This window comes from Balaenoptera ricei, chromosome 1, assembly GCF_028023285.1.
Source record: "Balaenoptera ricei isolate mBalRic1 chromosome 1, mBalRic1.hap2, whole genome shotgun sequence".
Taxonomy (NCBI): domain Eukaryota; kingdom Metazoa; phylum Chordata; class Mammalia; order Artiodactyla; family Balaenopteridae; genus Balaenoptera; species Balaenoptera ricei.
In genome coordinates this window covers 132859280-133003458 of record NC_082639.1, presented here as the reverse complement: position 1 = coordinate 133003458, position 144179 = coordinate 132859280, and the positions used below count along the sequence as shown (strand labels likewise).

The window sequence follows — 144179 nt, the reverse complement described above, 5'->3', positions numbered from 1 at the left end:
AAAACGGGCAGAAGACCTAAATAGACATTTCTCCAAAGAAGACATACAAATGCCAACAGACACATGAAAATATGCTCAACATCACTAATTATCAGAGAAATGCAAGTCAAAACTACAATAAGGTATCACAGAATGACCATCATCAAAAAGTCTACAAGTAAAACATGCTGGAGAGGGTGTGGAGAAAAAGGAACCCTCCTATACTACTGGTGGGAAAGTAAATTGGTACAGCCACTATGGAGAACAGTATGAAGTTTCCTTAAAAAACTACACCATATCTTTTTAACTTTAAAATAGCTTTCTAATCTTTTTATTCAGAACCACAAGAATTTTCTCCCCTTCTAGAAACAAATTGACTATTCTTTACCCTTTGCTGCTCTACATAAATTTTAGAATCAATCTGCCAAAACAAAATCCTGTTGAGTTTAATTTTTTCTTTGAGAATATAGAGCTTATTTACCTAGATTTATAATTCTTATACACTTACATTATTTCAACAAGAACATTCTGATGAAATTTTTGTCACTATTCATCACTAATTCCTTAGGAAAATTTTCTAGACAATAAACTGTTCAGTAGAATATGTTCTCTCCTTCACAGTATTTTATGTTATAAAAAATTTTAATGTATAGAACAAGTTGAAAGAATGATAAAATACATTTCATGTATCAAAAATCTAGATGGAACAACTGTGAACATTTTGTCATTTCAGAGTAAGATGCAGAGATTTTGACACTCTTAAACAATGATATCCCCATGTCTCTTAAAAATAAAGAAAATTTCTTACATAATTATAATATTATTAATGCCCAGGATAAAATTAACCATAACTCCCTAATGTAACATAAAATCACCCATGCTTAAATATTCGCCAATTGTCCACAAAATACCTCAATTAACTATTTTTTAATGAACAAAAATCCAATTGAAATCTACCCATAATATTTGGTTGTATATCTTTTTAGTCTTTCTTAATTGAGAACAGTCCCAATACCTTTTTTCTTTTTAATAACATTGAATTTTGAAGAGACTGGGCCAGTTGTCTTGTAAAACTTCTACAATCTGAATTTGCTTCACTGATTACTTCCATCTGGATGTCAATTATCTTGCTTCTTTTACCTCCTATATTTCTATAAACTGGAAGTTTGGTTTAAAGGAATAATTAGCTTCAAGTTAAACACGTTCAATAAGAATGCTTTATAGGGAATGCTGTGTACTTCATATTATATTACATCAAGTGACACATAAAATCAAATTGCTTTACTATTGGTGATGCCAAGTTTGAGCACTTGATTAAGATGGTAGAAGTCAAATCTTTCCATGGTAAAGTTGTATATTTTTATCCTTATGATTAGAAAGTTAAATGTAGGGAGATAGTTTGGCTCCATGTGAATATATCTTTTTTTTCAGCTTTATTGAGGTATAATTGTCAAATAAAATTGTAAGATATTTAAAGTGTATGATGTGATGATTTGATATAATCACATTGTGAAGGGATTCCCAGCATCAAGTCACTTATATCTACCACCTCACATATTTTCTTTCCTTCTTTCTTTCTTTTTTTTTTTAGTGAAAACACAAGTCTACTCTCTTAGCAAATTTGAATTAAACCCACATTATTATCAACTATAGTCACCAAGTTATACATTAGATCCTCAGACCTTATTCATCTTATAACTGAAAATTTGTATTCTTTCCCAGCTTCTTCCTATTTCCCCCACCTCCTAGTCCCTAGCAACAACCATTCTACTCACTTTTCTTTTCTTTTTTTTATTAATTTTTATTGGAGTATAGTTGCTTTACAATGTTGTGTTAGTTTCTGCTGTACAGCAAAGTTAATCAGCTATACGTACACATATATCCCCTCTTTCTTGGATTTCCTTCCCATTTAAATCACCACAGAGCATTGAGTAGAGTTCCCTGTGCGATACGGTATGTTCTCGTTGGTTATCTATTTTATACATAGTATCTATTGTGTGTATATGTCAATCACAATCTCCCAATTCATCCCACCCACACCTTTCCCCCTTGGTATCCATACATTTGTTCTCTATGTCTGTGTCTCTATTTCTGCTTTGCAAATAAGATCATCTATACCATTTTTCTAGACTCCACATATATGTGTTAATATATGATATTTGTTTTGCACTTTCTGACTTACTTCACTCTGTATGACAGTCTCTAGGTCCATCCACGTCTCTACAAATGAACCAATTTCATTCCCTTTTATAGCCGAGTAATATTCCATTGTATATATGTACCACATCTTCTTTATCCATTCCTCTGTTGATGGATATTTAGGTTGCTTCCATGTCTTGGCTATTGTAAATAGTGCTGCAATGAACACTGGGGTGCATGTGTCTTTTTGAATTATTGTTTTCTCTGGGTATAGTCCCAGGATTGGGATTGCCAGGTCATATGATAGTTCTGCTTTTAGTTTTTTAAGGAACCTCCATAATGTTCTCCATAATGGCTGCACCAATTTACATTCCCACCAACAATGTAGGAGAGTTCCCTGTTCTCCACAGCCTCTCCAGCATTTATTGTTTGTAGACTTGATGATGGCCTTTCTGACTGGTGTTAGGTGATATCTCATTGTAATTTTGATTTGTGTTTCTCTAATAATTAGTGATGTTGGACATCTTTTCATGTCCCTCGTGGCCATCTGTATGTCTTCTTTGGAGAAATGTCTATTTAAGTCTTCTGCCCATTTTTTGATTGGGTTGTTTGTTTTGATGATATTAAGCCTCATGAGCTGTTTGTAAATTTTGGAGACTAATCCCTTGTCAGTCACATCATTTGTAAATATTTTCTCCCAATCTGTGGGTTGTCTTTTCGTTTTGTTTATGGTTTCCTTTGCTGTGCAAAAGCTTTTGAGTTTAATTAGGTCCCATTTGTTTATTTTTGTTTTTATTCTGGGAGACAGATCGAAAAAGTTATTGCTGTGATTTATGTCAGAGAGTGTTCTGCCTATGTTTTCCTCTAGAAATTTTATAGTGTCCAGTCTCACATTTAGGTCTTTAATCCATTTTGAGCTTATTTTTGTGTATGGTGTTAAAGAATGATCTGATTTCATTTTTTTACATGTAGCTGTCCAATTTTCCCAGCATCATTTGTTGAAAAGACTGTCTTTCCACCATTGTGTAGTCTTGCCTCCTTTGTTGTAGATTAATTGGCCATAGGTGTGTGGGTTTATTTCTGGGTTTTCAATCCTGTTCCATTGATCTATATTTCTATTTTTGTGCCTGTATCATACTGCTTTGATGACTATAGCTTTGTAGTATAGTCTGAAGTCAGGGAACTTGTTTCCTCCAGCTCCTTTTCTCTTTCTCAAGATTGCTTTGGCTATTCGGGGTCTTTTACGTCTCCACACAATTTTTAAGATTTTTGTCTAGCTCTGTGAAAAATGCCATTGATAATTTGATAAGGATTGCATTGAATCTGTAGATTGCCTTGGGTAGTATGTCATTTTGACAATATTGATTCTTCTAATCCAAACCATGGTATATCTTTCCATCTGTTAGAGTCTTCTTCGATTTCTTTCATCGATGTCTTATAGTTTTCGGAGTACAGGTCTTTTGTCTCCTTAGGTAGGTTTATTCCTAGGTATTTTATTCTTTTTGATGCAGTGGTAAACGGGATTGTTTCTTGAATTTCTCTTTCTGATCTTTTGTTGTTAGTGTGTGGAAATGCAACAGATTTTTGTGCATTAATTTTGTGACCTGTGACTTTACCAAATTCACTGATGAGCTCTAGTAGTTTTCTGATAGCGTCTTTAGGATCTTCTATGTATAGTATCATGTCATCTGCAAACAGTGACTGTTTAACTTAGTCTTTTTCAATTTAGATTCCTTTTATTTCTTTTTCTTCTCTGATTGCTATAGCGAGGACTTCCAAAACTATGTTGAATAAAAGTGGTGGGAGTGGACATCCTTGTCTTGTTCCTGATCTTAGAAGAAATGCTTTCAGCTTTTCACCATTGAATATGATGTTGGCTGTAGGTTTGTCATATATGGCCTTTATTTTGTTGAGGTATGTTCCCTCTATGCCCACTTTCTGGAGCGTTTTTATCATAAGTGGGTGCTGAATTCTGTGAAAGATTTTTTTGCCTCTATTTAGATGATCATATGGTTTTTATTCTTCAATTTGTTGATGTGGTGTATCACACTGATTTATTTATAGATATTGAAAAATCCTTGCATCCCTGGGATAAATCCCACTTGATCATGGTGTATGATCTTTCTAATGTATGGTTGGATTCAGATTGCTAGTATTTTGTTGAGGATTTTTGCATCTATGTTCATCAGTGATATTGGCCTGTAATTTTCTTTTCTGTGTGATATCTTTGTCTGGTTTTGGTATCAGGGTGATGGTGGCCTCATAGAATGAGATTGGGAGTTTTCCTTCCTCAGCAATTTTTTGGAACAATTTCACAAGGATAGGTGTTAGCTCTTCTCTAAATGTTTGATAGAATTCGCCTGTGAAGCCATCAGGTCTTGGACTTTTGTTTGTTGGGAGTTTTTTAATCACAGTTTCAATTTTAGTGCTTGTGACTGTTCTGTTCATATTTTCTATTTCTTCCTGGTTCAGTATTGGGAGACTGTACCTTTCTAAGAATTTGTCCATTTCTTCCATGTTGTCCATTTTCTTGGCATACAGTTGCTTGTAGCAGTCTCTTATGATCCTTTGTATTTCTGTGTTGTCAGTTGTAACATCTTTTTCATTTCTAATTTTATTGATTTGAGTCATCTCCCTTTTTTTCTTGATGAGTCTGGCTAAAGGCTTATCGATTTTGTTTATCTTCTCAAAGAACCACTTTTAGTTTTATTGATATTTACTATTGTTTTCTTTGTCTCTATTTCATTTATTTCTGCTCTGATCTTTATGATTTCTTTTCTTCTACCAACTTTAGATTTTGTTTGTTCTCCTTTCTCTAGTTGCTTTAGGTGTAAAGTTAGGTTGTTTATTTGAGATTTTTTTTTCCTGAGGTAAGATTGTATTGCTATAAACTTTCCTCTTACTACAGCTTTTGCGGCATCCCATAGGTTTTGGATTGTTGTGCTTTCATTTTCATTCGTCTCTAGGTGTTTTTTGTTTTCCTCTTTAATTTCTTCAGTGATCCATTGGTTGTTTAGTAGTATATTGTTTAACCTCCATGTTTTTGTGTTTTTATAGTTTTTTTTGCAGTTTATTTCTAATCTCATAATGTTGTGATCAGAAAAGATGCTTGATATGAATTCAATTTTCTTAAATTTCCTGAGGGTCACCTTGTGGCCCAGCATGTGGTCAATCCTGGAGAATGTATGGTGCACACTTGAGAAGAATGTGTATTCTGCTGCTTTCAGATGGAATGCTCTATAAATATCAATTAAGTCCATCTGGTCTAATGTGTCATTTAAGTACTATTTTTCTTATTGATTTTCTGTCTGGATGATCTGTCCATTGATGAAAGTTGGGTGTTAAAGTCCCCCACTATTATTGTGTTACTCTCAGTTTCTCCCTTTATGGCTGTTTGTACTTGCCTTATATATTGAGGTGCTCCAATGTTGGGTGTATAAATATTTATAATTGTTATATCTTCTTCTTGGATTGATCTGTTGACCATTATGTAGTGTCCTTTATTTTTTATAACAGTATTTTAAAGTCTATTTTTTCTGATATGAGTATTGCTACTCCAGCTTTCTTTTGATTTCCATTTGCAAGGAATACCTTCTTCCATCCCCTCACTTTCAGTTTGTATGTGTCCCTATGTCTGAGGAGGGTCTTTGTAGACAGCATATATACAGGTCTTGTTTTTGTATCCACTTAGCCAGTCTATGTCTTTTGGTTCGTGCATTTAATTCATTTACATTTAGTGTAATTATTGATATGTATGTTACTATTACCATTTTCTTAATTGTTTTCGGTTTGCTCTTGTAGGTTTTTTTCTTCTCTTGTGTTTTCCACCAGAGAAGTTCCTTTAGTATTTGTTGGGAAGCTGGTCTGGTGATGCTGAATTCTCTTAGCTTTTGCTTGTCTGTAAAGCTTTTGATTTCTCCATCAAATCTGGATGAGAGCCTTTCTGGGTATAGTATTCTTGGTTCATCACTTTAAATATATTGTGCCACACTCTTCTTGCTTGCAGAGTTTCTGCTGAGAAATCAGCCGTTAACCTTATGGGAGTTCCCTTGTATATTATTTGTCATTTTTCCTTTTTTGCTTTTAATATTTTTTCTTTGTCTTTAATTTTTGTCAATTTGATTACTATGTGTCTCCGTGTGTTCCTCCTTGGTTTTATCCTGCCTGGAACTCTCTGCACTTCCTGTACTTGATTGACTGTTTTCTTTCCCATGTTAGGGAACTTTTCAGCTATTATCTCTTCAAATATTTTCTCAGGTCGTTTCTCTCTCTCTTCTCCTTCTGGGACCCCTATAATGCGAATGTTGGTGCATTTAATCTTATCTCAGAGGTTTCTTAAACTGTCTTCATTTCTTTTCATTCTTTTTTTCTTTATCATGTTCCACAGTAGCAATTTCCACCATTCTATCTTCCAGGTCATTTATCCTTTCTTCTGCCTCAGTTATTCTGCTATTGATTCCTTCTAGTGTATTTTTTATTTCAGTTATTGTATTGTTCATCTCCGTTTGTTTGTTCTTTAGTTGAGCATCTCTTGCATCTTCTCAATCTTTGCTTCAGTTCTTTTTTCTGAGATCCTAGATCATCTTCACTATCATTATTCTGAATTATTTTTCTGGATGGTTGCCTGTCTCCTCTTCAATTAGCTGTTTTTCTGGGGTTTTGTCTTGTTCCTTCATCTGGGCCATAAGCTTTTGTCTTTTCTTTTTGTCTAACTTTCTGTGATTGTGGTTTTCATTCTGCAGGTTGCAGGATTGTAGTTCTTCTTGCTTCTGCTGTCTGCCCTCTGGTGGATGAGACTATCCAAGAGGATCATACAAGCTTCCTGGTGGGAGGAACTGGTGGTCGGTAGAACTGGGTCTTGCTCTGGTTGGCAGGGCTGTGATCAGGAAAACTTTAATCTGCTTGTCTGCTGATGGGTGGGGCTGTTTTCCCTCCCTGTTAGTTGTTTGGTCTGAGGCTACCCAGCACTGGAGCCTACAGGCTATATGGTAGGGCCAGTGGTGGCCTCTGGGAGGGCTCACACAAATGGGTCCTTCCCAGAACTGCTGCTGCCAGTGCCCTTGTTGCCATGGAGAGCCACAGCTGGCCCCCACCTCTGCAGGAGACCCTCCAACACTAGCAGGTAGATTTGGTTCAGTCTCCTATCTGGTCACTGCTCCTTTGCTCGGGTCCTGCTGTGCACAAGACTTTGTGTGTGTCCTCTAAGAGTGGAGTCTCTGTTTCCCCCAGTCCTGTGGAAGTCCTGCAATCAAATCTCACTGGCCTTCAAAGTCAGATTCCCTGGGGATTCCTAGTCCCATTGCTGGACCCCCAGACTGGGAAGCCTGACATGGGGCTCAGAACCTGCACTCCAGTGGGAGGAGTTCTGTGGTATAATTTTTCTCCAGTTTGTGGGCTGCCCACCCAGCAGCTATGGCATTTGCTTTTATCATGATTGCACCCCTCCAACCGTCTCATTGCAGCTTCTCCTTTGTCTTTGGATGTGGGGTATCTTTTTTGGTAGGTTCCAGCATCTTCCTGTTGATGGTTGTTCAGCTGTTAGTTGTGATTTTGGTGCTCTCACAAGAGGTGGTGAGCACAAGTCCTTTCTACTCCACCATCTTGAACCAATCTCTGGATCAGTGTTTCTTATTGATTTTCTGTGTGGATGATATGTTCACTGATGTAAGTGAGGTGTTAAAGTCTACTACTATTATTGTCAATTTCTTCCTTTTCAATATTTTCTCCCATGTGGGTGCATATATATTTACAGTTGTTATGTCTTATTGTTTTATTGATCTCTTTATCATTATATAATGCCCTTCTTTGTCTCTTGTTACAGTCTTTATTTTAAAGTCTATTTTGTCTAATATAAGTATTGCTATCTCAGCTTGCTCTTCACTTCCATTTTCATAAAATACTTTTTTCATCCTCTCACTTTCAGTGTGGGTGTGTGTCTTTAGATCTGAAGTGAGTCTTTTGAAGGTAGAATATATATGGGTCTTGTTTTTGTATCCATTCAGGTACTCTAATTCTTTTGATTGGAACACATAGCCCACCTTCTAATCTGAATGATAACCTTTCTGGGTAGAGTATTATTGGTTTCAGGGTTTTTTCTTTTATCACTTTGAATATATTGTTTCACTCTGTTCTGCCTGAAAAGTTTCTGCTGAAAAGTTAGCTTATAGTCTTATGGGAGTTCCTTGTGTGTAACTAGTTGCTTTTCTCTTGCTGCTTTTAAAATTTTCTCTTCCTTTTGAAATTTTGCCTTTTAATTATAATGTGTCTTGGTGTGGACCTCTTTGGGTTGATCTTGTAAGGGACTCTCTGTGATTCCTTGACCTAGATACGTGTTTCCTTCCCCAGTTAAGAAAAGTTTTTGGCTATTTTTCTTTAAATAAGTTCTCTGTCACTTTCTCTCTCTCTTCTCTTTATGGAACCCCTATAATGCAAACATTAGTACACTTGATGTTGTCCCAGAGGTCTCCTAAACTATCCTAGTTTTTTAAAATTCTCTTTTCTGTTCAGCTTGGATGATTTTCACTACTCTCTCTTCCACTTTGTTGATCCATTTATCTATATCATCTAAGCTACTGTTGATTCCTTCTAGTGTACTTTTTATTTCAGTTATTGTATTCTTCAGCTCTGTTTGGTTTGTCTTTATATTTTCTAACTCTCTGTTGAAATTCTCACCATGTTCATTCATTCTTCTCCCAGTTCAGTGAGCACCTTTATGTTTATTACTTTGAACACTTCATCAGGTAGATTGCTTATCTATAGTTCATTTAGCTCTATTCCCACTAGGCTGACTAGAAAATCTCATGATTAAGGGACATTGCATAAGGTATTTGGAAGGGGCCAGTCTCAGTACTGATGGATAATTAGCCTTAGATTGAGTACTTCTCTAGTCCAATCTAACAAATATGAAAAGAAATACCCCAAAAGATGAAAAAAAGTTATGTAACTTAACTGCATTCCAGAATAAACTTCAAGACTAGTTATAGGAAAACAAGTTTTTCCAGCCCCCAACAAGTTAAAAACCACAATATCTGGAATCTCATAATAATAATAAAACTCTCAGGCATGTAGAGAAGCAAGAAATAAGTTTAAAGGGAAATTTAAATCAACCAAAAGTGACATAGAACAGACACAGATATTGAAATTTCAAAAAAAGTCATTACAACAGTTATTATAGATGCATTTCATATATCCAAAATGTTAAGTAGATATATGGAATATATAATATTAAAAAAAGTCAAACTTCTGAAATGAAAACTATACTACCTGAGATGAAAAATACACTGAATGGGAATAATGGCAGATTAGACATCACAGAAGAAAAATTAGTCAGTTTGATTACATAATAATAGAAACTCTCCAAAATGAAACACAGACAGGAAAAAAAAGAAAAAAGGATCATCAGCACACTGTGGGACAACTTTTAAGTGACATTTTATATGTATAATTGGAGCCCTAAGAAGAGAAAGGGTCACAGAAAAAGTACTTAAAGATATAATGGCCAAAGTGTTCCCAAATTTGATAAATACTATAAATCCACAGATCTTAGAAGCTCAAAAAACTCTAGCACAATAGTCTTGATTAAAATTATACCAATGCATGTTATAATCCATTTGCTCATAATTGGTGATCAAAAGGAAAACCTAAAAGCATCTGAAAAACAAAGACACATTACAAAGATAAGAAACAAAGATAAGGATGGCTACAGATTTATTGTCAGAAACAGTGCAAGTGGGAAGGCTTTGGAGCAACTTCTCTAAAGTACTGAGAGAAAAAATATTGTCAATATAGAATGGTATACCTAGTTAAATCATCCTTCAAAAATAAAGGGCATTTCTTTAAAAAAAGAAAGAGATGGAATACTACTCAGCCATAAAAAAGAATAAAATAATACCATTTGCAGCAACATGGATGCAACTAGAGATTATCATACTAAGTGAAGTAAGTCAGAAAGAGAAAGATAAATCCCATATGATATCACTTACATGTGGAATCTAAAATATGACAGAAATGAGCCTATCTATGAAACAGAAACAGAATCAGGGACAAAGAGAATAGACTAGTGGTTGCCAAGGGGAAGGGTGTGGGAGAGGGATGGATTGGGAGTTTGGGGTTAGCAGATGCAACCTGGTATATATAGAATGGATAAACAACAAGGTCATACTATATAGCACAGGGAACTATATTCAATATCCTCTGATAAACTATAATGGAAAACAATATGAAAAAGAATATATATATGTATAACTGAATCACTTTGCTGTACAGGAGTAATTAACACATTATAAATCAACTATACTTCAATAAAAAATTTTAAAAAGAAAGATATTCTCAGACATATAAATCCTGAGAGAATGCATCACCAGAAGACCCACACTACAAGAAATGTTAGAGGAGTTCCATCAGGCAGAAGGGAAATGGTTGACTGTGATAAGTTAAAGATGTATACTATAAACCTTAAAGCAACTACTAAAATAAGAAAGCAAAGAGTTATAGCTAATAAGTCAACAAAAGAGATGAAATGGAATCTATAAAATGTCCAAAAGAAGAGAAAAAAATAGAACAAAGAACAGAATAGACAAATAGAAAATAAATAGTAAGATAATTCAGTAAAACACTTATCTTTAAATTCTTTGTGTTTTACCTCTACCACCCAGCTTTCAAAGGAATCTCCAGCTCCCAAAATGTCTCCCTCCCTTCCAAATCCTGTTTCTGCACATTTTCCAAGTTTGTTCCTTTTGAGTCATGGGATCTTCTGATCTGCCTTCAGTATTTCCAAAGTGGGTCCCTTTCCTTGGGTGGATCTTAGTTGATGTTAACTGTGTTCCATCACTGCAAGGACCCTACTACATTGTATTTTCTTCTGTTCAGTCCCTAACTGACTCTCAGCTCTACTGTGAGTTCTGGAACCAACTTTACTAATCTTGAGTATTCATTTCTCCACTTACATGTTAATTGGACTTTGCGTTTTCTCTGTTTCCTTATTATGTGGTTGGCATAGGCCATGGGTGATTTTATTTTCTATCTTTAAAATTTCCATTGTTCTCAGTAGAATGTATGAAGAGATTCCACTGTAAGCAGCCACCAATATCTACTGGAATTCTTCCTGTCTTCTTCCTCACTTTATATTCATTCTTCAGTGATATATAAGGTGGCTTTCAACTTCACTGCAGCTTTCTTTCCAAGATCAGCAGTGAGTGCCCTTGTTGTAGATGTTAGTGTATATATCTCAATCTTTACCTTACTTGATATGTTTGTACATTTTTGGTTACTCTCCACTTCTTAAAATATTTTATTTGTTACATTCTTTGATACAACACTCTCCTGGTTTTTATTCTATCATCTTGTCTGCTTCTTGGTGTTGTAAATTCTTTTTCTTCTATCTGCCTCTGTTTGATGCAGGGTTCTTTCCTAAATCCTAATCTCTTCTCACTCTAAACATGTTCCCTTCCTTTCATAGCTTCACTTTTCATCTCTATGCTAATGATTTTCAAAGAGTTGCCTAAGCCAAAATCTCTTACCCAAATCTCAAATTACATGTTTAACCACCTGTTGAACATTTCTATTTTATGTTTCGAGGACACCTCAAACTCATCCTGTCCCAAATTAAATGAATTACTATCTAAGCCTTCACCCTTCCCAATCCTACTCATCCTCTTAAGCACTGCTATCAATGATTTATCACCAACCATAAAATTCCCCAAGCTCAAAATTTTGTGATCACTCCTGCCTCTTCCCCTCTCTCTTCCTTAATGTCCTAATGATTCTATCTCTTTGTTATCTGTTGACTGTGTCCATTTATTACAACTACTATTACCATTACCTTAGTTCAAGTCTTTATCAGCTCTCACCTGGATTATATCACAGCCTTCTATCTACCTGCCAACAATAATTTTCCCCTTCCAATCTATTACTTATACAATAGTCAGTAGATTTTCTAAACTGTAACTTAATCATGTCCCTCAACTGCTTAAAATTTTAATGGCTCAACATGCCTCAGGATAAGGTCTAAACTTAACAAGCCTTACAAAGTTAGTAGTTTAGCCCGTCTCTAATTCAGCCTCTTATCTCACTACTCTTCTACCTTACACTCTACATTCTAGTCATACTAAACCTTGTGTAATTTTTATGAACAATTCTAGGACTTTGCTTATGCTTCTCCTCATCTTTCACATAGTTAACTCCCCATGACCTTTTAGGTCTCATCTTAGATATTCTTTCCTATTTGAAGCCCTTCCTGACCCCCCACTGCCTCAAGAATGAATTAGGGACACTTCTCTTTGATTCCATTATACCTGTTACTTATCCCTCTTTTAGATCTTTTCATACTCTTCTTGTAATTTTTTGATTACAGGTCTGTATCTTCTGTTAGATGATGAGTTATTTGAGAGAAGTGACATCTTCATCAACTTATCAGTAGTATCTGACTCAGAACCTAGCATATAAAAAACACTCAGTGATTAACTGTTAAATACACACATACATACATATACAAATGAATGACTCACACTTAAATGTTTATTCCCAGTTATTAAGCTAGTTATTGATACTTCCCTTTGTACATTAAAAAGTATGAACATTATTCTCGGGTGAGTATGACTTATAAATCTCACAGTGTCAATAAATTTAAAGTTATTTTTATTATTTTTCAATGAAAGATTTTCAAATCCCTTGAAGTAGCAGGTACATATTATTTCCAAATGAAAGTGAAACTTGGCTACGTTTACCGTGGAGATAATAATAAGTAGTACTTTTGAGAACTCACTCTGTGTCAATCAGTGTTCTTAGCACTTTACATGTAATAAGTCATTGACTCCTCACAATAACCCAATGAGATTGCAACTATCCCATTTCATAGATGATAATCTGATTTAGCAAGTTCTCCAAAGTTGCACAGCTGGTAAGCAGAGCTGGGATTTGAACCCAGGCAGTCTAGCTAAAAATGTTTTTGGCTTGAGAGCTTTTGTATATGAATGTTCTTGCCATCCTTTGGTTTATCTTCTAATCTTTGCTATGTTTATATATGTAAATATGGAATCTACTCCACTTAGACTCTACAAAACCAACTCAGAATTAACTTTATCTTTTGAAACCAAGCACATAAATGCTAATGTCTCTTCTTATTTTGAGGTAGAGTAATTCCTCCACATGTGTTCATTCTTTTTCATAAATTTGAGCAAGCATGCATATAGCATTGAATTTCCTTCCTAAGTCTCAGGACTTACTATGTAATTTGCAGGGACCAGTGCAAAATGAGAATGCAGGGCCCCTGTTAAAAAATTATTAAGAATTTCAAGGTGTCGACAGCAGAGCTTTAAACCAAACATGAGCCCCTTCTAAGCACAGGGCCCTTTGCAACTGCGCAGGAAGAACACCCATGAAGCCAGCCTTGCTAATTCTCCTTCCTAAGAGGCAATAGACAACCAATCCCTTGTCTACAGTTGACAATCACTTGACAGCAAGGTTACTTCACTTTTCTGTATGTAAGACTAAAAATTCTATTCTTAACTTTAAAATGACACATTTAAGTTGTTTAAAATAGCAATCCTTGCTACCATTATCATAGCACAGAACTTGGGGATCTAGCACATATAAAGTATCTATGTGTTTTACTCACCAAAATACCTACTTCAAAACTCTGTGTGATAGAAATGTGTTCCTATTTTACAGATGAATAAACAGACCAAGAGAGATTAAGTAACTTGTTTAAGGTCACCTAGGTAGTAAATTTGAGGAGCTACTAGTTAAGCCCAGATCCACCTGCCTCCAAAACCCACAGGTTTTTCATTATACCATGTTACTTCTTTTGTGACAATGAAATAAAAGCACAACTAATCATGGACTAAGAAGTTGAATTGTGAGGTACTTAGCTTTTGCCCTAAGCAAATAAAACCTTACTCTTGTTTTCTCTGTGTATCTCCACTGTTGATCCCAGATTCTTCAATCATGGGCATGTGTGCATAAGACAATATATGATTTTTTTAAAAGAACAAGGCTGTCTTCTGAGGCTTGGCGAGATCCCTACTGAGAGTGCTGTCATGGTCACTCTCAAATATCAGAGGTAAGACGCAAGAGGGAAGAGATATGGGAACATATGTATATGTATAACTGATTCACTTTGTTATAAAGCAGAAACTAACACACCATTGTAAAGCAATTATACTCCAATAAAGATGTTTAAAAAAATATATCAGAGGTAGATGCAGTCTATTAGAAATTACAAGGCCAGCTGTTGTTTTATATCATTAGACTTTTGAAACCAACTGGGAAAAATCTACTTCTGCCAAGAGGGAAGTCTCCAGGCTCTGCAGCAAATATCAATTCCAATTTGGTTGAAATTGTGCAGCGTTATTTTTTTCTGTGTTTCTCAAGGTTCCAGAAATGATTCTCTGCACATTGGTTGGAGCTTAACCTGAAATATGTCATATTTTCCATCTAGATTGAAGAAGATGTGCATGTACTCATGCCTGCCCTCTTAGGCAGAGGTGGGGCACACAGTTTCATCTAGATTGAAGAAGATGTGCATTTATGCATGCCCTCTAAACCAGAACTGAGACATAAAGCTTGGGACGTTGAGCTGAGAACAGTGCATAACTTGCAGACTCAGTCATCTTGCCTTAGATAATGGGGAAAAAAAGAATTATAACTTGTTATTCTCTCTTGTGAACAGTTATATTGTTCACTAAAAGTTACTAGCCACCCAGAAATTCATAAGTGGCTCTCCTTGGCAAAACTTGATTTTGAGTTTGACAGCAATCTGATGATTTCATAGCATTTTAGAATCATGAAGTGTTAACATTGGAAAGGACCTAGAAGGTCACATAATCTAAATACCTCATTTTCAGATGAGGACATTGATGTTCAGAGATGTTTTATGGTGGCTGAAGTCATGAAGCTAGCATATGAGCTGGTATTGGAAATCAGAGCTTCTGACCCCAGTTTAGTTCTCTTTCCATTATTCCACAGCTGCCTTGTCTTACTTAGTTGACATGTCAAACTCCATTTACTCTTACTCTGTCAGCAGTTTCCAGTTCAGCAGGGAAGCTCTTTGAAATTGGAACACTTAAATGAATCAAGTTTTATTGAGCATATACTTATTTTTCCTTTTTTAAATATTCAACACAGCATTCAGCATGGTCCTTTGTAAGTAGGAGGCTTTCAATCATGCTAACATTCATATATTCAGTCAACAAATATTTATTGAGCATAAAAAAACATAATAGGTGCTTATGAGTACGGAATTCATTGCTCATTTCTACTAAGATAAATAAGGTATGATCCCTGCCCTAAAGGAGCTTACAAGACAGTGGGACAGATACATAAGCAATGAATAATTGTTTGATTAATAATTACATGAATATACATATATTCAATAATAAAGATATAAAAAAAGAAAGAATGATTAACTTTGGTAAAAGGCTTTATTGAGTAGGTGGCATATGGAATCAAAGAGATTCAGATGTGAGGAATAGCATGAAGTGTGAGGAGTCATGTGGTATTCTGAAATCCTAGAGGAGATTAGACTACAAAGCAGATGAGCAGGCTACGGAGGCAGAAAGGCAAACTTACATCAGATCTTGGAGGCTATTGAATACCAGGCAAAGGAATGTAGATGTTATCATGTAAACAGTGAGAATATTAAGGTGATATTAAAAAACTGAGATGATCCAATCTGTATGTTTCAGGATAGTATAAAATGTTTACAAGAAAAGGATAAGAAGAGAAAATATCCCTATCCAGTGTAAATGAGATAATCCTACCAGTTGTGTTTGACTATGTTGCTTTCCTGCTTAGGATCCTAAAGTAGCTCTCTATTATTAATCCTTTAAAATCTAAAATCTTCAGTGCTTCACCAAATTTCTGCCCCATACCATGTAGTCATGAACAAAAACAAATGTAACAAAGTTTTCATGCTTGTACACTGGTGCATTATTTACAAAGCACTTCCTGATATATTGTCCCATTTGATCCTCACAATTGTCTTCTAAAGTAAGCAGGAAGAAGTTAAAATCTTCATTTTATAGATGATGAAATAAAGGCTCAGAAAGATTAAGATCAATTTATTGAGGACCTCTTAAGCATGTTATTCTACTCCTCAACTTCTCTAAGCTCACACATCTAGTAAATGACAATGACCTCTCAGGTCCTTGACTTCTCTTTTCCAATAATTTTATCCTCCATGACCTCAGCCACACCCTCCCATGATCATTCCCTGGACTTTGTCACTACCAATAACTGCAATACCTCCAATTTTTTTCATTCTTATTCTATTTTTCCCACTCACTCCCTTTGTCAATCTAATCCCAAGAATCAATCTTTCAACCTCACCACAATTAATAACCGTACCACTTTCTCACTGGATCTCCCTCCTTTGATGTTCTTTTCCCCTTTCCTTACACAGTTAAATTTATAGCCAATCATTCAAATCACACCATTGTTTATACTCTCAATAACCTTGCCCTTTCTCACTTTGTCAGAACTACAGCCTATAAACCCAACTATCTCATCTATTCCGTGCCTCCCTGTATTCCATGCCTGTACTCATGTAGCTGAACATAGCTGCAAAAAATCTGAACTCTATAACCACAGACCTCACATTGGCCTTAATGGTGTCAGGAAATCAAGTTATCCACACCTAGATTATTTACTTTCCTACTGTCCTAGATGAATATTTAACACCTTTTCTTTTCTCCTCAAATATTCAACATCTCCTCCCTCATCCCAACTTTCAGCTGATGACCTTGCTCCCTGCTTTACTGAGAAAACTGAAGCAACAGAAGAGAATTTTTAGATTCCCATCATCACATCAACTTACTTATAAGCATATGCAGGCATATACTCTGCCTTACTGCTTATTATTAAATATTAATATTAATATTAAACCTGTCTTTGCCTCCTACATAAGGCCATGTTATCTACTTACACAGACAGCATCCCCTCTCATCTGTTAAGGACATTGCTCCAGTTCTGCCCCTTACCTCCTACAACATCAATTTTTCCCTTTGTACTGGAAAATTCCAATCAGCATACAAATATCTTCTTATTTTGTCCATCTTAAGGCCAAAAACAAAAATATTGCTTCACCTATCAACACTAGCCCCATTCCTTTGCTTCCCTCTGCAGCAAGGAGTTGTCTATAATTGTTGTTTCTGATTCCTCTTGTTTCTTAAAGTCATTTCAGTCAAGCTATTACCTCCACCCTGATCAAAACTGCGCTTGACATGGTCACTAATAGCTTCCCCATTGCATTGTGGTGCATTGCATTGCATTGTGACCCAAATGGTCAATTCTCAGACTTTATCTTACTTGAACCATTAGCAATATTTGAGACTATTGATAGCTTCTCCTTGACATATCTTCTTTTGGCTTTCACACCATCAACTTTCTCATGTGTTCTCCTGTTATTGCTCTTTCTCAACTGCCTTTTGTTGGTTTCTCCTGGTCTCACCTCTCAGTGTTGTAGTGTTCCCTGTCCCAAACTAAACTCTTGATTTTCTTTGCTGCTCTCCCTAAACCTGTTCCTCCCATAGCCTTACATATCTCTGTTAATGGCAATTCCATCCTTCCATTTGTGCAGGCCAAAATTTTGAGTCATTCTCAAAAATGCCTCTTCTCTTTTTTGACTCTTCCCTTCTTCTCACATCATACATCCAACCCATCAGTAATTCTATTTGTCTTTATCTTCAAAATCTATCCAGAATCTAATCACTACTTGTCACGTCTTCTGCTACCATCCTGCTCTGAGCTACCATGATCTCTAGGCTGGATAGTAGCCCCATGAAAGATCTTCCTATTTCTACTCTTACCCCTTATTAATCTATTCAACTGGCTTGCACCTGAGGGCAATTTTGTGCCACCACAAGGGACATTTGGTAATATCTGAAGACCATTTCTGATGGTCACAGCTGGGGAGGTGGTGTCACTGGCATCTAGTGGGTAGAAGTCAAAGATGCTCTAAATACTGTAAATGCACAGGACAGCACCCACAACAAATAATCATCTGACTTGAAATGTTAGTAGTGCTGAGGTTGAGAAATCCTTGTTTATCTTCATCACAACTGCTAGAGTAATCCTTTTTAAAAACAAAGTTAAATCTGGACAGTCCTCTGTTAAAAACACTGCAAAGTTTCTCCGTGTCACAGATACTAAAACCAAACTTTCTACAATGACCTATGGGGCTTGTATGATCTGGCTCCCCATTAGCTCTCTGATATCATCTTCTAACAGCCTATATATTGCTTATTCTGTTCCAGAGGCAAGCACTACATTAGCATTACAACCTGCTTCCTCCCCTGGCATTTCTGACACTCCTTACCCTGATTTCTCTTTCTATTTCCTGTAGCAATTATTACCTTTTAACATATTATGAAATTTATTTTATTATGTACACTGTTTACTGTCTGTCTCTGGAACATAAGCTCCATCAGGGAACCAAGCATCAGAAGCAAGAAGAACTACAATCCTGCAGCCTGTGGAACAGAAACCACATTCACAGAAAGATAGACAAGATGAAAAGCAGAAGGCTATGTACCAGATGTAGGAACAAGATAAAAACCACAGAAAAACAACTAAATGAAGTGGAGATAGGCAACGTTCCAGAAAAAGAAATCAGAATAATGATAGTGAAGATGATCCAGGAACTCAGAAATAGGATGGAGGCAAAGATTGAGAAGATGCAAGAAATGTTTAACAAAGACCTAGAAGAATTAAAGAACAAACAAACAGATGAAAAATACAATAACTGAAATGAAAAATACACTAGAAGGAATCAATAGCAGAATAACAGAGGCAGAAGAACAGAGAAGTGACCTAGAAGACAGAATGGTGGAATTCAATGGTGCAGAACAGAATAAAGAAAAAAGAATGAAAAGAAATGAAGACAGCCTAAGAGGCCTCTGGGACAACATTTAATACAACATTCACCTTATAGGGGTCCCAGAAGGAGAAGAGAGAGAGAAAGGACCAGAGAAAATATTTGAAGAGAGTATAGTCAAAAACTCCCCTAACATGTGAAAGGAAATAGCCACCCAAGTCCAGGAAGCACAGAGAGTCCCATGCAGGATAAACTCAAGGAGAAACATGCTGAGACACATCGTAATCAAATTGGGAAATATTAAAGACAAAGAAAAATTATTGAAAGCAACAAGGGAAAAACAACAAATAACATAAAAGGGAACTCCCATAAGGTTAACAGCTGATTTCTCAGCAGAAACTCTACAAGCCAGAAGGGAGTGGCATGTCATATTTAAAATGATGAAAGGGAAGAACCTACAACCAAATTACTCTATCTGGCAAGGATCTCATTCAGATTCGATGGAGAAATCAAAAGCTTTTCAGACAAGCAAAAGTTAAGAGAATTCAGCACCACCAAACCAGCTCTACAGCAAATGCTAAAGGAACTTCTCTAAGTGGGAAACACAAGAGAAGAAAAAGACCTACAAAAACAAACCCAAAACAAGTAAGAATATGGTAATAGGAACATACATATCGATAATTACCTTAAACGTGAATGGATAAAATGCTCCAATCAAAAGACACAGACTGAATCGATACAAAAACAAGACCCATATATATGCTGTCTACAAGAGATGCACTTCAGACCTAGGGACACATACAGACTGAAAGTGAGGAGATGGAAAAAGATATTCCATGCAAATGGAAATCTAAAGAAAGCTGGAGTAGCAATACTCATATCAGATAAAATAGACTTTAAAATAAAGAATGTACAAGAGACAAGGAAGGACACTACCTAATGATCAAGGGATCAATCCAAGAAGAAGAAATAACAATTAAAAATATATCTGCATGGGACTTCCCTGGCGGCACAGTGGTTGAGAGTCTGCCTGCCAATGCAGGGGACATGGGGTCGAGCCCTGGTCTGGGAAGATACCACATGCCACGAAGCAACTGGGCCCATGAGCCACAATTACTGAGCCTGCACATCTGGAGCCTGTGCTCCGCAACAAGAGGCCGCGATAGTGAGAGGCCCGCGCACCGTGATGAGGAGTGGCCCCCACTTGCCGCAACTAGAGAAAGCCCTCACACAGAAACGAAGACCCAACACAGCCATAAATAAATAAATAAATAAATAAATAAATAAATAAATAAAAATTAAAATATATATATATATATATATATATATATATATATCTGCACCCAACATAAGAGCACCTCAATACCTAAGGCAACTGCTAACAGCTATAAAAGAGGAAATTGACAGTAACACAATAATAGTGGGAGATTTTAACACCTCACTTACACCAATGGACAGATCATCCAAACAGAAGCTTAATAAGGAAACACAAGCTTTAAATGAAACAATAGACCAGATAGATTTAATTGATATTTATAGGATATTCCATCCAAAAACAGAAGATTACACTTTCTTCTCAAGTGTGCATGGAACATTCTCCAGGATAGATCACATCTTGGGTCACAAATCAAGCCTCAGTAAATTTAAGAAAACTGAAATCATACCAAGCATCTTTTCTGACCACAATACTATGAGATCAGAAATAATTACGGGGAAAAAAACGTAAAAAACACAAACACATGGGGGCTAAACAATACATTACTAAATAACCAAGAGATCACTGAAGAAATCAAAGAGGAAATCAAAAAATACCTAGAGACAAATGACAATGAAAACACGATGATCCAAAACCTATGGGATGCAGCAAAAGCAGTTCTAAGAGGGAAGTTTATAGCAATACAAGCTTACCTCAAGATACAAGAAAAATCGGAAATAAACAATCTAATCTTACACCTATAGGGACTAGAGAAAGAACAACAAACAAAACCCAAAGTTAGCAGAAGGAAAGAAATCATGAAGATCAGAGCAGAAATAAATGAAATAGAAACAAAGACAACAATAGCAAAGATCAATAAAACTAAAAGCGGTTCTTTGAGAAGATAAACAAGATTGATAAACAATTAGCCAGACTCATCAAGAAAAGAGGGAGAGGACTCAAATCAATAAAATTAGAAATGAAAAAGGAGAAGTTACAACAGACACCACAGAAATACAAAGCATCCTAAGAGGCTACTACAAGCAACTCTATGTCAATAAAATAGACAACCTGGAAGAAATGGACAAATTCTTAAAAAGGTATAACCTTCCAAGACTGAACCAGGAAGAAGTAGAAAATATGAACAGACCAATCACAAGTAATGAAATTGAAACTGTGATTAAAATCTTCCACCAAACAAAAGGTCAGGATCAGATGGCTTCACAGGTGAATTCTAACAAACATTTAGAGAAAAGCTAGCACCCATCCTTCTCAAACTCTTCCAAAAAATTGCAGAAGAAGGAACACTCCCAAACTCATTCTATGAGGCCACCATCACCCTGAAAGCAAAACCAGACAAAGATACTACAAAAAAAAAGAAAATTACAGACCAATATCACTGATGAATATAGATGCAAAAATCCTCAACAAAATACTAGCAAACAGAATCCAACAGCACATTAAAAGGATCATACACCATGATCAAGTGGGATTTATCTCAGGGATGCAAGGATTCTTCAATATATGCAAATCAATATATGTGATACACCATATTAACAAATTGAAGAATAAAACCATATGATCATCTCAATAGATGCAGAAAAATCTTTTGACAAAATTCGACACCCATTTTTGATAAAAATTCTCCAGAAAGTGGGCATAGAGGGAACCTACCTCAACAAAATAAAGGCCATATACAACAAACTCACAGCAAACATCATTCTCAATGGTGAAAAATTGAAAGCATTTCCTCTAAGATTAGGAACAAGACAAGAATGTCCACTCTCACCACTATTATTCAACAAAGTTTTGGAAGTCCTAGCCACAGCAATCAGAGAAGAAAAGAAATAAAAAGAATACAAATTGGAAAGGAAGAAGTAAAACTGTCAGTGTTTGCAGATGACATGATACTATACATAGAGAATCCTAAAGATGCCACCAGAAAACTACTAGAGCTAATCCATGAATTTGGTCAAGTTGCAGGATACAAAATTAATGCACAGAAATCTCTTGCATTCCTATACACTAATGAGGAAAATCTGAAAGAGAAATTAAGGAAACACTCCCATTTACCAATGCAACAAAAAGAATAAAATACCTAGGAATAAACCCACCTAGGGAGACAAAATACCTGTATGCAGAAAACTATAAGACACTGATGAAAGAAATTAAAGATGATACAAACAAATGGAGAGATATACCATGTTCTTGGATTGGAAGAATCAATATTGTGAAAATGACTATACTACCCAAAACAATCTACAGATTCAATGCAATCCCTATCAATTACCAATGACATTTTTTACAGAACTAGAACAAAAAATCTTAAAATTTATATGGAGACACAAAAGACCCCGAATTGCCAAAGCAGTCTTGAGGGGAAAAAACGGAGCTGAAGCAATCAGACTCCCTGACTTCAGACTATACTACAAAGCTACAGTAATCAAGACAATATGGTACTGACATAAAAACAGAAATATAGATCAATGGAACAGGATAGAAAGCCCAGAGATAAACCCTCACACCTATGGTCCACTAATCTATGACAAAGGAGCCAAGGATATACAATGGAGAAAAGACAGTCTCTTCAATAAGTGGTGCTGGGAAAACTGGACAGCTACATGTAAAAGAATGAAATTAGAACACTCCTTAACACCATACACAAAAATAAACTCAAAATGGATTAGAGACCTAAATGTAAGAGCGGACAGTATAAAACTCTTAGAGGAAAACATAGGAACAACACTCTGACATAAATCACAGCAAGATCTCTTTTGATCTACCTCCTAGAGTAATGGAAATAAGAACAAAAATAAACAAATGGGACCTAATGAAACTTAAAAAGCTTTTGTACAGCAAAGGAAACCATAAACAAGACGAAAAGACAACCCTCAGAATGGGAGAAAATATTTGCAAACGAATCAATGGACAAAGGATTAATCTCCAAAATATATAATCATCTCATGAAGCTCAATATTAAAAAAAAAAAAAATCCAATCCAAAAATGGGCAGAAGACCTAAACAGACATTTCTCCAAAGAAGACATAGAGATGGCCAAGAAGCACATGAAAAACTGCTCAACATCACTAATTGTTAGAGAAATGAAAAACAAAACTACAATGAGGTAACACCTCACACCAGTTAGAATGGGCTTCATCAGAAAATCTACAAACAACAAATGCTGGAGAGGGTGTGGAAAAAAGGGAACGCTCTTGCACTGTTGGTGGGAATGTAAATTGATACAGCCACTATGGAGAACATTATGGAGGTTCCTTAAAAAACCAACAATCAAATTACCATACATATGACCCATCAATCCCACTCCTTGGCATATACCCAGAGAAAAACCATAATTAAAAAGACACATACACCCCAATGTTCATTGCAGCACTATTTACAATAGCCAGGTCATTTACAATAGCCAGGAAGCAAACTAAATGCCCATTGACAGATAAATGGATAAAGAAGATGTGGTACATATATACAATGGAATATTACTCAGCCATAAAAAGGAACGAAATTGGGTCATTTGTAGAGACGTGGATGAATCTAGAGACTGTCATACAGAGTGAAGGAAGTCAGAAAGTGAAAAACAAATATCATATTTTAATGCATATATGTGGAACCTAGAAAAATGGTACAGAGGAACCAGTTTGCAGGGCAGAAATTGAGACACAGATGTAGAGAACAAACGTATGGACACCAATGGGGGAAAGTGGAGGGGGGGTGGGTGGGTGGTGGTGTGATGAATTTGGAGATTGGGAATGACATATATACACTAACATGTATAAAATGGATAACTAATAAGAACCTGCTGTATAAAAAAATAAATAAAATAAAATTCAAAAATTCAAAAAAAAAATGGTACCCAAGCATCTAGAAGCATGCTTGCATACAGGAAGCACTGAATAAATATTTTTTGACTGAAAGAAGAAGGTTGCTTTGAAGGCAAGAAACTCAATAAGAAAAAGCTGGTTATGCTGGCATAAGTATTCAGATCAAGTCATTCTCACAACAAATTTAAAGGGAAGACATTCTTAACCATATTCTTCAGGTGGGTAAGAAGTTTAAGTGACTTGCCCAAAGTCACAGAATAAGTAGAAGAGCCAGGATTGAAACGCAGGTCTACCTGACTCCAAACCCTCTGCTCTTTAAATAGTGTTAAACTGAACCTCAATAACCAATATGAGATTAACATAACCTGGAGGAGGCGAATCTTATGTGACTTTATTATTCAATAAGCTGAGCAAAATAAAGGTGGCAAAAAAAAAAGAACAGATAAATAAACAAGGTTGGCAAAATTCTTATCTGAAAGAATAGAAGTAATGAGAGTAGAAGAGAGAATACAAGAAAAGTATAGTAATTTCAGAGGATCACAGAGCTGGTGGGAACTTAGGGGTTGTACAGCCTTCATTTAATAGATGAGGATGCTGAAGTCCATGGGGCAGGACGATTTAATCTAGTTCAAAAATAGTTCTGCTATGACAGAGTCCGGATGGAAATTTGGACATCCTATTCTAATCTAGTGCCCCATTTTTTTAAAATCATATCTCTCTCATCTTTCTGTAGAAAATAGAGCTACTCTTCAAAAATAAAAATAGCCACTGTGATAAGACACAGTAAAAATGTGAACAATTTGATTTAACTCAAGAGTGAAGGAAGTGACTACTCAAAATAACAAACTTTTTTAACAGATTGTTTTCTAATTCAGATGATAACAAAAATTAAGTCTAAAAAATGTTGTTAAATACTGATGCTTCAGTTGTGTATTTTAAATAGCACACTACTGTTAATGTGCATTGTTAATATACAAATACATAAACAACATATTTTTAATATATAACTATTCTTTCTAAAGTAACTAAAAACTGTTTTTTCTCTTAGATTCCAATACATTTCCACAGGCTATAATCCACCCCTCTAATCTAGCAGATAGACATTTATGTATGTATGTACATGTATTGTGTATGTGTAAGTATCCCTTGCCTCTGAGCATGACAGGAATCTGTACTTATTTCCCAGATTATGGCACTGTCCTACCCACATGTATTTATAGCTATTGGAGCTGTGTAGAGGATGGGCAGGTTCCCCAAGCCTCAGCACGAAGCAGCTTTCCTGGAACACCAGATTCTCTAGCATTAGGGATTCCATTCTGGCTGAGTGGCAGTCATGATAGCTACAAAACAGAAGTAAGGGGGTAAGAACTGGATTCCACAGGACCTTCCCCTGGAGTCAAGTCTGCTGGGTTAAACTATAACAAACTACTAAGAAATATTAGTCTTTCTTCCATTAATTTTCTATATAGTAAATCAGAAATTGCTTTCTTCTGCTTAAATTAAAATGCTAATGTACCGTAAAAAGTCACACTTATTCTACAGCTATAAGGAATATTTCATGACCCCAAAAGTAATTCTACCAGAATATTTGCTTCTCTGGAATTGGACTTCTGGCCACTTATAGACCACATGAATATCTTCAGATTCATTTGGAATTATATAGTGATGTAGATGTATCACAATTATATAGTGATGTAACTTTCCTGTATTTTGCGCCTACTTGCTCATGGGAGACCTCTGGCTTCCATTCTCTCCCAATTATGTCTAAGAATCTCCAATCAGTGATGGATAGGCTCACAAATCAGTCTCTCCACTGCAACCACTGTCACACAGCTGCTGGGTTTTTCCTGCCTAACTCCTTTCCTTCCCCTCGGCTCCTCCCCTATCAGTGGATGTCTTCTCACAAAGCCATGGATGGGACAGTTCTCCTTAGCTGCTCCCCCGGCTATCCATGGTGCTGTTACCTGATGCCCCTCTATCTGTGCATCTTCAGGGTTTCAGGGCTGGTGTGTTCTAAGTAAGCATGAGTAGAACACCTTTCTCCTCTATCTGAGTCTACCTAGCATATGAAAGTCTACTATCCTAAAAGCTGGCACCAGATTTTCTCTTACAGAAATAATTTTCTTTGTTTAAGAAAATACTCTAATAAGCAACCTGGAGTCCAAGGTAAGACTTTACAGTCATGGGGGTTGACTGGACAGAAGCCTGGAAACAAAGTGGCTAAATTCTTCTGCATGAGACTGTTTTATTCTGGAGAAAAATAATATTGACATGATTGATATTTGGAGTCAGATAATTCTTTGTTGTGTGGGAATGTTCTATACATTGTAAGATGTGTAGCAGAATCTCTGACCTCTACACTCTAGATGCCCGTAGCATTCCACCAATTGTGACAACAAACAATGTCTCCAGACTTTGCCTAATGTCTCCTGGTAGCAAAATCATTCCCAGTTAAGAACAACTGTCCTAGAGGAAGTTAAAAGAAAGATAAATTACTATTAAAATATAATTTGGGAAAGGCTAAGGAAGTACCAACAAACAATTGTCCTTATTGCCATTCTAGAACTTTATTTGTAAGAAATGAGCACCATGTAATAACAGTATATGTTCTCTGAACAATATAGCTCTTGCCTAGTTTTCCAGAATCTTCACCTTCTACTGCACCATATATATCCTACAGGGCTATTTGCCTGGAACCATCTTCCCACCATTGTTCTTATTCATCTTTAAGATTCTACTCAAAGATCTATTCTCTGTATCAATATCATTCTTTCATCAACTCCAACAGTAATCAAATGCCTACTCCTTATCCACCCCAACCTAGTCACTCCATTCTAGGTTTTCCAAAAAACTTTTATACTGGCTCTTTTGGCACTCATTTGTCTATTTCTAAATTATCTTGCATAGGTCTTCCTTCACAAGTAGACAGTAGGGTCTTCCAGAGCAGGATATTTTTCTAACTCATCTTGTGTCCCTGATAACAGTAATAAGAGCAATAATTCTTAATATGAGTACAATACTTCACAATTTTCAAAGAACTTTCATATACCCTGTCTCACTTTATTCTCACCACTTGGTGAAGTATATATATTTAGAAGTTGAGGTCCAAAGGCCTTTAAGGAGACTCACTTTATAGCATAAAACTAATAAACTGCGGCTTTGCATCTAGAACATAGAATTTTTACTCTTAAAAAGGGAATTTGTTAAGAAATTGTTATAATGATAAGATTTTAAAGTCCATAAATTTAATGATTACAAAGTCATTGGAGATGCTCAAGAATATATTTGCTTTCTGTAGCATAGTTGGTAATAAGCCAGTTTTGAAAGTTCGTAGTGTGTCTTCACAGAGAAGCATTAGAAGGAGAAAGTTAACTTGACAATTTTGATAGTAAAGTGGAGAAAGATAAAAGATTAGGTTGATGGAGTTGAGGTCAAGGGAATATTTTCAAGTCATAAATCTATTAACATATTGATATGTGTTATAAGAGGAGAGATTAAAGGGACAGGCTGAAAAAATTATATAAGCACAATGCAAGGTGTATCTTCCTGAAGAGGTGATATGAGAGAAGATCAAAGAAAGAATAGGAAGCATATACAAAGAGAAAGTTTTAATACTTTTTTTAAATTGCATTTTTGAAAAAATACTGAAGACACGGGTTTCAAAATGGAAAATACAATAGCAGATGTTTTACAGGTGCATCTTATATTCATTCAACAGATATCGATGAAGTATCTGCTATATACTGGGCAGTGTTCACCCATGAGCTTATCCTCCTGGCAATGACTCTTTGAAGTAGTTATTTTGATCTTCATTTTTTCAGTTAGGAAACTAAGTCTAGTAAGTGTGTAATATTCTGAAGGTCACACAGTTAACCCTGGAACAGGCTGGTGTCTCAAAGAAACTCTCTCCACTATACTAGCCTGCCTTTCAGAGATGAAAGACACTGCCCTGTCTTCAAGGGATTTACCATCTCCTGGGTGAGAAAGACAAGTAAAGTGGGTGATTATCACACACCCAGTGCTGTGAGGCTCCTACACATCTGGGGACTATCAGAGAAGTTTTCATAAAATAGAATAGTTTAAAATACTTCTTTGAAATATTTAGGAAGCAATTTCTGATATTCAGCAAATTTCCTGTTTTTAATTGCACCTGTTTTGTGAAATTCTCACAATGCCTTGGAGAAAGAGGCTGCTGGGGGAAAAACTGGTTTTAGACATTTTGTCTTCTCAGTGCAGTTCTTTCTGGAGCCACCATGTGGTATCATTGTGCAATTAAAACAACTGCTACTTTTAGCAATCTGGCCTTTCCTTGGACTAGTTCTAATCGAAAGAGTATGTTTCCTAAATCTTATCTGTCAGTTCTGTAATAAGCACTTATATTCTCCCCCTTATGTAGGACTTTTTAAATACCTACGTTCTGAAATTCCTCTAGAAGCTGAGGGAAATGGGTGGCCAAATGCGTTTGTTCAGAAAAACCTGCCAGGCACATTTGCCCATGTCATTGCTTCTAGGAGGAGGGACAATTCTATATTTGTTGGCTGCCACCTTTTATCACAACACCACATGGAATAGCAGTGCTTGGCCCCCATTGTGAGAGACCCACATGGCCTGTGCACAGATAACACCACTTGGACACACTGGATAGAACTAGTTCTTTGACGCTCTCCAGCTCTTCCATCATGAGAGCCACATAAAAGCACATGAAAAATTAGGTCTCACTTTATAACTCCCTAAGGGAGAACTATGGCTGGAGGAGGACAGTACAGTAGAAGGAGCACACTGAGTTTTGGAATTTGCATCAGAAGTCATGGAATCTCTTTGGAAACCTCTGGAAAATTCCAGGCCTTGAATTTCCCATCTGTGCTTAAAAGATTATCCTTCCTACCCATCACAATCTCTATCATTACTGTTTATTACGCTTCATTTGACTTTTTTTTTTTTTTTTTGCTGTTTTATCTAGACATCCTCAAGGACCAATGCTCAGACACCATCTAAGCTTGTTTTTGAAGAGACAAAACCTCAAATCAAATAGAAAGGTGCACTTAAGGCAATGAATAATAACCCTGAATACTTTTATATTACTTAGGAATTTTCAAAGTGCTTTCTCATACATTATTTTATTCACCCTCACAGCAGCTCTCTAAGGCAGGTATTACTAACTACAAATCAGGAAACTGAACTTCTGAGAGGTTCAGTGATTTTCCTCAAATCCCCAAATGACAGAGGCAAGGTGAAAGTCGGGCTTCTGATTCTTAATACGTTGTGTTTCCACTGTACCTCGTCTACCCACGCTAAGAGGCAGAATATAACAAACAAATGCATGCTCAATTATTAGAGTTTGGGATAAAAGACAAGGACAAGGGCCTAACAAAGGGCAGGGAATTGGGGAAACAGAGGACTTCCATGACATGAGTGCGATTTTAAAAATCAAAACGTAGTACATGCTCTGAATCCTTTAGGCAGAATTTTTATAAAATAGCTTGGTAGGAGGCAGGAAAGCTGATTCTGTGGCTTAAAAAAAACTCTCATCAGCTAATGTTTGTCATGATGTCTTTCATTTGAAAATGTGTTCTGCACATGGGACTGCCTAATAAATGCTAGCCGGTAATGACAATGAGGACTGATGAACTGAAATCACTTTGGCACCAAACTTGTCAGCTTTCACGTGAGTAGCACATGATGAAGAATGCTGCATCCCATTAATAGCTTGCTGAGCATTTGTGTCTGTAATAGTAACTTTTTGAACCCACTGTGGTGGGAGTACAAGGGCTGATAACACAAGGCCCTATATACACAATGCCAATCACTCCAATGAAAATGGAAAAATTCAGTCAATCGTCTGGGGATTCATCCATATGACACCTAACATCTGGATGACTGAATGTTTCCAGTTTTCACCAGGATGGTGCCATGTAGATGCTCAAGTCTACTCTTAGAGACCGGTAATGCTCCAAGATAAACAAACTTTTACATAACATGGCACATTTGGGGGCCACAAGAGTATAATTCATTCATTTATTCTCTCAGTAAATATGTTTGTAAGAGAGAGTACTGTGTGTCACTAGTTCCTCTTTTGGTACAGAGACCAAGCATGCACAAAGCACTCACAGTGCAGTGGAGGAAGATAGTGATTACAATGTAAGATAATGAAGACCATCATAGAGGCACAAATAAAATGTCAAGGGACCACAAAGCAGAAATGAACTATCTGTGCCTAACAGAGTTTGCAGAGCTTCAAAGATGAGGTGGCATATGAACAAGTTCTTATGATACTCAACAGAGTGGGTGTGGGTATTCTAGGTGAAAAAGAAAGGCAGAGTGGTATGTATAAAGACAAAGAGATACTTAAAAACACTTTTTAGGGAAAAGGAGAAATTAGGAAGTGGGTAGCACATAGGGTATATTGGCTGTACCTTCCTGAGGTTCTGTGTATTGCAGGACCAGGCTTCAGCCCTCCTCAACTACAAACCTTCCATGAAACAAGAAGACCATGAGCAAGAAGATATGCCCACCCAGAGCCCATGCCCCCGCCCTATAACCCTCCTTCCCACCCCTGCCCTTTGTACACCCCACTCTGGTTTCCTGGAATCCAGAATTCCTTGCCCAGATGGCCCCAAACCTGCCTGAGGGCCTGCACAGACTTTTTCCCAAATTCATCTTTCCAAGGCAGATCATGCTGCTGATGTGAACTCACCTACACTGAAGTGAGGACAAGAGGCAGGTATCTGGGGGGAGGTGTGGACGAGCCTAGGTGTATGAGCTGGAGTCCACATGGTATGTATGAGACCCCTCACATTGTGGGCTGGAGTGGGATACAGTAACAGAAGGGGAGTAGGCTGCAAGCCTGAGGCTGGGAGCCAGCTATTCCCACCCCACCAAGCTCAAGAGTGAAACTCCCAGGAGTCCAGGAAATCTAAATTAGAACCTAGCCTTCCAGATTGCCATAAAGATAGGATAATCAGTGCAGGATACTATGACAGGTATTATTTAACAGTTTACTACTTTGCCTTATAAATTTTAAACATCTGAATACATGGGATGTGAGCCTCCATTGATACTTTTGACCTGGGTTTTTTTAAGTTTTAGGGACAGATCTGTATTTGGGGAAACAGGTTAGAGAAGAAGCTGGAAAGAAAGATTGGGACTAGACTGTAGAGGATTTTACATGACAGTTTAGCATAGACATTTCTAAACCTAGATATTTGAGATGATAAGTGGCTCAAATCTTTCCCTTTCACATCTTCTCCAACTGTTCCTACTTTGAGATGTCTTTCTTTTCTAAACTACTATTACAATTATCCACAATATTCAACTTAGCTCTTCATTATGGAGTAGCTAATTGATTAATGAATATCATCTTAACTCCCCAATCTGACTACAAGCTCTACTATAAGGTAACAAATATCTTACTTCTTTTTAAAATCTTCCATAAATGTCTTGCATAATTTTAGGGTGAATAATTACTTAATGATTGATTGCAAAAAGTTGTTAATGGAAAACGTTATGAATGAAATTAATGAAATTTCAATGTCACATTTGAGCTATGTTCTGATGCCAATCCTTTTTTATTCCTCTATCCCTTTGGGACTGACTATATAAATTGCAGCACGTGGTGCAAAATGAAAATGTGGGGCTTCTTGTTTAAAAATTATTCGAGGAGACTTCTCTGGTGGCACAGTAGTTAAGAACCCGCCTGCTAATGCAGGGTGACACGGGTTCGAGCCCTGGTCTGGGAAGATCCCCCATGCCGCGGAACAACTAAGCCCGTGCGCCACAACTACTGAGCCTGTGCTCTACAGCCCGTGAGCCACAACTACTGAGCCCACGTGCTGCAACTACTGAGCCTGTGCCTAGGACCCGTGCTGCGCAACAAGAGAAGCCACCGCAATGAGAAGCTCGCACGCTGCAACGAAGAGTAGCCCCCTCTAGCCACAACTAGAGAAAGCCCACATGCAGCAACGAAGACCCTAAACAGCTAAAAATAAATAAATAAATAAATATTAAAAATAAATAAAAATTATTAAGAATTTTAGGAGGGTGACAGCAGAGTATTAAACCAAGCATGAGGCCCTTCTGAGCGTGGGGTCCTGTGTGACTTCACAGGTCTGTTTCCATTTACTCACTTAAGACAAAATGCCTTTCCTCAGGCTTTGTTAGTAAACTTAGTGAAAATGGTCTGTAGAACTCTTTCTCAAATTGTGGTCCAGTGGTAGGCAATATGATCTGAAATGGTACACAGATGGACATTTGTTTACCATAATAGTTATGTACCAATGTGTTATGATATATGTAATAGTTATGCAAATGTGTTTTAGGGAAATAAAATTTGCACATCAATCAATAATTTCATGTTTATTATTGTTTGGGACAAGACTAAGTTAAAAATGGACCAAATTAAAGAAAAATATTAAAGAAATGAGTACGGATGGTATGCAGATGTTGTAGAAAGTATAATATAGTACTTAAATGATTGAAGTTGGAAACAGTGGAAAAACTGGTTGATTAAGGTGTCCTAATGACCTTAAATATTTGGGTAGCATTCTTGGGTCACATTTTTTTTCTTTATTTTTAAACGTTATGACAGAATACTGAGCAGAGTTCCCTGTGCTATACAGTAGGTCCCTGTTGGTTATCTATTTTAAATATAGCAGTGTGTACATTTCAGTCTCTTGGGTCACATTTGATCTTTGATATTTTTGCTCAGGCTGATTCCTTTTTTGTGTTTTTCCCATTAGACTTTTTCTAGTATTGAAAAAGGAAGGACACTGAATCTGGAGCCTTGCTGGAGGCAGTCAGCAGAAATCTCCAGGATCTCAAAATCCATCAGCCGTTCACCACACCCATTCCTGGTCCTATTTTCCAGATGGAGAAGACTATTAGGAGCAGAATACTTGGAACTAGCCACAAAGCTCTTTCTACAAATTTCCCAGTCAGTCTTCCAGCCCAGTTTTGGGTCTTCCCCATTTTATAGTGGGCACGCAGATTTTGGCAAGATTATTTGAGATAATTGCCTGAATTTATCTGAAGTGCGTAAAAGGGTGCAAAGTGAAATTCTTAACCTTATTTGAGCTCATCAACAACCCAGTAAAGCATTAGTATTTCCATATTGCCAGTGGCTTGCCCAAGGCTGTCTAGAGGACAAGTCTCTGAAAGAAGGTTCTTAATCTAGTTCTTCTACTTCCCAAGTTCAAAACATTTTCAACACTCTTTGTTAAGGCACTGAATACTGGAATTTGGTATTCTATTCACGAATGATGTTTCCTCCTAGGTTCCCCAAGGACTAGTGCTTCAAATTCCTGACAAGTATTAATCTTAGGATTTGGGAACAAGAAATCAGAATTCCTGGGAATTCTTGAGAATTGGCAAAGTCATAAGTTATTCTTAAAATACTTTCAATACTCTGTACGCTCTTTACTTCTTATTATGGATATCTAAAACACATTTGTTTATAAATACATTAATTATTAATTATGACTTTATTAATGGTCATTATTAATAAATCATAGATATTAAGTTTAACAGTACTAAAATAAACTACAGTCTATAGCAAATATACAAACACTGGAAAACACCAGAAAACATTATCGGGTGGGATTTAAATAATGTAACATTTACATCTTCTAACAAGGTTAATGGCAGTATACAAAATCACATGTCAACGTTATCAATTTAAGGACTTATTTTGTTTCTAAAACCTGTTATTTCCAGAAACACTACTCATAGCAGTTGTATAAAATATTCCATGTGATTAAACTTACTATATTTATTTTATTTGCAAGAAAGACTCACTCTTAACAGCACACAGGGCCATGGTAACAGCTACTTGGAAGACTGATTAGACTGTGATCTCACCTACGTGTTCCTGTCCTGGTACCAAAAATGCTGACCTTAAACTTCCACTCCGCATGTCACAATCTCCTGAGATTCCTTTGATTCAGAAACTTCTCTATGTTGTTTATTCAGTGTAATTCTCTCAGGAGATGATAGTATTTTTCTTCCCATTTCCCAGATTGTGCTTGGGATTCAGAATTTAGAAAAGACTATAAAGGTAAAAGAAAGGCTGGAAAGAAATATCCACGTGGAAACACTACCTAGGACGCAGGGATTGGGATCATGAGCATTAGGGTGGAAGAGTTAGGTCAAATTATTTGTGTTCCAAGAAAGAGAAGGGCAACAATGAAGTAAGATTTATAACAGAATTTCCTCCTTTTTGAATTAAAGAGCCTTTTAAACCTTGAATTAGGTACTGAGTGTTCTACATGGATTTAAAATCCACTATCATTCCCAGGAAGAACTATTATTTAGGAGTTAATTGCTAGTTGCTTGTTTAGTCTTTCTGTGGCTGTCAGATTATTGCTGAGTGGGGGCCTCGTAAACAAGAAGCTCCTAGCTTGTCCTCTCCAGACCAAATGGACATATGTTTCCCATTTAAACATTTCATTGCCCCAACTAAAAACAAATCAGCTGTGTCTTTGGGATGTTAAGGGGAGAAAATTGGGATTTATTCCTGGACAAGCCTGAGAAAAACATTAACCTAATGGATGAAATATGTTTGTACTAAAGACTTCTTAAAAGTGTTGAGTTGGACTTTCCCAACTTGATCTCCTCCTCCTTGAAAAGAAAGAAAAGTCCATCAGTATTATCCTAGCTTTGTCATTAAATGAGGAGTAATGGATAAACCTTGCTTTGGTTTAGGTAAGTATCAAAAGGAATAGTCACTGCCTCTAGAGATTATTCACACACCTTTGACAATGTGGTCTAGAAGTCCTTCTATCTTGGCCTTATACAGTAATAGAAACCCACTTCCTGTTTTCTAAAGCCAAATTCCTTCTTCAATTCAATTTTTCCCAAGAAGGCGCTCACTGATTTCTCAATGCTCAGTGTGGTCAGCAAGAAAATTGGTTCTGGAAAAAATATTTGACTTTCTGCATTGAAAATAATGGTCTCCTTAAGACTGCAAGCCCACTGTGGAGAAATTTTGGCTTATTCTGTGTTTTGTACCCTGATGGAGCACAGGAAATAGGAAAATAGATTATTTTCCTTGGCAAACCTGGGGCATGTTTGGTTTAGCAACTGAACAATTTTTAGAGTTCAAGCTAGACAGTGCAACATGAAGCAACTCTCAAAACTGTGTGTTAAGTTCTCAAGCATAACTAGGAAAATTCATCAACACTAACGATTTTATTCTGAATCTATGTGATAGGACTGCCCAGCAAGCAAAATAAGTGAGGGTTGTTTTTTCTCCTTTTTGAGTCTAACTTTGCCACAAAAGGTTTGGAAACTCAAACAAACTTGAAAGCTGGCATACTCCACAGTGTACCCAAAGAACAGCTAGCTAACCAGAAGCTGGCATCTTGCTGGCATCTTACTCATATTTGTGCCATGCCACTCAGGCATTGAAAATACGTCATAATACTATTAAAAAGTGTATTTTAATATTATCATCATATAGATACCTAATTCAAAATTGGAATGAAATGTAGAAGTCACTTTTCCATTACCCAAATTGGTAAGCCTCCATCTGGAGAGAGTACAATATATAATTCTTCTTGATTTAGGCTTTTGCTCCTAGAACCAACCCGATTGTGTCTCAGCAGAGAAAATTTTAGCATTAAGGATCAGTCTGTGGTTTTACCTAAGTTACCGTCAGGGCTTTCATATTCATAGCTTGATGTTCATCTTTGAATTTTGATTGTTTAAAGTAACACCTTAGATTTTCCTTATCCTCCTTCTGTGAATTACAAAATGATTTACATTCATGTGAAATGGAAGCACACTATCTCATATTGGAAAATCATGTTCAGTTTGTATTTGGTACCAACATTATTATCTTCCAACAGTAGATTGTGTTTAAGTTTCAGGAAACTTTCATGTGAATGTATAGATATATTATTCACCAAGGGAAGTACAAATATAACCAAAAATAATAATTATGATCATGATAATAGTTGTCACTGCTTGTCTGCAGACCCTAGTCCTTTATGCCTTCAGAGCAATTCTGAATACATAATATTCTCTGAAGTCACAATGGGAATTTTTTTTTGGTATGGATGCCCAATTAATTGAATTAACTAACACATACCAAAAGTTTGTTCATTGCTCTGCAGCTCAAGCCATTGATTAACAACTGTTCTTAGATCCCCCTTCCTGCAACTTAAACTTTTCATCACACAGTCATTCAAGGAGCTTCTTCTGCTGCATGATTTATTGATATCTCCAACATTTTCTTAGAGTTCTACAATCATACTATTTTTTAATCTTTTTTGAAGCATAATTTACATACAAATACATAGTTTATGACTATGGTTTGATGAGTTTTAACAAATGTGTGCCGTCATGGAGCCATCACCCCAGTCAGGGTAGAGGACTGTTCCATCCCTCAGGAAGATCCCTTGTAACCTTTGCAATCAGTCCTCCCAAACCCAGCCCTAGGCAACCCACTGAATTTCTATTCCTATAGATTAGATTTGTCTTTTCTAGAGTGTCATTTAATGGAATCATACATATATACTTTGTCTCCATCTTCTTGCACTCAACGTAATGTTTTTGGTATTCATCCATGTTGTTGCATGAATCAATAGTTTGTTTCTTCTCATCACTGAATAGTACTTAATTGTATAAATATACCACACACATGTTTGTTTATCCATTTATTGTGAGCATTTAAGTTATTTCGATTTGGGGTTACTATGAACAAAACAGTTATAAACATTTGTGTATAGGTCTTTACATATATTTCTTTTCTCCTGGATAAATATCTAGTAGTGGAATTTTTTGGTCTTATGGTAATTATATATTCATCTTGATAAGAAACTGACAAACTGTTCTCTAAAGTGATTATATCATTTTTCACTTCCACCAGCAATGTGTAAGATTTCCAATTGCTCCACATCCTCACCAACAGTTGATATTGACAATCTCTAATTTTAGCCATTCTAAGGGGTGTGTAGTGGAAATCAGACTAAAGAAAAATGTTGCTTTAGGTAGGGGTTTTTTTCTTGAAATTAGGAGCCTACTAATCCATTATCTAATATTGAAATGAATCCATCTTGAAATTAATCCTGTGACTCAAGTGTATTAGCTATTCTTTCAAGGCTTAGGTTATTTGAAATTTTGATCAGCATAACAATTTTCTTGCCTTTATACTAACAATTGTTTAATATATTGAGCAAAGGTGGACCCACAACAAATTTCTGACGTGTGCTAATGAAAAAAACACAATCTTTGGATACAATTATTCAGCCAGTCAAAAATTATATCCAACTGTACTATATCACTATTTATCTCTTATTTCTTTATATTTTTCTGTTGAAAAATGAGAAACTTACTCAAAAATTCTCTGGGACATTTTCAAATTTCTAGCTACCAGTCTGAGGATAAAGTCATCAGGTGAAAGGTATAGAAGCCCTGCCATAATAAGTTTCCTAATTTTTAAAAGGCTTCCAGAAATGAAGATGAACAAGTACTTTGGAATATCCCAAACTACCAGTCTACAAATCCTGCCTATTTAAAGAAGCATAAAGTATATGACTGCATCCTATCCTCTTGTGGCCATACTCTCTCTTTTTTTCTTTTTCTCAAAAAGCATTCACTCAGTAGTTTTCTGGGAAGCAAAGTCAAACAGGACTTAATAAGTCTTATTAGGGAGCTTAAACTGACAAAATAGCAAACACAGACATTGCTCTAGGAAATCAAGCTGGATTCATTTTTCTAAAGGATCCTTAAGGAAGTTAGCGATGTCAGGATACACAGCACATTTTCCAGGACAGATGGAAGGGCAAATTTCCACACCCTAAAATCCTGCAGTTATGGATTATAATGTCTAAGTGAATAAGGATAATATCACTGTTCAGGAAACCCAGCATTCTCAGTCTTATACAGGCCAGAGGAAGTCTGAGCGTAGGCTAGTTGGAATATATGCCTGAGATCATCAAACTTATCGTTATATAATATTATTACTGACAGCAGTTCAATATAGTACATTCAAGCATCTCCCTCAACCCCTGTAGGCCAACATGAGTTTAGTCCAGGTATGTTCCTGAACTCAGTACAGTGGGATCAGTACAAGGTTCAATTGCTCTGATGTCTCCAGGAGCCCAACTAACAGGACCTTTGACTGGTTGTAGGGCTTATCCCCTATACCCATATAGGTATAATGCCTGTTATCTCCCTTCCTTAAAATGTTGAAATATCTTCCTGAGCCTACTCTTCTGGAATACTGTCTGCTGTCTATGAATTTCAAAAATGGCCTATAATGTTTTCCCCATTATATTTCTTTTGCTAATGATATAGCATTTAATTAATTTACAATAAAAAGGTAGTTTATATGAGTTCTTTGATATTTAAAATCTATCTTATATTATCAATATGTATAAAGATGAAGATTGTAAATTGTCTTGTTCAACTCTTCTATAAGCTTTCTAATTTTCAGTCTTTATCATTTACTGAGAGAAGTATGTTAAAATTTCCAATTGGTATTGTGAATTTCTAAATTACTTTTTGTAATTCTGTCAATGTATGGATTATAAATTTTAAGGCTGTGTCATTAAATGTTGTTAAGTGTTATTTTACATTGTTAAGTTTTCATGTTGTTCTTTGACCATGATGTGATGATTCTCCCTATCCCTAATAGTGCTCTTGGCCTCAAAGTCTGTATTATCTGTCATTAATATGTATACACCAGGTTTTTTGGCCTAGTACTCAACTGATTTATATTTTCTTCAAAATTCCATCCTAGTGTGTTGTGCATCTCTTGTCAACAGCATATTTGCAGTATATTTTTAATCCCACCTGACCATCAGCAATTTATATGGTGTTGGGCTGATATGGGGAAGGAGGTTCATTTTTTCCCTGGGAGGGCAGGGGCTGAGTTAGGTACCTAGTGATAGAGACAGCAGGGGCACTTGGGAGAAAGACCCAGACTTCATTTTTTTGAAGCTTGAAGAAGGACAATTTTGTAATCATTCTTAGGCATCCACGGTGACTGCTGTTTTCCTCACTGACACAAAAATAGTTAACTTCAAGAAAACTCTTTGAAAACTCACCTGGAGACAAGAATGGAAAGTTTGGAGCTCAGGAGGAATAGCGAGTGCTGTCCAGGATGAGACAAGTTGTTCACAGCTAACCGGCATCAAACACTCCATTCCTGACAAAAAGGGGCATTGCACAGACAAGAAGCAGTAGGGAAAGGGGATGGAAGCAAAATACTTTGGGAACTTTGTCTTCACTCAAAAATTAGCTCTGTGCACTGCTACTTTGGGGCTGGGCTATTTTGTGTTACAAAAGAGAAAAAAGAAATTCATCGGAACTCACTCACTGTTCTGTAGAATTTCCAAAGGGGTGGGAAAAAGAGGCTTCTAAACTTTGAGTTTCATTTTTGTACCCAAAGGAGGTGGGGGAAGCCAACTTTAATTTTAAGAGTAGCTAGACAACAGGAGAAACGTCTTGCATATACTTCTGGGAAAAGTAGGGCAGTCACACACATTCTCTACACTCCCTCCTTTCCTTTCCATGTTTTTCCTTCTCTCATTGGTTACCACACTTCTCTCATCTTTGAATTCCTTCTGCTATGTTGCCACACAGAGAGTCTGGGCTTCCTAACCTACAAATCATGACTCTCTCCGTTGAATCTGAGCTGTCCCTTGGAAGTATGGAAGAAAAAGGAAATCTACAATGTGATTCAAGTAGTATGTTAATCCTTCATGTGTGTTGCCTTGTTTAATCCCTCCACCAACCAATGGTGTAGGTATCATTTTACAAACAAAGAGAAAAGGCTCATAGGGGATAAATAACTTTCCAAGATTACACTGAAAATAAGTTAGTAGAGACTGGAAAAAAGGTCCATGCTTTTCCCATTACATCATGTTATCCCCTAAAATTCCCCTCTGTAGAGTTCCCATCAGTGTTTGCTATTCTGCAACAGGATTCCCATACCACACACACATACCTCTCCACTGCCCCCATCACATACATCAAAACTATGCCCTATGCTTTCAACACCATGCAGGAGTTATAATGGCTAATAATAGCTTCAAGGTATGGGTTACTTCATACAGCCCAGATAATGGGAGACTCCTGGAAACCCAAACAGTAAAGGCAGAAATTTAGGTTTACAGTAAAAAAACAAGGAAAATATTTTTGGTATAAATCTTTAAGGGGCATTGCCTCTTCCATGCCTAGAAGCTTGATTGGGTGAGATAACTTCTATGTAGGATTTTTAAAAAACTCTTCTTAAAAATGTATTATAGCATCTTTCCTCCCTTCTTGGCTAGAGCAAAGTCTAGGATTACACAAACACACCCACCACAATCTTGCATGTCCCCCTACTGAGGTTGTAAGATATACATGCCCATTATTTTTTCCCATATTTAACAAATTTTGAAATATAATAAGCACAGAAAAGTACAGAGATCAGTATCTTGAACATACTGTGCTTACCACCCAGCTTTTGTCAAACTTTAATACTTGTCATATTTGCATCTCATTTTTTTTCAACATCTTTATTGGAGTATAATTGCTCTACAATGGTTCATTAGCTTCTGCTGTATAACAAAGTGAATCAGCCAAACGTATACACATCCCCAAATCCCCTCCCTCTTGTGTCTCCCTCTCACCCTCCCTAACCCACCCCTCTACGTGGTCACAAAGCACAGAGCTGGGAAAACACACAGAGTGCCTCAGGCTGTTGCAACGTCACACCGGCCTCTGCTGCCTCAGGCTCACTCCGCATTTGGTACCCCGCCCACCCCCCCACCATCCCCAGCCTGTGTGAGCCAGAACCCCCAAATCAGCTGCTTCTTTAACCCCGTCAAGTCTGAGTGAAGAACAGAAGTCCTCAGGCGACTTACACACAGAGGCAGGACCAAATACAAAGCTGAACCCCAGGAGCTGTGCGAACAAGGAAGAGAAAGGGAAATTTCTCCCAGCAGCCTCAGGAGCAGCGGATTGAATCTCCACAATAAACTTGATGTACCCTGCATCAGTGGAATACCTGAATAGACAACAAATCAGCCCAAAATTGAGGGAGTGGACTTTGAGAGCAATGAAATATATATTTTTTTTCTTTTTTCTTTTTTGTGAGTGGGTATGTGTATGTTTCTTTGTGTGATTTTGTCTCTATAGCTTTGTTTTAACCATTTGTCCTAGGGTTCCGTCTGTCCGTTTCTTTTGTTGTTTTTTGCTGTTTGTTTGTTTTAGTATAGTTTTTAGCACTTGTTATCATTCGTGGATTGGTTTTTTGGTTTGGTTGCTCTGTTCTTTTTTCTTTTTTTTGTGTTACTTTTTAATTTTTTTCTTTTCAATAATTACATTTTACTATTTTATTTTAATAACTTTATTTTATTTTATTTCTTAGTTTCTTTCTTTTTTTCTCCTTTTCTTCTGAACCATGTGGCGGACAGGGTCTTGGTGCTCTGGCCAGGTGTCAGGCCTGTGTCTCTGGGGTGGGAGAGCTGAGTTCAGGACATTGGTTTACCAGAGACCTCAGGGCTCCACGTAGTGTCAAATGGCAAAAGCACTCCTAGAGATCTCCATCTAAACGCCAAGACCCAGCTTCACTCAATGACTAGCAAGAAACAGTGATGGACACACTATGCCAAACAACTAGCAAGACAGGAACATGACCACACCCATTAGCAGAGAGGCTGCCTAAAATCATATTAAGGTCACAGACACCCCAAAACACACCACCAGACACTGTCCTGCCCACCAGAAAGACAAGATCCAGCCTCATCCACCAGAACACAGGCACCAGTCCCCTCCACCAGGAAGCCTACACAACCCACTGAACGAACCTTAGCCACTGGGGACAGATACCAAAAACAACGGGAACTAAGAACCTGCAGCCTGCGAAAAGGAGACCCCAAACACAGTAAGTTAAGCAAAATGAGAAGACAGAGAAACACACAGCAGATGAAAGAGCAAGGTAAAAACCCACCAGACCAAACAAATGAAGAGGAAATAGGCAGTCTACCTGGAAAAGAATTCAGAGTAATGACAGTAAAGATGATCCAAAATCTTGGAAATAGAATGGAGAAAACACAAGAAATGTTTAACAAGGACCAAGAAGAACTAAAGAACAACTAAACAATGAGGAACAACACAATAAATGAAATTAAAAATACTCTAGAAGGGATCAATAGCACAATAACTGAGGCAGAAGAATGGATAAGTGACCTGGAAGATAAAATAGTGGAAATAACTACTGCAGAGCAGAATAAAGAAAAAAGAATGAAAAGAACTGAGGACAGTCTCAGAGACCTCTGGGACAAAATTAAGGGCACCAACATTCGAATTAGAGGGGTCCCAAAAGAAGAATAGAAAAAGAAAGGGACTGAGAAAATATTTGAAGAGATTATACTAGAAAACTTACCTATTATGGAAAAGGAAATAATCAAGTGCAGGAAGCACAGAGATTCCCATACAGGATAAATCCAAGGAGAAACACGCCAAGACACATATTAATCAAACTATCAAAAATTAAATACAGAGCTTCCTGGGTGGCGCAGTGGTTGAGAATCCACCTGCCAATGCAGGGGACACGGATTCGAGCCCTGGTCTGGGAAGATACCACATGCCGCGGAGCGGCTGGGCACATAAGCCACAACTACTGAGCCTGCGCATCTGGAGCCTGTGCTCCACAACAAGAGAGGCCGTGATAGTGAGAGGCCCACGCACCGTGATGAAGAGTGACCCCCACTTGCCGCAACTAGAGAAAGACCTCACCCAGAAACGAAGACCCAACACAGCCATAAATAAATAAATAAATAAATAAATAAAAATTAAAATGTAGATTTCTTAAAAAAAAATTAAATACAAAGAAAAATATTAAAAGCAGCAAGGGAAAAGCAACAAATAACATACAAGGGAATCCCCATAAAGTTAACAGCTGATCTTTCAGCAGAAACTCTGCAAGCCAGAAGGGAGTGGCAGCACATATTTAAAGTGATGAAAGGGAAAAACCTAAAACCAAGATTACTCTACCCAGCAAGAATCCCATTCAGATTAGACAGAGAAATTCTATCTTTACAGACAAGCGAAAGCTAAGAGAATTCGGCACCACAAAGCCAGCTTTAGAAAAAATGCTAAAGAAACTTCTCTAGGTGGGAAACACGAGAAGAAAAAGACTCACAAAACAAACCCAAAACAATTAAGAAAACGGTAATAGGAACATACATATTGATAATTACCTTAAATGTAAATGGATTAAATGCTCCAACCAAAAGACGTAGACCGGCTGAATGGATACAAAAACAAGGCCCATATATATGTTGTCTACAAGACCCCACGTCAGACCTAGGGACACATACAGACTGAAAGTGAGGGGATAGAAAAAGATATTCCATGCAAATGGAAATCAAAAGAAAGCTGGAGTAGCAATTCTCATATCAGACAAAATACACTTTAAAATAAAAAATATTACAAGAGACAAACCAGTACACTGCATAATGATCAAGGGATCAATCCCAAAAGAAGATATAACAATTCTAAATATTTATGCACCCAACATAGGAGCACCTCAGTAAATAAGGTAAATGCTAACAGCTATAAAAGGGGAAATTGACAATAACAAAATCATACTAGGGGACTTTAAAACCCCACTTTCACCAATGGACAGATCATCCAAACAGAACATTAATAAGGAAACACAAAGTTAAATGACACATTAAACAAGATGACTTAATTGATATTTATAGGACATTCCATCCAAAAACAACAGAATACACTTTCTTCTCAAGTGCTCATGGAACATTCTCCAGGATAGATCATATCGTGGGTAAAAAACCAAGCCTTGGTAAATTTAAGAAAATTGAAATCGTATCAAGTATATTTTCTGACCACAAAGCTAGACTAGATATCAATTGCAAGAAAATAATCTGTAAAAATACAAACACATGGAGGCTAAACAACACATTATTTAACAACCAAGACATCACTGAGGAAATCAAAGAGGAAATCAAAAAATACTTAGAAACAAATGACAATGAAAACACGATGAACCAAAACCTATGGGATGCAGCAAAAGCAGTTCTAAGAGGGAAGTTTATAGCAATACAATCCCACCTCAAGAAACAAGAAACACCTCAAATAAATAACATAATGTTACACCTAAAGCAATTACAGAAAGAAGAACAAAAAATCCCCAAAGTAAGCAGAAGGGAAAAAATCATAAAGATTAGAGCAGAAATAAATGAAAAAGAAATGAAGGAAAAAAGAGCAAAGATCAATAAAACTAAAAGCTGGTTCTTTGAGAAGATAAAAAATTGATAAAACATCAGCCAGACTCATGAAGAAAAAAAGGGAGAAGACTGAAATCAATAGAATTAGAAGTGAAAAAGGAGAAATAACTGACCCTACAGAAATACAAAGGATCAGAGAGACTACTACAAGCAACCATATGCCAATAATATGGAAAACCTGGAAGAAATGGACAAATTCTTAGAAAAGCACAACCTTCCGAGACTGAATCAGGAAGAAATAGAAAATAATAAACAGACCAAAAACAAGCACTGAAATTGAATCTGTGTTTAAAAATCTTCCAACAAACAAAAGCCCAGGACCAGCTGGCTTCACAGGCGAATTGTAACAAACATTAAGAGAAGAGCTAACACCTATCCTTCTCAAACTGTTCCAAAATATAGCAGAGGGAGGAACACTCCCAATCTCATTCTATGAGAACACCATCACCCAATACCAAAACCAGACAAAGATGTCACAAAGAAAGAAGACTAGAGGTCAATATCACTGATGAACATAGATGCAAAAATCCTCAACAAAATACTAGCAAACAGAATCCAACAGCACATTAAAAGGATCATACACCGTGATCAAATGGGATTTATCCCAGGAATGCAAGGATTCTTCAATATATTATTTAATAAATCAATGTGATACACCATATTAGCAAATTGAAGAATAGCAACCATATGATCATCTAAAAAAGATGCAGGAAAAGCTTTCGACAAAATTCAACACCCATTTATGATAAAAACCCTAGAGAAAGTAGGCATAGAGGGAACTTACCTCAACATAATAAAGGCCATATATTACAAACCCACAGCCAACATTGTTCTCAATGGCGAAAAACTGAAACCATTTCCACTAAGATCAGGAGCAAGACAAGGTTACCTACTCTCACCACTATTATTCAACATAGTTTTGGAAGTTTTAGGCACAGCAATTGAAGAAGAAAAAGAAATAAAAGGAATCCAAATCAGAAAAGAAGAAGTTAAGCTGTCACGGTTTGCAGATGACATGATACAATCCATAGAGAATCCTAAAGATGCTACCAGAAAACTACTAGATTTAATCAGTGAATTTAGTAAAGTAGCTGGATACAAAATTAACTAACAGAAATCTCTTGCATTCCTATACACTAATGATGAAAAATCTGAAAGAGAAATTCAGGAAACACTCCCATTTACCAATGCAACAAAAAGAATAAAATACCTAGGAATAATACTACCTAAGGAGACAAAAGACCTGTATGCAGAAAACTGTAAGACACTTATGAAAGAAATTAAAGATGATACAAACAGATGGAGAGATATACCATGTCCTTGTTTTAGAAGAATCAACATTGTGAAAATGACTCTACTGCCCAAAGCAATCTACAGATTCAATGCAATCCCTATCAAACTACCAATGGCATTTTCAGAGAAGTAGAACAAAAAATTTCACAATTTGTATAGAAACACAAAAGACCCCGAATAGCCAAAGCAATCTTGAGAAAGAAAAACGGAGCTGGAGGAATCAGGATCCATGACTTCATACAATACTACAAAGCTACAGTAATCAAGACAGTATGGTACAGGCACAAAAAGAGAAATATAGATCAATGGAACAGAATAGAAAACCCAGGGATAAACCCACACACATATGGTCACCTTATTTTTGACAAAGGAAGCAAGAATATACAATGGAGAAAAGACAGCCTCTTCAATAATTGGTACTGGGAAAACTGCACAGCTACATGTAAAAGAATGAAATTAGAACACTCCCTAACACCATAAACAAAAATAAACTCAAAATGGATTAAAGACCTAAATGTAAGCCCAGACACTATAAAACTCTTAGCGGAAAACATAGGCAGAACACTCTATGACATAAATCACAGCAACATCCTTTTTGACCTACCTCCTAGAGAAAGGGAAATAAAAACAAAGATAAACAAATGGGACCTAATGAAACTTAAAAGCTTTTGCACAGCAAAGGAAGACATAAACAAGACTAAAAGACAGCCCTCAGAATGGGAGAAAATATTTGCTGATGAAGCAACTGACAAAGGATTAATCTCCAAAAAATACAAGCAGCTCATGCAGCTCAATATCAAAAAAATAAACAACCCAATCCAAAAATGGGCAGAAGACCTAAATAGACATTTCTCCAAAGATATACAGATAGCCAACAAACACATGAAAGAATGCTCAACATCACTAATCATTAGAGAAATGCAAATCAAAACTACAATGAGGTATCACCTCACACCAGTCACAATGGCCATCATCAAAATATCTACAAACAATAAATGCTGGAGAGGGTGTGTAGAAAAGGAAACCCTCTTGCATTGTTGGTGGGAATGTAAATTGATACAGCCACTATGGAGAACAGTATGGAGGTTACTTAAAAACTAAAAATAGAACTACCATACGACCCAGCAATCCCACTACTGGGCATATACCCTGAGAAAACCATAATTCAAAAAGAGTCATGTGCCACAATGTTCATTGCAGCTCTATTTACAATAGCCAGGACATGGAAGCAACCTAAGTGTCCATCGACAGATGAATGGACAAAGAAGATGTGGCACATATATACAATTATACACAAATTACTCAGCCATAAAAAGAAAAGAAATTGAATTATTTGTAGTGAGTTGGATGTACGTAGAGTCTGTCATACAGAGTGAAGTCAGAAAGAGAAAAACAAATACTATATGCTAACATATACATAAGGAATCTAAAAAAAAAAAAAAATGCTTACGAAGAACCTAAGGTCAGGACAGGAATAAAGTTCGAGATGTAGAGAATGGACTTGAGGACAGGGTGAGGGGCAAGGGTAAGCTGGGACGAAGTGAGAGAGTGGCCTGGACTTATATATGCTACCAAATGTAAAATATATAGCTAGTGGGAAGCAGCCGCATAGCACAGGGAGATCAGCTCGGTGTTTTGTGACCACCTAGAGAGGCGGGATAGGGAGGGTAGGAGGGAGACACAAGAGGAAGGAGACATGGGGATACATCTTTATGCATAGCTGATTCACTTTGTTATAAAGCAGCAACGAACACACCATTGTAAAGTAATTATACTTCAATAAAGATGTTAAAAAAAAAAAAAGCAGCCAGCTGATCTCCCTGTGCTCTGCAGCTGCTTCCCACCTGCGATCCATTCTATATTTGGTAGTGTATATATGTCCATGCCACTCTCTCACCTCATCCCAGCCCAACTCTCTCCCTCCCCATGTCCTCAAGTCCACTCTCCACCTCTGCATCTTTATTCCTCTCCTGCCCCTAGGTTCTTCAGGACTTTTTTTTTTTTTTTAAGATACCATATACATGGGTTAGCACACAATATTTGTTTTTCTTTTTCTCACTTCATTCTGTATGACACACTCTAGGTCCATCCACCTCACTACAAATAACTCAATTTCGTTTCTTTCTATGGTTGAGTAATATTCCATTGTATATATGTGCCACATCTTCTTTATCCATTCATCTGTCGATGGACACTTAGGTTGCTTCCATGTCCTGGCTATTGTAAGTAGTGCTGCAATGAGCATTGTGGTACATGTCTCTTTTTGAATTATGGTTTTCTCAGGGTATATGCCCAGTAGTGGGATTGCTGGGTCGTATGGTAGTTCTATTTTTAGTTTTTAAGTAACCTCCATACTGTTCTCCATAGTGGCTGTATCAATTTACATTCCCACCAACAATGCAAGAGGGTTCCCTTTTCTCCACACCCCCTCCAGCATTTATTGTTTGTAGATTTTTTGATGATGGCCATTGTGACTGGTGTGAGGTGATACCTCATTGTCGTTTTGATTTGCATTTCTCTAATGATTTGTGAAGTTGAGCATCCTTTCATGTGTTTGTTGACAATCTGTATATCTTCTTTGGAGAAATGTCTGTTTAGGTCTTCTGCCCATTTTTTGAATAGGTTGTTTGTTTTTTGATATTGAGCAGCATGAGCTCCTTGTATATTTTGGAGATTAATGATTTGTCCAATGATTCGTTTGCAAATATTTTCTCCCATTCTGAGGGTTGTCTTTTAGTCTTGGTTATAGTTTCTGTGCTGTGCAAAAGCTTTTAAGCTTCATTAGGTCCCATTTGTTTATTTTTGTTTTTATTTCCCTTGCTCTAGTAGGTGGGTCAAAAAAGATGTTGCTGTGATTTATGTCATAGAGTGTTCAGCCAATGTTTTCCTCTAAGAGATTTTTTAAAAATATTTTTATTGGAGTATAATCACTTTACAATGGTGTTAGTTTCTGCTTTATAACAAAGTGAATCAGTTATACATACACATATATCCCCATATCTCCTCCCTCTTGGGTCTCCCTCCCACCCTCCCTTTCCCACCCCTCTAGGTGGTCACAAAGCACCGAGCTGATCTCCCTGTGCTACGCGGCTGCTTCGCAATAGCAATCTATTTTACATTTGTTAGCATATATAAGTCCAGGCCACTCTCTCACTTCGTCCCAGCTTACCCTTACCCCTCCTCATATCCTCAAGTCCATTCTCTACATAGGCGTTTTTATTCCTATCCTGCCCCTAGGTTCTTCAGAACTTTTTTTTAAAATAGATTCCATATATATGTGTTAGCATACGGTATTTGTTTTCCTCTTTCTGACTTACTTCACTCTGTATGACAGACTCTAGGTCCATCCACCTCACTACAAATAACTCAGTTTTGTTCCTTTTTATGGCTGAGTAATATTCCATTGTATATATGTGCCCCATCTTCTTTATTCATTCACCTGTCGATGGACACTTAGGTTGCTTCCATGTCCTGGCTATTGTAAATAGAGCTGCAATGAACATTGTGGCACATGACTCTTTTTGAATTATGGTTTTCTCAGGGTATATGCCCAGTAGTGGGATTGCTGGGTCATATGGTAGTTCTATTTTTAGTTTTTAAGTAACCTCCATACTGTTCTCCATAGTGGCTGTATCAATTTACATTCCCACCAACAATGCAAGAGGGTTCCCTTTTCCCCACACCCCCTCCAGCATTTATTGTTTGTAGATTTTTTGATGATGGCCATTCTGACTGGTGTGAGGTGATACCTCATTTTAGTTTTGATTTGCATTTCTCTAATGATTAGTGATGTTGAGCATCCTTTCATGTGTTTGTTGGCAATCTGCATATCTCCTTTGGAGAAATGTCTATTTTGGTATTCTGCCCATTTTTGGATTGGATTATTTATTTTTTTTATATTGAGCTCCATGAGTTGTTTGTATATTTTGGAGATTAATCCTTTGTCTTTTGTTTCATTTGCAAATATTTTCTCCCATTCTGAGGGTTGTCTTTTAGTCTTCTTTATGGTTTCCTTTGCTGTGCAAAAGCTTTTAAGTTTCATTAGGTACCACTGGTTTATTTTTGTTTTTATTTCCCTTTCTCTAGGAGGTGGGTCAAACAGGATGTTGCTGTGATTTATGTCATAGAGTGTTCTGCCTATGTTTTCCTCTAAGAGTTTTATAATGTCTGGCCTTACATTTAGGTGTTTCATCCATTTTGCATTTATTTTTGTGTATAGTGTTAGGGAGTGTTCTAATTTCATTCTTTTACATGTAGCTGTCCAGTTTTCCCAGCTCCACTTCCTGGAGAGGCTGTCTGTCCTCCATTGTATATTCTTGCCTCCTTTTTCAAAAATAAGGTGACCATATGAGCGTGGGTTTATCCCTGTGCTTTCTTCCTTGTTCCATTGAGCTATATTTCTGTTTTTGTGCCTGTACCATACTGTCTTGATTACTGTAGCTTTGTAGTATAGTCTGAAGTCAGGGAGCCTGATTCCTCCAGCTCCATTTTTCTTTCTCAAGATTGCTTTGGCCTTTCGAGATCTTTTGTGTTTCTATACAAATTGTGAAACTTTTGGTTCTAATTCTGTGAAAAATGCCATTGGTAGTTTGATAGGGATTGCATTGAATCTGTAGATTGCTTTGGGCAGTAGAGTCATTTTCACAATGTTGATTCTTCTAAAACAAGGACATGGTATATCTCTTCATCTGTTTGTATCATCTTTAATTTCTTTCATCAGTGTCTTATAATTTTCTGCATGCAGGTGTTTTGTCTCCTTAGGTAGGTTTATTCCTTGGTATTTTATTCTTTTTGTTGCAACAATACATATGAGTCTGTCCTGAATTTCTCTTTCAGATTTTTCATCATTAGTGTATAGGAATGCAAGAGATTTCTGTTAGTTAATTTTGTATCCTGCTACTTTACCAAATTCATTGTTAAAGTCTAGTAGTTTTCTGGTAGTGTCTTTAGGATTGTCTATGTATAGTATCATGTCATCTGCAAACAGTGACAGCTTAACTTCTTCTTTTCCGATTTGGATTACTTTTATTTCTTTTTCTTCTCTGATTGCTGTGGCTAAAACTTCCAAAGCTATGTTGAATAATAGTGGTGAGAGTGGGCAACCTTGTCTTGTTCCTGATCTTAGTGGAAATGGTTTTAGTTTTTCACCATTGAGAATGATGTTGGCTGTCGGTTTGTCATATATGGTCTTTATCATGTTGAGGTAAGTTCCCTCTATGCCTACTTTCTCTAGGGTTTTTATCATAAATGGATGTTGAATTTTGTCAAAAGCTTTTTCTGCATCTATTGAGATGATCATATGGTTTTTATCCTTCAATTTGTTAATTTGATGTATCACATTGATTGATTTGCATATATTCAAGAATCCTTGTATTCCTGGGATAAACCCCACTTGATCAGGGTGTATGATCATTTTAATGTCCTGTTGTATCCTGTTTGCTAGTATTTTGTTGAGGATTTTTGCGTCAATGTTCATCGGTGATATTGACCTCTAGTTTTCTTTCTTTGTGACATCTTTGTCTGGTTTTAGTATCAGGGTGCCGGTGTCCTCGTAGAATGAAATTGGGAGTGTTCCTCCCTCTGCTATATTTTGGAAGAGTTTGAGAAGGATAGGTGTTAACTCTTCTCTAAATGTTTGATAGAATTCACCTGCAAAGGCATCTGGTCCTGGGCTTTCGTATGTTGGAAGACTTTTTTTTTTTTTTTTAAACATCTTTATTGAAGTATAAGTGCTTCACAATGGTGTGTTAGTTTCTGCTTTATAACAAAGTGAATCAGCTATACATATACATATATCCCCATATCTCCTCCCTCCCAAATCTCCCTCCCTCCCACCCTCCCCATGTTGGAAGACTTTTAATCACAGTTTCCATTTCAGTGGTTGTGATTTTTCTGTTTATATTTTCTATTTCTTCCTGGTTCAGTCTCGGTAGGTTGTGCTTGTCAACGAATTTGTCCATTTCCTCCAGGTTGTCCATTTTTTTGGCATATAGTTGCTTGTAGTAATCTCTCATGATCCTTCGTATTTCTGCAGTGTCAGTTGTTACTTCTCCTTTTACATTTCTAATTCTATTGATTTGAGTCTTCTCCCTTTTTTTCTTGATGAGTCTGGCTAATGGTTTATCAATTTTGTTTATCTTCCCAAAGAACCAGCTTTTAATTTTATTGATCTTTGCTATCATTTCCTTCATTGATTTCTGATCTGATCTTAATGATTTCTTCCCTTCTATTAACTTTGGGTTTGTTTTTGTTCTTCCTTCCTTAATTGCTTAGGTGTAAGTTTAGGTGGTTCATTTGAGATTTTTCTTGTTTCCTGAGGTAAGATTTTATTGCTATAAACTTCCGTCTTAAAATGGCTTTTGCTGCATCCCATAGGTTTTAGGTCATCATGTTTTCATTGTCATTTGTTTCTAGGTATTTTTTGATTGCCTCTTTGATTTCTTCAGTAATCTCTTGGTTATTTAGTAGTGTATTGTTTAGTCTCCATGTGTTTGTATTTTTTACAGATTTTTTCCTGTAATTGATATCTAGTCTTATAGCATTGTGGTCAGAAAAGATACTTGATACTATTTCAACTTTCTTACATTTACCAAGGCTTGATTTGTGACCCAAGATATGATCTATCCTGGAGAATGTTCCATGAACACTTGAGAAGAAAGTGTATTCTGTTGTGTTGGATGGAGTATTCTATAAATATCAATTAAGTCCATCTTGTTTAATGTGTCAATTAAAGCTTATGTTTCCTTATGTATTTTCATTTTAGATGATCTGTCCATTGCTGAAAGAAGAAAGTCCCCTGCTATGATTGTGTTACTGTCGATTTCCCCTTTTATGGTTGTTAGCATTTGCCTTATGTATTGAGGTGCTCCTATTTTGGGTGCATATATATTTACAATTTTTATATCTTCTTGGATTGATCACTTGATCATTATGTAGTGTCCTTCTTTGTTTCTTGTAATAGTCTTTGTGTTAAAGTCTATTTTGTCTGATATGAGAATTGCTGCTCCAGCTTTCTTTTGATTTCCTTTTGCATGGAATATCTGCTTTCATCCCCTCACTTTCAGTCTGTATATGTCCCTAGGTCTGAAGTTGGTCTCTTGTAGACAGCATATATACGGTCTTGTTTTTGTATACATTCAGCCAGTCTATGTGTCTTGGTTGGAGCATTTAATCTATTTACATTTAATGTAATTATCGATATGTATGTTCTTATTACCATTTTCTTAATTGTTGGGTTTGTTATTGTAGGTCTTTTCCTTGTCTTGTGTTTCCTGCCTAGAGAAGTTCCTTTAGCATTTGTTGTAAACCTGGTTTGGTGGTGCTGAATTCTCTTAGCTTTCACTTGTCTGTAAAAATTGTAATTTCTCTGTCTAATCTGAATGAGATCATTGCTGGGTAGTGTAATCTTGGTTGTAGGTTTTTCCCTTCCATCACTTTATTTTATTTATTTATTTATTGTTTTAAACATCTTTATTGAAGTATAATTGCTTTACAATGGTGTGTTAGTTTCTGCTTTATAACAAAGTGAATCAGTTATACATATACATATGTTCCCATATCTCTTCCCTCTTGCATCTCCCTCCCTCACACCCTCCCTATCCCACCCCTCTAGGTGGTCACAAAGCACCGAGCTGATCTCCCTATGCTATGCAGCTGCTTCCCACTAGCTATCTATTTTACATTTGGTAGTGTATATATGTCCATGACACTCTCTCACCCTGTCACATCTCACCCTTCCCCCTTCCCATATCCTCAAGTCCATTCTCTAGTAGGTCTGTGTCTTTATTCCCATCTTGCCACTAGGTTCTTCATGACCTTTTTTTTTTTTTTCCTTAGATTCCATATATATGTGTTAGCATACTGTATTTGTTTTTCTCTTTCTGACTTACTTCACTCGTATGACAGACTCTAACTCCATCCACCTCATTACAAATACCTCCATTTCATTTCTTTTTATGGCTGAGTAATATTCCATTGTATATATGTGCCACATCTTCTTTATCCATTCATCCGATGATGGACACTTAGGTTGCTTCCATGTCCTGGCTATTGTAAATAGAGCTGCAATGAACATTTTGTTACATGACACTTTTTGAATTATGGTTTTCTCAGGGTATATGCCCAGTAGTGGGATTGCTGGGTCATATGGTAGTTCTATATTTAGTTTTTTAAGGAACCTCCATACTGTTCTCCATAGTGGCTGTATCAATTTACATTCCCACCAACAATGCAAGAGTGTTCCCTTTTCTCCACACCCTCTCCAGCATTTATTGTTTGTAGATTTTTTGATGATGGCCATTCTGACCGGTGTGAGATGATACCTCATTGTAGTTTTGATTTGCATTTCTCTAATGATTAATGATGTTGAGCATTCTTTCATGTGTCTGTTGGCCATCTGTATATCTTCTTTGGAGAAATGTCTATTTAGGTCTTCTGCCCATTTTTGGATTGGGTTGTTCGTTTTTTTGTTATTGAGCTGCATGAGCTGCTTGTAAATCTTGGAGATTAATCCTTTGTCAGTTGCTTCATTTGCAAATATTTTCTCCCATTCTGAGGGTTGTCTTTTGGTCTTGTTTATGGTTTCCTTTGCTGTGCAAAAGCTTTTAAGTTTCATTAGGTCCCATTTGTTTATTTGTGTTTTTATTTCCATTTCTCTAGGGGCTGGGTTAAAAAGGATCTTGCTGTGATTTATGTCATAGAGTGTTTTGCCTATGTTTTCCTCTAAGAGTTTTATAGTGTCTGGCCTTACACTTAGGTCTTTAATCCATTTTGAGTTTATTTTTGTGTATGGTGTCAGAGAGTGTTCTAATTTCATACTTTTACATATACCTGTCCAATTTTCCCAGCACCACTTATTGAAGAGGCTGTCTTTTCTCTACTGTATATGCTTGCCTCCTTTATCAAAGATAAGGTGACCATATGTGCGTGGGTTTATCTCTGGGCTTTCTATCCTGTTCCATTGATCTATAGTTCTGTTTTTGTGCCAGTACCATATTGTCTTGATTACTGTAGCTTTGTAATATAGTCTGAAGTCAGGGAGCCTGATTCCTCCAGCTCCATTTTTCGTTCTCAAGATTGCTTTGGCTATTCGGGGTCTTTTGTGTCTCCATACAAATTGTGAAATTTTTTGTTCTAGTTCTGTGAAAAATGCCAGTGGTAGTTTGATAGGGATTGCATTGAATCTGTAGATTGCTTTGGGTAGTATAGTCATTTTCACAATGTTGATTCTTCCAATCCAAAAACATGGTATATCTCTCCATCTATTTTATCATCTTTAATTTCTTTCATCTGTGTCCTATAATTTTCTGCATACAGGTCTTTCGTCTCCTTATGTAGGTTTATTCCTAGATATTTTATTCTTTTTGTTGCAATGGTAAACGGGAGTGTTTTCTTAATTTCACTTTCAGATTTTTCATCATTAGTATATAGGAATGCAAGAGATTTCTGTGCATTAATTTTGTATCCTGCTACTTTACCAAATTCATTGATTAGCTCTAGGAGTTTTCTGGTAGCATCTTTAGGATTCTCTGTGTATAGTATCATGTCATCTGCAAACAGTGACAGCTTTACTTCTTCTTTTCCGATTTGGATTCTTTTTATTTCTCTTTCTTCTCTGATTGCTGTGGCTAACACTTCCAAAACTATGTTGAATAATAGTGGTGAGAGTGGGCAACCTTGTCTTGTTCCTGATCTTAGTGGAAATGGTTTCAGTTTTTCACCATTGAAGACAATGTTGGCTGTGGGTTTGTCATACATGGCCTTTATTATGTTGAGGAAAGTTCCCTCTATGCCTACTTTCTGCAGGGCTTTTATCATAAATGGGTGTTGAATTTTGTCAAAAGCTTTCTCTGCATCTATTGAGATGATCATATGGTTTTTCTCTTTCAATTTGTTAATATGATGTATCATGTTGATTGATTTGCATATATTGAAGAATCCATGCATTCCTGGAATAAACCCCACTTGATCAGGGTGTATAATCCTTTTAATGTGCTGTTGGATTCTGTTTGCTAGTATTTTGTTGAGGATTTTTGCATCTATGTTCATCAGTGATATTGGCCTGTAGTCTTCTTTCTTTGTGACATATTTGTCTGGTTTTGGTATCAGGGTTATGGTGGCCTCGTAGAATGAGTTGGGGAGTGTTCCTCCCTCTGTAATATTTTGGAAGAGTTTGAGAAGGATAGGTGTTAGCTCTTCTCTAAATGTTTGATAGAATTCGCCTGTGAAGCCATCTGGTCCTGGGCTTTTGTTTGTTGGAAGATTTTTAATCACAGTTTCAATTTCAGTGCTTGTGATTGGTCTGTTCATATTTTCTATTTCTTCCTGGTTCAGTCTCGGCAGGTTGTGCATTTCTACGAATCTGTCCATTTCTTCCAGGGTGTCCATTTTATTGGCATAGAGTTGCTTGTAGTAATCTCTCATAATCGTTTGTATTTCTGCAGTGTCAGTGGTTACTTCTCCTTTTTCATTTCTAATTCTATTGATTTGAGTCTTCTCCCTTTTTCTCTTGATGAGTCTGGCTAATTGTTTATCAATTTTGTTTATCTTGTCGAAAAACCAGCTTTTAGTTTCATTGATTTTTGCTATTGTTTCCTTCATTTCTTTTTCATTTATTTCTGGTCTGATCTTTATGATTTCTTTCCTTCTGCTAGCTTTGGGGTTTTTTTGTTCTTCTTTCTCTAATTGCTTTAGGTGCAAGGTTAGGTTGTTTATTCGAGATGTTTCCTGTTTCTTGATGTAGGCTTGTATTGCTATAAACTTCCCTCTTAGAACTGCTTTTGCTGCATCCCATAGGTTTTGGGTCGTCGTGTCTCCATTGTCATTTGTTTCTATGTATTTTTTGATTTCCCCTTTGATTTCTTCAGTGATCACTTCGTTATTAAGTAGTGTATTGTGTAGCCTCCATGCATTTGTATTTTTTACAGATCTTTTCCTGTAATTAATAACTAGTCTCATAGCGTTGTGGTCAGAAAAGATACTTGATACGATTTCCACTTTCTTAAATTTACCAAGGTTTGATTTGTGACCCAAGATATGGTCTATCCTGGAGAATGTTCCATGAGCACTTGAGAAAAATGTGTATTCTGTTGTTTTTGGGTGGAATGTCCTATAAATATCAATTAAGTCCATCTTGTTTAATGTATCATTTAAAACTTGTGTTTCCTTATTTATTTTCATTTTGGATGATCTGTCCATTGGTGAAAGTGGGGTGTTAAAGTCCCCTACTATGATTGTGTTACTGTCGATTTCCCCTTTTATGGATGTTAGTGTTTGCCTTATGTATTGAGGTGCTCCTATGTTGGGTGCATATATATTTACAATTGTTATACCTTCCTCTTGGATCGATCCCTTGATCATTATATAGTGACCTTCTTTGCCTCTTGTAATAGTCTTTATTTTAAAGTCTATTTTGTCTGATATGAGAATTGCTACTCCAGCTTTCTTTTGATTTCCATTTGCATGGAATATCTTTTTCCATCCCCTCACCTTCAGTCTGTATGTGTCTCTAGGTCTGAAGTGGGTCTCTTGTAGACAGCATATATATGGGTCTTGTTTTTATATCCATTCAGCCAGTCTGTGTCTTTTGGTGGGAGCATTTAATCCATTTACATTTAAGGTAATTAACGATATGTATGTTCCTATTCCCATTTTCTTAAATATTTTGGGTTTGTTATTGTAGGTGTTTTCCTTCTCTTGTGTTTCTTGCCTAGAGAAGTTCCTTTAGCATTTGTTGTAAAGCTGGTTTGGTGGTGCTGAACTCTCTCAGCTTTTGCTTGTCTGTAAAGTTTTTAATTTCTCCATCAAATCTGAATGAGATCCTTGCTGGGTAGAGTAACTTTGGTTGTAGGTTTTTCTCCTTCATGACTTTAAGTATATCCTGCCACTCCCTTCTGGCTTGCAGAGTTTCTGCTGAAAGGTCAGCTGTTAACCTTATGGGGATTCCCTTGTGTGTTATTTGTTGTTTTTCCCTTGTTGCTTTTAATATGTTTTCTTTATATTTAATTTTTGATAGTTTGATTAATATGTGTCTTGGCGTGTTTCTCCTTGGATTTATCCTGTATGGGACTCTCTGTGCTTCCAGAACTTGATTAACTATTTCCTTTCCCATATTAGGGAAGTTTTCAACTATAATCTCTTCAAATATTTTCTCAGTCTCTTTCTTTTTCTCTTCTTCTTCTGGGACCCCTATAATTCGAATGTTGGTGCATTTAATGTTGTCCCAGAGGTCTCTGAGACTGTCCTCAGTTCTTTTCATTCTTTTTTCTTTATTCTGCTCTGCAGTAGTTATTTCCACTATTTTATCTTCCAGGTCACTTATCCGTTCTTCTGCCTCAGTTATTCTGCTATTGATCCCGTCTAGAGTATTTTTGATTTCATTTATTGTGTTTTTCATCGTTGCTTGGTTCCTCTTTAGTTCTTCTACGTCCTTGTTAAATGTTTCTTGCATTTTGTCTATTCTATTTCCAAGATTTTGGATCATCTTTACTATCATTATTCTGAATTCTTTTTCAGGTAGACTGCCTATTTCCTCTTCATTTGTTAGGTCTGGTGTGTTTTGACCCTGCTCCTTCACCTGCTGTGTGTTTTTTTGTCTTCTCATTTTGCTTATCTTACTGTGTTTGAGGTCTCCTTTTCACAGGCTGCAGGTTCGTAGTTCCTGTTGTTTTTGGTATCTGTCCCCAGTGGCTAAGGTTCGTTCAGTGGGTTGTGTAGGCTTCCTGGTGGAGGGGACTAGTGCCTGTGTTCTGGTGGATGAGGTTGGATCTTGTCTTTCTGGTGGGCACGTCCACGTCTGGTGGTGTGTTTTGGGGTGTCTGTGGCCTTATTATGATTTTAGGCAGCCTCTCTGCTAATGGATGGGGCTGTGTTCCTGTCTTGCTAGTTATTTGGCATAGGGTGTCCACCACTGTAGCTTGCTGGTCGTTGAGTGAAGCTGGGTCTTGATGTTGAGATGGAGATCTCTGAGAGATTTTTGCCGTTTGGTATTACGTGGAGCTGGGAGGTCTCTTGTGGACCAGTGTCCTGAAGTTGGCTCTCCCACCTCAGAGGCACAGCCCTGATGCCTGGGTGGAGCACCAAGAGCCTTTCATCCACACGGCTCAGAATAAAAGGGAGAAAAAAATAGAAAGAAAGAAAGAGGATAAAATAAAATAAAATAAAGCTATTATAATAAAAAATAAGAAAAAAATTAAGAATAAATTTATTTAAAAAATTTTTTTTAATTTTTAAAAATAGATTTATTAATTTTTTAAAATAAAAAATATGAAAAAAACTTATTAAAAATTTTTTTAATTTCTAAAAATAGAAAATAAGGAAAAATTATTAAGAAAACATTTATTAGGAAAAAAAACTGTTTTAAGTAAAAGTAAAAAAAAAAAAAAAAAAGGACGGACCTAACACTAGGACTAATGGTGAAAGCAGAACTATACAGACAAAATCTCACCCAGAAGCATACACATATACACTCACAAAAAAAGGAAAAGGGGAAAAATTAATATATCCTGCTCCCAAAGTCCACCTCCTGAATTTGGGATGATTCGTTGTCTATTCAGGTATTCAACAGGTGCAGGCACATCAAGTTGTTTGTGGAGCTTTAATCCGCTGCTTCTGACGCTGCCGGGAGAGATTTCCCTTTCTCTTCTTTGTTCATACAGCTCCCAGGGTTCAGCTTTGGATTTGGACCTGCCTCTGCATGTAGGTCGCCTGAGGGCGTCTGTTCCCCGCCCAGACAGGACGGGGTTAAAGGAGCAGCTGCTTCGGGGGCTCTGGCTCACTCAGGCTGGGGGGAGGAAAGGGTACGGATGCGGGGCGAGCCTGTGGCGGCATAGGCCGGCGTGACGTTGCAGCAGCCTGAGGTGCGCTGTGCGTTCTCCCGGGGAAGTCGTTCCTGGATCACAGGAGCCTGGCAGTGGCAGGCTGCACAGGCTCCTGGGAGGGGCGGTGTGGAGAGTGACCTGTGCTCACACACAGGCTTTTTGGTGGCAGCAGCAGCAGCCTTAGCGTCTCACGCCCGCCTCTGGGGTCCGCGCTGATAACCGCGGCTCGCGCCCATCTCTGGAGCTCATTTAGGTGGCGCTCTGAATCCCCTCTCCTTGCGCGCCGCGAAACAAAGAGGCAAGAAAAAGTCTCTTGCCTGTTTGGCAGCTGCAGACTTTTTCTCGGGCTCCCTCCCGGCTAGCTATGGTGCACTAACCCCTTCAGGCTGTGTTCACGCCGCCAACCCCAGTCCTCTCCCTGCGATCCGACCAAAGCCCGAGCCTCAGCTCCCAGCCCCCGCTCGCCCCGGCGACTGAGCAGACAAGCCTCTTGGGCTGGTGAGTGCTGCTCGGCGCCGATCCTCCGTGCAGGAATCTCTCCGCTTTGCCCTCTGCACCCCTGTGGCTGCGCTCTCCTCCGTGGCTCTGAAGCTTCCCCCCTCCGCCACCCGCAGTCTCTGCCCGCGACGGGGCTTCCTAATGTGTGGAAATCTTTACTCCTTCACGGCTCCCTCCCACTGGTGCAGGTCCCATCCCTATTCTTTTGTCTCTGTTATTTCTTTTTTCTTTTGCCCTACCCAAGTACATGGGGAGTTTCTTGCCTTTTGGGAGGTCTGACGTCTTCTGCCAGCGTTCAGTAGGTGTTCTGTAGGAGCAGTTCCACGTGTAGATGTATTTCTACTGTATCTGTGGGAAGGAAGGTGATCTCCACGTCTTACTCTTCCGCCATCTTGCCCAGACCTCCATCACTTTAAACATGTCCTACCACTCCCTTCTGGCTTGCAGAGTTTCTGCTGAAAGGTCAGCTGTTAACCTTATGGGGATTCCCTTGTGTGTTATTTGTTGTTTTTCCCTTGCTGCTTTTAATGTTTTTTCTTTTTACTTAATTTTTGATAGTTTGACTAATATGTGTCTTGGTGTGTTTCTCCTCGGATATATCCTGTATGGGACTCTCTGTGCTTCCTGGACTTGAATGACTATATCTTTTCCCATATTAAAGAAGTTTTCAAGTATAATCTTTTCAAATATTTTCTCAGTCCCTTTCTTTTTCTCTTCTTCTTCTGGGACCCCTATAATTTGAATGTTGGTGTGTTTAATGTTGTCCCAGAGTTTTCTGAGGCTGTCCTCAATTCTTTTCATTCTTTTTTCTTTATTCTGCTCTATGGTAGTTATTTCCATTATTTTATCTTTTAGGTCACTTATCCATTCTTCTGCCTCAGTTATTCTGCTATTGATTCCTTCTAGAGAATTTTTAATTTAGTTTATTGTGTTATTCATCATTGTTTGTTTGCACTTTAGTTCTTCTAGGTCCTTGTTAAACGTTTCTTGTATTTTCTCCATTCTATTTCCAATATTTGGGATTATCTTTGCTGTGATTACTCTGAATTCTTTTTCAGGTAGACTACCTATTTCCTCTTCATTTGTTTGGTCTGGTGGGTTTTTCCTTGTTCCTTCATCTGCTGTGTATTTCTCTGTCTTCTCATTTTGCTTAACTTACTGTGTTTGGCGTCTCCTTTTCGCAGGCTGCTGGTTCGTAGTTCCTGTCGTTTTTGGTGTTTGCCCCCAGTGGGTAAGTTTGGTTCAGTGGGTTGTGTAGGCTTCCTGTTGGAGGGGACTGGTGCCTGTGTTCTGGTGGATGAGACTGGATCTTGTCTTTCTGGTGGGCAGGACTGCATCTGGTGATGTGGTTTGGGGTGTCTGTGACCTTAAAATGATTTTAGGCAGCCTCTCTGCTAATGGGTGGGTTTGTGTTCCTGTCTTGCTAGTTGTTTGGCATAGGGTGTCCAGCACTGGAGCTTGCTGGTCGTTGAGTGGAGCTGGGTCTTAGCATTGAGACAGAGATCACTGGGAGAGCTCTCGCCCATTGATATTATGTGGGGCTGGGAGGTCTCTGGTGGATAATGTCCTGAATTCAGCTCTCCCACCTCGGAGGCTCAGGCCTGACAGCCGGCCAGAGCACCAAGACCCTGTCAGCCACATGGCTGGAGAAGGTGGGCTATGAGTTGGGTGTCAGCCATTGCCCTGTTGTAGCTCTGTCCCAGCTGTCTCCAAATGTCACCCAGATACATTGGGTTATTCTACCATTCCTCAGAACTTGTACATGCCAGTCTAGGATTTGTAGATGTCCTCCTGATACTCTTCATTGAAATACCTTGCATTCATGGTGGTGAGAGATATGCTAATAGTGTTGGTTCTCTTCAGTTCAGAGACTGGAACAGTCTGAGCCTTCATGTGGCCAAGTCAGGAACAGCAGGCCAACGGTCCCAAAGTGATAACATGTCAGATTCCAAGAAGGCTTTCTGCAGTGCCTGAGCAGTATTCCCAAGCAGCCACTCTCCTCAGCTGCAGCACTCTGACCGGGGAACACAGTGGGACCCTCAAACAAGATTTTCTGTTGGCCCTAGAGCCTGAATGCCCACCCAGGCAAGGAGGTGAGGAGAGCGTCTCCCAGCCCCATCTCACCAGAAGAGCAGGCACCTTCATATTTTTTAAGAAATCAAGTAGTTCTGATTTACTTGAAGCACCCAGTGTGCCCCTTCCAATCCTATGCCTTACCTCCTTACTCAGATATTGCCTTTTCTGAAATAGTATTCTGAAATTGTTTTTCATTTCATCTTTTTATTTATTTATATGTATGTGTATTTTTACCACATGCATCTGTGTTTATAAACAATATGTGATTTTAGTGTGCATTTTTAAACTTTATATAAATAGTGTCATATATCCTTCTGCAACTTTTATTTTTTCTTCTCAAAGTTATGTTTCTGAGAGGTCCCCAAGTAGATATGTGTAGCCATTTCTCAGTTATTCATTTTTTATTTCTGAATAATATTCCATTGTATGAATATATCACAGTTTGTTTATTCTCTCTTTGATGGACATTTTATTTGTTTCCAATATTTTATTATTGCAAACCGTGCTATAATGAACATTTCTGTTCACATCTTTCTGTGCACATGTGTGAGTTTCTCTAGCTGTCCAGGATTGCTAGCCTTATTTTACCTCTGAGTAACTGAGTGACACTAAGCAAATAAATATGTGGCTCTAAGAAATAGTTTTCAGATGTCTTCAATTTGTAGATGACCTGGCTATCTTACTTTCAAGAATGCTGCCTTTTTATAACTAGAATAACATTTTGAGATATTTTCCAGGAACTCCAGAGTGTCCGGCACTAATTTATTGAAAGTGATATTTAGTGTACTCATTTACTACAATATTCAATTAATTAGGTATTATCCAAAGGGCACAAGATGCTATAAAACTATATATTATAATATTCAAATGTCCAGTATGGGAGAATAAGAATGTATGCTCATGGAAAACAGTAAGTCAATGAGTTGCAAGGATCTTGAAATGCATGTGATATTGAAGGAAGGAAGAATGGAAAGGGAGGAGAAAGGGGGAGGAGGTATTAGGTTGGGCTGAGTTGCAGTTAACAAATAGACCTTGTCATGTAATGGACTGACAGAGTAAAGCTTTATTTCCCCACCATATAACACTCCAGAATGTTTCCAGGTCAGTGAGAGTTGCAGCGTTGCTTCCTGAAGTCACTTTTCCAAGTCCCAAGTTGACTGTTGCTTTACCATCCTTAAAATGTGGTTCCCAATGTTTATCAGAGGCTGTCATATCAGGCAGCCAGAGGGAAGAAGAGCAAGGAAAAGCATAGATGGGAGCTATGAGCCAGGACTGAAGTTGTCAAATACCGCTTCTCTCATTCCATTGTCTGAAAATTAGTCACAAGACCACACCTTACTGCAAGGGATGCTGGGGAATGAGACTTACCCATGTGCACAGAAAGAAGAGTAAATGGACTTTGTTGAAATGCTAGCTGTCTCTGCTACAAGAATGAGGAAAGGAATTGGTATGATTTTAACTGAAGTATTTGCAGCAAACATTTGCCAACATTAGTGAGAAGAAAGAGTTAATACCAATTGAGATGGAAAGCAATTTATAGTCAAAAATGTTTCTCTCTCTTTCCTTGCTCGGGACAACCTGCTTGTGTTTTTTTTATCTGCCTACATTTCATTTCCTTCTCTTTCATCTGGTAACAACAGGTCCCCAATACTCAATCCACATAGTTTTGGCGAGGATGCCCCTAGCAAAAGAGAATAGAGCTTCGTATTAGTCAGAGCCCTCCCCCGCCCAAAAAAAAGCACAGATGGAGGTAATGGCTGACATGCAGGTAGTTTATTTGGAGAATGATCCCAGGGAGCAGGATTGAGGGGCTTAAGGAATAAAAAGGAAAAAAGGGAAACCAACACAAGGATCCATTATCAAGGTGGCCACCACTGCTATGGGGACTGATGTCCAATAACTGTATGCCTGAAAATGAAAGTGGGGAGCATTTATACATTGGTTTAGTTGATGTTCTGTCTACAAGACTTTGGAAATATGCTGGGGACTGAGTGTTTCAGTAGTGACTACAGGTAGAAGTGAGGACAAGAGGAGTTCACTGGTGCTCAAGTGGTGCCTGAAAAAGGCAGACACCCCTGGTCTGGAGACTCAGTACACCTCCACCCCCAGGGCACAATGATTGGGTCATGAGTGTGCATAAACCAAGACAGGACATTAAAGTCCTCTCTCAGGATATTTATAACAAGAGCTGGTTTCTCAGATCTTTCTGCTAAAGCTGAAGGGATGTAAGTCTGCCTCTGTCAGCAGCCACTTTCCTTACTCCATGGAGAAAATTTCCCTGCAGAGATGAGAGACAGAGGGTTCTGGTGATGTCAGGTCTCTTCCGGTAGCTGAGCTTCTCAGAGCTACCCTGATTCCCATGGCTCCTCTTTTCTTCCTCTGGCCTACCTCCCATCCATCTAATAAATACCCTAATTATACTGCCTCAACCTAATTTCGGTTGGGTTTCTGCCACTTGCAACAGAAATGTACCTAACAGTATAGAAATGGGTAAGTAAAAGAGGAGTGTCATTTATTATAGGCCCTCACATCTAGAACTCCATGACCTGAGGTATTCTGTGCAACCAGGAGGATCTCAACCCATTGCCAGATCTCCAAGACTCCCGAGGGTCAGACCATAGCAAACTCTGTGAACTGTAACAGAAATTTCCCCTTTTTAAGCAAAGTCAGGAAGTTTGAAACACAGTGGAAAGTACATGGGCTTAAGAGGAGCTAAAGCAATAACTGAAATCTCCCTTCTCAGCCCCTTCTCAAAGCTCTCTGCTGTTCTCTCTCCCCATAGACCTGATGTAAGGTATCAAACCCCAGCCCATGTAAATCACAATAAATTGGCATGTTGGTTGATAGGGGGCAGATTAGCTCTGTTCAAAACTCTCCTGTCACCCTGTCCCAAGGAAGATTTGAAAGAAGCCTTCAAGCTGAAGTCCTACAGATGCACAAAACTCTGAGTCCTATTTCTAAGAGAAAAAAAAAAACTGGGGTCAGGATGGGTTCAGATTCAAAATTTATGACTCAAAAAGCTTTCTGGCACTGATTTCTAGTTAATGGAGTGTCCAGAAATTAAATCAAAAGGCAGCCAAGCCAGGTCTCTCATCCATGGGGATGCTAGAGCCATACCCAGGCAAGAGTACAAATGAAGGTCCGCATATTTACATCCACACACTTATATTATAAATCAGGCTAACAAACCACTAAACAATTATGTTCCACTCTCCTCCATTAATGAATCCTTCCATAATGACCAGAAGAACCAGGTTCACATCCAGAATTCTCAGACTGTTTGCTTTGTAATTTCTTTCACAACATGGCAGTGTAGGGAAGGGCCAGGACCTAGCCCCCAGCCTGTGGCCTACCCACTTCCCTTCTCACCTCAGCCCCATCCCACACCAAAAGTAGACATGCGCACACAGGTGGCAACTGCAGCACACATATCCTAGGACAATCTACATACCCCATCCCCCAAAAACAGTGGTCCCAGGAAAGGAGGCCTATGGAAACCCTGAAAGCAGGTTCCAGATCATTCTGACAGGAAATTCCAAATCCCAAGTGCCTGAAGGATGGTCTACAATGAGTGGTGCAGATTCCAGGTGGGCACATCCATCTGGCCCCATAGACTATTTGCACAGTCAGAGGAGTGCTAATGAGACCCAAGGCAGGGTGTGTGGACTTTGCCAGGTCTAAGGGTATGGGCCTCATTCCAGTGTCTGGGATCCCAAGGGCTACTCTGGCTCCAGCAGTGTTTCTCTGGGTTCAGTGGGCAACCCTAGTGTCCTTTAAGTAAAGCTCTTTGTAATTTGAACTAGTGCGATAAGTTTCTGCCACCAAAAGGATCCTTAATTTTTATTTATTTATTTATTTATTTATTTATTTATTTATTTATTTATGGCTGTGTTGGGTCTTCGTTTCTGTGCGAGGGCTTTCTTTAGTTGCGGCAAGCGGGGCCACTCCTCATCGTGGTGCGCGGGCCTCTCACTATCGCGGCCTCTCTTGTTGCGGAGCACAGGCTCCAGATGCGCAGGCTCAGTAGCTGTGACTCACGGACCCAGCTGCTCTGCGGCATGTGGGATCTTCCCAGACCAGGGCTCGAACCCGTGTCCCCTGCATTGGCAGGCAGATTCTCAACCACTGTGCCACCAGGGAAGCCCCAGGATCCTTATTAATACACTTTCAATCCCAAAAGTCTCAAGCAAGTGGTCTATAGCCACTGCTTCCATTTTTTTTTTTTTTGCTTCCATTTTTTTTAAAGCACTTCTTCTTACCATAACTTGCCAAAATGTACCTTCTTCTTTCAGCACTCTAGTACACTGTACTCTAGAAAATCACTAACCCAATGGCCTTTTCCCCACCCCCAGTTAGCTGGTCTGCTCTACAGCATTTGAGTATATTAAGCATTCCCTTCTTTTTGAAAACTTCTCTTTCCTTAACTCTGGGATAACAAACAAGCTGACCTCTCTCTTATTTCTCAAAAATCTCCTTGTAAATTGCTTTCAGTAACTCTCTCCCTAATTGGAGATGTTCTTCAAAGTCCTGTCTTTCTCCGTGGGCTAAACTACTTCCAACAGCCACTTATTAAAATATTTATTTGAGTCACAATGACACTTTCTCTTCTCGAAGAACTTATTCACACTTGTACCTCAAGGTGTCACCTCCTTAAAGATGAATCCCAAAATTCTATCATCCTTGACCTTGGTTCCAAGCCCTACTTCCTCACTTACTGGACACTTATATTTCAGTTTTTTGTTTTGTATTTTTGGCCATGCCACTCAGCATGTGGGATCTTAGTTCCCTGAGTAGGGACCAAACCCATGCCCCCTGCAGTGAAAGCGTAGAGTCTTAACCACTGGACTGCCAGGGAAGTCCCTACATTTCAGTTTTCAAATGGTACTATATAATACATCTAAAACTGCAATTATCTTCTCCTGTAATTGGGTCTCTCCCATTTTTGTTGATTTTTGTCAGTGATTCATCCCCCTAGTCCCCAGGTTTCAAATCAGGGTTGTCTTTGACTCCATTCTCTTTCTCCCATCATAAAGTCCTATTGATTCTTTCCTTGCAAGATATTTCTTATTCATCCTTTGTTTTTTGTTCCCCTTCTCTCTGTTCTGCTTCCAGTTTCTGTTCTGCGCTAGTTTATTCTTTTACCACAACAATCCTGCTAAAGAAGTATTTTTTGCATGGCATTTTTTTTTCCTGCTTTATAACTTTCAATGAATCTCTATGGCCTGAGGAAAAGTCCACACTCCTTTGTCTGACACATAATACCTTGCAAGATGAAGACTCAGCTTCAGTCTTCAGTGTTTTCTTCTACTCTGCTTGAAAATAAATTCTCCATCCCATCTAGGCCCATCTTGCCGTGCTCCTGGAACAAATTCCTCATTCCCGTATCCCTGCCTTCTTCCTTTCTTCTGCATACCACTCCCCCTACCTGAAAGTCATCACTTTCCCTTCTCCTGCCCAAATCCTTGCTGATGAAACTCAAGTCCCAGTTCCTCCGTGAAACCCTCTCCCATTCCAGTTCACAGTGTTTTCTTGCTTCCTCTTCTGAACTCCCATCTGCTCTATTTCTTTGACACATTAATTTATTGTCTTGAACTACTGCATAAATTTGTTCACGCTGTAGTTGCCTTTTAAATCAGATTTTAATTTGTATGAAAGAACTCGATTCCTATTTAGTTTTTCTATCACGCCTCCACCAGTTACCACACACAATGCTATAACAATAGGTGCTTAAGAAATTTTACTTTGTTACTTCTTTTTTCTAAAAGAAAAGGCTGTGCTTTATATAAAATCTGTTTTGTCTAATGATATCTGTTATTGTGGATACTAAAGATGTGGATGAAAAATAGCAAAACTCTCCTAAAAGATCCACTTTACACTTATCCATTATACTAAAAAAGTCCCCTCTTTCTCCCACCATTTGTCTTTGTTTGTGAGAACAATAGATTATTTCCCTTTTTTAGAAAATATTATTACACTCTGATAGAAGTTCTCTTGTTCATAAATCCCTCTTACCTTCACTCTTTTCTGAGTGCAATCTTAGATCTTAGCAGATGTGTTTTTGAAGGTCAAAGAGAAAAGAACCAGCAGACTCAGCAAACATAGTAGTATCCTTCTTTCTTTTTATTGAAAAGGAATCATTTCTATTCTAGCGCAAACAATGTATATTTTACATCATAAAGCAAGATATAATTTACATATTACATTTCTTATGAGATCTTTATACCCTAAATGTCATTCCCTTTTTTATCCGGTCACTTCTTCCTGCTTGATGTAACCTGCCAAGTACCCTACAAATCAGCGCCTTGTTTGGGGGGGGGAACTGGGGACACAGACAGATAGTTTGTATGTATTCATCTGTTATCTGGGTATAGATGATAAGGAACAGGGATATGCCTTTGAATTTTGTGTCCCTGAGGCCCTCTGTTCACACCTGGTTTAGGAGCCAGAAGGCTACTCCTCCAAATCACATATCAAACTTCTATTTTTTTAATCAATAACGAATGAACAAAATTGAGTGCTTGTACCCTGTGTACATTTCTCCATCAGATGCTTACATAATAGATGTCTGTGGTATTGATTCACTAGCAATAAAAGCTCCTGTGGTGGACAGCACTGGTTACTCTATGATATTTCTGGACAGCACTTGCTCAGGTGTTGGGTAAAATTGCCTAATTTCATCCAGCACTGGGGTTATGGGTTCAGGCTTTTCTCTTCATCACTGGAAATGAATGTCAGGATGCAAGTTTCAAATGACCTTGTTTTACATGATCCTCTATCTCTTTACTCCCTCTTCTAAGATTTCCCCCTTTTTAGCAAAATCTTTTCACGTATGATGTCTCTTCCCTGCACTATATAACCCAAATCCTCTTTTAGCTGTTCTCCCCAAACTCCAAAAGTTCACCAATTTCTTGGACTGCACTCATTTCACAAAGAATGTTTTAATCTGTTAGGATACACTGTTCCTTTGAAACTTGATAATCTGCAGCAGCTAGTGGGACAAAAGAATTAGTTGAAGAATACTTTAGGAAGCAAATAATGTGTGTTGTTCAGCCAGCCTACACAAACCATTCAGTAAGAAATGTTTTAATAGTATGTTAAAAGAAGAGGGAATCAACTGATGAAAGCAAAATGTATAAGATGGGCTTCCTTCTTAATAAAAGAAGTTCAGAATCAACATAGGAAATACATTTTCAGATTGGTGGCTGTTTGACTGAAAAAATACCACCATTAGCTTAATCTGATACGCCAGGGAAAATAACAAATCTGTACTGAAAGTGCATCTTAAATCCCAAATCGTTGCCTGTCACTCAGAGTTGGCATATTTGGCCAAAATCAATCTAAACCTTTTCAAATTACTGATAAAAATTATTAGAAATCCAAGTTGGTCAGGATGAAAACATAAGTCAAAGATATGTCTACTCTGTGTGTCTTAAATTATTCTTTGGTCAAATGATGTGATTTTTTGAGAGGTCTGCAAATATAAACCTATTTCTCATTTCCAAATACAAGGTTATAAGTATTTACAGCAAGGTAGCATTTCCTTGCTAGAAAACAAGGCTTCTGGGTACAGCAGCCTTCTATTAACATGGTATACTTTTATATTTCCTTTCCTCCCATGGCTACAAAGCGCTGGACATACAGAGAATACAGGAAAGAATGAAGAAGCAAATGATTAGAGCCTCACAACACCCCTGTGAGGTAGGTAAGTATTGTTAAACCCATTTTACAAAAAAGGTAAACCAAGGCACAGCATGGTAACATGGTTTGGTCAAGTTTACCTGACAAGTTACAAAAGCACAGGTGGAAACAAAGAGAAAGAAACAAAGAAAAGGTCAGTCCTGGCTCCCAGCCCTAGACACGAAACTTTATTTCAATATATTAGAAGATAAAAATAGCCCACAATTGCCTTTTAAATTTTTAGAATTTAGATAAACCTTTAAGTATTCTGAAATCTGAAAGATACATCTTTAAAGATGTATCTTTCAGATTTCTGTTGAGTGGAAAAAGGACAGATGACTAAATGGCTTTCCCTCTTCTAAGTGTAATTCCCGTGATAGATCAGAATGTATCAGCATTCCACCAGAGTTCAGGTGCCAAACTCAAGGACATTTTCATAGCCTCAAATAGTTTCTAATTTATTTAAAACCCTAATGTGAAAATTAGACCTGTTTTCAAACAGCTGCCCTATCAATTGCTCTGTGGCCGTAATGAGAATTTTGTGTAGCGAAAGAAAGGAAATGAGATCCCTAATAAAAAGTCTTATCACTGTAGAAATAAAGACACTGGTGATGGTGTGAAATTTGCTCTTTGTAGTGTTTGAAAAACTGCAAACTCAAGCTTGCAAGAATATTTTATATATATATAATATATAAATATATACAGTATATATATAAGTGTGCATCTGACTACCCTTAAGGCACCAAAGAGATATAGGCCATGCCTTTCACAACTTAGTCTTTGTTTTCCTAGAGAAATGTCTCTCCCTCTCTCAAGTGAAAAATATGTCTTCTATCAAATAGCGTTATGACAGCAAATCATTCAAGAAACAACAAATATCTTTAACTTAGGATGGCTGATTGATTGGATAGGGGTGAAGGGTGGTAGTGATGGTAATATTATCCTCTATAGTTTAGAGCTTAAATCTAGAGCTTAGATCTAGAACTTAGAGCTTAGAATTAGCCAGACATAGCCAATCACACTGGATCAGACAGGCCAGTGACCAGATGTTGTATACAATTGCTTTTTCTTTCCAGTAGCTGATGGTACAAGCTTACCATGACCAACAGAGATGGAGACAATGAGAAAGGGAATTATGTCTGGCACAGATTCTTCAGAAAGACTTTGGCTTTTCAGAAGTTCCTAGAGCTTCTGTACAGAGAACTAGGAAGAAGGATAGTGTAAGACACTGAGGTTCAAACAGGTCAATGAGGAGACTATAGGCAATTATTCTGAATATATATACATATATGGTTTCTTTGGCTGCTGTAGATTCTTTTAAAACCCATACAATCATGGGGGTGGGTGGGCTGAACTTAACTGAAGAAGCTCAGAATATATCAAGCAAAGCATATGAATAGAAGGAAAAACAAAATTAACACACACAGAAACAAGTGGTGGTGGTATCCCAGAGGGAGGAGGAACATTTGTTAACTAATTTTCATTTTGCTCCTCTCCTGCTTTTCTCTGCCATGGTCCCAATAGTTTAGTTCTGTGTTTGTTTGTTTGTTTGTTTGTTTTTATTTTTTTCCAGCAGATGTAGAAATGACAGAGCAGGATAGGTGTCTTATGGTTTTTGATTTCTTCTTAGGCCTGTTTAATTATTTTTTTCCTCAGTTGACTGTTGGCACCTGGTTCCTCTGTAAACTATATTCCTTGGCCTTCAGTCTCAGGTTGGCAATGCTGTTGGCCATGTTGATGCCCTGTGCAGGGCTATTGTTGGCACATGTGGCAGAATAAGTAGCCATGGCGCTGTAGGGACAAAGGAGAGAGCAGGGAGAATAACAGGCATTAGTTTCATAAAGCTGCAAGTCTGTGCCCCAGATGGGTACAAGTCTCAGGATGGGGGCAGGCAGGGGCAGGTGGGTTGGACTACATGACCTCTGAGGTCCCTTACAGCCCCAGATTCCATTAGTCTAAGGCCCTTGGAAAAGGGTGGCAGTGTTTTGAAGGGCAGGGAAAAGCAGTGGAGCGTGGAACAAGACGAGGGGGAAAGTATTTTCTGTGTTGGATACAGTGAGTAATGATTTATTTCTGGGATGAGAGAAGAAAGCTACTTATGGTGGATAACAGGTGTTTAATCAGTTGACCAGTTAAAACAGTGTTTAATCTTGTCCTGACTACATCATCAGCTTGTGGGAGTGAGGAGGAAGAGAAGGAGGCATTTGAATAAGGGGCATTTTTCATTCCTCATTCTAGGTAGCTGACATTAATCCTAACATATTTTAGATAATCACTGAATACCATATTAAATAGTGTACTTGGAGAACCAGTTAAATAATCTAAGATGACTTCTCTGCCTTTGTTGATCCACTGGTTGATAGTACCAAGCACTGCCAAATCAAGAGGTTTCCATTCCAATTGGCCTTGATTTTATAACTTACTCAAAAGTACTTGAGCAGCTTACACTGTCTTTTGGGTCAGTCTTATTTTGGAAATGTTTAAATCTCTTAGATAAACTAGCAAATGCTCCAGTTTCAGTATTCCTGACCTCAGAGGTAACTGTTTCTGACTGTTCTTATTGCTGAGAAAAACCCAAAGTTGTTTTTCACTGTCAGAGACTGTATTTAAGACCTAGGAATACCACTGGGCAGAAATTTGTAATTGGTGGTTTTCCGTTAATTGTACCCATGAATTTCTTTTAAAGGAAAAGTAAAGGTTTCTTAGACTTGGATGCAAATTATCCATTACTTGATACTAAACAGCTATAAGGGAACTCATTTTAATTAAATGAAAATGTTCCTAGTTGTTTCTAAGATTAGCAAAATACCTTTCAACTGAGGGCTGGAATGAGATAGACTTATAAATGGAATGACATGTGCTCTTCTGGTGCCTGCATTCCTATGCAATTTTGTCAGCCACACAGGAGTTTGTGGTTCTGGGAATCAAGTGACAGACCAGAAAGAAAAAACTAAAGCTACTCTACAAATAGAGAGACTGTATCATTAATACTTATTTGGGACACCACATAGTCAAGATTTACAGTCAAGACTTAGAGTCAAGACTCACAAGAGCCTATTTCAGCTCAGTTACTAGCAATTAACCCAGGAAAATTGGGTTAAAAAGTATAATTAGGTCTTTCCAGAAATATAATCCTTAATTTAAGACCCTTATAACACTGGTATGTGTGTGAGTGTGAGTGTCTATGGTTGTGTCCTATGGCAGGGGGAAGACTCAGACGGGTTCCAAAATAACCCTACACTCTTCTATTTCATTGTTGTGTGTTTCACTCTTACTCATTTCTGGGTACATGGTCTTAACTGTCTACACAAAATTAGATTTATCTATAGCACCCTGTACTTTTCCTTTTAGGACTTATTTTAATTCCTCATACTATAAACCCCATAGATGAGATACCACATCTGCCTTGTTCACCACTGTGTCCCCAGGTAGAACTAACACCATATCTAGCACATATTTGGCATTCAAGAAAGTATCTAATGAATAGATAAGTAACTGACAAATATCTAGATATTGTATGATTAAACTGATTCCTGCTCAATATCAGTGATCTCTGTCATCCTGCTGTGAGTAATGATTTCTAAAAATATTTTACCAACATGCTTTTATTTTAAGGAACCAGTGCTTCCCGTTAATTTTGCTATCTTAATCGAATGTGCAAAATCAAAAGGGACATGACAAAAGCAAGACTGATGATTGCATATTCTTAATCCACCATAAATAGCTTTTAACAGTAAAAAATGAACAAATACTGGTGCAGGTTAGACTTATAGAATAGACTATTACTTCTACTACTGTCTACCAAAAGACAAAGACAGAAAGAGTCCCAATTCATGTACGTTTCAATTAGGAGTGAGATAAATAATCAGAACAATCTGTTAAAATGGGACAAGTTTTTTTCTTTGTTACAATATACCAAGAAGTCTCATTTATTTTCAAAACCCATATACATATTATCATTTAAGTTCTGTATGAATTACATGCTTCCATTCAAGACCCTACCAGAAATATATGCAAATCCATAAATCCCATACTCAAGAAATTTCTAGGGTATACTGAAATCTAAGATTTCAAAGAAATAAAAGATCTAAGTAGCTAAGAAAAAAGATAATTGGATTTGGGAAATGTACCTAAGTTATAGATTATGACATCAACCAAATCAGCCTTTCTCAGCCAGATTTCTGTGAGAGAATTCAGTCCTAAAGATGGTACATAGTACAATTTTAAATGCATAGGAGAGAAGCTGAGATTTTGAGTTATCTGTATTATTTAAGTACTGAGAATAAAATTAAATGGCTTCTGAAAACAGGAGGCTAAAACTTCATGAGAGAGCAGAAAGAAAAAAAAAATTCTCTGATGGCAAACTGTAGATTGTCATGGAGTATTGTGCTTTTACGTATTTGGCCCAATTTCTTGGGGGATATGTTTTCCATCCTTTGAGATTCTGGACAAGCAAAGTCCTATTTAATAGAGATTCTCTCTTTTTGTGATGATCAAAGGTGTGGTCACTTTCCTTAGCAGACAAAGGGAATTAGAACCATGGAGAATTAGTTTACTGAAGATGATGTTCCTGTTTTCTAGAAATGTCTACTGTATTTGCGATTTCAATTTTATCTATTATATAACCATTTTGCTGCAGTTACTTCATAATTTGCTAGTATCATCTGGTTTTCTAGTCTGAAGACTTAGTATGGTAACACATATCTTGGAAATACTGAGATTCTCTAACGCAGGCCAGATGTTAGTATCCCAGACGAGATGAATGTTGATCCACTTCCCATCTCAAAACCAAATTAATGAAATTAGAGTTATATTTTACACAGGAGATTGGATTTTCACTGAGACATTTTTCCTTAAATAGCAACCTGTGTTTGCAGAGTTGAGAACAGCACCCTTGTCTAATTGTACTGTGGTGCTGTTCTAAGGACACCACTGTGTTAGTGAGACCATGACAATGACTTATATGTAGCTCTCAAGTTAGAGGGATGCGAGAATAAAAAAGCAGTTGATATTAATGAATGAGTTTTGCAATATCCTATATGCTTGATAAGTGATAAGGTTTTCACTCTATAAACGTTCAGGAAAGCTATAAACTTTCAAAAATCGGTCTAACTTATTTCAGCATTGCATAGCCATAAGAAATAGGATAAAAGAACAGAGACCATCTTAATTCACAGCCTCTAAACAAACATTTAGAGTACGCAACTTTATAGGCGGAGACTGAAGTGATATTGTGTGCACACACTAAAGAAAACGAGTATGTTTTCCCTCCAGTAGTTTGACATGAATCTAGTTTCTCAACTTAAACTAAAACTGCCATTTAGGCAAGTAGGGACCAGTCCTTTGACATACCAGTAATAAGCAAGACGTGTTACAGGTCAGAAAAGACAAAATTAATCCAAGAGCAGCTTAGTCATGCTTTAAAAAGGCATTAGAAGTATGATGGAGAGGACCCACTTCCAAAAGTGACAACAGATGCAAGAGAGCCTTGAGTGGCTGTCAGTCTGAAAGATTGTTCATGACCACCTGTTTTCCATGTCGCCAAAACTTCTAAAGCTCTGTGTTAGGAAAAGAACGAGAACCCTGAAATGTTTTCTCACAAGACAGAAACCAATGAGGTTAATAAGCTGTTTTCAACCAAATTAATGGGGCCATTTGCACCATGTAAAATGACCTCTCCTTCCTAAACAGGATTAAGCTTCCTGGGCTAAAAAGATGAGGTTGAAACTAGGTCGTTTATTCAGCACATGATAACACCAAGAGCCTGCTTTCCAACACGTAGAGATCCTGTCCATTGGTCTTGCCTTCTGCTTATTCCTCTAACAGGATGCAGACATGACATGAGTACTAAGACTGGGCTTATAGGGTTTGGCCAAAGCAATATTTCTATTTAGTTTTGAAGAATGTAAAGTTCTCTGTGTCTGTGACCAAGAAACGGCATTGCCGTGTACAGGGCATTGAGGAATTAGAGATGAAAAAGAAATACTTGTATCCCATCTGTTGATTCAGCAAATCTGCTCTGGGACTTGCACAGAGCTGACACATTTAAGTAAGCTTGAAATTTTTCTCTCTCCTTATTTGGACATTCCTAACAGATGGAGTCCAGCCACAGACAGCAGAATGCTAACCACCAGCAGTGTTAGAGTTTTGTTTTCACTGGGGACAAATCATTTTTGATAATTTCAAACTACCTTGAGAGGCTTTCGTGAGGGATAACGTGTTAAAATGACTGCCAAACACCAAGGAAGTATGGAAAATACTATACATGGTATGGTTTTAAAGCCAGGAAACTTACGAACGTCTCCCCCTCTGCTTTCTAATCACCCAGAGTGCAAATCCCACAAATCACGAAACAATTGAGGAGAGCTGGGGGAAAAATACTACCTGACTCAGTTTTCAACTCTAACTTTGTTTTCTATTTGGCCCTTGTGGACAAATGATGACAAGCTATGGAAAATTTCACCCCAAAGACAGATCTGTCAGCCCAAGAAGTCTATGTGTCTTCCTGAGATCCTAAGGCTTCCCAGCTTGGGATTTTTCGAAAGGCTGTAGAGCTTGAGGTTTTCATGACTCTGTCTGTGACGTGTAGAGGTTGGAGATCATCTGTTTGGTTTGTTCTTTTGTCAATGCAAGAACAGCAGAGGTATACTTGCTTCATCTAAGAAAATTCAATATGAGTTTTCCTAGGGAAAATTTACTTTTAAGGAGAGACCGGATAAATTCTTTTGGAAGTGATCTTTTGTGATTTAAATAATCATTTCCAACTTCTGTTTTTAAAACTCAGAAGTTGATTTTTTTAAACGTACATTTAGCTCTTAAAGTGGACACATTTGGGCCATATTTCATTACCAAGCCTTCAGTTTGCACTGCATGTTCAGTGATGCTTCCACCATTTTAAACTTTTCTTTCTAGAAATGTTTTATATATGAAGACTTGCATCTTTCTGTTGTCTCAATGATTTTTGTTTCTCTTTTTGAAATGCGCATTGCTTAACCGTGGGTTCCAAACGCCCCTGTGTGATATATAATAGGGAGACTATCACTAGCTCAAGCTTAGATACAAGGTTACATAAGAGATTCATGACCCAACTGGCCTGAAGAACAACAAGAGCCAGGACAAGAACATAGTTCTTCTGACCTCTGTCCCATCTCCTCTAAAACCTCACTCTTCAAAGTATGTACCAAGTGTCAACAGCATGGGCATCACGTGGGAGCATGTTAGAGGTACATTTCCCAGGTCCTGCCCCAGACTTACTGAATCTCATTCTGCATCGTACCATGATTCCAGGTGATTCATACGCCCAGTAATCTTTGCAGAGCCCTGCTCTAGGCTATCAGACTACCCTTAACTCTATGGATGTCTTTTCTTGCAGCTTTGGTTTCCAATGGTGTTCCCCACTTGAGGACCTCACTGCTTTCATTTCTAGGACTGTTAAGCCCCACTTTCTTGAATATACTTAATTCCCATTTAAACCCTACCCCCAACAGCCGCCCTCTTCCCCCTCTGACAAGTTACCTTTTCAGTGTCTTCCGTTAGAATCCGTTATGAAGCCCCTCGTGTAAACAACATCTTGGGAGGGACGAGGATCTATTTTTGAAAGTGTGAAAGGGAGAAATGAGCCAAATGCGTTCAGCAGATGTCAGGCAGCACCGTGACCACGATCAAATGAGGGGAGGAGGAGGAGAAGGTGGGGGGAGGGAAATTGTGGATAAGGATCGCTGGCCTCTCTTTCACTTGTCATTAGTTTTCTTTGAAGCCCAGCCCTCCCTCTGGAAATGGCACTCCAGACCAACACTGCAGAGCCAGGCCATTCTTTATCTATCTTTCATAGGAAGGGATGTCTCTGCAGAAAGGTTTCTTGACTACTTCATCTAAAACAACAGTCAAAAGTCCAGGACTTGGTAAATCACTGCTACCCGAGAGGCAAAGCAGTACAAGATAATGAGTCTTAATAACTCTAGTGCTTGTGTGTGCTTTCATTTGCATAAGGAAACAGTTCTGAGCTAAGCAGTGAGCATGTGTGCCAAAGACAAGCTTCTTTCAACTGTCTAGGGGTAGATAAAGAAGACACCTGCCAGGACAGTAGTGTCCTGTTAAGGAATGCTTTGTTCCTTCTGGTGACTCAGTTGCCTACCTGATATCATCACCTCTAACACCCTCGAGGGAATGAAGGAGGTCAGGACATGCTATAAATAGAGTGAACCATAAGTCTCAGTTTGTCAGGGACAATCCCAGTTTACGCCTGTTGTCCTAGTGTCATTATTAATAGCACTCCCCTTTTACTTCAAAAGTGTCCCAGTTTGGATGATAAATTACACAGCCACCAATCTAGATATAAAAGACACCCGGAAAAAAATATGTTGGCTGTTTCCCATCCCATAATTCTGACCATATGCACGCTATCTGCTTTGAGTCTTGGTTTCCTCCTCTCTTCTTCCACAGTTTGCTGTGGAAGTGAGCAAACTGTCCTCTCTGGCTAAACTGTCTGCTCCACTGTCCCTGGGTTGCATGACCAAGCTGCCTCTCTCATCCCAGGGGTTGCCCGCACACCCCAGAATGTGGACCTCAGTCACAGGCATGCTTCACAGATCTGAGACAAACCCTGAATCAAACAGGCGTGTTTACGTAGTTTCCTAGTCTTTTACTATTTACTATTTTTAATATCGTGTAAGATTTAATTTGAATGAAAATATGGTTATGTGGCCTAATACTTTGGACAGAAACAGGGATCATGAGCCCTGGCTCTAATTCTGCTTGCTGAAGGCTTAAACTTGGGCAAGTGTTCGGTCTGTTCTTTGGAACCAGATCAAGGACAGAGCTGCCACACAGGAGCATCCAAGGATTAACCAAGAGAAATGCCTTTTAATGAATGTCACATGTGAGATAACTAATTTGACATAATAGCACCAACAGAAATAGCAAGTTAATTTTCCATAACACAAAAGGTCTATCACTTCCTTTGCTTTTCGTCACTTGGTTTTCTTTTATATTTCCTTAACAAGACTTATATTTCCTACCAAGCTTCAAAATGTGAAATCATAACGTATTTTGGTTCTAAACATAGCAGAAAAATCTCCAAGAAACAAAATAGCTTTGTGCCACTTTTAGAAATTAATCAAAATATAAACACTTCAGTCAACATTGGGTCAAAAAACATTACTATTGATTAAATTACTGCTTAAACCATCATTTTTCTACTTAAATCTGGAGATTAATTTATTCTTCATACAGAATATGAACAATCAGATTCTATGAAATTTTTAATTAATTATTTTTTACAAACTCTGTGTCTAAGAGAGAAATGATATAAAAGTATACCATGAATTGAGTAAGAAGTACTAGGTTATATGATTTTTAAGTGAAAGGAGCAGAATACAAAATAGTATTTATACTAAGTCTATACTATATAAAATACTGAACCCTAATTGCAAAAATAAACACTAATTATCTCAAGATGGTGGAATTATGAGTGTTTTTTTTAAAGTGTATCTAGTATTTCTACATAATCATTCAAATTAAAATAGAACACTTCCCCAAATAGCACACATAAATTGCATAATAATTTCAGTTAGATGCCCATATACATAGTATGTATAATGCAGGCACAGGATTTGAACTTCTGCTGAGGTCCAGGTAATCTAGCCATTAATTCAGGGAAGATTTCATCCCCACTCATGCAGTGTACTGCCCTCCGCCTCTCACTGGTAAGGACCACGTGACAGCCATCTGGGTTATTACAGCTGGTATGAAAATGTCCTCACTAGGATCCAGGAAGAAAAAGGAGCTGAACTTCCTGGTTGTGACCAAATTCAAACCAGAGACCTTGAAACATCAAGCTCTGATCCACATCCATTTCCCAAGCCATTTAATGAGCCTATGAACTATCAATATTTCTTCAAAAAACAAAGCAGTCTTCCACTTATTTAAAATATTAAAGAATATATGATTTCACGATGGTCTTCAAAATATGTTTTTAGTAAATCCTATGGGCGAGGAGTCTAAATTTTAAATAGGACACACAGATATGACTAATCTTTTGAAATCAGCAAAGCATACTATGTCTGAGAGCAACAGAAATTTCCAGTTTCCTATGCATAGAGTCTCCATGTACTAAGACCAAAGCAATTCAGGCTAATTTCACAATGGGGAATTTAAAAGAAATTTCCAAATGCATTTATGGTGTTTCTTTCAAGGAACTGATTTGGAACAGAGAGAATATTTAGGTGAGGTTTTTTGCTTTGATTAGAGTGATCAACTTTTGAAAGTATTTGCATTTCACTAATGTTGCATTTCACATCAGTAGCTCAGCATCAACTGGGAGATAATCTTATAATTAGTTTAAAAGCTCTCTTTAAACTTTTAATTAACCTTAGCAATAAAAAGGTAAACAGAAGCATAATAAATGAATTTGTAAACACTTCTTCCTCCACTGCAATCAGCCAGAGAACACATAGCCTTGATCTGGTTTCTAAGAATACTCAGGTTTAGGTTCAAATAAAGACACTTTAGACTGATGACAATGCATTAGGCACGTGTTTCTCAGCTTCCCTCTGGCATTAATCTGTATTTTCTGGACAGCATAATAAATGGAGGTTAAAAGCCTTTCCAAGCCATTGAAATAATACTCTGTTATTTGCTTCCTTAATATTTTTCACCTTTTAAATATAAAATTTTAGTGTAAATTATACATTGTTTTTTATATATATATTTTTTTAAAAAACACACAAACTAACCCCTCAAAGAACTTCAGATAAGTAGACAAGAATTAGCAATAGATTAGGAAGGCATCTTGGATCATAAGGCATCCCCACCTACTAACAAAGAACTATGGCCATGAAAGTTATCTGAATGATCTTGGGTTTTTTCCCCTTCTCTCTCTCTCTCTCTCTGTCTCTCTCCTTCTTTTTTTCCTTCCTTACTTCTTTTCTTTTCATTCAAAATCAGTTTTATTGTGAAGTTTGCCTTTGGTCCTACACTTAGAGCCTTACATGTTAAATTCCTACTTGCGCATAATCAAACCAATCTATCAGATTTGGAAATGGAGTGAAGTTTTGTTCCAGAATGATTACAAGAGGGACTCTGGGCATAGCTTAATGATCTTTTCTTTTAGATTCTTCCCCATCTTTGAAACCTCTGCAAGAGTTCCTGAGTCCAAGAGGAGATTGCTGATGGCCTGCCCCTCTCTCTTCTGCCCCAAACCCTGCTCCTGGGGCAACTAGTAATCTCCTGTGAAAATCTGGGGATGTCAGCAAGTTGAATGTCTCTGAAGAGGTTAACCCAGTAAGAAATGTCAGCCAGCTGCACAAGCAGCTTTAAACGTGACCAACCGCTGAGAAACGTGTGGAAGTGGAGCAAGGGAGAGTGGGCCAGTCATTCACCTGTACGGAGAGGCCGTCCCCCAGGAGAGATAATCAGTGGGTCTCGGAGCAGGACGAGGGACGATGGGCTGCTCCACAGCAGTCACATCTCCTGAGTAGGATTTGAGGAGGGAAGCGTTTTTATTGGCCAGCATGGCTCTCTCATTCCTGCGGAATTTGGCTCTTCGGTTCTGAAACCACACCTGGAAGATTGTCGGGAGGAGAGAAGAGCATGAGGAGGGAGAGAAGAAACAAAGAAGAGGTTCCATGAATCAAGTCCTGGTTGATTTTTACCATGCAATACCTTCCCAAGGAAGATACAGGCTAAGTATGGAACTCTTCCCAGAACAACAGAAAACATGCCATAATCCTTCCCTGGTGGGCCATGTTCCAGGGCTGTTAAGGACAAAGACTATTAGAACAGGACCATGAGGTACTTCCAATAATCAAGCCACCAGAGATGGGATCCATGACTAACCCATGTGACAGCAAAATATGGATTATAATCCCTATTGTGATTGTAATAAAAAAAAAAGAAAAATCTCGTTAGACTTCTGCACGGATACAATGGCATTTTAAAAGTTTTTTTCAAAATTCTTCAAAAGGCAAAAACTTCAACTGCTTTCATAATACTTATTGGATACGTAAAGAAAATTCTCCATCTTCCCAAAAGTAGACCCTGCGACAAGGATTTAAGGAGCAAATAATTTATCTGGGAGGTGCAAGGAATATCAGTAAGAGAGGGAGGAAGTAAGAGAAGGAAAGCAACCTCTAACTGTGCTACTGAACCAGCTTCCTCTGTGGGAGCTCAATCCTTAAGGGACTCTAAGGACGAATGCAGGGCACACACCTCCCACCGGAGGGGTGAGAGAATTGTGGATTTGTACACTTGCTCCTGTCAGTCATTGATTATAAATGTTCCAACACTTCTGGCATGGCTCCCGAAGTTCTAGAAAGAAACTTGTGAAACAGAAATGCAGATACTGAAAATTGGAAGTTGGCTGGAGTATATTTAATTGTAGGGTTCCAAGGAAATGGGCAGCAATGATATCATCGACTACAGCTAATAATAAACCTACCACTTATTAAGTGCTATTAGGGCTAGGAACTTATATAAGCACGTTACCTACATTATTTCTAGTTATCATGACAATTCCACAATTAGGTATTATTATTTCTATTTCAGAGTTGAGGAAACCGTTTCAATGAAATTAAGTAATCTGTTGAAGTTCTCACAAGTAATAAATGGCTGAGTTTTTGAGCTTAAGAACATCTGACTCATGATACTACAACTCTTCCAGACTGTCATGGTATTTTATTCATTCATTTACTCATTCAAGAAGTCTCTGGCGATTGCGTTCTAGACCCTGGCCTAAATACCGGGAATGGAGAGGTGAGACTTATTCTCTGCTCATAAGCAGCTCACAATCTATTAAAAGAAGATAGACATGTAAATTTGAAAAATTACAAGAATTTTAAGTGCAATTATGGAAAAGCATGACAAGGTGTGGGAGAAAGAAATCCTATGGTGCGGAGTGGGACAATTTCACAGCTCTAGTTGGTAACGTTCACATAAAATACCACGTGATTGGTGCCCCATGGAAGACCAGGGTGCAAATCAGTAGAGGCAGAATCTTTTCTGGCTTCACTTCTTTTGTTTCTAATGTGTCCTTCATATTGCTATTAGAGTTATCATTTTAAATGCAAATATAATTGTATTAGGGCTTCGCTTTAGCTTTATATCATCCTCTGACTCTATATCACCCACAGATTAAAATCAAAATATCTTACCATAGAACAAAGACTGTTCAAGAATTAGCTCATCGTCCACCAAGTCAGCCACATCCTGTATCACTTGAATCTCATGCACTGGCCCTTCATCATTTCCAATCCTACCTGGGCTTAAGACTCCCAAATATATTTGGTTATTCTCCCACCTACGTGTATTCACACTGAATGTTCTCTCTGCCTGCGATATTCTTCCCTTTTGTCCACATGCCAAAGACATGTTTCTTTAAGATTTAACTTTAATATCACCTTCTTTGTGAAATGTTGTAGTGGAAAGAACATAACTTTAAAGTCTAACAGAGTTGGATAAAAACACAGGCTCCATGACTTTAAAGGTTTGTCCTTGGATAGTTATTTAATTTCTCCGATCCTTTGTCTCCCAATCAAATGAAGATAATTATACCTCCTCACAGGTTGTTGTGAGACTTGGCTCAGAATGGCTGCTTAATGTTCATGTATTCTCTTTTTCCCCAGGCAGATTTAATCATTCCCTCCTCTGGTCTATCACTAATTCTTGAACATTCCTTTACTGTAGGAATCATCTTACTCTATGATAACAGTATGATATACACATCTGTCTTCTCTGCCCCCAGTCTGTAACATCTTTAAGGAGAGAGGTCAGTGTATTATTTATGCCCAGCAAACCAAAACCAGTTCCAAGCGAATAACAGATGCTAGATAAATATTTGAGGGAAAAAAGTGAATTTTGCAAAGATGATAAGATATGGCTTCCATCCAAGAGGCCTTCACCGTCTAGTTGGGGAAGTTGGCCCACGTACAACTCAATATAATACGTCATGTTGTGATAAAAGCCATAAATATAAAGAAGGCCAGAGTCAGAGGGAGTGGTTCACACTGGCAAAGGGTAAGACTTCATGGAGGAAGAATAAAGTCACGGAGGGAGAATTCTGTCCTGCTCACGTGGGAAATGTTCACAACTCTAAAAGACATTAGAACATAGCAGGATGGAAAAGGTGGAAGATAGAATAGTTTCAGCATATGAGAAAGTCATTTGCTCATTGTTGTGATGGGGCCAAAATAGCTCTCAACCCAAAATTGTTCTTTCACATTTTTTTTTTAATTTCCAGCGTTGCCCTGTCCAGGTTTCCTTATTTAAAATTCAGATCACCATGGCAAAAATGGTACTTTCAGGAATTGTGGGTTATTGGCCTAAAATTATTTATTAGGCCACTGTAGGCCAAGCCTGGGGTATAAAACATATGGGGTTTTGAAGGAGAGGAAGGGATTTAAGAGTAGAAACAGAGAACGTGTTTGGAGAACTGTAGTGAGCAGCATGGGGGAAGAGGATGTGGGAAGGCAGACCTCTGAGTTCTGCTTTGGGCTGCAGGATGGAGAGAGCAGAACTGAGTTTGTGCCTGTGGACCACTCTCATCTGAGCCCTGAGAGACCGCCACGCAGTAACATATGCATCCTCACATATGCCTTCTCCTCACCTACCCTCGGGGGCACCACAGTGCCCAGGCAACTTTCCCCTTTTGTCAATGACATTTTTTTTTCTCCTGGGGAACACTTCTAGGTGAAGTCCCTGTTTCCCATGGGGAAAACTCTTGAATGCTCTCTTCAGGCTGAAGGGACCTCTAGGACCCTCTCCCTCAACTCAACGAATGTCTCTCGTAGCATAGGGTACTAGATACAGTTCCTACCCTCCACGCCCTTCGAGTCTAGCTCAAGTCCCCATCAAGAGGGTTATTATTTGCAGAAAGAAACGCTTTAAGCCCAGACTGAACACAGATATGCAAACAATAATTCATTCGGGAAGACAAGACAGATTTGGCCCACAACCCCTCTTTATCAAAAGAGCAGCCTACCACTGGCAATATGGAAAATAATAAAATCTGGACTCTCAGCAAAGATAGCAAAGCACTGCTTGAAAAAGCATTTAGCCAGAAGACTCTTATTTATTTAAAATTTACTGTAGTGCTTAAAATCATGAACTCTGAATCTGCATATCTGTCTTCAAATCCTAGTTCAGCCATTTCCTAGCTGTGTGACATTGGGGAAACTACTTTAACCTCTGAGTCTCAGTTCCCTCATCTGCAAGATGAATAATGTTATCCACCTCAGTGAATTGTTGTGAGGATTAGACAGGTTAGTTTATGTAACTACAAACACTAGTTGGCATATAAGGGCTCAACTAGTGTTAGTTATTATTATCATCATTATTATTCCTAATCACAGGTTGTATTATTTCTAGATGTCTGGCTTGTAGTTGATGTCTCATGGCATTCATATGAGAAACACATGCTATTCTCTTTCCCCTGTCTTACATGCCCTTACCCTTCTTTACTTCATAGAAACACAAAATCATCTATTTGAATGTGCTCTTAATGCAGTTCCTAAGGGCAAGGTCTTTGGTGTGTTCGTTTCCCACTCCCATCCATGTCCATAATTGTGTGTATTTATAATACATTTCCTGAAGATTTGGATATTCCCAAAGTCTGGGGAAGAAAACTGAGATCGAGGACAGAGAGTTCATCTCTCCCGCCACCCTACAGCTCAAGTCGAAAGCTGGGACGTGGAGGAGGGAGGGTGCAGAGTCAAATGCTCCCATAGACAATGTTTATAACATGGATCTGGAAGAGTGAGAAACATTGGGAGGAATGAGACCTCTAGCAAGGCATTTTCTGCCCTACTGAAAGGCATTCACTGCAATTTTTAAAAATACTCTGCTGCCAAAAGAAACACAATTAGAAACTGATTCTGTTCTCATGCTGTCCATTTATAATTCTTTTTAGTATCAGCTCTGGTCTGAAACCTGCAAGTTGTGTTTTTCAACAGTCTTCAGAGATGTGCCTCTAAGGAGGGGAATACTCCGGTTACCTGCACTCTGGCCTCGGTGAGGTTCACCCGGCGGGCGAGGTCTTCTCGCACAAAAGCATCTGGGTAGTGTGTCCGCTCAAAGACACGCTCCAAAGCCTGCAGCTGGCTGCTGTTGAAGGTTGTCCTGTTCCTCCGCTGCTTTCTCTTTTTCTTTTCCTCTGAGTTCAGTTGATCATCTGGAATAGAAGAAATTGATGGTAAGGAGCTAAAAAGTCACGTTGGAGGTCCCGGTTTACACTTCTTTACTGTGTACCTACAGTGAGATTGTTTCCTTGGCTCACATGCTTATCAAAGTGCTATAGCCAAATGCCACTTTCGGTGTGCAAATGCAGGCATTGGTGCTATCAGTTTCATATGCCAAGAACCCGCAGCAGTTCTGATGCTTGGTCGTTGCTTCTAAATCTGGGACCAGACCTGAACTGTCAGAGGGACATTTTTTGTATGCTGAAAAAAAAAATTTTTTTTTTGAAGCCTGTTTTGTCAAAGAGGGCTAAAGGAAAATTTAACTCCTCTCCATATTCTCTGGAGATGGGGGAAGGAGAGTAGATTGCTTTGTACCTCATTTGTCTTAGACAGTTTTAGAAGGATCTCTGTTTTACCAATCATTTTCCTGGAAACAGCAAGTAACTCCCAACTGTATTTGCTCAAGGCTCCATGCTGTTGCTGAGGCAGGCTTCAGGGGCCTCAGCCTAGATCAGAGCTCGTGCTATAACACCATCAAAAGCTGACACTGACCTGAGACTCACCCTCTAAGAACTCAAGAACAGTCCTGAAACATCTCTGAAACAGTTGCACTCCAAATTTGAGTTCTAAGGCTTTGAGCTCTTGGGAACCTTTGGAGAATCATTTCCCCATGTTTTCACCTGTCAAGATTCCTCCTTGGTTTTCTCTGAATGCCCCCAAAGGCACCCTGGCAAGCTGATCATCCAGGTTGCCCATGGCAGTCAGAGAGTAGTGTGCTCCTGTCCTGCCACCCTCCTTCAGCCCAGACAGGAATGATGGATGTGTGAAGCTGAGCGGAATACCAGTTGTGCTAACACCACCATCAAGCCCTCACCCTGACACCCAAGCCACTGCAGAGCCCGTGTAGCACTCAGAGATTTACAGCTCGAGCTGCTCAGGCCCAAGTCACATGCTCAGCCTGATGAACTGAACTCACACTTCTAATCACTTTCCCCACTCAGCTCAAAGAAAAATATGAGGAGTGAGAGTGAAGATGGAGAGAAAGAAGAGCATGGCCACTCGCTCCACATTCAACAGAAAGTAGCTCTCAGCCATTTTTTCCAACATGTAAAGTCTCCTGATCCTCTCTGACTATAAACACACAAAACACTCAAGAAAATTACTAGCATGAATTCTAATGCCCCAAGGAGAGTGACCCACCCCTGAGCTATAGTAGTATTATTACAAATTGAGGGCATGTTCCAGATTTGGGTGGGGATTCAAAGTGCAGCTTAAATCTAGGAGTTCCTAGCTCAGATCTCTCAGTGCCTAACTGAGGCCTCCAAGACTTTTTCATGAGAGACCCCTTCATGAGTGCTGCTTCACCAGTGATGCCCTTGGAGCTCAGAAGAGAGACTGCTCATTCCTTCCTGATAGTTGAAGTACCTAGATATAGTAAGTGCTTGTTGAATTTGTGTCCAGGGAAAATGTGAAACTTTTCCTGTCTTTAGAAAATTGTTTCTGTAGGAAAAAAAAAAAAAAAAAAACCAGTATGATCTCAACCACATTCCTCCAGCTAAGAAGCTGCTGACACCCATTCTCTCAGCTTTATGGTTGTGTTCAGAGTTGACCACCTCTCTAGTTTCTTCCACTGTGGTACCTCAACTAGGAGTCCTGCTTTGAAGGCACTTTTGTGACACTCTCAATAAGAAGGTCAGATCAGTGGCATCTTGAGAATGGAGCCAATTTAATTATCATGATTTCTGGGATCTATCAACGCCTGGAATATTCCATCCAACAACCCTGATTTTACCACTATTTAGCTATTAGCAAAATTAGTTTACAATAATGTCAACACTAGAGTTCAAACACCTAGGATCATACATCTTTCAGCTGTTGCCTTGCATTTGTATGTTCCTTCCTATTTGAATATTTGAAGGCATTCCTGTTGCTCCCATTCTCTTTCTAAATCTTTTTACAGTTCTATGTCTTGCACTTCAGGTCTCTCTCAGTCATTCAGGCCTTTTGACAGCACCACACCTGTATTTCATGCTCCTATTAAACAGAAGTCTGCAAAAAATCTTTAGCTTCCATGCCAACCCTAGACTGAGACCAATTAGACCCTAGGCTATTTTAATCATATAAAGGAAATCCCTTGTTAAGCCAATCCCATGATTTGTGTTCTTTCCTCAAAGAAAATGCTTTCTCAGGTATAACCACAAATTATAAATCCTTTATGCTGTTTGGTAAGCCCATTTCTTCTTGTACTGCCAAACTATGATGGAGAACAAGAATTTTTTATGTTTTGTTGTTAGTACTACAACCTGCTGCATAGTCTCTCAGCAGTTCTTTGAAATCTTCCACTCTTCACTCAAATTCCACTGCTTGTCCCCCATAAACCACCAACTCCCCTGACATGGGAGCAAGGGAAATGGAGAATTACAGTTTATGACAGAGAATAAATAGCTATGATGACCTGAAATGATTCCAGCAAAAGTTTCCCAGTGAATGTTCTTGTTGTTTTTAACAAATGAAAACACCAGTCCAGATCATGTTGAAGGTGAGAAAAGACACACAAATAACAGGGGTCCAAGGAGTGTATCTGGCAAATGTCCTTCAGAGCACAAGTATAATAGAAAGAGACAGTGAGGGGGCAACAGAGACAGCTTGAGCAGCAGCCCTTCGGCTCGTCTGTCTTTGCTCACTAATCACCAACTATGAGCTCCCTGTTTCCCCCCAAGAACACAGAACAGGATCAGTACAATCTCATCAGCAGCAGGAGAGAAAATGTGAACATCGTACAGGTTTACAAACGTGGGGTATTTGAAACACCTGGGATAAGAACTGTTATCAGATTCTGAACTCTGGCTGAACACAGGGTAGAGAAAGTAGTGTATTTTTATCATTGCTGGAATATCATCTTTCTGGTAAAAATGGCTACTGTAAAGGTTGATTTTGAAAGATGCTGCCCAAGGATGCTGACAGCCAACTGGCCATCAGGAAATAGCTAATTCTTTGGTATTCTGAAATGGGTAGGGTTCACCAAACTGCAGGATAACCACAGGGTACATGGATACATTTTTATCAAAATCATGTTTCAAATCCAAGGTGTTTACAGATTCTATGGATGATTATGTATGTTATGAATGATTGAGTAAATTGTAAGTATGCAGTTACTGCCATGCTTTCTAATAAAAATAAGAAAAATGATCTTATTAGCAGGTTAATTTTCACTTGGATTCATGAGTCGTAAAATATTGGCACCACATGAAACCAGAGAAATTATCTAATTCAACCCTTTTATTTTACAGATGAGGTAAATGAGGCTTAGAAGAATGAAGTGATTTGCCTCAAATCACAATACAAGCTGTGACTGAGCCAGAGCTAGAAGCCAGGACTTCTTTTTTTTTTAATTTAAGGTATAGTTGATTTACAATGTTGTGTTAGTTTCAGGTGTACAGCGAAGTGATTCAGAGATAGATAGATATATATATATATATATAAAAGAATATATATTTATTCTTTTTCAGATTCTTTTGCCTTATAGGTTATTACAAAATATTGAGTATAGTTCCCTGTGCTATACAGTAGGTCCTTGTTGGTTACCTATTTTATATATAGTAGTGTGGAAGCCAGGACTTCTAATTCCACTCTACTTTTAAGTGCCAATGACAACATACACCCTGTGCAGGAGAGGGGCAATGACTCACCAGAGATATAAATAGAAAACCACTACCCCAGGAAAAAATTTTATGGGAAAGATAGGTTTATCCAAACTAGCTGTATAAAGAGGGTCTCAGGAACAGGGTCCACATGTATCACACATTGTTATTCCTGCCAGAAGAGCCATTAAAAAAATGCAACCATTCTCATCTAGGACAGCAACTTTGATCCAGATGTTCTTGGATTTCACTTTTCAAAGGCCTCTCTAAGTCCTTGCTTCATCAATTAAGTGTGTGCAGGGTTACTTTAGCAGAGTAGTAAACCCTCATCTTCCGTATTCTCCTCACATTCATATTAGTGCTTCCCCTTCTTTCATTTTAGGACACAGTTCAAAATCTCTGTCTCCTATGACACTTCTTAATCCTATTTTCTCTATAAAACTTTGCTGATAATGCCAATCTATATTGATTTCTCCATATCTAAATTCCTAACCATATTTTAGTACATAATCAAATACTTTTTAAAAATTATGGTTCATTTCTTTTTTATGTAAATGTTTTGTCACCTCGCTGTGCTCAAGTATTCCTATATAAAAGACATAAGATCTTTTGATAGAGTAAATGACAATAAAATTTGGAAGAGTTATGATAGTATTGTGGTATAGAAGTAGTCCCAGAAAATTAGAACCTTGGTGATTTACGTAAGGTTTTACGTAAGGGCTGAATAACTTCTGAATTCCAATGATTATTTTTAACAGTGCATAGTAAATAATTAGGTTAACATTATCTTTTGTCCCTGGATAATTTTACCTGTGGAGGAAAAAAATCTTTTTACCATGTTTCTTTTTCAAACAGGTTCACCACCAGATTTAGAGAGATGGGAGAAAGCTGGGTGGGTCTGACTCTTCCGTAAATGAAGGAGCTGGTCCTTCTTTTTTATTCCCTACAAGAAAAGCAGATCTAAGATAAATGAATGATTTCAACAAACAGGAACACGCAGGGGGGAGAGCTGCTAAAGAGAATGGTGTTTCCGATGGAACAGGATGTTAGAATACTTATCAAGCACTTCTTTAGGAAAGAAAGTCGTAAATTCTAGGGAGGAGACCCCTCACGTTTTCAAGTAGAAGTTAAAGAGAACAATAGCTCTGTCCTTGGCTCTAGCTTGAACTTCACCCGTGGCTGCTGAAGGTTCACTGAAGGGAGGGTGGAGAAGACAGGGAGGGGTGCCATCCTCAAGCCTGAGGAGCCCGCAGCACACCGCGGTCCCCCCACACTAAGGTTTGCACTCACTGTTCAGGCTCCAGTGTACTCCCAAAGGCCCTGACCCTCTCCTGCTCTGTACCTTGTGGGACCCTTGAGATTCCAAAATCAGTCAGCCCAATGTAATTTAAAGGTACAGCAAAAACATATTTTAGGAATAAAATCTGAAGAAAAAAAATGTGTTTCGTATGCCTGAGTCACATCAATTTGAGAAGAAATCTGATGCAAGAAGATAAAACGCCAGCTTCAGTAGCAGAAACCAACCACCACATCAAAGCTTGTCATCTGCCTTTTGGCTGAAAACATGGCAGGCGAGCGGATCTAAAAAGCAGGCTGCTGATCATTTTATGGGCATTGAAGAATGTTTTCAAAGGAACTTATATTGCACAACAACTACTTACTTTAATGGGATTTGTGTGGTTCAGGCCCTGTAACCTTTGGAAAATTGAAGGGAAGTATAATTGTAAAAGCCACTAAAAACTGTTTAGCTTTTATTGCAAGGCTTATGAAAAGCAGTGAGATACAGCTATGGCATTCATTTGAGCTTCTTTGGTTACACTAAGCTCCAATTGTAATTAGGACAGCATCCTTTTAATAAGTGCTCCGATAAATGGCACATAGGTCCTCACCGGGATGAGTGTAGACTGAGTTTAGCACATCCCACTGACCAAAGCCGAGTTCAGCAGCACATCTGCATCTTCTCGGCAGCATACCTCGTATCCTCCACTGCTGAATCCCAGCAACTGTCAAGAGTGACCAGGTTTCAGCCAATACAAATGCCCAACTGTACAGCTATTACTCGCCTTAGGGTCAGGGCTGCCAGAACCGGAACTTTGCATCATGGTCTTTGATGAGTATATTTTTTCCTTTACTGTCAACTTGGCATAGACATGGTTTATTTTTGGTCAAGTATGAGTCCTAAACCTTAGAAAATAGCATTAAAACGCCTTAAACATTTGGGGGAATATATGTTCTTTGGAGAATAAAATGCTCTAAAAAGTGTGAAATAACGTTATTTTGAATGGTTTTTACCCAAAAGATGGATCAGTGGCTCTGTGTAAAGCTATAGTGGTTTCAAGCAGATACAGCTCAAAGTTGAGCTCTCTGAATATAACCAACTCTCATGTGAAATAGAAAATACTGGAGAATATGAGGTATCATAATACAGTTTGTACTGCTTTTCACTTCTTCATCTCACATATTTGCTTTCACCTCTGTAGGACCAATACATTTCCATACAGTCAAAAATATCAACACAGTCCATATCATCTTATCTACTTTAACTCTCTTAAGACACTTTTCTCAAAGGATTCCTGACCAGAACCTTGAGGATATCCGATACAAAGCAAGCCTTCTGATGCAGCCCTATATTGGAACCCTAGCTTTCTTCTGGGACTATATTGACAATTTTCCCCATGCTATCATTTTTCCATGTGACTCTGGGTCTATTTTAGACTATAACTTCAGAGTACAAAGTTCACATGTGTATTTAATTGAAGCTCTTATCAATGCTCAGTGAATACAAATTAATAATCAGACATAAAATATTCATATATTGGAATTATTATCATAGGAGTTCAGTTACTGCACGAAATACCTTCTCTTCGATAAAGACATAAAATTCCAGCTTCAGATATGTAACCTACTCCCAATTCTCTACGGATGAATCACTTATTTACTCATTTTTCAATTCATTTCTGGATGTCTAAAATAGTGGAAAATGAGAATGTTTTACTCAGAGCCAACTACACTATAATCAGGAGGGAGTGCAGTGGAGTAGAGAGGAAAGTTCACTGGCTTGGTGATCAGAATGACCTGTGTTCTCCTATAGGCCCTGCTACTTTAATAGCTGTGTGGCCTTGAGTAAGACACTTCACTTCTCTGAGCCTCAATTTTCAAAACAATAAAATGGAAGTAAGACTACCTACTTCCTAGGGTCACTTGAAAATATAATGAACACAGAGCAGGCAGATAGTCTGGCACATAGCAGTTGTTTTGTAAGTGGTGGATTTTACAGCTACCACTGCTGCTGCAATTTCTTCTTGGAGGTGGATTGTCAAAACCACCGCTGGTCTTCCTTTTTTCTTCTGCTTACTGTTTGTTGGTATCTAACTATTCACTAAGATCTCTATCACAGCATAATTGGGGAGATAGTGAGAAAAACATTCAAATATGTTGATCTGGCTTAGTTAGGTTTGATGGAGAGCATAGTTGAGATCTAGGGAGCATGAAAAATGAGTAAAAACTTTATAAATTAAAAAGAACTGAAACATGACAATAGACCCAAAATTGCACATGGAAATCAGTGCAGTTTGGGTCACTTTTCTACTGCTAGTCAATTCCTGGCTTTCTAACAAGGCAATCAATTTTCCTTTCTCAACTAAAATTTTGAAAAGAAACTTTCAGAAAGCAGGCAGATTCTAAGACTCAAAGACAGTTAAGCAACCTGTTCCTTTAACAAGTAATCTCACTAGAAACAAGTTTTTAAAAAAAAATACAGGAAAAAGGAAGAAGACAACCAAGGGCTAAAACCCAGGCTATGAAAATTCAATGATTTCGCAGCCTGTTTGCCTCGGGTTGACTAATTCGGTTGCCACATGTCTAAAAACACAAAAGTTGGGTCATACTACTCAATATTTATTCAGTGACTTTTTTTTTTCTAAATGTCTGAGCATTTTGGTGAATTCCAAAGGGATAAAAAGAAACCAAGGAAAGCAAACTCTGGGAAAAGAGTGAGTTCTGATGGAGATTTTAAAAGCTTTCTAAACTTGCAGTATTCCAGGTGTGTGGTCCCCTTGGAAGTGCCGGGTACTTCAGTAGGATTACAAACAAAGCTCTAGAGGAGTTATAAGCTCCTGTCTTCTTTAGGTAGCATTTTCCCTTTGTAGTAAGACTTGTTGTTATTTTGTAAAAGACACAACATCTGTCTTAACATTAGCAGTGGAAATTGGTGTCTTCATGGGAGGCAACCACTATAAGTCATTTTTTTTTAATGATTAATTTTTCAGGTAATAAATTTTAATGTCCTCAAGAAAAATATGGTAAAAAAACACGTTTTTTTTTAAAAAAAACAAACAAACAAACAAACATAGCTGGCAGCAGATAGTAATGAAGGAGATGTACATGATTAATGAGTCAGCTCAGCTCTTGAAAGGACAGTAGTGGTGGAACAAGACTCTTTTACTTGGATAAAAAGACAATTATGAGGCTTGAACACTTAAGAATAGAAGCATGACTTGTATTTCCTTATGCTTTTTCATCTCAAGTTAAAAGGACAGATGCCTATAGCAGAGAAAGCCACAGAGAACAGAGAATTAGCTTTTCATCACAATAAAGATGGAGCCAAGGATAACTGTAACACTGTATAGAGTAAAGGAAGAGGGCTAAAGAGGAGATTAAAGCCCCTCTCAGGTGTTACTCTGGCCTCTGACATAAAACTAATATAAAGACTAAAATATGCCAAAATGGTCAACATAAGAAGCCTGGTATCTTTAAACAATGTTTAAGTGAAAGGAAATTAAAATTCTCTTTCAAGAATTAGAAAAGCCAAAGTGTAAACAGTGGTTTAAAGCTTGATATATTCTGAGAAATGTATCACACTGTAACGTCTCTGGATTTCAACTTTATTATCTGTAAAATGGGGTTGCTTTATGACATAAACCATACATGTTTTTTAAAAATTATAACAACTAGGCATATACACATTTCCTTCTATTTTGCTTTAAATTCTGTCATGGAGCAATTGTGGAAATTGGCAATTAGGGCGTTAGATTGGCAATCAGGAGGTTCAGATCCTAATTCAGCAGGATTGCTGACCAAATATGTGATGTTTGGCCTTAGTGTTCTTACTGGAAAAATTATAGGTTGGACTAGGCAACTAAGATCTCTTTCAAATCCAGCACTGTGGGTTTTTAGGATTGTTTTTATATTTTCAGTATCTAGCCCAATAGAAAACTTTTAATAGTTGTTTGTTTAAGGCAATGAATGAACCATGTCCTTTGGTTTTTGTTGTTATGTTTTTGGTTTTGCTTTGTTTTTTCTTGTCTTTGTTTTGGAAAACCTTTGGCTAGATGACATATTGGATGAAGACTATTCTGTAATTACTCATGCCTGGAGGAAGCTGAAGTGACTGACCCATTCCTGTATGCCCAGAGTACTCTGCAGATATGTCTCCAAACTGAAATTAATGTGAATCTTTATTTTAAAAGAAATTAGTTCACCTATAATCACAGTCAAGAAAAAGAGGAAACCTGAGAGGTTTCTAAGAAACAGTTATTCTAACATTTAAATTTACTTAACAGAAATGAGAATAACTGTTATTTCTATTACTTCTACTAGCTTTGACCACCTAACTGTGGGTTGGGTGACAGTACACTTGCTGAAGACACTGTCTGTGTCAACCGCTTTAGACTAATCCCAAAACTGGTGCCACTAACAATGGTCACACTTATTCTTGACCTTCTACATCCTGTCTCTATCACCTTATTCATTCATTTGAACAAATATTAAGTGTGCATCTACTACACACGAGGCAAGTAGGTGCTCTGAGAAATAGACAAATATTACATGTAGTCTACCTTCAAGGAACTTTATAGTTGATTTGGGAAATGAAGCCATGAGCACTTGAAAAGTAAAGTAAAAACAGAGAAAAGAGATTCCAGTAGATGTGGTGGCCATCAGAGCCAGTAATGGGCGAGGGAGGAGTACAGAGACACCAAAGCGGGTGGCAAGTAAGAAGACACAGTCAGCATGAGCCTCCCTCTGTCACGTGTGAAGTTCAGCCTCCTTTTTTCAGCTGCATTATGACTTGTCATTCCATTCACCCCATTCTGGTTGTTCAGCTGATGATGGTGACAAATCACGCCTTCCTCATTTGTCATTCATACTCTTCTTTGACCTTGTCTGTCTTTGCCTAACCACACACACTAGGCCTTTCCCCTATCCACTGACTCTTTATATTGATGGCACCTTCTCCTCCTCCTGTCAGCTCTCCATAGGGACCCTCTTTGATCACCAAGGAGAAGTAGCCTTCCTATAACTATTCTCCTTCCAGAATCGGAATGAACCATCTGCTTTGTAACTTATGACAATCTGTAATTATTGCTGTTGATTGGCTCACACACTAGAATATGAGTTTCATGGGGGGGCAGGAACCTTTTCTGACTTGTAACTGTAGTATCCCAGCCTCTAGCATTAGTGCCTGGCATACTTTAGGCTCTTTTCTTTGAATGACTAATGAATATGTTAACTGTGCTTGGTGAAAATGCCTATTCTGTACACCTGGTTGATTCACACTCAGCCACCAAACCTGACAGCCCTTTCAGGGATGAGTTTCTATAAAGTCTTGGCACAGAAACTTTCCTGTTATGAAGGGTTACTGCAATCTCTGCAAGGCACATAAATTCCAGGAGCATGCGTTATCCAGGTCTTTCATGCACTTTCTTTGTACACGACTTCGCATCAGTAATTATCACCCCAGTTAGAAGAGAGCCTTGAGGCAGGTGAATAAGTGTGTAGAACAGAGCCCTATACATCTCAGTAACACTCATTAAATGTTTGACTTTGGCAATGATGACACATTATGGAATTATTGAACATTTTAGTTGTGACCTGATACAGTTATTTCTGTTCCAAAAATATATATTTTTAGCTTTAGGTTGTGTTCTCTTCTAGTTAGTTATTTCTGTGTTTTCTGTTCCTTTTCACTGGTAAAGGAGCTTGGGCAAAAGCATGACTAATTCATTCGCCAACATACAAGAACATTACTGTCTGTCAACCACACCTAAACCTTAATTATATGGTGATTTCCTCTCCAGGGATATGTGACTTTTAACCGGTAAGAAAGCTGATGCACTAAGGTCATATGAGAGAAAAAAGGTTTTGGGCAAAGCACTCAAAAATCCATGTGGAATAATCTTATCCCACTGAATCATGTCCCCTGCTGTTGAACAGCCCTAAAGAACTCCTTGTTAGTAGGTGATTCTGTCTGCCTAGAGTGGAAACCTATGAGTAATCTATGTGTCACTGTGACTCATGTCATGGCCACCACTTCCAACTCCGCATCATCTGAAAGTTGGCAAGAAGACTTTATACTGCTCAACTCATAACAGGAAGAAACCAGGATGGAGGAAAGACCTAATAAGTTTTATTGATTAAAAAGAAGATAACTAGAAAAGGAAGATAACCAAGGGTAAGAACAATGGCTTTTTAGTCACCACCTAAATCATTCTCTTCTTTGACACCTGTTCCCAATGTGCATCCATTGCCAATACAGCCATTCTTCCTTCCCCATCCTTGCGTCTTTTTACAGATTTTCCCTACCTTTAGATTTTTTTCCAACCTTAGTTATTTTCAAGAAAGGACTTTGATAGCAATATGTTGAACCAAGAGGAAGGACCAACCAGGACAAACTAGTGTTTAATTCCACTACAAAACTCGTGTTTAATTCCACTACAAAACCATTCTTCAACTTTCATTTGCTGGCTTTCTTCTTATTTCTTCTCTATTCCTCTGCAACTTTGATAAAATGGCACAGGGTTTGACGATGTGGTTAGCTTACTGGGAAGGCAGCACCTTTAAAATAAAGCATCTTAGGAATAAACTGGAAGATTTTATGAACTCAGGTGACTCACAAAAAAAACATAATATGCATTAGGTGTGTAGGTGGGAGAAGAGATTTTAGAAAATAAGATTTTATAAACATAATGTTTGCCATAAATTTGTTGAAGGAAGTGTGCATACGGTAACTGATCTGGGAAAGTGAGACCATCCTAAGCTGCAGTTTTACACTTTTTTATCTAGCCAAAGAGGGAGTTACCTACAAGGAAGTCAACTTCCTTCTTGCTATTCAGTTGTGTTTTGCAGACCCCTGCTGGGCTCCTTCACTTTGTTCTGTTTGGTTGTTTTCAAACTAAGGTTTTCCAGTAGTGGCCATACCTCCCTTGAGAGCATAATTAAACTTCTTTCTTTACTACAGGTCTGTCAGTCTGGAAGTAAAACTCCTTGGCTAGAGGATTATCATGATTTTCTTTCCTGGAGACTTCTAGTTTTAGCACCAGTCTCAGATCTTCCCGAAAGCCAAAAGGGCACTAACTTTGTTTGTCACTAAGCCTAGGTGGTCACCGAATGACATCAGTATAATTAACTTCTTGACTTGAGAGAGTTTAGTTTTATATCAGACTTTATCTCTAATTAGTCATAACCCCAGATCAGATTTTCATGATAGTGATTTTATACCTTTCCCCAGCAATCCAATGTTTATGTCTTTTCATAGAATTGTATTATAAAGACAATTTTATATAATTGGTGGGGGCAGGGGTGGGGGAGCTACTCCAGTGGATTAAAAGTCAGACATCCTGGGTTCTTGACCTGTCTGGTACTAAAAATCATGTGTTTTTTTTTCCCAGTCATGTGATCTTAAGCATGTAACTTTGCCAAGCTGGGTTTCCATTTCTATTGTTATCAAATGTGGCATGTTATTAGATTTTTTAATATCTTTTCCTGATTTTAAATTATAAATTCTTCTTCAAATACTTGTCCAATGAATAAATCTGTGCCCTCAAAGAGGTATATAGTAAAGAATAACATATTTACTTACTAATTATCTCCAATTTTGGAATCTATGATTAACTAGATATTATATAACTCCAAGGATACACAGTTTTGTAGTCAAATTTGCAGTGTTCTTGATGTTTTAAATAACATTACTGATGATCTTTGTGGATATCAGGGTTATTTCAGCATTGCATAGATGCTTATTTTCTTTTAGATAAACTTTAAAGAAAATGTTCAGATTTAGCAAATATTCAAACAGTTGAGAAGAGAGCAAAGATGAAAAACCATTTTATAAAGTTCTGGAATTTTAAAATAATCTGACATTTAGAAGTGGGGGACATATTTTTTATAAAAAGTCTGTGTGCATGTGCATGTGTGTGGGGGTCTGTGTCTGCATGAGTGTGTGTGTGACTCAGCTCAGAGAATCCTGGGTTGAACTGCAACAGTGCTATAAACATGAGAACCAAAAGCAGATCCAATTGCCCACACTGGAAAGGACCAACCTTTGGCACGGTGAAAGATTTTACTTGTTTGGGCTTTCCGTGTAGCCCACTAAAACCGTTAAGACCTATCATCATTACCTAGTCTCATGTCAGCTATATCTGGTAACTCACTTTGACATATTAGTTTCTAGGTAGGAGCTCCCCGACAATGGCTCATGTGATATCAGTGCCAGCTGGACTCAGCTGTAAACAAAAAAGAATCTTAAATAGATATTTCAGATGTTTAAAATTTAAATAAACCAAGGCAGAGTGTGTAAGGTTCCAAGTGAGTCGATTGCCAAGTTGTGCTGGTTGGTACAACCAAGTGCTATATCAATGGGGTCTTAAATTGCTGCACAATGCAGACATAGAGGAGGGGAAGTGGCACAAAAGGAGTAAGAGTGCATTAAAGATGAATCACTAAGGATGCTCTTCCATTAAACTGTGAGTATTTATACATTAACACCGTCCCACTAGGACCCAAGTAATATGCGAGCCTTTGGAACCATTTGCAGTATATGTTTCAAAATCCAGACCAAAGCCACTAGGTAGATTTTATGGGTCCCTCTAGAAAAGCAGTTTCTTGTCAGGGCTGGAAAAATAATGTTACAAAGGATCCAGTAACAACAGAATTTAGGCCTGTTAGTTAGATTCCAAGTTGATGCCTCTTCCAAAAGGAGAGTTTTCAGAAAAACAATTTATTTCCCAGGCTGAGAGAAAAACTCTGACATTTAGGATTAAGAAAAGTTTGGTGTATAGTCTATTATACACAGGTTGCAGATCTGTTGGGGCAAATCTGTCTACCATTTCACTTGTTTCAACAAAGACTATCATGATGACGAGTTTCTCCAAGATCATCCCTTGTGGGAGCTCAGGACAGGAGACAGAAAGATGTATGTCACTGGCTTTCCCAAGTCTAGCTTGTTTCTCAAGGTGCCTTTAAGAATATAGTACAGCTAAGAAGGCAAGTTTGCATACAGTCCTATACAATGACTCCAGTGAGCAATGGCCAATAAATCAATTACATCTTTGTACCCTGCTTAACCTTTGGATATGACAAATATTTGGAGTGTGTTTTTTGTGGTCTCAAGCCAAAAGTTAACCACAGCCTAGAGATTTTTAAACCTCAGGAATAGAACTAGAAATCTATGTTCCCCACTTTATTCTCAGTGCAGTTGGAGAGGACAGAATTCCATTAGAGAGAGACAATGTAATTGTATTCATAACTTCTGAGGGTTGAGAGGTTGCATTTATATGATGCCTTTCTTCCAAAGATCATAAAACACCTCACATATGCTATTTCATTTATATTCCAAATGTGTTCACAGTATAAGAAAAGAGCACTTAATACAATTTTAAGGAAAAATATATTAATAATTTAATACAGTTTAGCAAAACTAAGTAAAGTAACATTTACTTAATTTAATATACAAGAGAAACCAATGTTCAGTAACATTCATAATTAAAAATGGTTAGTGGGTGAGTTCATTGTTTTTATTTCTAATTAAAAATTTTATTTTACTTTTCCCAACTTCTCAGGATCATATGAGTTATTCTCTTTTCTTAACTCTAATTGCACTAAGTGCTTGATTCACACAATTTAGCACATTGTTATACACTGTTACATTGTCTTCTTTGTTTTCTATGTATTATAGTCTCAATAGCTACTCAAAGGGAGAGACTGGTGTGTATTGGAAATGACACTAACTCAAGACAGAGCCTTGAGTGCCCGACCTGTGTCTGCCCCTCACTGTCATTCAACAAACTCACAGCCTTACTATGCTCCAGTTTCTTTACTAACAAATGAAAAAAAATCTTAAAGGATTGTTGTGAGGTTCAGATAAGATTTTTTTTCTAAAAACTACTATGCATACAAATAAGACATTATTATTGTAAACTCTGCGATGGCAGAGACAATATTTTGTAACTGTCTTACCTGCTTTCCAGGATCTAATGTGATGTTGTATTAATATGATTTCCCAAGTAAGTACTTAATTAATATTTCTTAATAACGAACAATTACTGAGTACTTACTATTTTCCAAGAATCACTGTTAAGTACTTTACATGGAATATTTTATATTTCATTACCTTAATAGGTCATGTTATTATTATGCTCATGTTGCAAATGAAGAAACCAAGGCTGAGAGGGATTGAGCAGCCTGACCAGGGGCACATAGCTGACACTTGACTCTTAGTAGTTTGGCTACAGAGCCCAAGTTCTGAAACTCTTTACTCTGCTTGCCTTTCATAGAACCAGCATTCTTTCCTGAAAGTATGCAGAGGTTATAAAATGTCCTTCCTAAAACTATCAAAAAATGAAAGAACTTTTAAGAAGTGCATAGGAATTTGTGAGCGTGTGTTGGATAGAATTTTAACTCAGAATTTGAAATAAATAAATACACCAACTTCTTGATATATATGATTGGGTTGCAATCGTATGATGTGTATAAGAAGTGTTTCTTTCAGAGAAACACTTCTGAGCATTTGATTTGGCAAAATGTTAAACATTGAAGTTACAGCCCACGAGATGTTTCTATTCTTCTCCTGATCAACTGGTGACAAATTCTTCCCAGAATCATGGGAGCATAAATCCGATTGTGCACAAGGCCAGTGGGAACAAGATAATTGCATAGATCTAGTACCCATCCGTTACACTCAGCATCATCAATCACTGAACTGCCACGACCTCAGCTTTCAGGAATCCCCACGTTGTTTGAAAGACTCTACTATTGCCATTTATGGAAGAACCATATTATACTGTCTTTGTCTTAAGTGCTGTCAAACTAAAATTAAAAATTTAAGTGTTTATCCTTCAGAGGGTGCTCATGTGATAGAACAACGGAAAACATGAGAAAAAACCATCAAAATTCAATATCATCTGATGTGAACGTAGATAAGCACTTCAATTTAAGGATCCGGTGAGCCCCACTAAGAAATTAAGTTGGGTAGTTCTCTTTTTAGTTCTTTTGTGATGGAGACTACATTTGTTAGCAGAAATGTGCCTCTGCTTTTCTCTCACACGCACCTCACACACAGGCCAACTCCATAGGGGGAGTCTGACAAATGAGCAATTCTTGAACAAAGCAAGCAAAGCATTTGGTCTGAGTAGAGATGGAACGATCAGTAGCCCACAAATTAAACTGAGTTCATGCCCGCGGTGTATACGAACCTTTAAACCATGGAATTAAAATAAAGTTGCAATGATGAATCAGTTCAGGTTTCCTATCTTGTGTTTTCTTTCTATTCAATATGACATATGTTTATTGAACACCTAGTGGCTGGTGGGTATGAAAGGTCAATGGCCTTCACCCCCACAAGGAGCTCACAGTTTAGTGGGAAAAACAGATCTATAAACAGGTAACTTCAAACAAAATGAGCTACGTAAAATAACAGAGGCATACACTGCACAGCTGTGGAACAAAGGAGGGATCAACTGTATCTTAACAGATGAAAAAAAGAGTCACAGAAAAGGAGAAACAAATTGCACTGAATTTTCAAGGAAAAAAATTACACTTTGACCGGGGGGGTGGGGGGGGGGCGGGAAATGACTGCTTGTAATGGATGGAGCAAAGTGATAGAAAGCAGTAATACTCATTCCTAATAGAGGATTTTCACTTCACTTATTCCTCATTCCAGCCCCATGAAGGAGCATGTCATTGTCCTAATTTCAGAGTTTCAGAAAAGTAGACATCTCAAGAACGCAGGGCTGGTAAGTGATATGATCTTGACTTTCCTGTGTTGCTGAAGCTGAGCATTGGGAGCTTTGAGAAGAGGAGAAAGATGGAGCTGTAGGGAAAGCAGGGCCAGATGGTGGAGGGCCTCCTAAAACATGCATTTGGACTTCATCCTTTAGTGCAGGGGAGTCAGTAATGAATTTTTCAGCAGGGGAGTGGGTGACAGGAGGAGTTTTGCCTTTCAGATAGCATCCTGCTAATTGCATAGAGTGTGGTTTTGGCTGGGCATGAGGCAAACATCGACACTTTATATATTCAAAAAGTCAGTACTAATAATGTGGCCCATCCTGCTACTTCTAATGCTCATGATGCTTTAGGCATCTCTGATTCTTTTTTTTTTTTTAATTTACTTATTATTTATTTATTATTTATTTTTGGCTGTGTTGGGTCTTCGTTTCTGTGCGAGGGCTTTCTCTAGTTGCGGCAAGCGGGGGCCACTCTTCATCGCGGTGCGCGGGTCTCTCACTATCGCGGCTTCTCTTGTTACGGAGCACAGGCTCCAGACGCGCAGGCTCAGTAGTTGTGGCTCACGGGCCTAGTTGCTCCGCGGCATGTGGGATCTTCCCAGACCAGGGCTCGAACCCGTGTCCCTTGCATTGGCAGGCAGATTCTCAACCACTGCGCCACCAGGGAAGCCCCAGGCATCTCTGATTCTTAAACTTCCACCATAATATCTCTGTCCATCATCTCTCACTATCTCTCCGGTATGTACCTGTTTTTAACTTCCCTGCTCATCTTTCTTTCAATCTATTAAGTATATGTGTATCTGAGTTACAAAAGATGCAAAGTACAAATTCAGGTCATGAAGAAGTGCAATTTTTTACTGTATGGCAGAGCTTTGAAGGACTTTCCAAATGGTCCAAATGTATATCCAAAAAGTCCATGCACCCCTCCACTAGGAGCCTGCAGTAACACAACCCATCAAAGGCTCTGTACTACCTGGTATTGCCTCCACCCTCCAACGTTCCACCTGAGACCTACTGAACTTCCCAGACTCCTGAGGAGTCTCACTTTAAGCAACTTGATTTATTAAAAAAAGAAAGAAAATTTCCAAAAATATAATATCAGATATGACAAAATATTGACCACAGGATATTTTAAAATTGCTAACTCTATTTGTATATTTTAAGTATAATTATATATATATGAAAACCCCAGAAATGCATGCATTTGTACTTTGAGGCAAACTGGCATTTCTCATCGTATTTTTGTGTTGCTTTGTCCAATTCAAATCCAAGCGAGCCTGTCTCCTTCTGAGCCCACAGGAACCCTTATTTCTCTTCTCTTTGCCATTCTCCAGCCCTTTTTACTATAACTTTTCCTTCAGTCTTGAAATGGGCAGACCCCTCAAGATCCTCATCCCCAACCCTATTGCTCATAATTCAGTTTTCTGTGAATTGAGAAAGTTGCCTTCTTGCCATTTATCTGGAGGAGCTATGTGCACACCGCAGCTCCAGAATGGAACAGAGAAAGAAGTGAGACACATTCAGAAACTCAAAGAATCCCTCTCTTTTCAAGGAACTAAACATTTACCCCTCTGAAAGTGTTTTATACAAGAATAAAAATCAAAAGTAAAAAAAAATAAAAATAAACAAGGCTTATTAATGTTTGCTGGAGAAACAGAAAAGCTTTTTCCACAAGAAAAGTCCTTTCTGTACTGAAATTGGCAGCCAGACGGCCTGAGCATTTATCTCCTGCACAGAAAGTGCTCTGTCAGGCAAGCTGTGATTAACAATAAGCTGAAAAACACGCCCCAGACTTCCACTGTATTTTATTTGGCAGAGAGGAATTATTCCTCAGCACAAAGTATTTGCAACTGGCATCAGTTAAACAAGAAATTATAACCTTTAAAAGCCCTATTTATCATTAGCTGCAAAAGTGCAGACTTCACCATCAATTACTCTGACAAAGGATTACAGACCATCAACACTGCACACAGGATAACACCAGCCTTGGCGGCCAGTGGGCCACTCTGAAGGGAGGATTAGAACATTAAACACCAAGAGCCCCTTCCCCAGAGACCCCCCTCGACCCTTCCTCGCCCACCCTCTTCCCCTTTAAAGGCTGACTCTCCCATCTCTTGCACTCTCTCCCTTCACCAGCAAGCTTTCAGCAAAAAGATGCAATGGTTGTGAAAGGCCTTACTTAAGAATCTTTGGCCAAATCAAGTCAGCAGCAACTTTGCTCCAATTCTGCTCTGAATGAGCTCTGTTGATAAAAATGGAAATGACAAGATTGGTTTCTGAAAACTAAAGAAATAATATGGTCTTATTCCTCTCAGCTGCTTCATTTAGAGGCTAACTGGTCAGAAAAATAGTGAATTTTAATAAGCAAAAGGCCTCTACTGTGATTCTAAAACACCCTCCCAAACCCTGAATGGTGCCTATGTATTCTTGGAAGAAGCCTTTTTGCATTTCACTGAGGCATTAAACCATCTTTAAATGATTTCATCCCTTAGGAACAGAAAAACAAAGAGATGCTTTGTTTTCCAGACTTTAAAATAAAAAAAAAATTTAGTCTCAAGTGCATATATGTGGTTCGACATCTTTTTCAAGAAACATGTGTGTGTATCTTTATTTAGATTTAACTTTCCAGAGAAGTATGAGGTCATTGTCAGTATTACTATCACCTTGTTGCCAGTTAATTTAATTTAAATGGTCCTGGAGTTTCTCTCAGAGACTTACAGATTAATATTATTATTTCCTTCAATATTTTGCTTTTATTGACTATATTTGTCTCAGTATACAAACATCAGTATTTTATCAGAATGAAGTAAAATAACAGAATATATGTAAACCACTTATTTTTTGTTTAGTATATAGTGATCAATAAATGATGCTAATGATGTTGTTGGCAATAATGCTGATAAAGATGAGGAGGAGGGGGAATACGCAGTATTAAGATTTGTGTTTATAAAGCCTTTTTAATGTTATGAAAGAACACTTGTGAACATATATATCCATATATATACGAATGCAAGTTATACACGTGGTATATTCTTAACTGTGTGAAACAACATTCAGCAAAAAAAGACTGGAAGGAGATAAATCAAAATGTTAAGAGTATTTACCTCTGAGTGATGCAATAACAGATATTTTTCTCATATTGTCTTTTCTATACTCTTCTTTAATTTTCTATGATGAGCTTCTCTTACATTTATTATGAGAAAAAAACAGAAAAGGTACAGGCAAGGAAAAAAATCAAAGCTAAAATATTAGGCTTGCAAGGTGATTGTGAATGTATATACTTTTCACAGCCAATATGATAACCCTTTGACTGTTCCCATTTTTACAATAAAGTAACTGAGACTTAAAGAGATTAAGTGATTTGCCCAGTGGAAACCAGGTAGGTACCACAGCCAAAGCTGAGACACGGCTTATTTTACTTCTAGGCCTATGTGCTTTCCCTTTCTCCTTGCTGCCTCCTGCACTGATGTGTGTGTGTGTGTGTGTGTGTGCGTGTGCACACTCAGGCACACTTGCACATTCACATTCCATATCTTTCCCAGTTAATGTGGGTTTAAGAAGCGGGTCTATTCATATATGAGGCTCCTAATCTCTCCAGATTAGAGCATGTTCCTTCACATTTGGTCTGCTATGTTCATAAAAACTATCACAGGGCTATCACTTGTGGGTGACCGCCTCCAAAAATCACAGGAGTTTGGATGGCTTTATTTAGCTCTATTAGGTTCAAAGAATGTACCAGGCAGATTCTCAGTCCAAAAATAATCTCCTTTTATTAGTGCTCTAAATTAACCCATGGAGGAGTGAGCCGAGCTAAATTAAAGCTTTCATACAGCGAGGCCCCAGGATTTTTACTGAGTGGTAAACGTTTTCTCTCCCTGTGAGAACTTTACTATTTCCTTCCTCTAAGACAGGCTGTGCTTAGATGCAAAGAAAGTAGCTCAAAGCAGATCTCAGAGAATTCATTTTATTTGACAAAGACTCTTAGTTTGAGTCCCCGGTGTGGAATATTTAAGATTTTATAGGTTTTCCTAGCTTTTAAAGTAATTTGCATGTAAATAAAGAGATACTAATCTCTAGCACAAATGGCAAAATGTGTTCTTTGCCCTTTTTTAACTGGAAAATTGAATCATAAGCGCCATTGAGTGAGGTATTTTTACTTATAAAGAACTTCAAGTGGCTTAAATCTTAACCACATCCTTTCTGGACTGCCAGCTGTACTTATGTTATCTTTTCATAACCATTGGAATACTATGGCACATTCCTCTCTGAGAACTGCACACTAGGGAAGAGGCAAAGTAAGACAAAAAATATGATATTGAGATCCAAGGTTGCCTCTTTTTCTCTAATACAGACACGTCACCGCTGGCCGTGACTAATAATGCATTTAGCACCCTTCCTGCAGTGGGGGGGATAACACCCACTGAGTTTCCAAATCGCTCTAGAAAAGCATGCCAGGCTGGTCTTACTGTCATGTGGCCCTGGGACTTTTCATGTGTCACTCTCTCCTTTGCTCCTGCCTAGCTGGCACCTTGCATGAGTGACCCGTGCAGATGTGAGGTGTGGATGCTGTCTCTCTTTTGTGCTGGATTTTGGACACGTACCACTACAGGGAGAGGAAGCTAAAAGCCCAAGCCTTTTATGTTGAAGTCTAGAGGGAAGCACATCTATATTTTATGTCTCCACACTGAACATCTGGAAGGTCCCAGAAAAATCATCCTAAATCACTCTAAGCCTATGTTACATTACATCAACTGGGGTGCCAGATAAGGGCCCAGAGAAAAGAGCAAAAAAGAGTACATCCAGGAAAAGAAGTGAAAAAGAGAAGACTCAGTTAGGATAGTTGGAGGGAAAGGTGTGATTTCATACCTCTTATAGATTTCTTGTTGACTAGAGGTGTGACTTTCTAACAGGAACTAACAGGAAGTGATTTTTTTTTTACCTTGAATATATATGCATTTTATTAAAAAAAAAATAAAAGATCAAATAAACAAATAAATAAAATAGTTTCAGGACCTTAAATACATCTAGTTTTATGTTTTCTTTTTATTATTTACCAGTAACTATTATTCTTATAATATCTAATGCCAATATGAGTCTATTAGTTCACACATAAAGACTTTAAAAATGATTCCTTACTGAATAGAGCAAAAAAGCACATCCATAATTATTAGCCACTATTAATCAAACCACTGCTTATGTGTTGCAGATTTAATATTTTAAAATAATGAACCAGCACTACTTCAGTTGCTCTCTTTTTTTTAACACAATCTAAATCTAAAAACTTTGCAGCAAAATTTCTTTGATGTTTGACTCTTGCCAGCATACAAATCCAAAACTGTTGGTGGCAATAGTCTCTACTTTCTTTTTTGAGTTTTTATTTTTTAACTGAAGTATTACAATATTATGTAGTATTGAATATAAGTATTACAATATTATGATAGGAAATGATTTGAACTAATAGAAAATATAATTGACTGGGAGTTGATATGTCCAAGTGAAAAGAACTCAAGTACAGCTGGCAGTATAAAGGCTTCTGATCCTGACTCTGAAGAAGAAAATATTCTCCTCTATCTAACTGTGCCTGAGAATCTCATGCATGTACATATTCCCAGCATGAAAGAATGACCTTTCCACCCAAAGACAAATAGTCCTTCACTAAGTGTATGTGAACAGACACATGACACTAGCGTCAAATATATTGCAGAAAGGTTTTGCTAAAAGGTTGGGGGGCGGGGAGGACAATTGATTGAATATTTAGGTATGTAGCATTTATATAGCATCTTATTTGGGGCGGTTACAACCAGAAGGCAGCTTTGGAAAAGCCACTGGTGGAACATAATGGGCATTAAAGAGGCGCTCCATTTGCAGACACAGTTCTGCCACCAGCGACCTGATCTTGTGTAAATCACCTCAGATTCCTCATTTTGCAAATAAGAGGTTTGGAAGGACACCCTCTCCAGCCCCTTGTAGCTCTAATCATCCATGGGGGTAGAGTTATTGCATTTAGCCATTCTAATATCAGATATCTTGTAAATCAGGCCCCCAAAGACATCCCAGTGGGTGAACTAGACTCTTCCATTGCAAGTTCTTGCAACTACATGCAGGTTCAGAGAGCCCCGGCCTCTCTCCCAATGCAATGGATTGTTAGACTCTGCCAGTTCCTAATTTACTTCATGAAGAGGCTGAATGACAAATTAGAAGAACTGATGCCTTTAGCCACCACTTAGTTTCCCGCATCTATTGTTATTCTAACAACAACAACAAAATCCTTAGATGTTATCGTACTTAAAATTTTTTATCTATAGAAACACTTCAGGCACAGCTGTTATTCATTAGACTCCAGTGGCTGAAAGCATTTGGTTACTACAGGAAAAGGAAAAAAGAAAATCAGTAACGTTTTATTTACAGTCTGCTTTCATTGTGAAATAGTAGAAGTTCCTGAGTTAATAAAAAGATGTGCTTGGTATTAAAAGCCTAAATATGCTTTCTTAAAAGAGTGGTAAATACTGCGGGCACATTTCCCAGATTTTAAGCACTATTCCAATTCTCTTATTTTCCCCATAAATATGCTCACACTTTTTAGCCCATGTGACTAGCTTTTGAATAAGAAAATGAAGTTATATAGGGAATATGCCTCTTTTAAATGGGCATATGTATAATACATGCACACAAGCATGTACATGTACAAAATTTTCATATAAATTTTATAAAGATAATTTCCACCCTACAAAGAAAACAGCTGTTCTGTGAGATAGTGCACTCCTTAGCTGTGAAAACCTTTAAACAAGCCCTGGATTTTGTTTAATCCAGGAATACCAGAGGAGGAATTCCAGATCCCAGAATAGATTTGATTCAATCACTTATAAACGCTCTTTCAACTGTGAGTTCAGAGGTTCTGTAAGTTACCATTTTCTCCTTAATTCATTTTAGAAATTGACCCAACCTTTTTACTGTGTTTTATTTGTTGGCAGGGGCTATAACAAACACAAGTGAGAAACTAAAACCTTGTGGTGCTGAAATCTGGATACATTTGCACCTGGGATTTTGGACACATTTGCACCTAGAAACCAAAGTATGTGGTAATAAAATCCTTTGTGACAGCAACCTTCTTCCAAAAAAACTGCAAAGTGCTATACAAAACTAAAACTCTATGGTATCTATCTGTGGTGAACAATACTATTCCCTCTTCTCACAGGCAGAAAACATGGAAATTAGGAATCAAATGTTTGAAATAAAATGGAATTATTACTCCCAACCATTTTATTTTGCAGACAAAAACTCACCTGCAATTTATACTATCTAGACTTGTTTCTTTGCTACTACTGATACATCTCACTGTCCTCCAATCAGATCAGATTTCTGATTGTCTCATCTCAAAATTTAGTCCAATTCGAGGTCTGATCTTCTCGTCTTTTTAATTCAATTTCCAAGAAATTCCAAGTAATAAATGGCCCCATCAACCCCATTACCCATCCTCCATCATACCAACTGTACTATCAAACGTCTCATTCCTAAAAGTTCTCCTTTTAAGAGTCTGGCTGAGCAAGTTCTACCTAGCAACACCAATTTTCAAATTATTTACAATGGTAACTGTTGAATTTAGTGGGGGTTAGGGGTAGGGGAAGAGGGGGATCGTAGCCCAGCAAGAAAGTTAACTGTTGTTCTTTCCTGGTCCCCTTCATAAGTAAGGCACTGCTGTCATATCAAATATCCTGTTTCCTGAAAACATGACTCTGAGATTGGTATGTGCGGGAAGTTACATCATAGCAGAATTCAGTCTCGTTGACCCTAAGTGCACCCATATTCCAGCTTTTGCCCTCTGGCCCCACCTCCTTAATCACATTTGCATGCTGTCTCCACTCTTTATAGTAACATTTAGAACTTTTCTACAGCATATTTTATTGTGCAAGTCATTTATCAATGCTATTTCATCTTTTCTCACCCTCATTCCTTTGAGGTAGAGCTCTGTGATTAGTAATAATAACAAAACCATGCTATTTGGCTTTTCTATAGCTTCTGTCTCCTGAGAACTCTACACATATTAACAGCACACACAGTGTTCTCCCAAATGGCTTAGGTCACAGAACGAGCAGGGAAGAATGCTATGACTAGCCTAAGTGGAATAAATTGAAGGTTGGGTTGGAAATGAATCAAGATGCTGGTGTTAATATGCCCAACTATTTAGGAAAAGTTCCAGGATCACTTAATGATGAAAAGCAATAAGGCTGTCAAAATTTGCCTGGAATATATATAGGATTAAGCAAGCTCCTAAAGTTTCCCAAGGTACCTCAAGGTCAAGGGCTTTCTGCAGAAGGTAAGGCTTTTTGATGATATACAAATTCCAAAAGCCCCAAATGCAGAAAAATGTAAGAGAGGTAGGGGTGAGTGTGTGTTATGTGGTGGTTGGGAATTAATTAGTTAAAGACTTCTTTAACTTATTTCCATGAAAGTTCTCTACTGAACCCATTTAAATCCTCAATACTTGTCACAGACTATCATTTTTTATCTTGAAAAAAAAATGATTCCACAACTAGGACAAATCTAATTCTTAAATAATAAGAGAATACTAGTGACCTGAAATAAAAACAGCTTTGATTTTTCGTCAGATACATGTAATGCATAACTTAATAATAATAATAAGGTTATAATGCTCATTATAATGTAGGGTTATAATAATAATGTAAGGTTATCTTTTAACTACATTCTAGAAAGTTGGCTACATTCTAATATATAATTCAACAGTGAATCAAGGAAGAATATTCCAACAGTCTTACTAACCCCATTTATTGGGATTTTTAAGGCTCTTCTCTTGAGTTAAACCCTTCAAATTAAGAATTTAATCAAAAATATTGAAACTATGGAAAACTAACTAGATTTTTAACCCATAAAGATTGTCAGTTATTAGGAAGAACTTCCTGATCCTGGACAATCATTAATATAGATGCATATTCTTTCCCAGAAATATAAATCCTACTCCAATTTTGGACTTCCAAGATAAAAATAACTCCTGTATCAAATAATTTGTTCGTCTCTTGTAACATCACTTTCCATTTAATATTATATTTATTTTGGGTTTATCTAATCTAGAGCCTAGATTCTAGACCCATCCATCAACTCAAGTTTTTTGAGGGACAAAGAACTTTGTGTTCTCAGAGTGCTTAACACAGTACCATGTACATATGTTGGTGCATTAAATATTTCTTGAATTAATGTTGCAATAAGGTAGGTTTAAGTGTTGTAATAAGGCATTGCTTCCCCCACCCCAACAGAAGGTCGAGTGGTCCCCTGAAACCTGCAGCTAGAACTCTGTCAGCCACCAGAGCACAAGGGTTAAAATATTTCCATTTTACATTAAACCCTTGGGACTGTGCTCCTTTAGTTTATTTATTTTCAATTCTATATTTGTCACTCACACAAGAATAGGGGAGGAAAAAGAGGGAGAGGAAGGAGAAGGGGGAAGGAGGAAGGAGAGGAGGAGAAAAGGAAGGGTGGGGGAGGGAATGAAGAAGAATGGGGGGAGAAAAAGAAGAAAAGGGGGAGAAAAAGAAGGAGAGAGGAAGAAAAGATGGGAACTGGGGAAAACTACATAATTCAATGTACCTGAAATAATAGCAAAAACATGAGAAAGAAAAAAAAAAGGAAAGAAGGAAAGAAGGGAGGGAGGGAGGGAAGGAGAGAAGGAAAGAGGGAGGAAGGGAAGAAGAAAGAAGGAAGAAATGAATGTAATTTCTTCTCTAAGTCAGAATTCATGTGAGTGGCAACTCTATAAAAACAAGTTGGTTCTCATTACTTGGGTTAAATTTGACCTGATTAAATCCATTGGCAGTGTCTAAGACATTACTTTATATTTCATGCCCAGGTTGGCTAATAAACATTTTTTAACCCAATCTGAGTTTGCTTGCTGGCACCCAACCCATCTACTTTATTTCATTTACTCAACAAATGCTTTTTGAGGAACAATTTCCCAGGTCTGTGATTGGCATTGGAAAAATAGTGGCGAACAAAACATGTCTCTCACTTGAAAGGATTACCCGACTCTCTCCACAGCCATCTGAAACCCAAACTAGTGCTATTATCCATCCCCAAATTTTGTCAAGCAAGCATCTTTTTCATCACATTATCCTCTCTAAATTCTTTTTGTCTGCCCAGATAAAACCATTAGTACCTTCTCCCTGCGATCAAACCTTTTCTAATGGCGTATCTCTGATCAATCCCTGCAGTCCCTGGTTCTGACCCCAATGGCAGTGCTTGCATCAAGCCAACTTACTATTCTCTCTCCAGGCTCTTACATCTTCTGAAATTTCTGTCTCTCTGAAGAGTTTCTAATTTTTTTTAATTCAAACTCTTTCAAGAAACACACGTCCAGACCTTTCTGACACAAAATCCAGGTGGCCCATATTTAAACCATCCTGACCCCGTAAAAACATTTGAATGTTTAAACCCAATTTATATTACAATTACTCTTATCACAAAAATTCTCATATATAGGAGGAGGTGGCGGGTTTTGCCAACAGTGTATTCTCTCACATTTTCAAATCCAAAAACTAGGTTACTAATGTTAACTACCAAGTTTGCTTTTGGGTATGACTATGACTAACTGCTAAGACCCAACCAACTTTTCTTGTACATACCACACATACTTGAACTGTCTGTGGTGGCAAAATGGACTGTTATGTATAAAGGGAATTCCCTTCCCCCAATCTGTTCTAAGTGATTAACATCTATTCATCTTTCATTATTCAGCCCAAAGTTCGTATCTTCCATGTAGTTCTTCCTTAGCCATTTGGCTGACAACTTCATCCTTTGTGACTCTTCTTTATCCTGCCTTGATCCTGACTCCATCCTAGAATCCATGACATGTTGCTGATTTAGGATTCATATGTCTGCCTCTTCTAAACTATGCGGTCCTACGGGGCAGGGCCCAGACCTTATACAACACAATATTTCTAGTGCGTATAACAGTGCGTGCAACAGTGTAGGTACTCTGTAAATGTTGAATGAATGTGAGAGATGGGAGGAGGGCAGGTCTTGTATATTATGAAAGACTAATCAAAAATGGCTAGCAGGAGCTACAGACATTCTGGCAGCTCCTGAATTTTCCAAGTGAAATATTGCCTGAAATCTGGTGAGAAAAGTGTTTCATACAGATGATGAATGCCAACCTAGCCTTTCTCAGCCAAAATACAGCCAAATCGTTAAAACACCTTCCCTTTTTTAATTTATCTGTCTTGTGACATAATCCAGCCTCAGGGCCCCAAGCTCCCCACATCTCACCTCATATCGCCACCTGGTGTCCAAAAGCAAGAAAAATATCTAAGAAATGAAAAGGATTGTTTTTAAGCTGATAAATATCAGGACCTTAGAATCATATACTGACCGTTTAAAAAAATCACACGCTTCTTGGCATAGACTTCTGGTCACAAACATAAAGATTAAGTGCACAAAACTCCCTCAAAGCACAGCCTGTTTCCACTCACATCTTCACGCAAGAAAAGAATGCTGTCAATCTTTTCAGTTCCGTGGACTACCTTCCCTCCCACCATAGATTCCATGTTTTAAAAACTTTACCGGAAATTAAACTATAATTTGTTATTTGCATTAAGTAAACTCAAAATTGTCAGTCTATAGTGTCGTTTAGCTTGTGATAGCCAGGAATATCATCATTCATTATGCATTCAATCAGCTCTTTAATGAGTCCCTACTGTATTCTAAGAGCTATACAATGCTCCACAAAGTTACAGTAAATTAATATCAATCCAATCAAGAAATCTTAAAGTTTTTTCTTTGTCCGTAGAGAGTAAACATATATTTTCATTAGGTGTTTTGAAATAACCGAAAATTAGTAAAGTTTTCCTATCACTGCCCCTAAGAAGCTGCGGAATCTGAACTTGGGTACCAGTGGATAAGGAAAAAGTAGATCCTGATGGATTGCGTACAGCTTCAAATCAATAATTCCTGAAAAAAAGTCTCAAATGTCTACTTTTTACTCAGATTATCTTTCATCTGGTTTTAAATATGTAATTGGTTGTTAAGGCATATTGATGATAATTTTATTGCCACAGAACTAAGAACTGAAAATGCATAGCTAAAGAATAATATGAATTTTACTTGAACTAGGGTCACCATGAAATCATCAAATGAGTTTCAATAACAAAATCAGCAATTATATAGTGAAGATATAGGGGGCAAAAAATACCTAGATCAGAGATTCCTAGTCAACAGTCCTCAGAACAAAGACAAAGCTTTCAAGGTTCCAATATAAAATGGGGAGGAAATAAGTACAAAGCAGTGAGTTTCTTCATAAGTTAAATGCGCCCATATGTTTTATTCTGAGATTATAGTCATTTTATTATTTTGGTGCTATAGTATCCTTTTCTTTACGAAACAATATAGTCAGAAAAGAGTAGGAAGTTTATATAAATGTCCTTATTTGGCTAAATAAGTAAGAATGCCCAGAATTTTTTGAATAAAATTTTACAACTAAATAAATTTCTAAAGTCTAGATTACCCCGAGCATGAATCTGAAATTAATTTTGAAAGGCTAAAAGTTGGAAACCCTCAAAACACACCTGGCTTTGTGTTATCTTTAAGAGCAAAATTTAAAACTCCAATTGCTTTTTCAAATGGATTGGTTTATAAAAAAAGGCAATGTCTAAGAAAAGTAGAAAAAAACCCCAAATACCTCCATTTTTGCAAGTATAGCCCAATTCCACAGATATCTCTTTACACTACGTAACATTACATTTTTCTAATCCACGTTGTACTCTGAGTACTAATGTTTCCCTTCAGTGATTTTACACTGCTTCGAGGTCCAAATTCAGCAGGCAGTTCTAGGCTTTATCTCCCAAGATCTCTAGGTTAATAGATTTAATAATAATAATAACAATAATAATTTTTAGAGAGGTACTGCACTGGATTTAGAGGTCACTCAGCAAATAAATAGATATATAGCCTAGATGCTTTGACTTTTAAATCATAGAGTAAGCAACATGTTGCTTCTCAAACAAAATATGCTTGATCCTTAGCTTTAAGCAAAATCTATTTCTCTCCCACCCGTTCTCTTTCGCCCTCCTTCTTTTTCCCTCTCTCTCACCACAAAGCTTTCTGGATTGAGTAGAAGTATTTGGTCACTTGCTCTCTGACCCCAGAGTCTCCTGAGACTATATATTCATTTTAAGAATGAGTCCCTTTAGTTACCTAAAGTGTCCTCGGACTAAATTGTTTCCAGATGTTTACAAATATTTCAAGGAAATATTCACACAGATTTTATGGCTGAGTGATAAAGGACTCCACAGTGTCTGCTCAATTGTAAAATAAGGATCAAGTGCTTATTATAAAATAACTTCCATTCTGCAAGTATTTGCTACATGCCAGGCACGGCGCTAACCACGCTCAATACATTATCTCACTGGATGCTCACAATAGCCCTATATGGGAGGTTTTGTACTCTTCGTTTTGGAGAAAAGGAAGGTGGGGCTCAGAGAGTAACCACAGAACATGAAGTGAGGGAATGGGCTGCTATACTCAGTCCACATTCTTAGCCGGTGGGCCCTGCCTCTCTCTCAGAGCAAAGCTCTTCTCCTGTTGGCTTAGCGCAGGACACAGAGGAAAGAATTCACAGAAGCTGTGGAGCATCCCTGAACATCCAAATAAATTTCCTTTTAAAGGTGAGAGAAGAAGGTTTGTAGACCAAGAGTCTTCCTTGTTTAATATCCGTGAGTACTTCCCACAGACTTGTTCACCAAATATAGCAACAGACTGTAAATGTATGACGCCAACACTTTCTCACTATTTAAAAACCAGGGCTTCCCTGGTTGCGCAGTGGTTGAGAATCCGCCTGCCAGTGCAGGGGACACGGGTTCGAGCCCTGGTCTGGGAAGATCCCACATGCCGCGAAGCAGCTAAGCCCGTGAGCCACAACTACTGAGCCCACGTACCACAACTACTGAAGCCCGTGCACCTAGAGCCCGTGCTCCGCAACGAGAGAAGCCACCGCAACGAAGAGTCGCCCCCTGCTCGCCACAACAAGAGAAAAGCCCGCGCGCAGCAACAAAGACCCAATGCAGCCAGAAACAATAAATAAATAAGATAAAATAATAAAATAAATAAATTTATTAAAAAATAAATAAATAAAAATAAAAACCAGCTTTCACGTACGGAGTTTGAAATTTGCCTGTTTATATTGTTCTTCACTCACAATATTCTGACCTGTAAAAAAAAGAATCCTAAGTGGTCAAGGTGACCTTTCTAAAAGAAGCTCTTAATATCATAGAAACTATGCTTTCTGTTTAACTTTGTGTTACTCTGGAAAGAGCCTAGTATTAATTTAAAAACGCTTAAATGACTTGTATTTGGGGTGGGGATGAGGAAGCGTCCAATCAATTATTGATTGTTCTAACTAAGAGAGAAGCAAGCCATGACCATTTACAAGGTACTCAATGAATGTTAGTTCCACTCCCCAAAACAAAAGGTAGTCCAGAAGCCTTCTGTATTTACGCTTGAAAAATATTATATAGTTTCTTTGTTTTCATTTACCTAGGAGGTATACATTTCTAACAGGTTTTGCCTAGGTTTAGTTTCCAGATGATTTTGGGTTCTCAACGTGCAGTCTCTGGGATAATGAAATGAAGTACCTCTGGAGTGTGCAAGTTAGAGACAGCAACCATCGACATTAAAAGAATCCACCAAGTGGGAAATCCATATGCAGGCAATTAAGAGGTGACGCTGTTTGCTCTGGAAATGTCTCTCCTGGAATTGAGCGCACAAGCTGCTGCAGCCGCCTGTCTCCTACCGATGTTAAATGTCATCTATTCATGCCACCTCTTCCTCTGTTCTCATCAAATAGCTACCCTCCTAAGGCTAGAATTTGAATGAGTGTCAGAAATTGCTGACCTTGCCAAGTCACATTTTCCTTAGTCCCACTCCCCAAGGCACCACAGAACTCTCAGACTTTTGACCTTGCTGAAAACCATGGGATTATTTGAATGAGTTCTCTTCCCCACTTCTCTCCTTCCCCCCTTTCCAGGGTCTCCAATAGCTCCTTTTAAAGAAAAGCTGGGTTATAAAATGCAGAGCTGCCCGCTTTTGCCCTCTTAGGTTTTCTGGCCCTCTAAAAGCCAGCATTTTTTCCAAGCTGCCGTTCTCCACTCACCAGACCATATTTTTTAAAAAATATCTGGAACACAAACAGCAACTTGTTTTTTGTACCCTTGACTAAAAATCTACCAGGCTTTTTTTTGTTTGTTTTTTAAATGTAATGTTGTTTCAAATCATTTTTAAGTGAGTTTAATGCTGGTGAAAGGTGCCTAGATTGACAGCCTGGAGGCGGAGGGTCTATAATTTTAACTATAACAGAGTGAAGCAATGACAGCTACTGCCAAGGAAATTCACAGGCCTCACCCTTCTGCTTGCAAGCGTCTTTGTGGGATTGAACAGGTACATGTCCACTTGAAATTTGTTTGCTTAGTGTTTATATTGTTCTTAACTCACAGTGTTCCAACTTGTAAAAAAATTCTGCTACACCCAAGTCCCGTTCAAATGCTGCCTTTTCCAGGACGCCTTTCCTCATGTAACGCTGCTAGTTTGAAAAACCCACCGTCTGATTCCCTAGCAGTTTGCTACCCTTCTGTTATACTAGAGTTTTATAGTAGTGTTGATCAGACCTCAAACCACATACATCTTTTTTCTTTTAATTTTTATTAGGGTATAGTTCATTTACAATGTTGTGTTAGTTTCTTCTCATATACATCTTTTCTTCCATGTTGTGCCCCCTTCAAGACTCCATTAAAAAAAAAAAAAAAAAGACAAATCAAGCATGCATTATCATTCCATTTTACAGATGGGTAATAGAGGCCAAGAGTGGCACACATAGGCAGGACTGAAATCTAGATGTTCTGATTTCAAATTCCAAATTCTTCTATTCTTCACCTACCAAAACAAATATTTTTTAAACTTCCTAGTCTGGATGAAAGCACTGTAATTCCCAAATCATCTTCCCTCTAACTGTGTCTTGCAGATTGCCTCCATAAATCCTCTGGCTTGGAATCAGCCTTCTGAGAACTGCTGAGTTGTTCCCTTCAGCTACTAGTCAGGACTTGAATTACCCTTTGACCAGCCTTCCCAGGTCTGAGCTGACTATGGCCGGCCTTGTCAGGCTGCAGGGCTTCCCCACCTCACACTGTCCTCTGTGTCCCCCCTGCGTCAGGAGATGTGCAGGGCTGGTTCCAGCCACCACTGGTGTAAAATGATTTATCCTGACCCAATTTCCTCTGCTCCTTTTTTCAGATCATTAATAAAGACATTAGTGGAAGCTCAGAAGAAGTGAGAAGCCTAATAAAACCTCAAATAAGCCCTGTTGCAAAGCCAATATTCCAGCCTCAGGAAAAATATTGTCTAGATTCCCTGTGTTAAGAAATTAATAAACCGTCTCTGAATTCTAGTCTCAAAGTTAGGGGACTGTCAGCTTGTTCCAAGGTTCAGTTTATATGAAGTCCAGTTTTTCTTTCTAACTACTGAACTTTTCTGTGTGGTCTGTTTAATTGATTGCATACTTGTACATTTATGCTGACTATAACATCATTTGCCAAATAACTTGAAAATCATGAGAAGTGTTAGAAGGTTTAGAATGCTGAGGAAAATGAGATAATGAGGCATTTCTTAACTCTCGTGGTACTATAAGCTGCACAATGCTTAAAGTACTGGAGGTTCAAAATATTCTTTAAAAGCAAGAGGAGATGTTGAAAACATATTTGTGGTTACCAGGGGGTAAGGGGGGGAGAGGATAAATTGGAAGATTAGGATTGACATATACACCTTACTATATCTAAAATAGATAACTAATAAGGACCTACTGTATAGCACAGGGAACTCTGCTCAACACTCTGTAATGGCCTATATGGGAAAAGAATCTACAAAAGAGTAGATATACGTATAACTGATTCACTTTGCTGTACATCTGAAACTAACACAACATTGTAAATCAACTATACTCCAATAAAAATGTTAAAAAATAAAAAATAAATAAAAGCAAGATGTATCTATTCAAAGTTTCTTCTTTCCAACTAGTGGTTTCTTACATGTTTGAAATTCTTCCTCCAGTTTAGAATCACTTCCAGGTCATAGAAAATTCCATCTGTAAAGAACTATAAGGGAAGATCTGATCAACCCCTGTGAAACAAAATGTCTGCCCGGAGAAACAGGCATGTAGAACAGAAGACAGGAAGGAGTTGCAGTTGCTGTTGAAAGTTTGAGCTGGGTTCACCTGGTAGCCTGAGGTACCCTTGAGTGATGGGGAAAAGAGGAGGAAAAGGTATGGAGGACGGGTGATCTCAGGATTGGACGTGTTAAAATTACACTGAAGGTGAGCTATGTGAGGGCCAGTATTAGATTCATCTCGCCAATCAGATGATTGGCTTTTTTTGGCAAAAGCCCATGTCATATGCATCTTCAGTATCCTCCAAAGTGCTTGACATGGTGCCGAACACAATAAATACTTGTTAGCTGGATGACCAGTGGTAGGTAAAATGTTCTAATTTGAGCTCATCTGAACTCTGCGTACTATTTCATTGTTTGGAGAAAAGACCTCACTGACTTCTGACCTTTGACTGCATTAATGCACACACGCTAAAGGGGAGGAGCTCCAACCTAGGAAATAACAAATAACGTCTCAAGGCATTTCAGTTATCACGTATCTGAATTGCGGTCGTTAGTAATACTACCTTCTGATGTTTTGTTAAATTACAAAGAGGCTGCTTTTGAACTTAAACTTAAAACAGAATCCTTCCTTTCTGGGAAAATTACAGGCAGTACCTGAATTACAGGCTCAAACTTTTCAAATCACAAACTCGAGAAAAAAATTGCCCACATTTCACACTGCACTGTACCCTACCACTCCCTCTTCTTTGTCAACTGATTCCAGGGAGCTCCCTGAGAAAAGGCTTGCAAGTTTGAGAGAAAACCTGGGTAAGGAAATACAGAAAAGGTGAGGCTAAGAAAAGTAAGCACCTGGGGTCAGTCCTCCAGGCAAGGCCTCTTTTATCTACTAAGCCAGCTGGCTCCCATCAGCCTCCCAGGCCCCTATAGTAAGCACAGTCTGGGTGCCCGCCACCGCTGCTCAGCTTTTCATCCATACAGCTGGTTCAAAACACCATCGCCCCCGACCTGGCCTGTTGCAATAACCTCCTAATTGCTTCTCCTTTCCCCTCTAATATCTATTTTCCATATAGCAGTCATACTGTTCTTTTAAATTCATCAGTCAGATTACAAAACTCCCCAGCTTAAATCTCTCCACTGGCTTCCCACCGCCATCACACGTAGAATATAAGCCCAGCTCCTCACTGTGACGGACAAGGTCACTATCACCTGGCCCCTACCTATGTCTACGATCTCATCTGCCAAACTCCTATCACTTGTTATTTTCCAGTCACACTGACCTTCTTTCTGTTCCTTGGACCTATCAAGTTTGTACCTGCCACAGGGCCTTTGCACTTGCTGTTCATTCCTACTGCCTGAGAGGCTCTTTACTCCCATCTCCTCACGGTTAGCTCCTTCTTTTCATTATATCCTTGCTCATATAATCCTGTTCATTTCCTTTATAGGACTTAGCATCATGTGTAATTGAATCATTTATCTAGTTGTTCGTTTATGTACAGGTTTATCACCTTTCTTTCCCAGGAGAATGTAAGGTTTAGGAGAAGAAACAATTTGTCTTTTTCACTGCTTCATCTCCAAAACCTAGGATAGTGACTGGCACACAGCAGGTACTCAAAACATAGCTGTCAAACATGAGAAAATGAGTGAGAGGAACAGAAAAGACAGTGCAATGGGAGTCTGCTCCACAATCATGACAGACTTAAACTTAGGCCTCCAACTTTGTTTCATCAGCAAATCTCAGAAGATGGGGCCTTGGGCTGCCCGGGGTTTATTGAGTGTTGGTCCAGATGATGAAAATTCAGTATATCATTTCCCATTAAACTACTGTTCTGTGTGTTTATCTTTATCACTGGGAACTAAGAAAGAAGAGGGGTGAGAAGGATGGTCGAGGCACCAAAACCTCAGTGGCATTCTTAAAGAAACCAGGCAAAGAGACCACACCATAAACGACATGAGAGCACCAGGAGAGAAGGGCTGAATGCATACGTTGGTGGTCAGGGGGTAGGTGCTAAAGAAGGCTGCCAGAGATAAAATTCATCCAGTTCTAAATTTTTCCCAGCACTGGTCTTATACCAGTAAAGAGGGGAAGTCATCCCTTTTCTCCTCACTGTTGAGCCCCTGAGACACTTCCTTCCAGGACACAACCCTCTGGATGCCTCCATCATCACTACTGTTCATCTATACCATACTTTTACTAGTCTGTTGGAGGCTTCCTGGGACCCTAATCACCACTTATAACATTGCATCTGGAAAAATGAATTTCCAATTCCAAACAACCAAATCAGACTGACTCTTTCAAACAAAACCCTCTTCTTTGTTATAAAAAAAAAAAAAAAAAATCATTTCCATAGCAGGAAAGAATATAACCAGAAATTTTGGACCTGTCATTTTGTTTCAATATTTTAATCCAGTATTAGACCTGACACAATTTAAAAGATTTGTACCACTCGTTGAGATGAGGTAAAGAAGATCCATATATACCTGATTTAATCTTCAATGGACTTGTAAAAACTATACTGGTATGCTTTCTATTTGAGAGGATTATAGCTCAGAGGGGCTGGGTGGCATGTTCAAGGTCAGAGCCATGATCAAAATCAAGTCCTTATCTTGAGGAAAGCTCTCTGGCTCTCCTAATCTCTTCTCTAGTACTATCTTCAGATCACCTTTTCAGTCAAGTTCACCGAGCCCTGTAATTAACCTCAACTTTGCTGCTTAACTGTCATTGAAGTATCCAGTGACACGAGGGGTTTTCTTTGCAAAAATGTAATTTTCTAAAGAACTATTTGCATTTTTTAACTTGTAAGCCCAGTGAACAGTCCTGTACCACAGTTACAGGAGTCCCGTGCTCCACGGACTAAACGTCACAGAAAAGCCATTCAACTCAATCATCTTCTTCCACTTTTCTAGCCACTGGAGGATAAGTGATAGGGTAACAGAATACGGGTAACCAGAGGGGTCAAGACAGGTTCTGGTTTTGTCAGGATTAACTTTGAGGCTTTAGGCAAGTTGCTTAGCCCCTTCTGAGTCTCAAAACCCTATTTGTAAAATGGGCATGACAATATCTACCACTCAGCATTATTGTGACAATTTAAACAGTATTAAGTAGTATAAATCACCCAGCACAGTACCTGGTCATGATGAGTGCTCAATAAATCTTAATTTCTTTCCCTTAGCTCCCTTCCTCCATCGAAAGATCCAAAGACATTAGATAAGTGGTATCATCTCTGAGCCGCAGGGCCAAACACAGAGAAATATAGAGACTAATCCAAATTCCCTTTGCTAACTCAAGAACCTTCTTTGTTATATCATGGATACATTTTACATTCTTCTGGGTTAATAGGAATAGAAACACATTTTACAGTTACATTATAGAAGTTAATATCACATAGAGGATTATCTTTCTATGGAAGCATTATGCTTGCTACTTAGAAAACTGTATTTAAACCAGGAAGCCCAGCTGTCTTTGGTAACTGTTCAGCCCAAAGAAAAACTCATTGAGAAGGTGAGTCAGCAGGGCTAACTTTCAGGACACTCACAACCAAGGCCAGCATCTGCAAGACCTGAAATATGGGATGTTATGACACTGGGTGAATTACTTCTTACGTACTTAATTATGCAACAACAAGATTTGCAGGAGCATGACCACATAGTTCTCCTGAGTATACTGCCGGTATGCTCCACAAATGATTAAATATAAAATAAACAACAGCTAACTGTAAATTATGAAGTTGTAATTCCACTAAGGGGGTGCCAGTGATGCCATAAACCACTAGAGCAAAGTTTAGGTCACCAAAGGATCCCAGATGAGCTTAGAGGCCTGTAACTCAGCAGTGGTCTCTGCTGCAGATATGACTCCAGGAAAGTCTTTCCCCTTGCTTTTTGCCCCTTCTCATCTCTGCAAAGGTCCTCCTTTCTTATTCTCTTCCTCTGAGCTCTCTAAAATCACACTAACCCTGCCTTTCTAAATGCAGTTGCTTTTTAACTGAATGGTCTGTCATTTAAGAGGCTATCCACATCTCCTCCACACTCTTTGAACAGCAATCTATGAATTAGATATACTTCACTAGAAAAAAGCAAAGCCTGATATTTAACAGAAAAATCCATTTAGGGCAAAAGCCCTGGAACACACCTTAAAAGGAGATATTTGAGATGTAACTTTAGTATGTGCCAAGCTAATGTATGTGCCCACTAATGGAATAAATTTGTCTCTAAACATGGCAAACTTGGAAAAGTTATGTTGAAATTTCAAAATACAACCTTCCCACAGTCAATGTCTGAAAAAAGGGTAAATTAAAACTTGGCTTTCTCAGACCATGTAGAAGATAAGTACACAAAATTGCATAAATATTAGAAAAACTGTACTTTATCAACCATCAGAAAGGAAGGGCTTCGTAAAAAAAAAAATTATACAAAATACTGAACTATAACTTCCTAAATGTGGCATGCTTTCATCTTAAAACTTACTTAAAACTAAAGTGAAATTGCAAATATTAGTATCTGTGTGATAGATTGCTCCTTCTTTAACATTTTTCTTCTAGAAGAAGAGCTGAGATAACAATCACTGAAAATTTATCATAGGATTTTTACAACCCCCAATAATTGCCTCAAACTGTTTTTCTTTGTTTTACGTGAAGATTTAAAACAGTGCCAGGCACCTAGTGAGTGCTTTATGTGTGCTCTTTTTATCTCCCACTTTGTTCATGCATTCATTTATTTAATAACTGCTTTTTATTAAGCCATCTACGACATGAAAAGCACCGTGATAAGCACTCTGAAGTTATAAAATACCTGCCTCTTTGCCCTTGTCTTCAAAACTTTATACACCTGGTGGAAAAGATAAGATTGACACTTAGGGAGAGTTAAATAATAATGGAACACATAAAACACGGTGGATGTCACAAAGAAACATCATTCAATACCAATTACTATGAGAGAAAGTGGTGTACATCAGTGTTTTCAAACTTTGCGGTATATAAAAATCATCCAGGATATTTAGAATGCACATGATTCATAGATTCTGATTCACTGGGTGTGGGTGGGGCCTTGGAATCTGCATTTTAAGACTCTTCTTTCTGATGCATGCGGGTGAGTTAGGGATCACACTTTAAGATACACACGATTAGATTGCAAGGGCATTAGAGAAAGAATCAGATTACCTGTTATTTCTCTTTATCCTTTTTCTCTAAATCATTAGAAATGAACTGCACATGGGAGAGATGTATATAGGAGAAAGAAAGGAAGAATATAAGGACCAAAGGATAATTTTCCTGGATGAGGAAGGACTCCATGTTCCCTAAAGGAAAGCAGTAACCCGGTTATCTACACCCCCAATTAGAGACTACGTAACACTGTAAAGCGCACAAAGCATTTTTAGCAAACACACAAACACTTTTCCATATGTCGGAACTGATATTCCCAACAAAGCTGTGCTCCTAATCTCTGACTAATACCCACTGAGCATGTTTAAGAGATGATCTGCCTCTCATCTATCATGTGCAGAAGGTACATGGTACCCTGCTTCTCTAGACAGCTAGCACACGTCCTGCAATAAACCGTCTTCAAAGTGCCTCACCCACAGTGACCCATTTTCTCCACATGCACAAGCATTAGCCATGCTGTTCTATTACAGAAAAATGCCAGGGAGATTTAATCGTTAATTGCTTGGCAAAAAGAAAAAATAAAGAGTCCTGGATGCTTCATGATATAGAAATGCAGTCTGTATGTCTTCCAGGTTTATCAGATTTCAAAGCCATACATATGAAAGCAGGTCACGTATCAAACTGAGAACAGAATGTTTATCTTACTCAACTGGTTAGGAAATCTAAGTTGGCAAAAGAATGGCAACTTTATATATAATCACATTTAACTTAGTATTATTCATGTACAAAAAAATTAAGTAAAACCCACAGAAATCTCAGAGGAGTGGTGGTATGACAGTGCTATGTTAGAGATATTGTACTACAGAGAAAATTTAACGTGATTGGTCTCCTGGAAACTTACTGGCTGTGTCAGGTCTGGGATAAGAAGTCTTGACAGCTGGTAGCCTAAGCATATGTCATATATTCTCCATTAAATTCAGTGTCTAAATTGGGGTTGGGTGTTTGTCTTCTTCAGTCACAATAAAGTCTGCAGTGATGGATGAAGCACGTGGAAATATGAAAGGTTGGTCCCATCTCAAAGTTTAAAAAGATGTGCAATACTGTTTCATGCTAAAGAAGGGGAGGGTGGCCTGAAAGAGATGACCGTAGTCAGGAACATCTGAGCCAGACTCCAGGCTCTGCCAGGAACTTATGGTGTGGTCTTAGGAGTGTCACTAAAAATCCTAAGGCATCAGCTCTGAACTGTAGATCAAAAATGGATGTCTCCCAGGTCACTTGGTAAGTGACATGCTGTCAGACTGTGACTTTTGGAGGATGGGAATATTCCTAATTTCAGTGACATTAAATGACCTCCAGCATGGATTGGGAAACCATATTGAATACATAACTGAGCCTGAACTTGTCAGAGAGGTTGTAGAATTGGAGAACAGGGAAAGGGCAAGCATTCAGGGTCTTTGTTTACATCATCTCATCATTCCAAACAATAAACCTGTGTGATAGATATTAATGTGTCAGTTTTTTAGATGAGAAAATCAAGACCCAGAGACTTGTCTAAAGTCAACCAGTAAGTAAATTGCAGACCCATCATTTAACATGGATTTGTCTAAAAACAAAGTAAAATGCTTTGAACCTCCTAGTGCCCCTAAACCTAAATTAAGTATTCTTGCTTTTGAGAATTGGATATAAATGTATTGAAATACATTCTTGTTTTTGATCTTTATTTGATAACTTAATTTAGAAAAGCTTCCATTTGATTCCTTATGGTATACTAATGTACATAAATTTAGCCCTTTATTTCTCAAATATTTTCACAAATGCAATATCTTTTTGGCCTGCTACATTCCCATGAGGAAGATAGGCACAGTTTATAATGAAGTTATATGCCCAGTTTATAACGAAGAATAAGAGCCAGAGGAATTAAAAGAGATTTGTGCAGCATGGCAGTGTGTCATGAAGTGGCATGCTGGGGTCCCTCTTCGTAACTCAGTGTTGTTTCTCTAGATAATAATGTATCTAAAAGAATCCAGTTGACATCAAAGGTGGTGGGATACAATGACAAAAATTAAAATGGGATCAGAAGAGATTCCTGATCAAGATTCAAGTCACTCAACAGTAGCTCACGAAAATTCTCCAAGCCACAGTTTTCTTATCTGTAAAATAAAAATAATTATGCTACCCCTACCTGCTTCTTAGAATTGCCTTTACAAAACATAATAGCAGTGGCACATGTTCTTAGAGTTTGTGAAGCAGTTTCACATTTTATCTCACTTTATCATTCCTATTATTAATGTTATTAATCCTTTAAGACAAGTAAGTCATCAATTTATACAAGTAATAAGGGAAAAGAATTAAGCAAACCAGCAGCCTGAGTATATTAATTCAGTTTAAACAATTGTACTTTTAAGGCCTACCCAAGCACAGCTGGAATTTCCTGGCTGTTCAAGGTAGCCCTGAATCTTCAAACACACACACACACAAAAAAGAAAAATCCAAAACAGTGCAGACAACAGATATTCTCATCACCCTGAGAAAGAAGAATGTTAGGGTAAGGGAAAAAATACATAAATTTAAATAACACTTCATATATTCTGAGTAAAAAATGATCACATGCGGAAAAGTCTCTTCTTCCCTGAGGGAAGCTAGAACAGACTCAATAACAGTCAAACATGCAGTGATATTATTTTCTTCTTCTCTTGTCAAAAGGGATTCAGCCTTTGAAATATATGTAGCAAAACTGCAGATTTCAGTTTCGTGATTAATGAACCAAACTACGTTTTATTTCTTAAATGTGTTAAGGATTCATCCTGTGTTCTCCCCTCGAACTTGAGGATTAGAGCAGCTGAACAGCACATCTGGTTATAGGCAAAGAGCTCTCTGGGTGGTTCTCCTTCTTTCCTCCTTTAAAACTAGGCAATGTGGGAAACTGCAGAAACTTTTATTGGGGAAGAGTGATTTTTAATCCTCAAAAATGATGATTACTCTCCCTGTTTCCCCCTTTTTCATGAGAAAGAGAAAGATTAATTATTTAGCTATATCTAATTCATAATTTTAAAATTTTGTTCTGCATGATGTTATATCACTTGTTAATACTTTCCCTAAAGAAAATATTTGCATTCATCAGGCAAATGTTTCAGCATCATTTTGCCTGGGAATGATTTTTACATAGACTTCATAATAACAATTTATATTTTCTCTGCAATTATCACTTTAAATAAGGGCTGGGGGACTGCAGACTTTCATATCTGGATAAATGCATTGTCTTTGATTTTTTCTAAGTGCTTCGTCTTCTGTCAGAACACACTACCGTGTCCTGGAATATGTTGCTATCCAACCCAATCATCACTCTACAGGGTACAGGGAAATATATGTCATTTTCCTCCTCTTTTTTCTACAAAAGCATGTATGAGTCTTAAAACATTTAATAAAAGAAAATTCAAGATCCAGGGATCTACAATAATAGAAAATTTTCAGTCCCTTAAGATATTTTCTTCTCAACTTGCTTTGTGGCACTTTTCTTACTAAATCATGTAAAAATGATTTTTTTGAGCAGTAGCTCTCCAACTGTGGTCTTGGAATGTCCTTTAGGTATTAGGCAGGCTTTTCCAATTTCAAAAGGAGACATGTGCTCATGTCTAGGGAAGGTTCCCAGCTAGAACAAGCAGAAAAGAAAAAGAAACTGTTTACTCTGAAGGTCTTTACTGCTGGAAATGTACCCACTGGAACTTGAGAACGCTGGGAAATAACTGTGATGTCACAGCTCTCATCATTCTTGGAGAACTTTTGTTTGTTGTTTGTGTGTTTGTTTAACTTTTCTGATGAAAGCAAGTGGGTTCAACGTGTGTGTGTTTTCTTAATTTGGTGGAAACACAGTCTTTGAAAAATTAAGAAAAATCAGCCATCAAGAATGTTGTACATGGGCTTCCCTGGTGGCGCAGTGGTTAAGAATCCGCCTACCAATGCAGGGGACACAGGTACAAACCCTGGTCTGGGAAGATCCCAAATGCCGTGGAGCAATTAAGCCCGTGTGCCACAACTACTGAGCTTGCGCTCTAGAGCCCGTGAGCCACAACTACTGAGCCCACGCGTCACAACTACTGAAGGCCATGCTCCACAACAAGAGAAGCCACCGCAATGAGAAGCCTGCACACCACAACGAAGAGTAGCCCCCGCTCGCCGCAACTAGAGAAAGCCCGCGCGCAGCAAAGAAGACTCAACGCAGCCAAAAATAAAAATAAATAAATTTATAAAAAAAAAAATGTTAATACAAACATTGTGTAAAAAATAAAAAAGAAATACTTTAACATCTGACTGTTACCTGTGTCTACCTCAGGGTGGTGAAACTTAGTTGACTTTCCCACTTAAACTTTTTAATGTAAAATAATACATTTTCTAAAATAAGCATGTATTGCACTTTGGTATTACTCATATTTTAAAAATTACTTGCATTAGAGATTGCATAAACAGAAGAATCATACAATACCTCCCTAAAATTATCTATTTGATATATTTGCTTACTACACCTGTGGAATAAACCCCGCCCAAAAAAGTCTCTAATCTTAAGAAAATTCTCAAGGTAAATTAACAATTTAAAACATTTAGAAAAGAATTAAGCAATACCTGTAGAGGAACTGATTATTTCTACAGTAAGCATTGAGAAAAGGGATTTGCTTGGTCTAAAAGAAGCAGACAAAGAAGATGTCACAAGGAGGTGATGGAAGCAGAACCTTGAAAGGTAGCATGGGTGGGTTTGCAAAAAAGAGGCATGGAGCAAGTACATTCCAGATCAGAATCAAAGACGCAGAAAAGAGACTAGAGCACATGTACTAGCCTAACTGGCATACTAGTGAAAAGTAGGGGAAAGGTTCGAATCAGCATGTGTGTGTGAATGAGCAGGTTGCTGGGGCAGAGATAAAAATATAGGTTGTAAAGAGTGATTTAAAAAAAAAACAGGACAAAATTTGGTCTTAAGATAGAAAAGAATGAAAAGTAATTGTGAATTCTAAAGAAGAGGAGAGCCACGATTTTTAAAAAAACATATTTGTAAAAAATGCACTAGCATTCACTCATTCATTCAACCAATATTCTTTGAAGATCTGTTATATCCACTCTGCCATCATGTACACACAGAGGAGGACAAGCATGGATGCAGGCAGACCCAATTAGTTAGGAGGCTGGCTTAGCAGTGCAGGTGAGATATCGTAAAGATTTAAAAAGGACATGCATTCAAGTGATTTTAGAAGGTAAAATTGTTGGGATTTGGAGTTGGATTGGACAGAGGCATAAAGGAAGGAGTCAAGAATGAGTCTGAAGTTTCTGAGTGTTGCACCCACATGTTTTGATACAGGAAAACAGAAAAAGTTATGAGAGGATCAGACTGGGAAAAGGAGCTCATTAGTGCCATGTTTAGGTTGTTTTTGAGGTTGAAGCATTTTGTGCTGTTCAAATGGAAATGTCCAATAGGTAGATGCATATATAGATCTGCAGCTCCAAGGGGGGGCCTTGAAGTTATATCCTGGGAGTCATTAGTATATAGATGGTTACTAAAATGGTGAGCCTAGAGGAGATCTCCAAGGCAAAGGGTTTAGAGTGGGAAGAGGAGGGGAGGGGGCTTAGTACTTATGCTAGGTTAGAAAGGGTATCCACTAAACTTAGGGAGCTCATTCTATCACTTAATAAGCATTTACTGAGCACAGACAACAGTTTGGCACCTGTCCCAGTGGTGTGTGACTGCTGTAATCCAGACCAGTATTTAGGGAAGTAGCACTGGTAGAAAATGGAAAGAAAAGTCACAATGTACATAATTATTTAGTGTCACCTCCCAGTTTGGATTAATGTTGATGTATGTCAGTGTCCAGGTATAAAGAGTTAGATTCAATGCCTGTTTCCACTAGAACTTTCAACTTCATATATTTATGAGTTACTTGAAAAAGAAGCAGAATAGTAACCAGTTTCCCAAACCTCAATCCCCAAGAAGTCTCTAACCGGCTATTATAAAATGAATCATCAGAGAGGACAAATACATGAAAATACCTAGTACATTACATATTTTGATCAAAAGCCTTCTCCTTTTCTGAGGATTCTAGAACAGCATTTAAGAGGCTTCTGTGGCCTCTAGCATCAGTTTTCTCCACGGCACACAGATCTTGGACAGCCAGTTGGGGCACAGGAAATGAATGCAAAGAAGAAAAGGATGGTGGACAAGCTCAGAAGGCCGGAACACTGACTCCCTATCACTCAACAGACCCAAGCCAATTCTACCAAGACCTTTGCAGACTACCATGAATTTGTGTAGATAAATACAACGGCAACTTGAGAAAACATGTTCTCTGTATATATCTGAAGTGCTGGCTAGGCCTTTCACTTTGCCCATAGTCAAGCTGATTGAACTTAGCATTTCCTGGCTCAAATTTTGATTGAGTTGAGCCCCTTGGCCTTTAAGTTGTATATCTCAATCATCTTTGAAGAGATTTGGCCTCCGCATGTATATTCAGAGTACTGGAAGAGTACCCATCTGTTTTTATGCTTATTTATAACCACACCACCTTCCAGCACTGCGAGGTCCCTTAAAATATAATGACATGACTGATGATGAGAAATTAAGTGAATGGGGTGAATGTTCTTACTCTCAGACAAACGTTTGTGGGAAAGCAATTTCCCTTCCAGTTCTGGCCTCACGCTTCTGTTTCTAGTGAACACCCAAGCTCAAGATTATCTTGGAAGGTATGTATAAACTACCATCGATGCTAAGAAGACAAAATATTCATTCTGTCCGTTTGCTGTTCCCAGCATTGCCTTGTCCTGTTGACCCTCCAATGTCAGGGTGAGAAACAGACCAAGAGAGAAGTAGAAGATCCCAAGATGTACAAGGGTGTATCCTCATCTGTCCTGTAAGTCTCTTGAAACTCTTGCCCAAAAAGGGAGGACCAGTGGAGGCCAGGAGTCAGATTCAGGGGTTGGAAATGGTTGTGAGTGCCCAAGTTGCAGGCACACAAAAGACGGCGGGGGCAGCTATTGCTCTTCCTTTGAGGGGAAGAGGCTTACCCTAACCCTAGGGCCTAACTCTAAGGTGGCCAATGCTCTGCCCTATCCAAGGACTTCAGGTACTATGAGGGTTTCTGTGGCAGTTTTGCAGCATCTCACTACTACTGCCAGCTCTCCGGCTCTCAGCACTGCCCCTCTTTCTTTAAATACTTGGAGTTCATCTACAGAAATGTCTCACCCACCTCCATAAGGACAAATCTTCTCCTTCCCATTGGAACCCAGGCATCAGCCCTAGCACCCACCTATCCAGGGTCATCTAGTCCCACTCTCCTCCCGTCCCTGCCTGCTAACCCTGGAATACTGACCACCCTCATTTCAAAGTAGAGGAAGGCACAAAGCCTACCAGCTGTTTCCATGTTTCCGTTAAAACGCATGTGTAGCGTATATTTACGCAGTCCCCGCAGTGACTTCACGCTATGGATATTTCCCATCTTTTGCTACTTGTGTAGAGAGGTCTTCCAGCACGTCTCTCTCTCCTGCGGGAGTCCAAGGGTTGTTGAGGGCCGGGGTTAAGTTCCAGCCCCGACCTGGGAGGAATGCGCCCCCTTTCGGCGAGAGAGAGCAAGGAGAGGTGCGTCTGGCAAGGCTCGCGAGTGCGTTCCACCTCGCCGAGAGCTGCGCCCCAGCGCCCCTGGAACTGGGAGGAAAAGGGCGGAGGTGGGGTGGCGGTTTTCGCATCTTCGTCCCGGCCAGCAGAGATGGAGAACATTAAAATCTAAGATACTGTGTCTCTATTTTACAAGTTAAAATTCTTCACTGAATTACTGAATTAATTCTCCCTCGCCCAATCTACTCCCTCCCCCACGTCTCCCGCCTCTCTTCCCCCAAATAGATGAGCGTCGAAGAGAGCCTGCAGTTCTGGCCGGGTGCGACCGCCATTCCTGCACGAGAGTTTCGGTATAGTCTCTCCTCATCCGGCAGTTAAGAGTATTTCCAATCGCTTGCAAATAACTCCCTGAAAGTAGACAAAATAGGAACCAGAGGACCTGTCCTTGTTCTTTCTTATAACTCGGGTCTTGGGGATTCAAATTAATACACATTTTTCAAATGCATTCCTCATTTGGAGCTGAGTCTGGGGAAATCAATAATGGCAAAAATGAGGCCCAAAGTTCTTGGGAATTAGAGCTCCCTCATTACGTGGTGCAGCAAAGCGACGGCTATCCAGTGCCCGAGAACTGCATTCTGGTCCTAACTCAGACCTATATAAATTCCTGTATTTGAGAACTCCGGGAACAGCAGAATCCTTGATTCTAGTTGCACTCAGACTCTTCTGAGAAGTCACTTGTGTTTGTGATTGATTTGTTCTGACGTGTTTTCTTTATTTTCTTTCATAAAATTTCCCCAACCCACCACCATTTGTGCCTTTGTTCCCCTCCCCTCCCCTGAAGTTGCTTGCCCCTGTAATCGGCTTCCCAGATATTTTTTCATCAAGAAAAGTGCTTCCAGGACAAGTGAAATGTAGTGGGGTTTTTTTTTTTTTTGTCTTAAACCTAAAATTGATAGGCCATAATTCTCTGTACGACTACTTCCTTGAGGCTGCCTCACTAAATTAGACAAATGACAATGCCAAGAATCTACTAATATTCAGACCACGGTGGAGACGCCTTACTCAAAAACTTACGTTTGTTTGGAAAACAAACCCACTGACCCTGAAACACCGATGACTGTCCCTCCTCAGACGTCTCAGCAATGTTTCTCCGCATTTACTGATTTAATAACAAACAGCATTTAGAGAAAAGGAGTTCGTGGCAGTTTGTTGATATTATTATTACTTTTTGAGATGGTTGGTTTTTAACTGAGTGCTGTTAGCCTGCTCACCAAACTATTTGATTTTACAAGAATCTAAATTCTTGTGGATAAATAATAACGCTGTTGACATATGCATCTCCTTTGAATTGTTGAAAAGGGAGTTAAAGCGTACCAAAACTATGAGAGTGGCACTCGCCCCGCATCAAGTTAAAACCCGGAATTCGACAAAGAGCGTCCAATCGGATTACAATGGCCCGCAATCACAGGTAGTTCTGTGAATGTTTGGACACGAAGTGGCAACAGGGAGTTGGCCCCTTATCCACTCTCAGGGGGACAAAAAAAAAAAAAAAAGCCTTATATCCTTTTCTACAAATACACTCCCCCGATTCCTAAAAATTGTACTTCTTATGGCTTTTGCTGACTCCATCTCTCCTAAAGGGTAAAAAATAAATACATATTCTCAGAGCCATTGAAAGTCCGCACCGCCAGGAGCGAGAGGCACGCGGGGTTCGCCGCGCACGTACAGGCGCGCACGGATTTGCAACTTCCTCGTACCCGTGTCCCTGGCGCCCCCGCGAAGGAGAGGGGTTCTCCAGGAGCTGGAGGTCTGCTTTGACTGTCGGCCCTGCTGAAGGAGGGAGCAGGTAAACAGGATATGGGAGAGGAACTGTAAAAGAAACACATCTTTTAAAAGAAAAATCAAATGGGTCTAGGGATCCTCATCGTTGAAAATCTATAGATGTCATTTAAAACCGAAGAAGGTTCCCGGAGGTAGCCGCTGACCGGAGCGGCATTCAAAATTCGGATCTGAGCTGATCTGAGACAGTGGAGTAGGAAGATCTTGGCTCTGAAATTGCTGGGGGGGGGTTCGCAGGGGGCGGGAGGGGGGTGACATCTTGTTGGTTTGGAGATGATTTATTTACTCGTGTTGTAAAATCTAAAATGACGCCCCTGGGAAGACGAAGGAACTGCAGGGACCCGTGTGACCTACTGCTCCTCGCCAGACGCCCCTACACTCTGACCTGAGCTTGCCCGGGGAAGGTTAAGGTCGCCGAGCAAAAATGCAGGTTTGCGCGACGCCCAAGGTGCGGGAAAGGCGCTCCGGAGACTTGGGCAGGGCCTCCTCAGTGAAGTGAACTGTGGAGCCAGTGACTGTCTTCTAGACCTGGGGGATCTGGAGCGCCAGGGAGTATTGGCAGCCGAGGCCTCGGACTTTAGAGGCTCCCCTCCCCGAAGCTTCAAACTCCAAGCGCCCTTCGCTCCAAAGCGGGAGGGAGTCACTAGACGGTCAATTTCTCCGAAATGGTAAGAGGAGGCCGTTCAGCCCCTTGCTTCTGCACGTAAGGTAAACAGAATTCACAACCTCTTTTCTGGACTTGACATTCAACCTTGGGGACTCAGTGACCTCCCTTGATCCTGGATTTCACTGCCTCCTTTAAAGAGAAAAAAATTCCAGGCTACGCTTAAAACGGTATATTTCGTTCGCTCCCCTCCCCTGAATCGAGGCCCAAATTCAGAGTGGCGGCACCGGCTCCAGGGCCCCAGGGTGGTGCCGCATAGGAAAATTTCTTGGCGCTGTAGGTGTTGCAGATATTGAGACTCCAGTGGAATTGATGTTCCGATATGAATTCCAAGCAGGGAGCGCCCTGGAGAACGGTCCCGCTCTCCTGGGCGTTTCTCTGGCCTACAGGAGTCGGCAGAGATGGGCCCCCGGGAATGTGGCAGGCGCACTGGGCGGGTGATTCCTTCGCGCCGCGTTTACACCTCTCCCTTTGTGACAAATCGATTTCCCCGCGCCGCTGTTCTGCATTTGCATCCCGCCGTGGCCCGCGGTCCAGCTGCGCCCGGTGCACACTTAGAACAGCCTTGTGAATGTGTGCTAGTGTGCACGCGTGTCTAATTGACTTTCCGTCTACCTTTTTATGACTACATGTGTTTCCAACAAAAGGTCTTATTAGGACAATCTGGTTTCACTAATTTAGAGGTTGGGAACGTGGAAGGCAGGCGCTTTTTTTTTTTTTTTTTAAGAGTTTGCAGAAGTTCAGATTAAGAAATGACAGCGGGATGCACCGTCCTCCTAGAAGTAGGTCTGCCTATTTTTATGACCTGTTTCTCTTTCCTCTCCCTGACTACCCCTGTTCTACCACCACCCCCTTCTCACTCCACACGCCCCCATTAGCCACTGGATTTCTAACCGTGTTAAAGAACCGTTTCTTTAAACACTTAAGATATTTGAACCGAGAAGTTTGAGAAATTTACTAGGCTGGGAGTATCAGTAAAAGGAGAAAGAAATCCTTCAACAGAGAGGAAAGTGGAGTGAATAAAAAAAGAGGGGAGGGGGAAACAGAATTGTGGTGTGGAGTGCAGGAGATCAGCGGGAAGCCTTCACTTTGGACAGTACTTGGCCCCTCTTTGCTAAGACGGGTCCAGTTTGTAATTCAGAAAAATTTGCAGTATTAATGATCTAATATTGCAAGTGTAAGTAGAGTCTGTTTTACTTATTTCAGCTGAACAGAAAATTTAGGAAGGACCTGTTTCTATATAGCTCTAAGAGGAAAAGGTGTCTTTTAAATGTTCCTCATCTCTCCAAAGGAGATTAGGATTTCTCACTCTGGAGTAGACTCCCAGCAGGCTGCTAAAAGCGCCTGACGCTTGGTGCCCTCCTCTGTCCCTCGCGGCTGGCAGCCTAGCTCCAACCCCCTGCCTGGAGGCTCCTCTCTTCTCTGATTCACAGTCTGACCCTCACTGCCCACAGTGGACTGGAGGCCAGCAGGACCCCACTGGTCCTGACTTCCAGGTAGCTCATGACAGCTTCCTTGGCATCTCCTGGTTGGGGCCCAAGATTAAGGATAAGGGTCCTCCTGGACACTTGCTATCACTCAACTTACCAAACCCTCTTATTCTCATCCCAGAGATGGGGAAGGAGGTTGAGGAAACTTTGCTTCTAAAAGCAACTACTATTTGTTAGAAGGATAGGCCCTGGTCATCTCCAGAAAGCAAGGCCTGTGGCGTGTGGGGGTGGGGGGGGTGGGGGTGGGGTTGGGCGTGTGTTTTTTCTCGGCTACTTTCTCAGCCCCAGGTGTCCATCAGCTCATCCCCATGACCTCGCTCTGCATTCTGTGACCTCCTTCTGGAACTGTTTGTCTACCATTCTTCCTCAAACACCCTCTCCCCCAGAATCTGTTTCCTTTCTGGGGTCACTCCCCACTAGGCCTCCTTACTACTAGAAACTCTGTGATGTGCTCAAGTATCAAGCAGGCAGGTTCCCACAGGTGTCATCCCTTTTTCCCTCAGGACAAACGGTCCCCAACTCCTCCTGCTGCTCTTTGCCTGGCGCCAACCGCCCCGTGGTTGTCACGTGCTCAACGCAGCCTCAGCTGCGCCAGGCCTGGGTCTTGAAAGAGCCATCCCTGGGCTGCCTCCCCACCACTGCGGCCTCGCCTCAGCTTGGGGGTGCTTCCCAGCTGGGCGCCTCAGCCCGGTCTTGCTCTGTACCCACTAGGAGGCCTCCATGAACCCGAACTCCCCTCTCTTTGTGTCCACTTAAAGTCAAACGACAGGAACCGTCAGCATCTCTCCAGACCTGCCCTGCGTGGGCCCTGGGCTTGCTGTGGCCACTGACCCTGGGCCTGCTTTACACAGCCCTCCGCTTGCTTTTGGGGCAAAGCAACCCCGGCTGGTCTCCCTTGCCGCACCCTGATTTTCTATACAGCAGTTTCTTCACAATGTTGTTTTCTGTTGTGGCTCCAGCCTTCAGTTCTCCGAATAGTGATAAACGTTGTGATTAATAATTAGCCATGGCAAAACAAAAAACGGCAGAATTTGCAGAATTAGTGAAGCTGGGTAATAGGCACGTGGAAATTCATAATCCTCTTCTGCCTACTCTTTGTATGTTTAAATATTCCCTAGTAAAGTGTTTTAAAATAATATGATTTCACAGTGCATTTTCTTGAGCTACAAGTGCCTACGCCTTCGGTGGTTGACTCATGCTGCCTGCCTGTGCTGGGCCTGAGCAGCTCCCCAGAAAGCACCAGCAACCTCAACAAGGAGGCCTCTGCGCCTAGCCATTATCGGGGACTTGGGGACACGGGTCTTCACTCCTCAGAGTTGCCCAGTTTTTCCCTAGTGTCAGGCCAGGTCAGACTCCCCATCACCCTCTGCCTCTGCGTGTAGTAGGGTGGATCTGCCCCAGTTTGCTTTTGGCTAATAAGCTCTAAGGGGAGCCCAGGCCTGGACCAAGGATGCTGGGCAAGCAGCAGGCGGCCTGCGGTAGAGATGGGCTCTCCCTGCGGCCTGTTTCAGCTTGGCCCTCCCACCACTTTGCACAGGCCTTGCTTCCAGCTGTTTCTAAGTCCCGTTTGCTTTGCTATCTGTTTTCTGAGAGTCTGACCTTGGCACTGTTTTTTGAAAATCACAGAATTCCAGTGGACCCCCTGGTTCCACAGTCTCCAAGTTCCAAGACGAAATAGCAGTCAGCAAATAATGGCATGGAAAGGGATCAGCCTCATTTAAAAACTTCCAGCCAAGTTCTGACTCTAGCAACCTTGTGTAGGAAATATCCAACCCCACGTCACCTGGGATGAGGCAGGTGACAGGTCTGTTACTGACTCCAGGACGTATGGATACACTCCGAGTCACGTTTTTTGAGGTACAGCTAATAACGCGAGGTGAGATTTCCTTGGGGGCGCGATACCAATCAGGTAGGTTGCGGAAGGGAGACTATACATGGACTTTTCTGGAAATTTTGGGACCAGTAGGGAGAGCTCCTTCAATGCGACACAGCGCTCCGCACTTTCCCAGCGCATCTCTCCCGTGCGGGCTCATGCGGGGCGGCAGCTCGGGTTTCACCCCTAAAGGACACTACCTTTGCTTCGCCTGAGTCTTCCCGTGTCATTCAGGCCTTTCATTCTACCGGAGGTCTCAAACCCTTATGCAGGTGTCCGCAACAGCCGGGGACAGAGAGTGGCTCCGGGGACAGAGAGCGGATCCGGCTTTCTAGCCGGGCGCTCCGGCGCCGCCTCTCCGGCACACCCGGCCTTCGGAGCCCGCGCGCGGTGCGCAGCCAGAGCAGCGCGGGTCTAGCTCGATTTACGCGGTGCCCTCCGCCACCTCTGTCCCGTCTGCCCTCCAACCCGCTTACGCCGCCCGGGAGAAGCCCTCCGGACTCGACTCAGCATCTTTAACCCAATGCCTTCCGAAACAGGGCGGGCTCCCCGAATTTGCACCGCTCTGGGACCCTTTTCCAGCCCAGCCCCGTCGCCCCGCAAGCGGGAAGATCTGGCAGCCGCACTCGTTCGGGACGGAGAGGCAGCGCAGTCGGCTTCGGCGAGAGTCTGCGGCGGGCAGAGTCCCTGACCCCAACCGCAGGGCCTCCCTCCAGCGTCCGCCCTGGCTCCGTCCTCCGCGGAGCCCTCCTTTTCTCATCCTTTTCCCTCTGTCTGTGACCGGCCATTCCTCCGGCCACTGCCACCAACCTCTCCTGGTTCCTGACTTTCTCCCCCTGGCCCCAGGCGGGCTCCAGCCGCCCAGCCCGGACCCCCGCCCTCGACCCGGGACACACACCCCCGCGGGCATGCGCCCCTCACTCACTGTCCTGTTGCGGGGTGTCGCTGCCGCTGGTGAGTCCCGGCGACTCCAGTAGGCTCCGGCCGGCCTCGCCCACGCTCTCGTCCGCCTGCGCCGCCACCATGTCCCCGGCTTCCTCCAGGTCTAGCAGGTGACTGACGGAGAAGTTCTTTTTCGCCTGCAGGGTGTCGAGGTTGCCCGGGCTGTCCAAGCGGCCGCCCAGCGCCGGTTGCCGCTCCAGAACGTGCCCGTAGCTGGAGGTCATGGTCTCCCCCTCCGATCCCACCCACCCCCCTCTTCCCGCTCGAATCAACACCAAACGCTGTGGGCGCGAGGGGGGAGAGGAGAAGAGTGGGGAAGAGAGGGGGGGAGTGGAGAGAGAGAGGGAGAGAGAGAGAGAGAGAGAGAGAGAGAGAAGGAGGGGAAGAACAAAAAAAAAAGTGGAAAGAGGGCGGGGGACCCCCTTGTGTAGAGCAGAGCGTTCTGCACCAGCAGCCTTCGACAGCCTCGGTTGCTTTCCTGAGGCCAAGTCCGGCGGGGTCCAAAGAGATAATCCACACCAAAAAATAAAATTAAAAGTCACCCTATGTTCAAGTCAGGAGAAAAAAATCCCTTCCAGCTCTCCAAAAGCGTCCACGCGCACACACTAAAAATAATAATAAGGGGGAGAGAGGAAAGGGGAGGCCAGCAGGGCGGGGGAGTTAGGCAAACAGAAGAACAGAGAAGAAGGGGTGGGAGAGAAGAATCAAAGTGGTTTTTTTTTTTAAGGTTAAAAAAGTTATTCCCAGGCAAGAGTTCAAGCACCAACAGAAGAAGGCTTGTTCCAGCTTTAAAACATCTTCAAGAAAACGTGTTCCCCCTCTCTGCACTCCTGTGGATTCTCAGGAGTGACTAAAGTTTCAGGAGGAGAGGGTGATGTCTTGCAGATGTATTGGAGAGCAGGATTCTCACTTTACTTTTCGTAAGGAAAAAAAAAAAAAAGGGCTCCAAGAGTCCGAAGGAGGGTGGTGGGTTTCCCCGTTCCCTTCTCCCTCTCCCCCTCTTCTTGCTGAGCTCCTTTTTCCTTCTCAGTTGGATCAAGAAGCTCTCTGGCACTTCAAAAGGCACAAACTGGCATGCAGAGGAGGCTTTGTAGGGAATACAAGAAAATTGGAGACCCCTGGGAGGGCAGATCTCGACTTAATAGGAGCCTGTAATTACGTGGCAAAGCCTTTGTGCGGTGCCTGACGTTTTACAGACCCCTTTTCTCCATCACAATCTCCTTCTTCCTCCTTTCCCTCGGACCAAAAAAACAGTCTGATTAAGAAAACCCCCTTTGCCAACTTCTGAGCAAGAAAGAAGGAGAGAGGGAGGGAGCGAGAGAGGGAGAGAGGGAGGAGGGGGGAGAAAAGGGAGGGAAAAGAAAGCGAGAGAGCCCCTTCGGATTTTTTAAGTAAAGGTCTAATTATCATTCCCCTGCAATAGTATCACGGGGAGAAAAGACAAACTGAAACCCATAGTCACTTCAAACGGGCTGATTATTTTGCTTCGGCATTAACTCCTCCAGATTTGTTTAAGATCCTGTTGGAAAATCTCATTTGCATGTTTTGATAACAGCTGCGGGGAAACTTGTTGGAAAAAATCCACAACTATCTCAATCAAATTTTCTTCTCCCTCTGCCTTTTTTTTTTTTTTTTTTTTTTAACGTTTCCTGCTGTTCTAACAATTTTTGGGTGGTGGGGCTGGAAGAGCGTCTGAGAACAAGGGAGACAGCCAGCATATTAAGGCTACATTTGGCCCTGTAGAGGCAGCCTATTAAATAATGTAATAAAATGACAGGAGTGATCATAATGGAAGGCTCTCCCACGCTTCCTCCGTGGACTGAAGGCAGGTTGGGGGAGATCTAGAAGGCACTGAATCGATTCGAGTCTTTCCGCGCCGCTAGGAATCCCGGGGCCAGGCAGTAGGAAATTTACATATTTATTTAGCTGGAAGAAAGGACTCTAGGAGTTTGTCATAATTGCTCCCCTTCCCCCCACGCTGGCCAATTTCGTAACCTCTTTGGCGCGGCCAAGGTCGCTTCCCCAGGCTACGACGCTAAGCCGAGAGGGTCGCGCTGCCCAGATGCGGAGGAAGCAGGGGCACTCCTAGAGCCAGCTGCGGGCGGAGGCTCCAGCGGAGGTTCAGGGTACAGTCCGGCTGCCCTGGGGGTGGAGGAGGGAGGAAGGACGGAAAGGGGTGGACGAACCCCCATCTAAGTCTACGGATAATGCTTTGTCGTTCTAATGCTGAGCCCTAGCTCGACAGACGACAGAGAGGTGCTGAGCGATTTTTTCATGACCTGTTGGAATTTGGTACAGCTTTAATAGTCTCATTAGAAATGAGTTACTATATGACTAGTAAGTAAAATATTAAGTGTTTTTTTGTGGCGTTTTATGTTCATTAAACACACACACACATACACACATATTCCCTCACTCCCTTGATTACTAAACTTTTTTTTTCTTTTTTCTTTTTTCTTTTTTTCCCTTTTTCTCCTGTAGCCCAGAGGCTCGACTGGAGAGAAAGAAGGGTCCGAGTGTGTGTAAATGGTTTCTGGGCTCCAAACGGCCACAGTTAGCCCAGAACTTCCAGCCCTGATCTAGGAAAAGAACATTTGATGCCATCAAAGGGCTGCAGATTGAAACCAGATGTGCTCGCCTCGGTTCTTTCCATGCATTTAATTAAGGAGCCGGGATGGAGGAGACTTTTTCATCATTAGCCCACCCACTCCCTCCCTCCTCTTTCCATCCCTTCGCCCTCCCCCGCGGCCCGCTCGCACCCGGACCGGGAGCCCCAGAGCCCAGCCAGCGCCGCGCGGTGCGCAGAGCCCGTCGCTACGTCTCCCCAGTGGTCGGGGCTCTAAGCAGTAAACATCTGTCCGCGTCTGGCCTGGGGCGAGCTGCGCGGCAGGGCTCGCGGGATGCCGGTGGGAGACGGCCGAGCTCCCAGGTGGGCCCGCCGGAGTGGGAGCGTTGGAGGCGGGTGCCTTGCGCGGAGATTTCCAAAACCGTTGGTTGCGCGCGCCTAAGCCGAGCGCCACATGTGTCAGTGCCACCGGCTGGAATGGACGTGACTTAATCGCATAGAGAGGTTTTCACCCGGCGTCCCGCTGCATGAGCTTAGGTGAAACGGCTGAGGGGCCGGCCGTTTCTCCCTTCTCTCCACGCCCCGCGAGGCACGGCTGGGTTTGTCCCCGCAGCCGAGTCAGCCTCTTCGAATCTTCCCAGAAATGCAGCAGGCCCTAGCCTTTCCCTCCTTCTCCACCCTCATTACACAGTTGTATTTTAATGTTTCTTTTCGTCCTTGATACCAACCGAACTGCCTTTTGTGACAAAGGTCTGGATAAGGGACTAGGGGCTTCTGACACCCCCAGGACTTGCCGCTTCCCCTGAAGACCCATTGATCTCAGTCATATGAGGGGAGATCGCCCTTCGGAGGAAGTTGCCTTGTCCAGAGTGTGCCGTCAGCCTGGTTGGTGACCGAGAGGTAGCGACAGGGGAGACACGGGCAGTTGGAAACAATCAGACGTCTCCACTTGGGTTCCGCTGTGTTTTCCAGGGGGATCGGGCGCTCCCTTTACATCATCCACTTGTCATACTCGTAATAATATCAACCAATTATACCAATACCAACTAAGATGCTAACGGTTTCATCAAAAACACTGGGCACATTTGCTTAGCATTTGTCGACCAAATTACATATACATGCATATATATGTATGTATATATACACATATATACATCTATAAATTTCTATGCACAATATTTTCCCAAAATGTCTTCCGGAGTGAGAGCTCAAATACCAGCAGACTGTGAGGGGATGGCCCAGCTGCCACAGCGCAGCTCTCGGCGCTGCGCTAGAGTCCTGAGGCCCGGGAGTCCCCCTCCAGGAACTGGGGTGGCATTTGAGGACTACGTGGCGGGAGAAGGGCTGACAGAGTGTTCTCCAAGCCCAGAAGAAGTTGGAACCAGGGGGCAGACTCCCGGGGCGTCCAAGGGAAGGGAGATGCCAGCTTGAGGCAGGGTCTGGAGACAGGCGGCAGGGCCCTTCTGGCAGTCCCGGCGTGCTTATTTTGGAATCCTGCGGCAAAGGCTCCCTGGACTCTTCACCGCTCCAGAAGGCCATTCCTTCCCAGGGTATCCGTACGCCTCAACTGCAGGGACCAAGCCCCCGATTTCTCACCGCAGGGAGCTGGGGCGGCGGGGTGAGTTGGGAGGACGCTCTGGGAGGGTCCCCAAGAAAGCAAATCCTCGAGGCATAGACCCTGCAGAATTGCTATTTTCTTCTTGTTTAGACCTTTGTGGAGCTTTTCGCTTTTTATTTTTTTCTATTAACAATTGCTAGTGGATTGGATCCACACCCTTTATTATGTTTACACAAAACATTTGTAATTTGTTGCGATTCTGGACTGTAATTAAAAACCAGCCGGATAACCCTACAGGGAGATTCATGAGCAAGGAGCGCATTCACCCGGTACATGGTGAAAGGCGTCGGTTCCTGCTTGCCAGCTGGCCAGGCGGGAGAAGGCTGGCGCGGAACCCTCAGAGCCAGCGCAGACGCTGTACCTCGGGCACACAGAGGCGGGCCACGGAGCTCCTTCTCAGAGTGCCAAGGGTCTCCACGCCTGGCCTCTCCCTGCGTCCAGGCGCCAGGCCTTGCTCGCCAGAGGGATGGAGGGAGGGGGAAATTGGTGGATCAAAGTTCTCTCGGCTCAGGTTGCAGGAACCAGGAGGGCCAACCACCTCTAGAATTAGAGAATGACCATCTGGCAGAAAGATGTCAGGGGAGGAGAAGCTGTGGCTGGGAGCACATGCTCATCTCCCGGGCAAGCGGCAGGCCTGGCCTGGGAACTTAGAAGTCCTCAGAGAATGCTGTGGCCTGTTTAGTTACCTAATCACTACTTTGTTTTCACCATGTGACTTCCTTTTGGGGAAAGTTAGAAGGAGAGCCTTTCTAACTCAAAATCTCTAAACATGTGTAGATCTTTCCTTGGCTTTTGCTTTGACTTCCATCCATCAATCAGTGATTGTTAAAATGTGAAGCCCTGGATCATGTAATTAACCAGAACCCTCTTCTTCATGATCCCTCCAGGATCTGAGAGTGGCTTTCCAACTCTTCCTTCTGCCCTATCCTTTTTAAAAATAACTCCTGTTTCTAGATTCCTCCCCAAGTAAGTGGGAGCAAAGCT

The 144179-nt window shown here is 39.3% G+C and overlaps 1 protein-coding gene across 2 annotated transcripts; it reads right to left on the bottom strand.

Moving 5' to 3' along the window:
- Positions 1-67979: 67979 nt before the first annotated feature.
- PRRX1 (paired related homeobox 1) lies at positions 67980-139833 on the bottom strand. Of its 2 annotated transcripts, XM_059936150.1 has the most exons (5): positions 138995-139833; positions 85544-85719; positions 80936-81117; positions 77073-77144; positions 71262-71348 (listed from the first exon to the last, which is right to left on the bottom strand). In XM_059936150.1, the coding sequence occupies exons 1-4, from the start codon at positions 139233-139235 to the stop codon at positions 77090-77092; spliced, it is 654 nt and encodes a 217-aa protein (XP_059792133.1). In that variant the 5' UTR covers positions 139236-139833; the 3' UTR covers positions 71262-71348; positions 77073-77089. The 2 variants fall into 2 exon arrangements, with proteins under 2 accessions (XP_059792123.1, XP_059792133.1); XM_059936140.1 differs by lacking the exon at positions 77073-77144 and having other exon boundaries at positions 67980-71348; positions 138995-139832.
- Between the last annotated feature and the right edge of the window lie 4346 nt (positions 139834-144179).

Excerpts from the sequence above, each read along its gene's own strand:
- PRRX1 (XM_059936140.1), bottom strand. The coding sequence starts at position 139,235 with ATGACCTCCAGCTACGGGCACGTTCTGGAGCGGCAACCGGCGCTGGGC. Across the intron at positions 85,720-138,994 it reads CGACACCCCGCAACAGGACA|ATGATCAACTGAACTCAGAG; the intron begins GTGAGTGAGGGG and ends CTTCTATTCCAG. Across the intron at positions 71,349-80,935 it reads GGGACGGCCTCTCCGTACAG|CGCCATGGCTACTTATTCTG; the intron begins GTGAATGACTGG and ends TTGTCCCTACAG.